Below are 108147 nucleotides of genomic sequence, written 5' to 3'. Positions count from 1 at the left end.
TATCAGCTGATTTTGAGGTCTGCATCCTCGAAGGAATAAAATCAAGGAAACAATAAAGGAGAAAAACTGTGTGTGCAGTATTTATGCATGTTATTCCTGTGGGACTGGATAAACAATGTAAGTGAACCACATATTTATCACCTGCAGCGTCAGCCTTTAGTGTGGCGTTTAAACAAAGGAGGCAAACTTCAGTTGTGCTCTGGAAGTTTTATTTAGAACACTGGAAAAATCTAAAAGGCAGTAAAACTTTGTATAAAACAGTAAATGGAAATGTTCCATCACAAAGACATTAACCTTGTCCATCTGCAGGTCACTGTCTCCATGACGACAACACCAGGGTCTAAAACCGGAAAACACAAATGATGGAAATCTTTGTTAACTCTGCCATTTTTTTTTATTATTGTTTAGCACCGTATCATTCCATGTCTGCACGTATCCATCCTCCTGTTGTCTTCATTTATGGGCCAAAAAAATATTGTTCCCTTGTCTGAAAAAAATTCAGCCAAAAAAAATCCCCAAATTTATAAAAATGTGAAAAATCTTCAGGAAGAAAATTCCAATAATTCCTTAAAAGTTCCTCTGAAATGTTTTTTTTTTTTTTTTTTTTAAAAATCCTCAAATTTGGCAAGAAATAAAAAAATAAAAAAATAAAAAATTGTAAATATTTTCAAAAATGAATAAAAATCTTCCAAAAAAAGTGTAGAAATATCTAATGATTCCATACATATCAGTAAAAATTCTAATATTTTCTTTAAGAACATTCAGAAAAAAAGCAACCATAATCCAGTGAATTTCGCTGGATTCTGGTAGATTTTTGTCTGAATATTCTTAAAGAAACATTTTTTGAACATTTCTTTTTTTCCACCAAAAAATGTTCAAAAATTTCCCAAAAATCTTGAAAATGTGGAAGTTTTCACCGTGAAAATATATTTTTTCCCACATTTTCAAACCTTAAACAGGTCAGTTTCACCTGCAGGACAACAGGAGGGTTTATCATGCCTAAATCCAGTCAGAAATCCAACGTCTTTCTTGAAGATTCTTATTTTTTCCTTCAGTAGTTGGTGAGAGTTTTCCTGAAGTCTTTAGAGAGGGTGCTGCTGTCCATCATGGTTCGTCTCTAGATGGCGCTGTTGATCTGAATGAAAACCCAAACGACAGACAGTTTGTATCTTTATATATTTCTGATGTAGTTCTTTATATTTCTTATATTATTACCACAGAAACACTCCTGGCTTCTTGTGTTTACCAGTGAACAGACACTGAGTGTTTATTTTCCATCTTCTTCAGGAGTTTATTGGCAGCAGACAGACACACTCTTGTCTTAAGTGTTTCTGGCGTCGCCCACTGAAACCCTTCCTGCAGAGACGTCTCGAGTGTTTTAGTGATTTTTCACATTTTCCTTTTATTTACTGTGACGTTGTTGATGTACGGAGGGTTTGAACATCTATAATCAAGGTAGCAGAAGAAAGAGTAGAAGTGATGCCAGCAACTTTAAAGCTCTTTTAGTGAATTTCAGCTCATTGTTTTGACATCTGGCTGCACCTTTATAGTGACGATTCACCCTCACTTCTCTCACGAGTGCTGTTTTCAAATCCAGAAGGTGTTTTTTAAATGATAAACCTCTAAAAACCCACTGTGCTCCACCTGCTCAGCACCAGGCCACAAAGAGACGGCGTTACAGATGAGCTGAGGGACGCAGAGATCATAAAATACAGAAATCTATCTATCTATCTATCTATCTATCTATCTATCTATCTATCTATCTATCTATCTATCTATCTATCTATCTATCTATCTATCTATCTATCTATCCATACATCCATCTATCGTCTCAAACAAACAAATCAACAAAAACACAAACCACTTTTAGCACAATTACCTCACTGAGTTCAGTTTATAGCTCCGATAAGAAGCGTTCTTTGTTTCCAACACAAACTCGAGTCACGCTGAGGCTCAAGTTTACGCTTTCAGACTTCATAGAAGGAGGTGCAGCTCCGACCTCTGACCTCTGACCTCCCGACGGGGGAATCACCTCCAGCCTCCGTACGAAGCAAACTGCAGAGAGCTGCAGATGTGACAACAGAGCTCCATTCTGCTGTCCAACAAGCAAACGCTGCACTGTGTGTGTGTGTGTGTTAGCCACTAAATCATTAACACACTTAGCTTTGTCAGATCTGGGACAAAAAAGAACAATAGAAGCGAAACACCCACAACAAACTCTTCTGTGTGCTTCACCGTTTCCTGTCCTGGTTTTTTTATCGCACAATTAAACCAGAAAATTGCTGCGCTTCTCTGCAGGAACATCAACAAAGACCTAAATGCTGTCACTGCGCTGCATGAATTCACATCTGCTCGCTCTGTCTCCGTACATTTGTGTGTATTTGTGCGTCGCTGTACAATCAAACAGTCTCTCCCACGGTCACCATGGGAACGGCGGACAGGAAGTACAGATTTAAACTTTAATTAGTCATGGTATTCACACACACACACATTCTGTACGTCCTGATTCATATTTCACATCTGACCTCTGTGTTTGTCCGTCTGTCTGCGTTCCACTTCTGTCAGCTTATTTCGTGGAACTAGTAAGCTTTTCATTTCTATTTTGATTTTAAAACAGAGCTTTTAATAAAACAGAAAGTATAGTTTATCCTTTATCATTTAATAAAGACACGTCCTATTAATAATAAATCAACTACATTCCTCAAATAGGACCATTTTTCCTCTAATGTTTAGTTAACTTTTAACATATTCATGAACAAAAACGCACAAATAATCACCTCATACATTCCTACAGATCATGATGAGAATGTAAAAGTGTTTTTTTAATACAACATAGACTATTTTTTTTAGTTCCTTGTTATTTCGACATCTTTTTGCAGCTTCATAGTGATTCTGTTTTGTATGTTTCACCTCCCTGAATGTATTTCTGCAACAACCACATTTGCTTGCAGGAGTACATTCATCTCATTTTATATTAAATTATGCTGTTGCTTATATTGAGCTTCTTTCAGGCGTTAACGGAGCTGATAGACATCAGCTAGGCAGCAGTTTTCCAGGATCTAGACTCACTTTTACACACAGTAAAGCCAGAAAAGCCAAAGAGAACCAGACATATTATGATGTTTTTATTAAATTCACTTTCCTGTTTCTTTGAACTGTTTTCTCCTCTTTCTTTAAAAGTTGTTTTTTACTTTCCTAACCCACAGATTAAATCACATTTTACCTGTCGTGCAAACTGCGTCATTTCTGAATCACCTGGAACAAGATTCATCTGTTCCTGAGACAAGATCCATCTGCTGACTGAATCATCCTTCCTGCTGCTTGTTATTTGTACATTTATCTTTTATTTGAGTGAAGTCACTGTTAGTATATCGTACATTTAAAACAGCACCTGTTATACCTTAGCCTAAATGTTGGGTTAGCTGTGTGGACAAAGCATTAAGGATGGTGTAAAAAGAAAAATGTGAGGTGAAAAAAGTAACAAGAAATGTAATAAACTGTTGGATAATAATTATATTTATTAGATTATAGACACTCTGGGAGCACTGCAGATAATAAACGTCATGTATCAGTATGTGTTGTCTGAACTTAAAGGGAACTTTAAAATGTCCGATAACTAATTTAGTCGTCATGAGCCCGTCTGTCTCTCTCTCTCTCTCGTCTTTTTCTAGGTCTCTCGCCCCTGGACAGAACAGCTGTTTGACTCCAGAGGCATTGTGGGTCTGCGTTGCTGTGGTGATGCCTCGAGTTATGGCAGCTGCTCCTGATGTAAACATCGCTACTGGCAACCGCAGTGAAAACAACATCAGCCACGATGAGGAGTCAAAGCCTTCATTACAGTAAACAGAGAATGCTCTGCAGCTTGTATGGTGTTCTGTTCTGAATAAAAACCAGCTGAGTTTCCCTCCGATGGCGCTCAGCTGACATCACATGACCTCACTGCATGTCTTGTCTCTGATTGGCTGAACCGACACCACCGCTCTCCCCTCACAGGACGTCCCATTCCTGCCATTCTCGTCTCACTTCCTGTTTGTTTATTTTAGCTGGGAAAACAAACATCAGGATGGGGTTTCTGGAAGCTGGTTGCCATGGAGACGTGCACGCATTCACACACAGTCCGAGTGCAGCTGTCAGCTGGTTGGAGAGACTTCCTCGTTGTCTGAGAGCGATGAATGAACAGTGGAGATGTTGTCGGGAAAACAACCGAGCAAACATCACGTTAAGGGGATGATTAGGGTCTATTTCAGTCTGTTTAATATTAATGTGTTTACGGGTGATGCTACCTTTCTTCGTTGCTGAGATTCGTGGGGAACAAGGAGTAGCATAAAACATTGCGAATCGAGGCAACTAGAACCAACTCCTTGCAGTTTTAGCAAGTAAAAAAACCTTAGATTCGTATTAAATTTGTAGTCTGACTCGGACAGTAACCACAGACTTTATTATGCTGCAGATTTATCCACGTACAACAGAAGTAGAGAGTGCAAAGTTAGCACGACCAATAGAACTACGTAGTAGAGCTCAGTCCTCCTCCAAGGCTGCTCAGTCATATCATTTCCAAGAAATGAAATCTTGAAAAAATTCATGGAAGAAATCACGGCACCATTTAATATAGATGTACCCACAAACACAATGGTCTTGTGCTGAACACAGGCGTCTGTTATGCATGTGTATGTTCTTTACGGCTACCGAATAACGTGACCTAAATATGAACATCTAGGATGGCTTAGAAGGCTTCCAAAAATGACTAAAAACAATAAAAACAGGGCGGTAAAGCTAATTTTATTCATTTCCTGGCATATTTTGCATTTATTGGATGGTTGGTAGTGAAGAAGCAGACAAAAAGATATTAGTGTATTATGCAACACAGGTTCTATTTATTCATGTGGAGCTAATTTCTATTAACACTCTTGGGAGTATGAATCCGATTTTTATGTTCTTGAAGCTATTCACATGTTATGTCTGTTAGCTCTTAAAGAAAAGTAACTAAATCTGTAAAATAAATGTATGAAGCAAAAATAGTAAAATAAGACCAAAATATGTAAAGACCCAAACACAAATCCTTCAGAATAAAAGACTGTTTTTCCATTTATGTGCTCAAATTAAGCTAATATTGTGGTAATTGGTGAGTTGTAGAGGTGTTGATAGATGCTTCAGTTTGCCATTTCCTGCCTTTATACTGAGCTAAAATGTGAAAGTCTTAATAATAATTCCCTAAATGCCAAAACATTTCTGTAATTAGGTTGGAAGGAAGTGAGTTTTTATTATGACATATGGCAAATTCAATGGCAAATTGTTTCCTGGGAAATGATTTATCCTAATTCAACCTGAGGAGAGATGGTATACTAACGATGTTTAACACTGTTACAATCTTCTGTACCCAAAAGAATTCATTTTAGCTTTTAGTCAGCAAATGATTGATTTTAGACTTAGTAGTGGTTTCATTTCTGTCTATCCTCTTCATAAAGAGGAGGTTTTGGGGTGTAAAAATACATCAGTGTCCGTCTTTCTTGTGTTGAATCAGAAGGAAGCCGAGGCGGAGGAGAAGTTGTGTGTGGGAGGCAGGAAGGCAGAGCAGTGGGAGTGTGTGTTTGTGTTTCAGCTTGTCCAGGATGTTGATTTTCTCACTGACTGAAAGGTGAAGGGCTGAGCTCTTATTATGACAGGAGGTCAGCAGGCAGTGCTTTTATTTTGATGTCCTCAAACAGGAGAGACCTTGACTGAGACGAACTTCCTACGAGGATGGGAAGAGGAAGAGGCGGACGCACAACGCTGGCCTGCACCTGTCGTCAAGGGCAACGGGTACCAACACCGCCCTCCCTGCTCTCCCTGCGGTCGCCTTGGTAACCGGGGTATTTACATGCAACACCAGCAGAGAGGAAGAAGTGGTTAGTTTGACATTTGACCTCTGATTAATGCTGTTAGACTTTAATTCCCAGACACAAATGTGCACAACAAACAGTGTTTGACCATGTAAATGACTGATTTATTAAGTGTTGGAAGTATGTTATGAACAGCCGCATTCGTCACAGAGATTCTGTTCACAATCAAGAGTTTTTCCATTTGTATTTGCGACAAATATAGTTGTTATCGGTCTTCCGACACTTTAAAGGTCACTATCTCGTCTCAGAATAAACTGTATTTGTTCTTTTTTAGTTGTCGACAAAGAAGATTCCGGATTTTACATCAAGATTACTGTGTGAAAATATCACTTATTTGGCTGCTAATTGTCTGACTTATTTGTGAAATTTTATTATTGCGATGAGATCCAATACTTTCTGCTTCCAGTGAGTAACTTCAGTGGTAAAATGTTTTAATCTGCAGAGCTTATTCGGTGTTTTCCCTTTTAAACTCCAGCTGATGCTTCAGGAATTGGAACGGAGTCGATTCTGGTCTTCAGCTGAAAATCCACATTATGGAGTTGAAGTATGGGATATCTGCTTGCTCAAACTGATGATGTTTGTTAGATGTGATATTCACCAGGGTCGACGTCTTATCTTAGCATGTTTACTACTTTTTGCACTTATTAATAAAACTGACTGGATATCACTAAAATGTCAACTAAATAACCGTCCCAATTTAATACCAACCACCTTCTAATTAATAAACAATAATAAAATGAGTTTATTCAGAAGTAGTTTTGATTGTGTTCTTTTTAGTAAGTTGAGATAGTCATTTCTTTTTGGCAATATATCAAATTTTATATGGAAAATAAATTTTATCTGTGTCCAAGAAATCATTTTCAACTAAGTTCCCCGTTACAAAAATGCCTCAAGGAAGTGTGTTAATTCCAGATCACATGACCTGCTCCACATGATGTCATTTCCTCCTGAAGAACAGACTGGCCAGACTCCAAGGCTTTCTGAGTTATTTAATATAAAGAAGTCAACAGGTTTACTACAATATCTTTATCAATAACTTTTAATTTCACTCAGTTGTGTAAATAATATTTAGAAGAATCTTTGTGTAAAAATGCCATGTGGTGTTTGGTTATAGTTGGCCATGTTGATTTTAGGCCTGAAAACAGCAAAAATGTCAACTGTGATGCAAAAAATCATGCAGTTTCCTTGACCCTAGTATTCTGTCATAAATCAAAGTAAAATTTTGACTTATTGGAGGAAAACGGATCTCAAAGTTCTTCTGATTCATCCTGAGTGGGATACGAATGTCTGAGCCAATTGTGAGGAGCGGCACTGTGACTGGTCAATTCCATGTCAGCCCTGTCAGTAGTTGTTGAGTTGTTGTTCTGGACCAAAGTGTTCATCCTGAGGCGAGGTGTGTGTCATGTGACGTGTTGCATTCAGGGTCAACATGGGATTCTTTGATTCCTGGAGAACAAACAGTAGAAACGCGTCATTTCACACTCCTAAAGTCTGTCAACAGTCATGAGATTAAAGTCCTGGAGGTACTGAAGTCACCAGCAAGGATTACAGCACACACACACACTTAGACCTGTTTACTTGATTTTCATTAGGATTTTCAAAATAAAATGACTCTTTGCACATTACAACTTCCAGATCAGAGTGTCTCCAAAGGAACACAACATTTAGTCACAGCTATCTGGAAATGAACCATATAGGATTTTTCCTGTATGATCAAAACAAAAAAAGACAAAAAAACAACAAAAACAAGACAAAATCTAACAAAAAACGAGACACAAAATGACAAAAATGAGACAAACGACATGAAACAAAACAAAAAGACAAAATTCAACAAAAGTTACAAAAAATGAGAAACAAAATGACAAACATGAGACAAACAACAGTCAGGAAAAAAAGACAAAAAAACAAGACAAAATATTACAAAAATGAGACACAAAATGACAAAAGTGAGAAACAAAATAACAAATGAGACAAACGACACGAAAAAACTAAATTCGACTAAAGTTGCAAAAAATGGACAAACGACAAAAGAGAGACAAAAAATGACAAAAACAAGAAACAAAATGACAGAAAAATAGACAAACAACCCAAGCAAGACAAAGATGAAACACAAAATGATAAAAACATGAGGAACGACAAAAGTCAAACAAAAAAACAACAAAAACACAACAAAATAATCCAAAAAATGAGACACAAAACAACAAAAGAACATTGAAAAATCTAGTATTTTACTTTATGATCAAAACAACTTGTCATAGTCTGCAAATTATTTTAAATTTATATTTTTACTAATTTACAATCTGCAGTTAATGTCTTCTCTGGAATTTTTACACTTCGAGGGACGGATTGGACCCTCTGGAGGACCGGTTTTGGCCCACGGGCCTCATGTTGGACACCCCTGCTGCAGGCTCGATGCAAGACAACAGATGTGTTCGATCTTAAGTGCATGGTCCCTGATCAATAAATAAATAAAAATGTTAGTTAAATGAATTGCAGACATTCAAAAATGACAAAAATCCTTTTAGTCCTAAAAAAAACTAAATGTAATGCCGTAGTGTTGAGATGATTGGAAAAAAAATCTGTACTAGCAAGAGCGGTTCTAGCAGTTCTACATGTAGAAAAACGGGTTTCTAAAAGTACAAAATGTTCATCAGTCACAGAATCCGTTGGTATTTTACCAAGAGCAGTCAGAAAATGATCACCATAGACACAACAAATCACGAGGACTGTGTTGCACCGTCCTCACCTGACTCCAAACATAGTCGTATTATAAAACTGGTTAATTTGATTTTATCCTACCAATAGCGGCATCATACTGGATTCTTTTATAGGGGGTGTCTGAGCTTCATGGCACAACAAAAACAACAACAAAACAGTTCAAGATGAGCCCAGTGATGTGGCCAGAACCCTCGTGGCACTTCCTCTGACTAGATCACGTTTCCTGATGAAGCACATCTGTGAGCATCACCGTGTCGCAATACAGCGCAGAACACAAAGAAGAAGCGTTTCACCTCCAGCAGAGTCTGTTAATGAATCATCAACAGTTGGAAACCAGTCAGAGGAGCCGTGGGAGGCGACACAGCTGTTAAAAGTGTGTGTCCGTGTGTGTTTTTGCAGTTAACGCCGCAGTAAGACATCACACTGCAGCCTCTGTCTTAACGCTGACGCAATCGTTTTCCATCTCAGAGAGAGGGTTCAGGGCAAACGAATGAAACAGTCCCAGTCGGTGATGGGACCCTCCGATTGTGTCGAAAATGAAGGTTAATATGCAGTTCCAGGCTGCGTAAGCGACATACTGTGTAATGAGGCTGGCAGCACTAATCAACAAATTATACAGGATGTCAAACTGTGAGCTATGCAGGTTAAAGACATAAAGAACATTTTCCTAGAATGTAGTTATGTACTGATATGTGTAAGATTTCGGTGTTAATGGGTCATTTAAGTCAAGGCAAGTTTATTTGTACAGCCCCCTCCATGTCCAAGACAATTCAAAGTGCTTTATTTAAAACATTAGGAACATTACAGTGAGGTGCAGATACATTAAAAAGTGCATAAGCCATTGCAAAAATCACAATAAAATCATGTACAGTAACTAAATTGAATTAAGATGATTAAAAGCAAGCAACAGTCCAGATAAGTTAAAGGATGCCGTGCAGACTTCATACATAGAGATGCATCAGAAAAGAAATGTTTTTAACCCGGATTTAAAAGTGTACATTTAGTAAAAGTTTAATCTCCACTGGCAGTTTGTTCCACTTGTTTGCAGCATAACCGCTAAATGCTGCTTCTCCATGTTTAGTCTAGATTCTGACCTGGACTAGCTGACCTGACTCCTTAGATCTAAGAACCTAGCTCGGTTTGTATTCTCTGAACATATCACAGATGTATTCTGGGATTTGAACGATCAGCAGGCTTTTAAAATCTACTCTGTGACTGACTAGAGCCGGTGCAGAGATTGTAGAAGCGGTGTGATGTGTTCAGATTTCTTAGTCCTGGTTAAAACTCTAGCAGGAGCATTCTGGATGAGCTGAAGCTAAAGTTCTGATAAAATACCATTACAGTAATACAGTCAACTGGAGATGAATGCATGGATGAGTTTCTCCTGGTCTTTCTAGGAGACAAAACTTTTAATTGTTGATGTTTTTGTGTTGGTAAAAAGCTGCTTTGGTGACCGTTTTGATACGGCTGTTAAAAGTCAAGTCTGAGTTTATTAACACTCCAATGTTACCAATTTGGTCGGTGGTTTTAAATGTCCGCGTCTCAAGATGTTTTTGAACGCAACCCTCTTCTCTCTGGTTTGAGAAATGTCACAGCGTGGGTTACTTTAAGGTCTTTCATGATGAAGTATGACGTACTGATGACCCATGCCTCCACCTTGACCTCCTGCCTCCCTGGACTTTTCATTGCGTCAGACAACTTCCTCCTTCACTGCTGACAAATGGCTCATAAATCACGTAGATTCCTGTAGAACTGGTTCTGAAGAACTGCTGTGGTCAAACTGGAAATCAGATTTCTAACAGCTACACCGGAGGAAGGAGGGTGGTGTTGGGATGTCGTTGCATATTCTTCGATTTCCTCTCCCAGGAAATGTGGGAGGCGTTGCCATGGGGTGGACTCAGGAAAATGATCAAAATGAGAAAAGAGCTAAAGCGGAAGGAAGCAGGTGTGAATGTTGGATTATCTGTTGTGGAAAGTTACAGAAAGAGGAGGAGGAGGTTTATGACTTAGACCATTGGATAAACAGAGGAGGGAAAAAGTTTTTGGACATCCATACGTTTGTCAAATATTGCATTAAGACTCACTTTTAGGTCTTCAAGTCTAATTTCTTTTTGTGCAATTATAGCCCATAATACTCGTCAACATTATGTGGAACTAGTTGACGGGCGGAGCAGATGAATACGTCATCACACGGTGCTATAAGATGGATTTGTTTCCATTCTCCGGTTGTACGCCACCTTGTATTGTGTTACATTCACTAACTTTTTGCCCTTCATTATGGCTCCAAGCGTAAATCAGACTCTTCTGATGCTTGGAAGAAAAGGAAAGGCGTCTCCATGGAGGTGAAATTAGACAGAATAAAACGCTGGGAACAGGAAGAAACACCGACAAACGTGGGTCAAGTTGTAGAAACAGGTCAACATATTGTAGCGACCCTCTGTGATGAATGAGTGAGACTTTATCTGGTTCTCTGCTGGTTTATTGAACCTTCACACAGGATACTGTGGGCCGTAGCACCACCAGAATAACTAGAAAAACCCCATAACTTAGCTCCGGAATTAGCCACCGTTCCCAGCTCTCTCTACTGTTGACTCTCAGCCAATCAGAGATGATCTAACTAAACGTGGCACATTCACTGACATTAGGTAAATCTGGAACTGAACAATAAACATTGAAACCTCAAAATGAACAACAAAATCAGTCCGTTACAATATTCTGTTATCTTCTTGTAAAATGATTCATACATGGATGAAAGTCGTTGATATTCATGATTTTTCTGAAGAACTGATTGATATCGTGATGCACGGAACGACTTTGTTTACATTTTGGCCCGAGTTCCGACTTACGGCAAAAAATGATATACATAGATATGTAGGAACGGAACTTGGACATAAGTCGAGGACCTCCTGTAAACAAATAAAGGTTTATGGAGTTTTTGCCTTTTGATGGTTTGAATTGTGCGTTCATCAGCACAAATTCGATTTTGTTTAACCGGACTGTAAAATGTCCTCCATCTGCCTCTCGCTCTCTGAAACGCGCGCGCGCACACACACACACACACACACACACACACACACACACACACACACACACACACACTGAGGCTTCATTAAAGATGATAGTGTGAACCCGTTATAGCTTCCTTCCCCCTACACACACATACACCCACCACAGGAGGTCACAGATATGAAGTCAACAGCTGGATACTACACACACACACACACACACACACACACACACTACACATGCACATACACTCCACACGCGCGCGCACACACACACACACACACACACACACACACACACACACACACACACACACACACACACACACACCACGCACACACACGCACTCTACAGACACACCAAGACCTTGTCTCCTGCCAGACAGGAAAAGATCTGTGTGTGTAGTTGTCAGAGATAACCAGGCCAGGGCCACAGAGAGATAAAATTCAGGATGAAGCCCCCCTACACACACACACACACACACACACGGATGCCGGTTCTAACGGCTGCTGCTTGAACCAATCAGATGGTGTCTCGGCCATGCGCTCGTTAACAGACTATCTGTTTCCCTCCAGGAGAGATTTTAACTGCAGCTCATTACCATAATTAATTGATGCTCGTTAGGCTAATGAAGCTGCAGGTGCTCCGTGCTCATTTAAGACTGACACAGCAGAAAAGCTCGACTGACACCTCCAGCATCACTGCAAGTTAACAAGTAAACAAACCAAGAATTAACTCACATTAAAAGCATTTAGTATCATTAAAGATGATGTAACATTTATGTCTGTAGGAAAATGAACAATATTTTAAAAATAAATAAATGAATGGCATGCTATACAGTAATTTCCTTTCCAAAAGCTGTTAGAAAAGCCAAAGATATTTTCAGATTTTTATCCAGGCACTAAGCAGGTTTCGTGTTTAGTCTAATTATAAGCCGGGAAATGTTTTGTCTATGAAGGTGCTTTCAGGGGCCGCCGCTCCCTCCATTGTCTCCAGTGTAAACACACATTCAGGCCACATCACTCTCAGAAACTTTAATTAATCTTCTCTAAATGTACTCAACGTAACACCTCAGTGGTTACAGAAAACACCTCCGCAGAGCCGATTCTGTAAAACCCCGATTGTATTTTTAGTATTTAAATCCGCTTTTTTTAACATCAACACCTGTCTAAAGAGAGATGAAAATAAGTTCCATACTGTACAGCTCCACATAATGACATTTTATCATCCACAGAGTGAGAATTAAAGACATAGATGAGGGACTTGCATTATAGGAATTTCAAAATAAAGCTCTTTAATAATTGATTAGATTCATACATATATGGAAGTTGTAATGTGTAAACTGAGGCAGAGTATAGTTGAAAGTGAGCTTATTTTTCTCAAGAAATTTCAGGTTGTTCATGATGTTTTGTAAAAAGATAATTCCTTAAATGTGAACATTTTCAGAACATGCATTTTTGCACTGAAACAAAGGAGCCATTAGAAGTTGTGGTCATTTATAGGTTATTTTGCTGTGATTTTACTGGTGTGGAACGCTTGAGGTCAAACTGGATTGGATGTGGAACCTGGACTACAATGAGTTGGACACCCCTGCTTTAAGGTCTTCAAGTGCAATTTCTTTAAGTATAATGAGTTTGAGTTTATTTCGAGCTTTTACAAGGTAAAGTTAATACATGTTGTGAACAGTACTTTGGCCGTTTTTCTACTCTTCCTAGATGTTTTGATAAAATTTGTTTGAACCTTATAAACATATCAAACATGTCAATACAAAAAGAAAAAAAAACACAAAAAAAGAAAAACAAAAAAGCTCGAAAGGGAGTGGGGAGAAATAAATCCTAAAAATAAGCAATTAAAAATTTAGTTCCATAGAAATAATAATATTGGTCGTTTTGGTAGAATTCAGTTTTGTTTTTCTTGTAAACAATAAGAAAAAAATTGTTTGTCAAATGCAGCCACACCTTTGAAACACAAAAAAGGTTTTTCCACAAATGTTTAGTATATTGAAGTGATTTATGTAAAGTACTTTAGCAAATATATTTAATTATTGCTACTGTCAGCTTCTTGACTTTCTCTTGCTCTGCATCTCATTGTGGCTCAAGCTTCAAACCTCAGTTCTGCTCTGTCCATCAGAGTCCTGAAACATCCTGGTGCACCACAAATCTTTCTATTATTAAGATTTTGATGCTGGATCGGTAAATACTTTGACTCTACCAGTGCGGCCGTGAACCTGCAGCCCATAAACCCTGTCATGGTGCTAAATGACCAACGCGGCGCCGACGTGTTGATGCATATTCATCACAACTCTTCCTGTCCGGCAGCATCAGAGCTGCACCGAGTGACCCTCGGAGGGGGAAGAACAAGCTGTGGGCGGGATGTTCACTTCCTGGGGAGCACAATGGCCGTTGTTCTAGACAGGATGTGACATCACCGCCAAGGACTTTGGCGCAGGAAGGAGCTGATGTAGATGAAGCTGTGGAGGCAGCGTATCTGCTCGTCTGTCCTCAGCCCCACGCGACCACTGCAGTCCAACGTCCACCGCAGAGAGATGTGTGGCACATTATCAGGTCATGTTGTGTATCCACAGTGATCCTGTTTACATTCTTTGATGCACAGAGATAAGAGGAACAGTCACAAAGAGAGGAAGGTTTTTGGAAATGTGGCTGAATGGAACCATAAGGGCCCATATTTCAGAAACAACATCATGAAAAGTCACATGAATTAAAATAAAATGTGTAAACAACCAAAAAAACTACTAATTATTATGGCATGTTCTTTCATTTTATTGTAGTTGTAGATTTAATTTGAAGAAAATTGTATTCTGTAATATCACTTTTATCACAATAACCGTTTAATTCGGTTAAATCATGTGCTTCCAGTTTCTGTGCAGCTATTAAAGTTAGCCAACTAGATGCCATTAGGAGGAAGAAACTGTTAATCTTCCATCAACGTTCAGCTGGACACAACATCTAACCTCGTTCCCTGCAAGTCTTCCTGCAGATGGAAGCGTCAGATTGGAAAATGTTTCAGTTCTTTTCTATACATGCATCATCATGTATGAATAAAGCTGAGCCCAACATATCAATGGCAAACATCCATCGGTTTACCAGACAGATAAGTCTGAACCTGCTGTTAGTTTGCTGCTTAAGTCACTAAACTCCTCACGTCATATTGAAGCTAAAGATCTCTGACAATGTGCAGTTTTGGGCTGTCTGTGGTGAGTGTTTAGTTTTTAGTCTTCAATGTAGAAATCAGCCCTATATTGTCACTTTAATACATAATTGTTGTGATAAATGCTGCTCTAACTCAAATTTTCCAATAAATATGAGTTGATTTTGATCAGACACTTCCGCCAAAAGTTGATTTGGAGTTTTGGGAAACAAAGATCCAGTCTATCCTTTTGTAGATTTTCTGTAATAAGGATGCAGAGCAAAGCTAGTTGATTTATGGAGTTAGAAGAGCAGGTTTGTGAAGCCTCATTTGTTATCTAGCCAAAGAATGCAGTGGAGCTACGTGACGATCGGTGTACGTTTGTCTGTCTGTCTGTCTGTGCGCAACATTACTCAAAAATTGACTTTCAGGGAAGGTCAGAAATGACACAAGGACCAAGTGATTAGATTTTGGCAGTGATGCGGCTTGTAGTCTGGATCCACGGATTTATCAAATATTTCTGTATCATTGCCAGATAGCGGCAAGTGTGTGTGAGTCAAGTGTCAATAGGCTTACTGTGATATCTGTATAAATAACTTTCAATTTCAATTTTACTCGGTTGTATATATAGTATGTAGAAGAATCTTAGTGTAAAATATCATGTGGTGTTTGGTTATAGGTGGCCATGTTGATTTTAGGCCTGAAAACAGCAAAAATGTCAACTATGATACAAAAAGTCCTGCAGCTATATATTTACCCATTTCATTTCAAATCTATTGAAGTGCATAGAGCCCAAATGCTCAAAATTATGTCAATGTCCAAATATTTATGGACTTGACAGTAGGAGGTTAAATTGCCTCTTAAGATCTTTAAAAATATACTTTTTTCTTCAATATATGAAGATATTTGTGGATCTCCTTTTAGCTCAGGAGGTCTTCGACAGAACAGGAAAAGATTCTTTCATCCACAATTTTTTTTGTGTGCGTTTGTCCGAAGGCAGCGTCTTCAGTAACAGCTTGTGTTGCCTGTGGGACAACACACACACACACACACACACACACACACACACACACACACACACACACACACACACACACACACACACACACACACACACACGTTCTGTAACTGCTGCAGGCCTGTAGCTCATTAAAGATGCAACATATGGCCACACACTGACAAACAAACACAGCAAACACTCTGATTCCTGCTTTTCTTCTTGTTTAATTACCGTCGTATTAAAAACGAGACAGACTGACGACGTGAACTCTGACCCAGTTTGCTGGACCGAGTTTATTTATGTTGAGTTTCACAGTCGGGACTCCTGCGAGGTTCTGCGATCAGCGTTCTGCTTTCTGTCTTCGGGACCCTCGGCCCAGCTGAAGGCAGCTGGGTCTGCAGTTATTCTGGAAGACGTTTCTCATCTCATCTTCGGTTCTATTATAGTTCTGTCTATTTTTGGCCTTTTTTTCCATGTTTCCGCCCAGTCAGTCCTCTCACACTGAGGTCCTTGTCTCTGCACAGACGCTGATGTTCTACTGTAGGAAGACGTGTTCACACATTCATGAACAGCTCGCGAAGCTTTTCAGACATTAGAAATAACAGTAATATTTGAGTATCAACGACATTTTGGAGCTTCTGTTTATTCGTCTCCATGCCCAAAATTATACTACAAGAGTTTGGATCCCAAACATTAGGAAAGCCTCCCTGATATTCTTTTTTCTAATCTCAGTCAGGCTCTGCTCAACAAAAGAAAGGGAACATTTAATCATCACCAGTGGTGTAGTGGTCCCTGGAGAAGTGGGTATACTCTTAATTTTCACCTTTTTTTTAAATTAGTCCAGAAAAATGCCCAGTTTTAGAAACAGTGACATAGAAGACTACTCTATTCAATTTATTCAGTCATTTCTACTTGCCCACTATTATAAAATGATCATGACTTGATTAGGAGCAGTTTGTAGTTATTACTGGTCACGCAAGCAAACTGGATTAATGTAACATGTATTCATCATGAGGCAAACATGGTGTTTCAGTTACTTTTGAACATTTATTTAAATAAAATACTTCAAATATGAAGTTGACAGTGCATCCTTGTTCATATTTCATCATGAATAAAACCTCAATATTGTTTTAGGTCGAATCTTAAACTACCTGTCCCCATTCTTGTGTTTTTACTTACTTTAAAATCAACTACCAGCCTAGAGGTTTTCCCACATTATCCCAATTTAGCTAGCTTCAGACTTACGTTAGAATAACATTAGCCTTTCAAAACGTTAGTCAGACTCACCCGACACTCAGTTTAACCCGTTGTGCTTCAGTTACGCTTCAGTGTCCCGCCCGCGGGACACTTTGAGATCTGCATAAGCAATTTGCTAAATGTCTGAAACTGCAAACGCAATTATACAAACATTATACGCCGATGGAAAGCTTAGATTCTCAGGAATCCGCCGGTATAAACCACTTTCAGATGTGATTACCACAGCGGTAATATAAACACATTTGTCCGACAAACAACGAATATCCATCCATTCGTTCTCTATACACGGCTTCAAAGCACACAGCGCGACTCACATTTCCAGGTTCATTATTACACACAGATGAAAATATTCCACAAAAAACGGCCATAATCCAACCTTGGACATCCAGACGAAACAAGCCAGTAAACTATTTTGTCCAAAACATGTCTTGAAGACGGTATATGATCCACGAATAGGTCGTTTTCGAGGAAATGCACCTCGCGATGCGCGTCCAATATTCCCTGTATTTCTCGTCATATTTTTATTTACAAATAGAATATTAGCGATTTTTTTTGTACTGAAAATGGCTGGAATTGACTGCAGCTTTAACCACTGGCGACAAAATATCCTCTCCTTGAAATGTGCAGTCATATTGCCAGTAGTTTAAAACAATGATTCATTTGGAAACCACCTTAAAACTTACCTGAGAATTATAACGCCCATGAAAGTAGGTTCGCTCGATACGTGCCACTCACTTGAAAGGTGTTTATTCTGACTTTCTCGCATTTCCGCGCATCTTTCAAGCAGACCTGTCAATCAACTGGAGTGCCACAGAGGTGTTAGCAAAATTTTCCTCTGTATGACCCGCCCTACTCTGCCTCTGATTGGCTCATCCCTAAAGTTAACCAATCAAATCAGTGAAGGTAGCATGTACCAGCCAATTACAGGCAGAGGAGGGTTGTTCATGGCTTCATCATCCTTAAGAAAAAGAGGGCTACCTGGCACACAGATATTACTGAATGATGCGCACCAGGGAGCAATAGAAGTGGGTATACGTAATGCTAACTGAAAAATAAGTGGGTATACGCCGTATACCGCCGTATACCCTGGACTACACCACTGATCATCACCATTTCAACCATACTTCTGGAATATCAATCTGTCCAGTTTGGAAGCGTGAATGATTGTGAATCCCTTCATCAGTGGGTTAATCATTTGGGTTTCCACTGTCCATTTAATGTCATTTTGTTCTCAATAAATTACACAGTCTATATCAGTGGTTTAAGTGTTCTCTTAAATGTTTCGTCTGCCGCATATAAGACTGACCAACAATAGTTTATCACACACTACAGGTTACTGTTAGGATTACCATGCCACAGGGACCAATCAGAGAGCAGAACACTGCCTCAGGTTATCTTAAAGAAGCAGATGGGAACAAAATGGATGCTGTGATGCAACAACTTCCTGTAGAAGTACTTAGAAATGTTTGGTTAGATGTGGTCAAACATAGGCTGTCTATTCTTCAGTGAGAACTTAAAGTGAGATTTTAACTATCAGGTTTAATATCTGTTGCTAATCTTAGAATGCTCAGTGTTGCCTCTGTGATAATCCTGATTTTAATTTGTAAATATCACGTGGCAACCTCCATGCCTTTTCATCATCGTCTAGCCAAGTGGTCAATCCCAGTCCTTCAGCTGCCTCAGTTGTCAGTAGCTCAGCCATCAATGGTCTGCACCCATCTGGAGCACCTGGACTAACTCCCAATGGCACAAACGCCACATTTTCAGGACGTTTAATACAGCTGGTGTTGGACTCCTCCTGGGCTGTCCCTTGTCTCCGATCCTGTTTGTGGTGTTCATGGACAGGGTATGAAATATGAAATATGACCGATGAAAATGAAAAATGACCAATTTTCGATGCCTCCGCTGCATGCATTGTTGTTGTTGTGTCCCTTTGTTCACTTCTAAGTTCTTCTCATCTGCAAAATATGAGGTGAAGCTTTAGGAGAGTGCTACAATTTTTACATTATGTGATGATCGACGTGCGTTTGTCTCTCCGTCTGTCTGTGTGCAACATTACCCAGGGGAACCTCAAAAATGACACAAGTGATTAGATTTTGGCAGTGATGTGGTTTTATAGTCTGGATCCACGGATTTGTTAAAGATTTCTGTATCATTGCAAGATAGCGTCACCGTAACCATGACAACAGGTGAACTCTACATCAGCTGCCTGCTGACGATAACATGATTGTGATCCTACTACAAATCCACCACTGAGGACTTATCAAGACTTATCTGTTTAAAAACATACAACTGAGCAGAGTACTGCGCTCTTTGAGTGCATTTCTTGTTATAATTTCGTTGCAGTGCCTCACCTATGATGAAGAAAATAGCACAATTCTTTTGTATTTTGTCATGTGCTACTGTCTGTCGGACCTCTCTTACCTCTTGTCACACATTTGCCATTTGCAACTGGTTGCCAGACCTCTTGATTCAGCCATCTTTTGTTCTTTGCTGTAATATCTTCTGTTACTGATTAGCAACCATACACAAATTAACAACTATTAACCGTTGTATTTACATATGGCCCCCTCCCTCTAACCCACTCTCTTACCATACCTATAAAATATGGACTCTGAAAATCTGTTCCGGGTCTTCTTACCTTCACAGACTCGTGCTTTGTGTTGGTAAGCCTACCGTATACCGGAATACCAATAAACACCCCACTACAGCAAACTTTGAAGAACTAAGGGGCCGTTTACACGAGGACGCTTGCAGGTAAAAACGTCAAAATATTTCAACAAAACACCCTATCGTTTATACGAGGACGACGTTTTGGGGGCTTAAAAACGCAAAAATTTTAAACCGGCCTCCAGAGTGGAAAAGTAGAAAACACCCCGCCGTTATGTTTCCGTCTAAACAGCAAAACGCAAAACTTTGCCAAGATCTGACCACGTCGCGTACGCGATTGCCGGTGCTTTGGTTTACCGGCCGGTACAAGGAAGTAAGCAAAGATGTGTGATTATTTCCATCCTTTGTACCTTCAAGCAACTCTGGCAGCTCTATGTACACTACAGGAGTCGTACCAACAAACGTACAGAATCTGTACAGATTCCATTCATGAACATTTACCGCGGCGGAGATCCGAAAAGGGAGATAGTACGCATGCGCATAGATATGGCGGAGTTTTATCACAGCGCCACCCAGCTGCCTGGCATGCATATCCAATCGAATTCCACACACTATAGAGTCACCGTATATACGCAGATTTCCTTCAAAACCGCTCGTCTAAACGTGAAATGACAAGACGCCACTTTTGCGTTTTCTGTTAAGATGGTCCTCGTGTAAACAGCCCCTAAGAGTGAAATTTCTACAACACCTATATACAATACTACACAACATTTTTAATTGTAACATCAGTTTAACAATTTGAATGAAAATGCACCTTTATTTCTGCATATCTAAATGTTTGTTTGCCCTACTTTTGACTCCTGGGGAAAGTCTACAGCACCTCCTCGATTCTTTTTTAAAGTAAATCTTTGAGATGTGTTTGAGCTCATCGTCCTGCAGCAGAATGAATCATTTTCCGTGAAGATGCAAACCAGAAGGTGCAGCATGTCTCTGAAGAGCAGCCTCGGTGTTGTGTTTCAGTGTGGATTTGATACGCTGCTGTATCTTTCCTCCTTACATCCACCCTTCTGTTCCTCCCTTGAATCTCTAACCAGGACTCCTCAGTAAATGGAACCCTTTTTCCATCATCCGCCGTGAAATGCTGCTCTGTGTCAGCCCACCCCGAATGTTTGGCCTTGATTCTCATCCTGAGAAGCGTTTTACAGACACTCCTCATCCTCTGAGACAGTTTTCTTCTTTGGCTGATTGGAGTCTTGTGCTCTTTATTTGGCCATTTCTGTATCTGTGATGATGCTGCGTTTTTGGGTCTCCGTTAACAAAGCTTAATGCATTGATCTTCAGATGGGGTGCTAGCTGTCAGTGCTTTGGGTACAACCGTTTTTGAGCTGTGTCCTCTAAGAAATCTTCAGTCTAACCATGATTTTATGTATAAAAAGCCAGTGTTTGCTCAGAATAACAAGCTTCTACCACTTTTGCTTAGATCTGATTCCATGTTTCCTCAATATCTAAGTAATTGTCTACTGGAAACTTGAGTCACCGCCATATTTATAACAAGCAAACAATACCTGCAAGTTGACTTACTTGAGTGTTGTCGGTGGAAGGATGCAGCTCAGGCATCCTTTGAAGTTAACAAGATAAACTTGATTGCTGACCTACAAATAGCAAAGAATCTGGACAATTTATTCTAAATTCTTTCAGATTTTTTTCATGTTTACATGAAAATATGATTCAATTAAATGAACTTTCATGAGATAAACTGAGTTTGTGATCTGACACCAAAATCCCTTCACAAAACAAACGACTGCAAAACTGACACTGAATTTAAAAGTTTTCAGCTGTAGATTGTGTTTCCAGTTTTTATTTTCAGCATTCTGTCTTGCCATTACTCATTTTCAAGCCTAAAAAATGTGATTCTTCATACAGAAAAATGGGTATTCAGGTGTTTTCTGACTATTTAAATGTGCTTTTTAGGGAATAAACTCCAATAAGCTGTTGATCTGACACTAAAACTCCTCCACAAACAGCACATGAAAGCCACCGATTAGCCATTATAAATAAAGACACACAATTCTGTTTTGCTAAAATCAGCTACAATCCGATAGTTTTAGACTGCAAGCCTGCATTTAAAATGACCAGTGAATAAATGAAATGTAATTTGGGGATTTTAGAGAATTGGGGGTCTTGGAGAGAAGAGGAAGACTAGTTTCCTGTTTAAGATCTTCAGTGAAGTTTAAGTAGAGCACTCCTGCACCTTTTTTTACAGCTGGCTATTGAAAGTGAATGTCTTATTCCATTTCTCTGATTGTACTAGAAGTTCATTCAGAACTCAAATATGAGAAAAAAAGAGTAATATTTAGCTTTTAAACCTCAAAGGACATTTAAATTTTTTGTCTTGTCAGGTTTGGTCTCAGACTTTTGGGACTTCTTTAAAGGCTTGAACTTGTCATGTTGTTGTTGTTGTTGTTTTCTCGTGTTCACTTCCTCATTCTTCTCATCTCTGAAACACGTTAACATCCGGTTTTGTCACCGTGTTTTGAATAGTGGTGCAATTTTCATAATTTTGCCGTTTCACACCACCACAGTAGATTTGAATAGAACAGAAGATTTTTATTGTTAATTTCTCTGTAGTATATCCAGGACATACAGAGGAACCAAAAAGAAGTTTCTGTCACCTTTGTAATAGTGCTATGCATTAAAAAAAAGATGGATGGATGGATAGACAGACTATGGATGGATAGATGATGATAGATAGATGGACGGACTATAGATAGAATATGGATAGGTGGATGGATAGACTATAGATAGATGGATGATAGATAGACTATAGATGGATGGATAGATGGGCAAATATTGAAGCAGCTTGTTAAGATGTCAAGAAATCAAGATGTTGAGTGTCAACTTTCGGCTTTAATTGGAGGTTGTTTAACAAAAGTATCGCGTTAGGTATTCAGTCTTTGAGTAATTGTGACTGCAGCACACACACACACACACACACACACACACACACACACACACACACACACACACACACACTGAGGCAGACACACAGACCCCCCGGCAGGAGAGGAGGGTGGGGTGTGTGTGAACAGCTTGTGACGTCTCCAGGCCATGATAGCGTCTGCTAATTGGTTCCATCAGGCCTCTGTGTGTGTGCGTGTGTGTGTGTGTGTGTGTGACTGCACATACATCACTGCTAAAATATTTACAGTCCTCTGTGTTTTACAGTTTATGTTACTGACCTACATTAATCTGTGTGTGTGTGTGTGATGTCATGGCTAACCGTCAATGACCTCAGTCACAGGAACATCTCTATATATGGCTTTCGTAGTTCTCTGGCGTGTCTTCGTGTTCAGGATCAGGACGTTTTCTGTCACAGAGGACGTTCACACTGAGCTGGTTGAGTCGTTCAGCGCCTCTTTTTCTCTTCATCTACGGGACAATAATCTGCTCAGTGGCTGTAAGATCAGGAGGAATCTTCTGTTGTCTCGGAGCGTCTGGTTCTTGTGTCCAGAAGGGAAAGCTACGTTGATTTTTCCCAGAGATACTGTGTGACTCACTGCTGGAGCACTTTATTCCCAGATCAGTCGTCACTGCAAATGACTAATAATCATGTTTCTAATTAAGGCTTGAACCCCTTTCTAAAGAAGGAAAACTTGACAAGACAGAAGTTTTAAATACCCATGTGTATCTTCAAACCTAGAAATGACATGTTTTTTGTCACATTTAAGTTCTGGATAAACGTGTGATACAATCCAAGACATGAAATCATACCATTTACACTCTAACACACATTTTTAACAGTCAGCTATGCAAGAGATCAGGATTTCTCCACTTCAATCTATCACTGAAGATAGCAACAGTCCCTCTAAGTATCTAGAACAGACCACAAGACCCCCAAAACTACAGTTTATTTGGTCTTTGGTCATTTTAAATGCAGCTTTGTGTCTCACCAACAAAAAGAATTTTGAATTCTGATCTCTTCTTAGCAAATGACACCTGAATGTCAACCCAGTCTCCAAAAATGGCATTCCTATACAACTAAACTACATTTGAAGCTTGATTTTGATAGAAACCTATAATGTAATAGTATATCGTAGCAGGAAATGTTTCTACTTTTAAGAAGCCACAAAGTCTCTGTTTGGAGACTAAACGGGTGGAGGTGGTACAAGTTCACAGGATTTTCACCTCAGGGGTTCATGACCCCTGTGGGACCAGTATTCTCAGACTGCAGTTTAATTTTCACTTGTTTAGCTATAAGTACCAAAACTGCTTGGTTGGGTTTAGGAAAATAGGCTTGAATTCTAAACTAGGACGACATGTTTGAAGTTTTTCCACGTTCTGGGTTAGTGGTGCAATTTATTGGTTGGCTTAAAACGAGTGATGGTTGGAAACTAATGGCCAAGATGAATTTATTACAAATGTATTTGTGGTTTATGACAAGTAAACTCAAAATGACAGTGAGAAACCAGTTCAGTTGTATAGGAATGTAATATTTAGTGTGAAAACATGATTTCGTTGAAGCGAAAACTGAAGTGTTTGTATTTTGAGCTATTTTAAGTTTCCAGAAAAATGCCCATATAGTTGAATTTACTTTGATCTTACACAAACCTGAAAAACAAGTATTTTCTGGCATTTTTGTGCGAATTAAGCTTCTTTTTTTTTTCCAGACATTTGAATGTGGTCAGTAATTCATAGGAACAAATAGTCATTTCCTTCTATTTTCACTAATGTCAGCAGCTCCACCCTCTCCTCCCTGTCTCCTCCCGGTCTCCTCCCGACCCCATACAGCCTCCTACACACACACACACACACACACACACACACACACACACACACACACACACACACACACACACACACACACACACACACACACACAGATCAAAGCTCTGTATCTGGTTCTGATCAGACTAATCTGTGATCAATTTATGCAAACACAGCAGGGATCGGCTGTCTATCAGCATACCACAGATAACGCACACACACACACACACACACACACACACACACACACACACACACGCACACACGGTCTGGATCATGCTGTGAGTTCGGCTCCTGTGGAAATGTGAATGTGTCGCTCTTCATGTGGAGCTTTATCAGCACAAACGACAAACACTTACAGATCTGTAGTCTGCTCTTTGTTTATCTGTTGATGCTTGTTTACTTGGTTGCTTTGTGATAACAACAGTTGTGGCTTGTTTTTCTTTTTCACCAAATTGCTGCATTTTGGCTTCAGACAAAATTGTATTTCCGCATATTTTGTTTCCACGAAAAGATTAGCCAGCATTTAGCGAAACAGGAATTAACTAAACATCATGAATCATTCAAAAAAAAATGAGCAGATAAAAAACTTAATACTTAAATGGTAGCGAAAAAGAAATAGAAGTCAAATAAAAATTGAAATTACAAACCTAGTTTAGCATAGTTATTTTGTAACCGATAAACTAGCAACTAAACTAAATGAAAACTGCTTTATATTTACTTTATTTCAACACAGACTATTTTTTTAAAGGACAAAGTTAAACAATTACTGTAAACTCAACAATGAAAAATAACTAAAAGGGAAACCTTTTTAAGAACATTCGTAAAAACCCTAAAAATCCTTAAAGCTTGAGGTAAACTTCCTTCCTTCTTCCCTTTCTTTGTGCCTCAGAATCACACAGATGTTGCCGCTGACATCCTGTGTGTTTGTGTTTCTGTTGTCACGACAACCGCATCCCTATCCTCAAATGATCTGATGGCCACTCATAACGGCTAACAGAAGACGAGTCCTGCGCCGTGGTGTTGAGAAAGTTGTTTTCTCGGAGTCACTGTTAAGCAGAAACTCTCCTCCACATCTGTAAAAACTCATCCTGTCCAGCCTGATAAACACCGAGAGATCAATTGCATCACCTCACATTCTGGAAAAAGTTGCACAGTTCAATGGAGATAAAAGCCTCGCAAAAATCCTTCCCTAATGAAGACCGTTATGATCAGCTTTTACTGAACCTCTGTTCTAAAGCTACTGATTGAACTGTGTGATCATTCTGGAGGGTTGTTTCTTCGTATTGTTTCTGTTGTCACGAGCGAGGGCACAGGAAGCATCATCTCCGTTTCCTTTGGTTCTCTGTCCACAGTGAAACACCTGAACAACGCAAAAACAGCTAAATCTCCTCTGGTTCGTCCTCTTTTCTAGTTAGCAAACAACAAATCTGACATCAAAGCCGACATCTGGTGAAAAGCAGGACAAACTGCCCAGGGGTTCGCCGCTGTGATAAAATCCTCGTTTTACAATCGTCATACAACATGGTCAAATAAAATGAATGTAAATCCTCACTGAGCAGCTTACATCATCATTATTGAAAAGCTCAGTTTTCCATGTAGACACGCAAAACTTCATTTTAAGTTCGATATGGTGCTTATAAAAAGTATTCACCCCCTTTTGGAAGTGTTTCCCTTTTATTGCTTTTCAGCATTGGATCGTGGTCAGTTTAATTTGGCATTTTGGACAAAGATTACCTAAAAAATACTAAAACGTCAAAGTGAAAACAGATTTCCTGAAGTTATTTGATTCATAAGATAAGATGTGAAGTAAGTGACAAAATTCTTTCCCCTTTAAAATGACTCATGTAATTCAACGCAGGTGCAGCCAGTTGGTGCTCGAAGACACACAATTGATGAGATGGAGATAATCAGATATGAAGACATCAGTATGTAGAAGGTCCAGTCACTGGTGAATCGGTACTCCTGGGTGTAGCTACACTGAAGATAAAAGAACCATTTAAAAAAACTCTTTGGAAAGGTTATTGAAAAGCTTTGGTTACCTCGGAGTACAGTTAAATCCATCATTAAAAAATAGGAGAAATATGGTACATGTGCAAACTGGCCAAGAGCGGGACATCCTAAAAAAAAATCCTGAGCAACAGTGCAAGAAAGAGACAAGTGAGAATGGCTACCAAGACACCTATGGCTCCTCAGAAGGAGTTACATGCTTCTGCAGCTACAAAGACAGAGATTGTGTATAGAGCATGAAACATGGTGGTAGCAGCATCATGATGTGAAGCATGGTGGAGGCAGCATCATATTGTGAAGCACGGTGGTGGCAGCATTATGACGTGAAGCGTGGTGGTGGCAGCATCATGACGTGAAGCACGGTGGTGGCAGCATCATGATGTGAAGCATGGTGGTGGCAGCATCATGACGTGAAGCACGGTGGTGGTGGTATCATGATGTGAAGCATGGTGGTGGCAGCATCATGACGTGCAGCACGGTGGTGGCAGCATCATGACGTGAAGCACGGTGGTGGCGGTATCATGATGCGAAGCATGGTGGTGGCAGCATCATGACGTGCAGCACGGTGGTGGCAGCATCATGACGTGAAGCACGGTGGTGGCGGTATCATGATGCGAAGCATGGTGGTGGCAGCATCATGACGTGCAGCACGGTGGTGGCAGCATCATGACGTGAAGCACGGTGGTGGCGGTATCATGATGCGAAGCATGGTGGTGGCAGCATCATGACGTGCAGCACGGTGGTGGCAGCATCATGACGTGAAGCACGGTGGTGGCAGCATCATGACGTGAAGCACGGTGGTGGCAGCATCATGACGTGAAGCACGGTGGTGGCAGCATCATGACGTGAAGCACGGTGGTGGCGGTATCATGATGCGAAGCATGGTGGTGGCAGCATCATGACGTGCAGCACGGTGGTGGCAGCATCATGACGTGCAGCACGGTGGTGGCAGCATCATGACGTGAAGCACGGTGGTGGCAGCATCATGACGTGCAACACGGTGGTGGCAGCATCATGACGTGAAGCACGGTGGTGGCAGCATCATGACGTGAAGCACGGTGGTGGCAGCATCATGATGTGGGGACTTATGCAGTCATGTATTTTATGTTTTAGATTTTTTAATAACTGAGAGCACTTTGCAGAAATTTGTTCATACTTTGACACAAAATGCATGTTTTTTTTAAAATAAATTCTTGTTTAAAAAGCCATCTTATATTAATCATAATTTAATCTTGAAAGCAATTAAACGGGAAAACGTCCGAGTGCGGTGCTTACTACTTATAGGAACTGTACACACTCAAATAGAACTACAATTTTAACTGGTTTAGTGTGAGAGTGCTCTCAGGACATTAACCACACTGCTTCCAGGACTCAGAGTACTCAGAAACACAAATCAAACTTCAGTTCTCTTAAATCCGCTTGTGAGAACTGCAGTTTAGAGCCACTATTCTCAAGGCCGTGAGGGAAGGAAAGAAAGAAGGAAATGAAAGAGAACAGAGGAAGTGCTAGAGCTGTTAGCTGTCAGCAAATTCACACCAGAAATATACACACAAATACCACATGGTGACTGTATGACAAACACCGATGCTGCTTTCAATACGTGTGAAAAAGACGGTAATTACATGTAGTGGTTGTTGTGTTTAAAGTGGTCACTTTTAATGTGGTTTGTTTCTGCCTCAGACAGTGAAAGACTTCATCCTCCAGCTCCATTTATCCGCTTCATATCTTCATGTCATGACCTCTGACGTCCTAATTGCAGACTAGTGGAAGTTCACAGTGGAGGCAGCTAAACGAATGCTATCAGTGGGAGCAGGAACTCTGGTGCCTGAGCGAGCAGGACCACAGTGAGACGATTTGTCAGATCACATCCACACAGAAGCACTTAAATCTCTTGTGTGCTCGTGTTTTAGGTTGTTTCTGTAGAGATCTCAGTCTGCGCTGAAACACAAACATGTTTAATCTCTTGTTTATCCCCATTTTCTGGGAACTAGAAAGCAGATCAGTCCGTCACATCCATCACCTGGACATGAATAGGACGGTCTGGTGACCCTGCTGAGTCTCAGCTGGTTTAACAACTAAAATCCTGACACTGACATCTTTGTTGCTCCTCCAGTTACTGCACCAGTCATGTGATGGCAACTCATAAAAGATGGTAACTGATTGTGTGCTAAACTGTTCCCTAGTACAGTAGTAGTAGCCACAGCAGATCTGTTGAACTTTAACAGAAGTGTGGAAGGTCTTTCCACAGCCGAAAGCGTAAGAATCATATAATTAATAGGGTTAACATCATCTTTAATTGTTAGCAGTACTTTGTTAGCATGTCTATGTGGTGGTTTTTGATTGCTAAAAGACACACCATGAGTAAAATAATCAGTAATCACCATGACTAAGCATTTCCACCTTAAAACTGCATGCCCATCTCTAAAACCTCCTCCAGCGTTTCATATGTAACAAACATAAGGAACCAGTGCTATCAGCTTACAGGGTGGATCATTCTGCTTCAGAATCATAAATCTGCATGTTTTTGAGGAAGCAAAGACATAGAGTTGCATTTAAGCGATTTTAAGGCGTTATTTTCATAGATGAAACAGAAATAACTTGTAACTTTGAAACTTACTCATGACATGTAAAAGCAATCAAATAGGCCATTACTCAAAACCTACACATAGACAGATGTAGGGTTGTGCATTTTCAAATTACCTAATAATGTCTTAGATTGATATAAAAAAAACAATACTAATATTTGAAATAATACCGAATAACAGATCCTATATTTGGACAAACTGATGATCGCTAAACCAAGACCTGCTGATTTTTTTTAGTTTCAGATCACTTTAGTTGTTGTTTATTGATAATAATTGCTGTTTATTAATGGTGAAATCAGTCCTGTTGTCTACAATCTGCTGGGAGTGATGAGACTGAGGTCATTGTTCTGGTCAACAGTTCAACTCCATTGGTCTTTTCCATGAAAAATAATCCCTTCCTGCCCCAAAATGGCTTCGATGTAACTCTACACTGTTGCTTTCCCCAAATAAGTGCATCTATGTGGTCCATGCCTCCCTCCACCTACCTCTTCCCTCCAACTCTACTTTAATAATGTAAAATTACTCTACATTACACAGTGGTAATGAGAATGATGGAGTGATTGAGCCATCAATATATGTGAACAATTCTGAAGAAGAAGAATGATATAGAGAGCTCCAACCTACAAGCTGAGATGATTGGTTCTTTCGGTTTGTGTATGAAACCATGGAAGTCTGAATCTGTGTTTCTGAGACTGTTGTTTGCAGTATCGCGGTTTTTACTGCTTACTTTTCTCATTATGTGTCTTCTTCAACATAAAAACAGCTTAAGGACTGTGGTTAACAAGGTATAAATCTGATTTTCTCAGATGGGGGTCTGTAAGAGTTTATAGTTAGCGGTGAAACTAAACTGACTACAAACACATTTCCAGCCTGTTTGTTCATATGAGACAGAATGGACTTCCAGGTGTTCTGACACCAAATAATAATGCACTCAGGAGGAGGAAGCATGACTTTTGTTTTAAACATATGGTCACTCACAGTGTGTGGGAGGATGGGAACAGTAGCTGGTCAGATTCCAGCATAATAACTGCAGGGTCATTAACAGGAAATGCCAACAAACACACTGAGTGGATGTGTATGTGTACGTGGAGCGGAGTTCCTGTCCGACATTCACCAAAACAGGCTGTCTGCTACTTAACGGTCCTCCAGCCTGGACCTATTATTATTAAAAACCAGGCTGGTAGTTGATGTAGTCCTTATATAGAGATGACTAGAGATCAAGGACAAGCTATTCGTTAAGCTGAAGACTTTGGCTTCGTTTACTACTTTATGACCTCTTTGGTCATTCTTGTTCATCTTTCTGAGGACATTTATACCCCTACTCTGAACAAAGAACCTCAAAGATCATCTCCCTCTTCTCTTTGTGTCGCTCTGGTTTATTTAATGATAGCTGGTTGAAGGTCTGGAATGAATCACACAGCGGTTTGAGTTCTTCTCTGACTCTTTCAGGACAAATGTTCCTCCCCTGAACTCGAACCAAACACAGCTACCACCAGCTGTTCATCACTTCAGACTGCTTCACCTTCTTCTGCAGTCATTGTTTACAGAGGAGTCCAGTTAGGCCGAATTGAAACAGTTAGAATCCCACAAAGTCCTTCTTCTAAGGAATTTATTTTGGGGGAATATTTACACGTAGTAGCTGCATGGATCAGTTGGCTGACTAACTGCTTTTATTAGGAGGAGTCTTTTGTTCCTTTGGTGACCTACAAGCAAAATAGCCAACAGTCTTACGCCTCTGCACGTACAGAGGTAAAACTAAGTGACAATAGTGATATTTAGGAGGTTGATAATTAACATTAGAACAGTCTGATGATTGTACTGAGTTCCAGTGTGCAGGGTTTCCTTTCATCCAATGATTATTTTAGTCTCTGAGTCCTATAAATAGCAGTCTTTGTCTTTCTAGAGCTGCTTCGTAGAGCAAGTCCGTGCCGAACTCTTCATCAAATAAAACCTGTATTCTTGTTAACTTATATTCAGATTGGACTTAATGTGATCATGTAGACATTTCATGTTTCTTTCGGTACCTGAAACAACTTCAAAAACATGATTCCAACAGACTTTGGCGATCCCTTGGCGAAACACCAGCAGGTCAAAATGTCACATAAATCCAATTACCATACCTGAGCTCTACTTTGTGTTTTGTGCTAAGTAGCAACTCTTAGCATGCTAATATGCTTTTCTAAAATGGTGAACATGGAAACAGACCTGCTAAACATCCCCATGTTTGCACTGTAATGGTTTGCATGCGGCTAAGGTTTATCACCACTTCCTCCTACTGTGGAAACGTGAAGCCAAACTACACACCGCTCAACCACGATATTAAAATCCTCTTTTAAATTTCACGTCAGTCCCCCAAGACTACCGAAACAACTTTGACTCGTCAATGCATGAACTCCACAGACCTCTGAAGGTTTCCTGTCATATTAGGTGCCACGATGTTAGCAGTAGATCATTTAGGACCATGGAAAGTGGAGCTTACTTGACTTGTTTTTCCAGTACAAACCATTGATGCTTGATTGGATTGATTGACATCTGGAGGCCAAGTTAACACTTAATCTCTTCAAAAATGCCACCAGTGGAATCAAGAGTCTCTGAAACACCCCACTTTTCACTGCTACATGACTATAAATTCTAACTGTAAAAGATCTACATCTAGTAAACTACTCCATGTCTGGATAACAGATTGAACACTTTCTTTTGACACTGTCTTAAGAATCAGCAGTGGTGATGTTGGTCTGAACGAAGCTTTAATTATACTTTATATCATCAGAAGCGTCACTTTCAGCTGAGCAGGATTACAGACCACATAACTCTGTGACGTCCCGCTGCGGTCGCACTCCAGTCCTCAAAATATACACTCAAACTACTTTACACATAAACAGAAAGTGCTTTAAAATAGTATAACGTCAACTGATGTACGCTTTCATTTATGGTCCAGCAGCGTGAAAAGAAACACTTTGATTTCTGAATAAAAGCAGCACTTCCAGAGAGTAAAAGAAAGCTTAGAAGTATGGATAGCCATTCTAAATTTGAAATCAGTAGTCTGAAGTACTTGCAACAACAGGAGCTTACTCTTTATGAAAAGCATGAAATGTTTGATCATATTTTGCATTTTTCACCTGCATTTGCAAAGTAACTGTCAAATAATATACTTTTTTTTTATAACTGATGTCATCTATATGTCAAGACCTTAAAGTTAAAAGTTATCAAACAAATACTGTTCAATAATGTATTTCATAATCCAGTACTAGAAAATGCAGTCCTCTAAAAGCTCTACATTTTCATAAAAAGCGACCTACTGTTATTGTAAGTTGCATAGACTGCTTAATCAAAATTTAGAATGCCCGTCTTCATGTCTACTGTGCTTCTACACTCTGGTAATGTTGTACAATAACAGACTTCATACAGCAAGTATAGAGCAGCAGAAAATGGAAATGTTTACCATTTTCTAAATTTTTTCTTGCATGTTAACTCCATTTAAGAGGCAAACACTACATTTTTTTGTTCGAGAATTGGTACATTTAGGCCATTTACTTTTTGAATTAAGATTATATTCTAAACAAGAGGTAAAATATATGATGCAGCGCTTTTCAATTAAACCTGAAAGCATCCAAAATTGTCTTTACACTGACAAATCAAGACGACTAATATTCAAATAATATCAGAAAATACAGTTTATTAAAATCATGACACTTGGAAAAAGAGTGTTTCTCCATAATGAATACTTCTAGTTTTTTTTTTGTAACTTTAACAAGTTGATTATTGATTTTTTAAAAAAGTATTGTGTATCTTTTACATCCTATATATTCTTCTTTGTAAATGAAGAAGTTCTGGGTAATATTTGTGTTGTTTTTGTTTGTTTGTTTGTGCATTTGCAGTGTTTGAGTCACTCAGGCAAAAGAAAAGAAGAAAAAAATCCGATTAAATCCACAGCAACTGGATTCACACTCAGGCGATAACAGCAGAGGAAACACCCCGAACACACACACACACACACACACGCACGCTCGTGCCTTGGTGGAGAGGAAACACCGTTACTCACGCACGCGCACGCAGAGGGAGGGGAGGGAGTGTCTCCGCGCGCTCAGCTCTCAGTTTCATTGACTTCATGTGAAACTCAGCTCAACTTTAGTTTTTACTCTTTCTTATTTTATATATGTAATAAAAACATCTTCGGTTTCTTTTTCTATTTCAGTTTCTTCTCGCTTCACGTGTTTCTCTGTGCGGAAATCACGGAGCCTCGTGCGCCACCGGTTAACTCACGGACAGAGGAGCAACAGGAGGTTCCGCCGGGAAGGAGGAGGATTTAACGGGGACTTGTTCACCAAAGCTGCGGCTCTTTTCGTTCCGTCTGTCCCGGTAACCGATTCATACATCTGGACCGGACCGACCGGAGCTTCTGTCTGACCCGGGATATCCGCTGCCTGACCCGCGACAGAGCCTCTGCTGTCAGACCGGTATGGTAACGATTGGTCGGTTAATGAGTTAGTGGGTGCTGGATGGAGCTGATGAAGAGTCAGAAAGCTGTTTGTTTTCAGGTGTTAACCATCTGGACCGGTACCAAATGAGAAAAAAAACTTTGTAGACGTTGGTGTTATTCTAGATATTTAAAAAGCAGAACTGTTAACTGCTTAAGTGTCTAGTGTATACTCACAAAATAAAAAATCTCAATTTAAACTAGAAATATAGAGTTCCTTTTGACTATATATTCAGTAGTTTAATGAATAAAATAAAAATGTTTAATTTGATGGAACAGCTAAAATATGTTAACAGTTTGATTAAGGAACAAGCTGCTTCACTTAGGATTTATCTTTTTTTTTTATTATTATTTTTTGATTAGCCATATCCTTTCTCCTATTAATCCCAATTATAATTTACTTAACCCAATGTGCTTCATAAATAGGATTAAAAAGATGTAACATTCCCCTAAGCTGACTAGAGCTGCAATGAATAGTCATTATCTGTCAACTATTAAATTCATCGCTAAACATTTTTGTTCAGTGATCAATCAGTTTGAGTCATTTTGGAGAAAAAACACATCTAAATTAATTTTTCTCATATTTAATAGACTAAACAACTTAATGATTGATCAAGAAAATAATCAATGGAATAACTGACAATGACATTAACCAGTTGAATAAAGTTGAATAGCAGACTTTTTAACAACATCTGATTTAAGCTTTTGATAGTACAACTTTTAGGGAAATATGTTTTTTTGTCTTTTTGCTCACTTTTACATGAGTGGTTTGACACCACACACTCACACGTGTGATTTAGATTTGAAGCAACAGTCAGGAGACGGTTAGCATAGCTTAGCATAAAGACTTGAAACAGTTAGCCTGGTTTTAGCAGGACAGTAAAATATCCTTTTTATAGTTAGAATATTGTGCAAAATATAAAACATGATAATTAGAGAACTGTAGCGTTGCTGCTTGGTATTTTTTTGTTGTTGTTGGGCTGTAGTTGGCTAACTGTATCCCCTTGTTTCCAGTCTTTTTGCTAAGCTAAGCTAAGAATCTGCTGGCTGTTTCTTCAAATATAAAGCGCATATATGAGAGTGTGGCATCAATCTTGTGTAGTTTTTGGCAAAAAGTTAAGTATGCATCTTTAAATATTTTCATTATAATTAGGTTGTGATGTCTGTTAGCATTGTAAATAAAGTTCTTATTGAATATAAGATCGACTAAAGATGGAGACGTTTCATTGGATCTCATTATTATTGATTGATGCTGATTGTTCATGATCGTCTCTGTTTTCCTGCAGTTTGTCCTCCATCATGGGCTCCTCAGCGGTCAGCGTTGGTTTGCGCTCCCGCCTGGTTCTGGTTCTGGTCCCGGTTCTGGTCCTGGTCCTGGTTCTGGTTCATCCTGCTACAGGATACAATCTAGATCAGGACCACAGTCTGGAGTTCAGCGGTCCACCTTCCTCCATGTTTGGATACTCAGTCCTGCTTCATCGGCACAAATCTCACCGCTGGTCTGAATCTATACTTTACTTATGTTATTGATCCACTATTGATCTGTTATTGATCCCTCTACTGTAGATGATCTGTTGCTGATGTTCTGATTAATCTCCATTAATCATCTACAGTTGATCCTCCAGGGAACTATTGATCTTTTGCTGACTATTACTAAATCTTGCCTAATCTGTTATTGATCCTGTATTGACCAGTTTATGATTTGTTAATTTTCTGGTCATGTATTGATTTGTTATTGATCTTCTGCTATTATTCAAGTCCTCTACTGAACATCCACTCCTCCACTCTCCAGCTATTAATTACTTTTGTGATCTGCTGTTGATCAGCTAATGATCAACTATTTGGACTACTTTGATATGAAATTGAAATTTTCTCTTGTTTTTTCTGATAGAATTCCTTTACCGGCTTGTTATTGATCCTCTGTTGATCAGCTGTTAAGCCTCTGCTGATCTGGGATTGATCCTCGATTGTTCTGCTCGTGTTTTTGAATTTATACTGCTAAACATGTTCATTATTCATCCAATTTTGCTCATCCACTGATCTGCTTTTGCATTTTAGTACCAAGTTTAATTATGGGTTTAAGTAGTCTTGATGATTCGTCTCCTCAGTCAGACATTTAAATAGTAAAAAAATATCGAGCTGCAGAAATCAGGAAATTTAGATCCACCGATTTATCATAGTAATGGTCTGTAAGTTGCCGTCTTCACACAGTAGGACTGTGTGTGTTTGTGTGTGAGCACCAATTAGCCAATTCTTGCCAATAAGAGAAGCTCTTTGATGCTTCACACACAGATGCCATTCAGACAGAAATAAAGATCCTGCTTTAACAGCCTCTCCCTCTCTCTCTCTTAGGTTGGTGGTCGGGGCTCCAGTGGCGAACTTGTCCTACAGTCCGTCGGTTGAATCTCCCGGTGCCGTTTTCCGCTGCAATGTCACGTCTGAGCACCGGCGCTGCCACCACATGCGTGCTGGTGCGTGTCGAGTTTTTCTGCAGCATCAATCCAGTAACACACACTAAAGTTAGATCAAAAGACGAAGAGCATCAGGGAATGTTTTATTGCTTATACCGATGCAAGTCTGTCATGATTCAGGTCACAAAAAATCTAATACTTACATACTGGCCCATCTAGAATGACCTGAAAATGCTCCATAATTATGGAAAATCTGTCCTTTCTGCATGTTTATGACAACGCAATGTCATGAAATCTGTCCTAAATGACTCAAAAATTATCCCAAAGATGCAAACATGGTCCAAAATGAAGAGAAAAGATCCAAGCTAATATAAAATTTGTTGAAAACTACAAGAAAATTGTCCAAAATGACTTGAAAATGATCCATAATTACAAAAAAATAGTCCAGAATGACAGGAAATTTGTCCTAATTGATTCACAAATTATCCTAAAGACACAAAATTGATCCAAAATGATGTGTTTTTCTGTGGTCATTCTGTGTCATTTTCTTTGTCATTTTTTGCATTTTTGTGGTCATGTTGTGTCTTTTTGTGGTTGTTTTGTCTGTCTTTTTGCTCATTTTGTTTTTGGGTCATTTTCAATCCATTCTGTGGTAATTTTAGGTCTTTTTGTGGTCATTTTGTGCATTTTTGTGGCAGTTTTTAGTCTGTTAGTGATAATTTTAGGTGTTTTTGAATTACAAAACACCTCTCACATGACCTACTCCACATGATGTAATTTCCTCCTGAAGAAAATTTTGGACAGACTCCAAGGCTTTCTGAGTTATTTAATATAAAGTAGTCAACAGGTTTACTACAATATCTTTAGAAATAGCTTTCAGTTTTAATTATACTCAATTGTATATATAATATTTAGAAGAATCTTTCTCTTAAAATGCCACGTGGTTGATTTTAGGCCTGAAACCAGCAAAAATGTCAACTATAATTCAAAAAGTCCTGCGATTATATATTGACCCATCCATTTATTTGATGTCTACAGATGTGTGAACAGTTTGTTTGTCTGTGCAGACGTGTCGACGTGTGGGAAGACGTGTGAAGCGGAGAGTGACCGTCAGTGGCTAGGAGTCAGTCTGTCCAGACAGCCTGGAGACAACGGAGGACACGTCCTGGTAATGCACACTTCCTGCATGTTTATGACGATGACTGATGGCCACCAGTAAAGCCTCGGCTTGCTTTCTTTGTAACGCGATTCTTATTTCGTTCCTTATTTTTATGTCTGAACGTGCAGCGAAAGTGACAAAGCAAGACATAATCGTGACGAAGCCTAAAAGTAACATTTCCTCATAACCGTGTCCAAGTCTGTAGCTTTGTCAATAACAGCACTGTCATGTCTGAATGAAGTCATTATGGAACAAAATGCAATGAAAACCCCTAAAGGCTTTTGTCAACAGACATGATGTGATCGAGAAAGCATTTACAGCACCGACTGTCTCCTCACTGGAGATCACACGTTTAATGAAATACATAATATACAAGGCTTATAATGCTACACAAATACACACACACACAGTGACACTGGTCATGGGAATAGCGACACTCTAACGTGTGACTTAGTAGTGAATCCATGTCACATGTTTGTTGTTTGTGTGTTGTATTGTGTGTCCGTGTGTCCATGTCCGTGTGTGTGTGTGTTCAGGCATGTGCACACCGCTGGAAGAACGTCTACTACTCAAAGAAGGACAATCAGAACAACAAGCTGCCCAATGGCGTCTGTTATCGCTACGGCAGCGACCTGGGACACGCCCAACCCATCATCCCCTGTTACAGAGGTACATGCATGTATGAATCATTTTACAAGAAGATAACAGAATATTGTAACGGACTGATGTTGTTGTTGAAAGAGCTGGGAACGGAATTCTGGAGCTAAGTTATGGGGTTTTTCTAGTTATTCTGGCTTTGGCTACGGCCCACACTAGCCTGTGTGAAGGTTCAATAAATGACCAGAGACCCATGTTGGTCGGTGTTTGGCCCTGTTCCTGATCCAATTTCACCTCCATGGAGATGCCTTTCCTTTTCTTCCAAGCATCAGAAGAGTCTGACTTACGCTTGGGAGCCATAGTGAAGGGCAAAAAATTAGTGAATGTAACACAATCCAAGGTGGCGTACAACCGGAGAATGGAAACAAATCTGTCTTATAGCGCTGCATGACGACGTATTCATCCGATCCGCTCTTCAACTAGTTCTGCGTAACCAGTTCTGATGTAACGACAAAACGCTGTAGGTCGAGGACGTTGTAAACTGAGGACCTCCTGTACGTGATATTAGATTTGACTTTGTCATTGCACAAAGTACTGAGATATCTAACTCTAATGGAGATTTAATAAAATAAGTGATGTAGGGATACGTAATCCTAATGTTCCTATTACATCGTGAGTATCAAACGCAATGTTTTGCTCGACTGCAGCCGCTTTTATTTGACTTTTCACCAACCCAGTGACGTAGGAGCGATGTGGGGACAAGCTGCAGTGAGATATTATGTTTACATGATTTGCCAACATTGGGCTGTTTTGTGTCCTCTTTAACTTAGGTATTGTGTCAGTCTCCAACTGAAGAAGCTGCTTGGGTGAGGAAGTGATGACAACACTTTGAAGCTAATCAGTCCATCCATTCTGTCAAGATTTTATTATATATTTTTTGTTTGTTTTGCCACTTTGGAGGCCCAGTTCATGATCTTTAGTAGCAAGTAGTTTCGTGTATATTTAGAGTAGAGTTGAGTGTCTCTTCTTCTTCTCTGTTTTTGATGTGGTTCTTTAGCTGCTCCACGTGTTCCATACAGGACATTTTTAGAGCTGCTGTAGCTGACAAGGATGTTATGACAGCAGTGAAAGTGAACCAGAGTTGTAAAGTTGATTAATGGCACCTAAACAATGAGCTTCAACTCACTAAAAAGCTCCATAAAGTCAAGACGGGGCAGGTTTATTGTTCCCACAGACGCCTTGCTCATTGTTTCTTTCACCTTTCTTGTTCTGTGTTTTCTTTATTCATTTCTTTTGACTTACTTTTATAACTTACGAACCAAAATGTGTCAGTCACATTGGCACTGAACTGCAGTTTGTAGTGCACATTTTTGGTTTTCATTCATTTGATTCATTCTTTTTTTAATTAGGCTTCACTTTCAAAGGGCTGTTTGAGGGTTAAGGCTTAGTTTCATGGCTCAGAATAGAGTCCAATGGCAAGGGGCAAGGGAACGCATGAAGACATTGAATGTCATCTCAAAGACGGTCGAGTGTTTGAAACCAACAGCTGTCCAGCATCAGACGGAAAGCATTTGTGTTTTGTGCTCTTAATGGTTTGTTCACCGTCTCTTTCAGACCACCAGAGGAAGTTCGGTGAGGATTATGGATCATGTCAGGCAGGAATTTCCAACTTCCTGACTGAGGTCAGTAACACACCGGCAACGAGCGCCGTTAAAGTCATGTTTGTCTTCCATCAGGGCTGATAGTGACCCGTTCAGGCGCAAATGTTACTGGAAGCCATCTGCTTTTTGGACAGATAGACATCATGTTATAATATTCTGTTTTCTCAGGATCTGATCATCATGGGGGCACCGGGGACGTCTTATTGGACGGGTTCGGTTCTGGTCTACAACACGTCCAGCAGAGGGATGTCGGTGTACCTGGATGACGAGAACGGAGCCGTTAGCTTTGGAAGCTACCTGGGTAACTAATACACCTGCTGCTGTTGCAATGTACTGCGATTAGGGCACCATATTTTACTTATGCACTTTTTTTTTACCCTCTATTGGTAACTTTCTGTACCGGGGGTGTGCTACGTTTCTGGCTAGTGCAATAAATTTGCCACTTTATTTGTGAAAGGGAGCAATATTATTATGGAAAGACGGGAAGAAGTGTAAAAAGATACAAGATATTAAAGAAACCATCTGAAGTAAATTTCTGAATACATTTAAGAAGAATTCTCCTTCCTACTTTATAAAGCAAATATTTACAAGAGTTTAAGTTGAGACTCCCGTTGCTACAAGCATGTTTGCATTAAAAGGGCTTTAACCCGACAGAGCCCAGCGTAGTGCCGGCGCTACGACTGCATATTCATTTTTGATTGCTGGTAGATTTGAAACCAGATCCATCATTCTTTTTGCATGTAAAATCTTTAGAAATTTCACTAACATTTCACACATTCACCAGGTCTCAGAACGCTTTTGTTTGCAGTGTTGGGTTTGTAAAAAATGCACAAGAAAGCGCGCATAACAAAAAATCTTTATAAATGAGACCACGGGTTGTTGTGCAACTTTTTTACTAATCTGATTGACACAGCTATGCAGTTTCTGTGTTTTGAAATATATGCGGAAGAAACAAGAAAGACTTTAATTTACACTTTGAGTGCCGAATTGGACCCTCTGGAGGGCCGCTTTTCACCCGTGGGCCGCATATTGGACACCTGATCAGTGTTAAATATTGCATTGCGGATCAATACAAGAAGAAACATCCACAGTGAGCATCTGTAATGAAGACATTATCATGATTAACATCTGCTGCTGTGATGTCGTGTGAACTGTCATTAGTTGGTGCTTGCATGACTTCAATGGCTGTGGTTGCTTACGGCGTATTGTGGCTTCTTTATCTTAGTTTCAGTGCGGTATCTGATTTTGCATGGAATAATTTTAGCTACAGCTGCAGTTGTGGGGTTTCCTTTCATCCCACCACACAGAAACACTTTGTCCTTCCTCACACTTTGTCTGTGTAGAAGCTAATACGATAAGTCCGGAATTTGGTCTTAAACACCTTCTCTTGCCTTTTGTGGGCAGTTATGATAGCTAAAGTGTGCGTATGTGTGTAACTACGTGCTGTCGAGACATTATACATTTACAGAGTGAATACTTTTCCTCACAATCTACTATGTGGTTTGTGCTGCAGGAGGCAGTTTGTTTTTTTTGAGTTTCAGTTACAGTTTTTGCAAAGCTCATAAACAACAGGTGCTGAGTTTTTGCAATGACTAGAATGTTCGCTGAGAAATTTTCTTTTGAACAAACAGAATTTGCAGTCGAAGTTTTGCACCCATGGACACGTGTTTCGTTTGAATACTGGAGAGGACACATAACAAGTGAAATGTTTGTTTTTTTATGACATTCTGATGACTCTTTGTGCACCAATTTGTGAATCATATGCATCAATATATGATGAAAATGTTTTTATTTATGGAGAGGAAAACACACAATTCAGGCACCAGGTGACGGTTAAAAACATTATATAGTAGAATATTTAGGAATCTAGTTGGTTTAATCTATAATTGAAGGACTTTTGAAGTCCATGAGATACATCTGTATACATTTTTATTAAAAGTAAAAAATATATATGTTCATGATGATCGTGTCTTTACAAATTCCATAATTATTTGTTATGGAAACAATCACCTATTAATAAAAAATGACTGGATATCACTAAAATGTGAACTAAATAACCGTCCAGATTTAATAACAACCACCTTCTAATTAACTGAACAATAATAATAATAATATACATAGTATAATAATAAAATGAGCTTATTCAGAAATAGTTTTGATTGTGTTCCTTTTAATAAGTTGAGATAATCATGACAGATATTTCTTTTTATCAGTTTGTCAGTCAGGTATTCCAAACCGTACTTATCTTAATGAGATTTACCAGACAAATAAAGCATCAAAGGGCATTAGAACACACTTAAAAATCTTCTGTTTTACCTGCAGGAGTTCTGCACGTAAAAACTGAGTACGCTGGTTAAGGAGCAAGAATCAGGTTTATTTAAAAAAAACAGGACTAAATGACATTCAGGAGATGACTTTAGTGCAGAAAAACAAAAACACAATGACCGGGTTACATCAGTGCATCACCTCTCAGTGCTGAAAAGGAAGCCGAGCAGAAAGGTGTGATGTTTTAAACCAAAGGTGTTTATTTTCACCCCTGTTGGAAGAAAGCACCCTTCACTCGTCTCACTAACGACAAAAAAGATGCACAAACACTAAAGACTAGTAAGTCGACTATTAGACAGTAAACCCATCTCAGATTGTGAAATGTTGTCTCTTCAGTTGTAACACAAATAGAAGCTTTCATGTAAAGTTCTGTCCTCAGGTAGGTGCGTGTTCCTGTTTATGATCAACACAAAGGAAGTGGCAATTTTAGTTTCACACATTTAGAAGCCTTGGCTGTCTTTGTGGAGCTTTCTGACACCCACGAGTTCACACATACATCTACGAATGCTCGCTCTTAGTTTCATCAGAGACTCACGTCAACTCCCTTCAAGTTTTTCCTAACCACTGTCATTGTAGCCAACACCAAAACCCAAACTTTAACCACGTTTGGCCACACCGTAATGTCTCTTTCTCAAGTTTTTTTTTGCCCTTTCTAGCTTCATATCCTGTCTCTAAATGGAGTTTTTATACTGTACAGTTGTAATAATGAGCATAAGGGAAGATGAAGATACAGATTAATTCAGTTGGGCCGGTTGATATTTGAAGATGCAGTAAGGAGCTGTTAGCTTAGCTTGGAAACTTGTAAAATGGGGGAAAAATCTACACTGGGTCTGTCCAAAGATAACAAAATCCACCTTATATTTCTTGGTGAGTTATGTGTCAGTCTGCTTCTTGGTAGATACACCTTGTCATTTTGAAACAAGGTGACATTCATTAGGCTTCAATGAGCGATTTACAGCATGTTATTAAATTCAAGAGGATTTTCTGAATCCACCTTGCAACACTCAGCGGCACAAAGAAAGATTTAGGATCAGTGCATGAAGACGCTAGCCTAGCTGCGCTAGACCCAGGTCTGAAGACGCAAGGGTCTAGGAACTCTCGACAGGGAGGGAGGCGGGCTAAAAGGTTGTCTTTCAAATTACTCTGCAGCAATTGTGTAGGTATACAACCGATCAGCGCAACGAATAGGCTGACGTAGTTCCTAGAGCGCCGGAAATCAGAGGATGGGGGAGTTCGGTGAAGCCTTATTTATACAGTCGATGGGTGAAGCTCAGGTATATTACAGACATGTTAACAGAAATCTTTAAGGGCTGTGGCCAAAGCCGAGTCGAAAGATAACTGTTTATTGTGCGCAGCCATCTTCTTGTCTGTCCTTGTTTCTATGGTTGTTTCCGGTTGTTTCTGTCAGAACTCTACACTTCATGGTGATTCGTCGGCCAGTTTTAGGAGCATCCAACCTCGAGGCTTACCGAGGATAACTAGACCCACCCTGGCAGAGAATTAAATTCGTTGCCATGGGTTGTCTAGTGCGGCTAGGCTATGAAGACGCTGTTGTTTTAGGCTCATTGTCATCAAGTTTAGAGGTCAGAAGAACCAATGCAGCTTTACTGTAATTCTCTTTTATGCGCTAAAGACCAGCAGTCAAAACCCTACTCAGAGGTGCACTCTGGAGTTTACTTAAGTTGGCCAACCGACATGGAAAACTCCTGTTGTACGTGCAGAGTAGACACAGCATTAATGTTTGGCTTCTGGGCTCTGACTTCATTGATCTCCCACGAATAAACATCGAGCTTAACTCAACAGAGAGTCGGGAGCGATAATACTGACTTCACCCCCCAAATAGGAGGACAGACTCGGAGCCAGGAGGTGGATGTCGGGGTGGGCTGTAGAAGTGTTGGCAGCAGCTTTCAGGTTGGCATGCAGCAGCTGAATGAGCAGGATGGCTGCACTGATGCATTTCCTTCCTTACAAAACATCTGCAGTTGATTTTTCTACGAAGAGTCTCTTCTTCTTCCCTGCTTTTGTTGGGGTGTTGTTGTCACCTGTTGATCGGAGGGGTTGTGTACCCGCTAGCTTGAATGCATACTTATAACACCGAGACTTAACAGGTTCCACCCAGTTATATATAAATAACCACACTGTGCAAGTAAAAGTTTAGGCATAAGTGTGAAAGCATCATTGGCGAAATGCATTGAAAGTACTCAGATAATGGTACATTTGTAGTTATTTGAGTTTTTTTTCCAACCAAATTTTTATTTAGACTGTTTTTATACATATTTATATGCAGTTCAAAAATGGACAAACAAAAACATACACACGATAAACACAAACAAATATGTATAATTCAGTAGCACAATAAACTCATGGCATCACCTAAACCCACAGAAAGAGGAGAATTAAGATAAATTAGAGAGCATCAAGGGGTTATGAAACAGGTTAAAATACACAATCCAGACACAAATATCATTACATCTCCACTTTCAGTTCAAACAAAAACATCTCGCTCAGCCTGTTAGATATGTAAAATTAAATTCAATTAAAGTAAGCAATAACAGGAGCCCATAGACTTATAAAAGAACCTAATATCAAATGAAGTTTTGCTGTTATTTTTCCATTAAATCCACTTTCTTTAATCTCTCTCTCCATTGGTGGAAGGTGGGAGGTGTGGGCGGAGCCAAGACACAGTGATCATTTTCTTTGGCACCAGTAGTAGGATATGGAATAGATATCCCTTTTTTTTAATCCATCGCTTCTTCTGAAATAGAGCCAGTTATATAGAACAATGGCTCAAGTTGCAAATCAACACTTAAAATGGATCTGATTTCTGCCTGAATCCCACAATAGTTCCAGTTTTGGACAGTCCCAAAATATGTGAGTGTGGTCTCTCCAATTTTGCCACAAATCTCCAACAAATTGTTGTTTCTTTCATCAAAAGTTGAGGTTATGAAGGGTGTTTTAAAAATATCTGTCATTTTGAGTTATATTTCCTTGTTTTTACTTGTTTTTTTTTTTTTGAAAGAAGCTAAGTCGCCATCTCCAGATCTCAAGCAATTATTTTCATGAAAGGGCTTTAGAAGTTTAGAGAAAAAAATATCTCTTTGGTGAGAATGAAAACTACTCTTAGGCATCTGAAATGTGACAAACCCTGACTAGATGCTGCTTTTTTAAAGAAGTCACATGTGAAAAATTGATGATTCCTAGTTTTATCTTCAAAAATATGCTGTATAAAACTTCCAGTAGTGGCTGTAGCTGTCAAATAGTGGAGCACTACTGTGTTCCTCTAGTCTACTCTGTATTATGTAAAGTACAGAAATGTGTTTAACTGGAGTATTTATGTAAACATCGCACAAGTCTGACAGCATGTTCTGCTGCTTTTCAGGTTATTCTGTCGGAGCAGGTCACTTCTTGAGCCCTCTAAGTATGGAGGTTGTGGGTGGAGCTCCACAATACAACCAGAAGGGCAAAGTAAGGACCTGAATACCTGCCACTGACAATCTGTGTTTACAACTATCCAGTCCACCTCCTATTCGCTAATAAAAGCTGAGGCGTTGTTAAGTTTGCTGATATTATTTGTTGTGTAGCTGTAATGGTTCAAATCTTTGTGTGTGTGCACTGTGCAGGTCTACATCTTCACTGTAGACTCCAACATGCTGCGAGTCGTGTCTGAAGTGTCCGGGAAAGAGGTAGGAAGCCACTTAGCATTAGCATTCGTTAGCGTCCTCCACTGAAAACAATAGAAGACTCAGAATGTGTGTCTTTGTGCAGCTGGGATCCTACTTCGGCTCCAGCGTTTGTGTCGTTGACCTGAACGCCGACGGTTTGTCAGACCTGTTGGTCGGCGCTCCCATGGCAACAGGCATCGCCAGGGAGGAAGGAAGAGTACATGTGTACATCAACCAGGGACAGGTAAACACACAAACACCCCAACACACATACTGTTCTTTAATAAAAATGAATCTGAGATCTTTGCGTTCCAATTTCATCACTTACATAGTATAATGTCCGATAAAAAAATGTGCGGTTTAATTAGGAGACCACAGTGTGATCACATTAATACACAAAGCAAACACTAATGTCGTATTTTTTCACGTTTTTAAGTTTGAGCTTAAACAGGAACTTCTCTTTCATCTGCAAAAAATTTAAGCAATGCAAGCGGAAAATTATCGACCCCATCTCTTTAATCAATGCATTTGACTTTGCATAAATGTAGTAGAAGGAAATGTATATTAATTTGCTGTCTTACTGGCTAAATTTCAGTATATTTAGCAAGGATTTATTTACATTTATATGGAAGTTTAGCTCTCAAACTCTCAAAAATGAGACTAAATGATTTGAGGAAAAATCCAATTTTACTGTCTAATACTTACATGCTAATCTTGGAAAGTCAGGCTACAGCTGTGTGATAGATCTGAAACATGTAGCATCACCGCATGAGACCATCAAAGGTGTACTTTTCACACAGGAAAGACAGCATGAATGTGTGAAATTGCAGACGATAACATCAGCTGCACCACTTAATGTACTTCATTTCCAGGCTTTGCTAATTGCACTGTTTCAAACTGTTCATTTTCTAACAAACTTTTTTTTGTGATTATAAGAAAATTACAAGCGTTACAAAAAGTTCTGTTGCTTTAAAGTGACCCAGTAAGTTGAGACCCTGAAAGTGAAGCAGCTCTCATCATTCATTTGTCCGTTTCCTCTCAAACCGTCTCAGGCGAAGCTGCTGGAGGCCGAGTTTCAGCTGAGCGGCAGCAACGCCTACGCCGCCCGGTTTGGAGAAACCATCGCCCACCTGGGAGACCTGGACGACGACGGTTACCCCGGTAATGATCTGGACAGGCTCACTTCTCTGATTAGACCACCCTTGTTTTCTTGAAATTCTGGTTCATTTTAATGCCTGGTACCACGAAAGGTATATTTCCTGAAGAATGCAATGAACACGACAAAAAATGCAGCTGATTCCATAATACTTCATGTTCTACTTGACATGCTTCAGCTTCATTATATTCCAGGGTAACTAAGAGGACATTTCATGTCATCAGCAGCACTGCACATGCAAAGTTCTAGAGTGGTTTCCTGCTGACATTCAAGTCATAGCACAACTCAGAAGCTGTCAGCTCTCACATAACGCCTAAAACTAAAGAATTATCGGAAGCCACAAAGGCAGCCATCTTGGCCCTGCTGGAAAATGGCATGAGTGAGAGACAGGTAGTGAAAAAACTGAAGATCTCCAGGATAGCTGTTCATTACACGAAGAAAGAACAAGCCCAACATGGTTCTGGCACACTGCTAGCTGGTCGTGGCAGGAAACGTCTTTCTACCCACCGGATGAGCGTCACTCATCTGTTCCTGTGTCAGAAGTTGTAGTGAGACCTCCAGGGACCTTAAAAATGAGTGAACACTGTGGAGAAATGTGACTTGTTGGGCAAGGACAGTTGGAAACTGACTTCTCGAAGCTGGTCTGAAGTCACACAGGGCAGAAAGAAGCCTTTCATCAAGGAAAGACAGAGAAAAGCTGGTTACTCTTTGCTGGGGATCACAAGGATTGGACTGTTGATGATTGGGCTGAGGTTCTCTTCAGTGATTAATCCAATTTTCAGTTGATGACCAGATTTTCCATCAAGACAAGGTCAGTTAAATCCTGGATGGAGAACCAGAACATTGGAACCATGCCTTGGCTGCTCAATCACCAGATCTAAATCCAACTGAAAACCTGTGGAAAATTATCAAACATTAAATGAAGAGCCACAAGCCCAAAAACAAAGCAGATTAGTTAGAATTCGTGCAACAGGAATGGGCTGCTGTGATCAGAAGCTGGTGGAGAGCATGAAGAGACATCAGAAACAATGGTTATGAATCAGTACTAACTCCTGTGTGGATCATGAGACTAAAAGAGACAGAAAAGATGGAATCCTAAAAGCTGTTTTTGGCAGTACAGTGCCATAGCTACTGATGGAGGAACTGAAGTGATTTTGGTTATTATCAAGAAAACCGTGGAAAATGTCTGGATATCAGCTCTTAAATTAAACTCTTATGATTTTTGTTGTTATCAATATATTTGTCCAAACAAATGTACCTTTAGTGGTACCAGGCATTAAAATGAACACAACATTAAAGACATTTTTTCTATGACTATACTAGGGTCAAATAAGTTTAAGTATCCTAACTACTGCTACTACTATAAATACTACTCCTTTTGCTGTTACTGTTGTTAAAATCCCTGACGATTCTGTTCGTTATGATGCTACTACTTCTTCAGTTGGATTTAAAATAGTAATATTTGTAGTAGTAGTACATCTTCAGGTTTTCCAGCTCCAGTTGAGCAGCTGTGATTCACTCCTTTGCTCCAGGGAACCTCAGCAGTGGTAATTAGGGAGTTTTGGCTTTTTGCACAGATCTTCTGCCTCAGTGCAGTACTGTGAAGTACTACAGCATCACTGCTACTGTGGTAAACAACCAAAAACAAATCTGAAAGTGTATTTTAGCACCACGTGGCCACAACCCACCGCCACCATTTGTGACATCCTGATAACCCAGGAACACAGAACACGACTTTAACACAACGCCCTACACAACCACCTCACCATGTGTGTGTGTGAGGGGCGGAGTGTGTCATTAAGTTCATTAAACGGTAATGACAAACTGTTGCTGCTGTGTAGCCGAACCTGCCCTCTAATCTGCCGCCGCCAGATAAAAGGCTGTGTTTGTGTGTAGTTACTTGTGTTGCTCATGTTGTGGGGACACAGACACACGTGTGGAAAAAAAGCAAAACTAAAAGCCAGTATGAAGACTTGGTCAAACGTTACGGTTGAGCTGAGTGTCCAGGAGCTTAATGTAAGTCGGTGTGATGTCCTCTGAAGTGATGGATTCGTGGCCTTGTGTGTGCCAGTAATTCGCTCTTCACATGATCAAAGAGCTCAGGTTAAATATTAAAGGACCATGCTGGTGTTTTCTCATGTTTATACACTTATCTAGAATACCTTCATCCTGCTGAATATTTTCCAGCAGCACCACAAAGCAAACTTCACCGCCTTACAGAAAAATTTGACCTCACACACAGCAGAAGGTTTTTTTTAACCCTTTGATTCACAGCATGGGTGTAAAGATACTCATCTTCCATTAATTATGAGTCACTTTTGAGACATGTGGTGCATCAGAGGGTTAATTTTCTAATTGCTTTGATTCTTTTTAGTCAGAACCATGCCGACTGGCTTAAATAAATAAAAAAAACATGCTGATTTGTTTTCTAGTTGACAGATAAATTAGAAAGTTAAAGTCACTCTTACAGATGAATGCTAAATGTGAAGCTCTAGAGAGAAGATGTTGGTTTAGCTTAGCATAAAGAATGGAAACTGACCTACTTTTGTCCAAAAATGAACAAACCTCACCTGCAGCATCTCTTAAACTTACTATTTACTGCGCTACTATGTATTTTTTTTTAAAGAAATGTGTTGAATATAAAGTTTTGAATATAGTCTTTAACTATTTCTAAGAGGTTTCTGCTCTGTCAAGCTTTTAATCTATTCATTCTTACGTTTGTATGCATTGAATAATGTATTAACCAATGACGTTTAGAGATTAGGAAATGATTACCAGTGACAGCAGAGCAGTTTCCTCCTGTGTTTTTATGCTTTTTTTGTGATGACTTCACCACAAAGTAGAAGTAAAAACGTTGTGTGTCTGCAGAAGTGGCAGTTGGTGCCCCACAGGAAGACGACCTCAGAGGAGCCGTCTACGTCTACAACGGCAGGAAGGACGGCGTTTCACCCACTCCATCTCAGGTACAAACATCCTCCATCCGTCTGACTCCATCCAGCATATTGTAATTCAGCATTAACCCTGAAAAACCCAAATATCGAAACAAATGAGCAAAAATAACATGTATATATATTTATATCTTAATAATAAAATCTAGTAATTAAAAAAATATTTAAAAATATTCAATATAATTTGTAAAACCAAACTATTGAAAAAAATGGCAAAAATAATGTGTATTTATTTAGACATAAATAATAAACAATATTCTCTCTCTCTCTTTCTCTCTCTCTCTCTATATATATATATATACATGTCACACACACACACACGTTTGCTGATGATTATTTTCATGACGTATTAATCTGCTGTTAATTATGTTTGTCAATATATTTACTGTTCGGTTTGCAAAATATTCAAAAACTGTGAGAAATGCATCCACTTAAATTACCCAGAGACATTTCAGTGTAGATTTTTTGTAAAGCATCTTGTTAATTATTAATTTGTTTAGTTTGCAGTTGACTCAGTGGAATAAAAAGTGCATTTTCCTCAGAAGCATAGTGTAGTGAAGTACCACGAAATACAGAACTACCATGTATATTTAAGCACACTGTAATATCTCCGGCGTTGTGTGTTTCAGAGGATTTCTGGATCCGCTCTGGGTCGTAACCTCCGGATGTTCGGTCAGTCGCTGAGTTCTGGAATTGACATCGATGATAACGGCTACCAGGGTAAACAGTTTTCAGTTTCTGCCACGTTTCTGTTCTCACTAGATCCGTTCTAAAGCAGATTAAACTGTGTCTTTGCAGATGTGGCAGTCGGAGCGTTCCTCTCGGACTCGGCTGTGGTTCTCAGGTAAACTGATGCTTCCTGTTGAATAGTTCTGACTCCTGTCATAGAAGTTTAGATAAAGGAAGGTCAGTTACTGTATTTATAGCATTACCTGCTCATTTTGTTTCTTTTTTGGTGATTTTCAGACTGTTTAGTGGACATTTCAAGTCTTTTAGTGGTCATTTTGTGCAATATGTTGAAGTGAAAGTTTTCCAACATGATGATAAATATGCTAAAATCTCTCTGCTGCATCTCATGCTGTAATATTTTCTCTTATTGTGCTTTAGGACCCGTCCGGTGATTCAGGTGAAGGCATCTCTGACTCTGCCTGAGCAGATCGACCAGCGTGTGGCGCTGTGTCATGAGCACAAGACTCCAACCGTCTGCCTCAACGTGACCATCTGCTTCAGCGTGAAGTCCAGGCGGTTCAGAGGACCTATAGGTACGCTGCTGGATATCAAAAAAGACTTCATGATTAGGTTTAATTTTAATGTTGCCTGCCCACATTTGTAGTTACAGTTTTAGCCTACTGTTCTTGACTTTCAGTTGTCAGGCAGACTTTGGAGATTTTAGCTTTTTTAGAGACAACAGTTGACTGTGTCTATTAAAATAACAGTCGCTGTTAGTTGAGAACACCAACTCGTTTGACATCTACATACATAAATAGGTTGTTGTGCTAAAGGCTAAAGCTAACGAGTTAAACTGCTGGCATATTTGCTTGCAAATCTTGCAAATCTCTCTTAGTCTTTGAATCAGCTCATCACTGAATATCTTTGCACTGAAAAACAACAATACAAAAATAAAAAATCCTCTTACATCTGCACTGCCTGTAGACAACACGGTCCTATTATCACACTGGAACCTGTTCTATAGCTCCTATCCAGATTGTTTTCTACTGATTAGCTCCTCCTTCTTCTCCTCCTTCTGCTTCTTCTTCTTGTCCTCGTCCTCTTCTTGCATACTTCCTATTTCTTCTTGTCGTCCTCGTCCTCCTCCTCTTCTTGTTGTCCTCATCCTTCTCCTGCTTACTTCTTCCTTCTTCTTCTCTTCATCCTCCTCCTCTTCCTTCTTCTTCTCCTCCTCCTTCTCACATCAAAGCAGACAAATATGTTTTATTCCATTACTTACCCTTTAACAAAGTCTCAACCACTGTCTTTAAGCGCAGATTGCTTCTCTGGCTAAAAAAAACTTGGATATTCCAAAAGCTTTAGAGATGTGCAGCGGTGCCTGGTTACCGGTCTGAAGCTGTACCTGAACAATATCTGTTCTACATATTCTACACCAGAGTATACAACTGACTGTTTCTCCTCTGTCCTCCTCAGAACTTCAGTATAATCTGACCGCTGACCTCCTCCATAAACCGACCTTCCCTCATCGTTTCTATTTCCACGGTAACGGATCATCCAATAGCACAAAGGGACATCTGAGAGCACGACAAGGACACCTGATGTGTAAAACGCACGTGGCTTACCAAAGGGTAAAAGACAACATACATGTGTAATGTGGATGTGATAACGTTTTGAAGTGAAGCTAACAAAGCTAATTCCTCCTACAGAAAGACGTGAGGGACATTTTTACTCCGGTTCAGTTTGAGGTTTCCTATAGTCTGAAGGACACAAACACCCACAGAGGTTCATCCAAAACCTTTCCTCCGTTGAAGCCGATTCTGAAGCAGAGTCCAGGACACCACAACACCATCTCCAACCAGGTACAAGCAGATAGAACACATCAGTTACACAATAAAGCACACAGGTCTTTATTCTTCTTCGTCTCTACCTCCTTCTTCTCCATGTCCTCCTCCTCCTTCTTCTTCTTACAATTCTTCTCCTCCTTCTTCTTCTCCTACTTCTCCATCTTCTCTGCCTCCTCCTTGTACTCTTAATTATTCTTCTTCTTCTCCTCCTCCTTCTTCTTCTTCTCCTTCTAATTTTCTTCTTCTATTCCTCCTCCTTCCTCTTTTCCTCCTCCTTCTTGTTCTCCTCCTAATTCTTCTTCTTCTCATTCTTTATCTTCTTCTCTTCCTCCTTCTCCTTCTAATTCTTCTCCTTTTCCTTTTAATTTTTCTTCTTCTCCTTCTTCTTCTCCTTCTTCTTCTCCTTCCTATTCTTCTTCCCCGTCTACTTCTAATTCTTCTTCTCCTCCTTCTCCTCATTCTTCTCTTCCTTCTTCTCCTTCTCATTCTTATTCTTGTCTTTGACAGATACAAACTCTGTAATATCTGCTCAGAATATTACCTCTTTCCACTAACTCCTTCCCTACTCCAGGTTTGTTATTAGTATTAACCCACTGAATCCAAAGCAGTTTATGGGCTTCGTTCTCTTTGCTCCTGTCACATTTTTTCCTCACTGTGGGCTATTTTCCACGATAATATAAAGTCCTGCAGGTCTATGGAAACAACATAACCATGACTAGAAGTAGCTAGCACTCAAAATGTATTTTGTGCGGTATAACTCAGGTATGATGTCAGAAACCTTAGAAAAAGAGAGAGAGAGAGAGAGAGAGAGAGAGAGAGAGAAAAAAAAAGCTGAATTTTGGCAATTTTTAAAAAGATAACCTGCTTTTCAGAGTTTTAGGTTATCTAGGAAAGACTACCATCTTTCTCTTTTTGGAAATAATGTGATAATTACTTCTTCAGCTTTCTTCAGTGTGAGGGAAACAAAGCAGCTAATCTGATGTCGGCCTTCCAACACCAGTCGCTAACGCCTTGCTGCTAATCCAGATGTGTTTACAGCTGTGACGCCTCATCTGCAGCCCATTAGCCGACATCCTGCTCCTATGTGTCCGTCCCCCCGACCCGTAAAAACAAAACAGGAGAAGTTAACAAGTAGGAATTCACAGCTGGAGTTAGTCATCAAGACCTTATTCCTAATCGCCTGTAACGCTGAGGTCAGGGTCAGAGGTCACAGGAGATGTTTGTGATGTCATGGATGAGAAGATTATGAGTTTATTTGTTATCACTAGTGCCATTAATCCTCTTCTTCTTCTTCTTCTCCTCCTCCTTCTCCTTATTTTTCTACCTCTTCTCCTTCTTCTCCTTGCTCTTCTCCTCCTCCTCCTTGTTTTTGTTCTTCTCCTTCTCTTCCTCCTCCTCCTCTTTCTTCTTCTTCTCCTCCTTCTTTGTCTTGCTCTTGTTCTCCTCCTTCTTCTTCTTCTTGCTCTTGTTCTAATCCTCTTCCTCCTCATCCTCCTTCTTCTTCTTTGTCTTGCTTTTCTTCTCCTCCTCCTTCCTCCTTCTCTTTCTTCTCCTCCTCTTCCTGAGGTACCATTAATCCTCCTTCTGTTTTGTTCTTACAGACGTGGTTCTCTCGTTCCTGCTCTCTGGTGAACTGTTCGACCGACATGCAGCTCTCGACTGAACTGCTGCTTCCACAGTAAGAACATTTAAAAAACACAGAAAAAACAAACATCAAGGACAGTGCTTTTGTATTTTATTAATTTAGTTCTGGTGCGAAAGTCGCACACAGGTCATAGTGGCTTCTCTTGGAACAGAATCTGTTCTGCTCTCTAAAAATAACACTGAATTCTTTTTGTCACAACACATGATGCTAATTAGCTGCTCGCTAATCCTGGAGGAATTCTTTACAACATCCTCAGTCAGCATCTTTTATCTCAACTCTAAACAGCTGCTGTCTTTAAGGTCACCGCCGCTGGTTATGTGACAAAACGCAACACAAACGTATACCGCAGTTTATGTAACTTATTATAAATATTACAGCATTTTTTTCATTATCAGCACAATACTTAGTGTGTTTAACATTAAATCTATGTATTTTTAGCAAAAATTGCAGTTAATTGCAGTCTGTTATTAACAAAGAAGTACATCAATTTGACCAATAACAAACTATGTTTAATAAATGCAGAAATTGCCATGTTACGTGTTATAAATGTTGCAGCATGTTTCCGTTATCAGTGCAACAATCTGTACATTTATCTGTGACAAAACTGTTTTCTTTTCGAGCATTAAATGCCAAACTTACAGTAGTGTTCTAAATATTACAACATTTTTCCATTAAAAACTGCAGGAGTCAAGAAATGTATTTTTTCAAGATTAAAAAAACCCAAAAACATTCCTTTCTCCTGATTCAGTGTTCTATAAACTGCATCAAACTGTCTTAGAGTTTGCAGATTTTTACCGTCATGGTTTGACAGTTTTTTCACTGTAAAATGTACAAACTTTTTTTACAGTGCAGTGCTAGATGACACAGTAACCTCAAACTGGAGCCAGTGAGCTGTACTTTTTCTACAGACCTGATTTTGCTCCTTGAAGTTCATCCTGACGGGGCTGTTATCGATGTATTGTAAGACGTTGGTTCTGTTTTTTGTCTTTCTTATCATCAGTCAGCAGGACTACTTTGCTCTGGGCTCCGGACAGACCATCATGTTGAAAGCCTCGGTGCTGAACTCTGGAGACGACGCCTTCCTGCCTAAACTGACGCTGCGATTCCCTGACAACATCCACTACATTAAAGTGCTGCAGAACGTGAGTCCTGAAGTTTTCAGTCCTCTGTTGGTTTGGTGAAATCCGAAGTTAGCGGCGGCAAAAACAAAAAATGTGTTTTAATTCGACGGCAATCCAAGTTCCCAATTTGATTCCAGCCGGGGATCTCTGAATTTTTGCTGTTCACTGTTTAAAAATAAAGACAAAAGTGACAGAAATGATCTTGAAAATGAAAAGAAAGTACAAAAGAGTTGCAACCAAACAAAGTAGTGTTATCTTTGTCCCAATAGTTTCATCCTGATCTGATTTATGCTGCAAGTAGGTTTCAACCCAACAGCAGCACACAATAAAAAGAGTTGTTTATGTGCAACCTTTAGCTAAACGTTGACATTTGAAGATGGCATATTATGTAAAATTCAAAGTATAATTATATGTCCCTGGTGTGGCTTGAGACCCCAAAATATGAGAATAAAACGTCACGATCTGAATCTAGCACAGAAAAGTTGGATTCAGAGTGAAACTGGGTCGATTCAGACAAAGATGCCGCTTCGCCGTCTCAGATTTAGCTTGTTTCTGTTAAATGCGTTTGCTGAATCATAGGTATTTTATATGCTAATTGCCATTTTAAAGCTTTGGAAATACAGCTTCTGCATCAAAATTTAGCCCAAAATATTTTAAAGAACTTTGTTTTGGGTCTCCTGGGCTGGTGGAGTGACACATTTCATGATTTCTGACACAAAATGACCCAAAATCCACTAAAAATCTTAAGATCAACAACACAAATCTCTCACTGAACACAGGAACCACAATAATTGTGTGTACTTTTGTGTGCAGCAGGACAACGTGGTCAATTGTGACGTCATACAGGAGGTGAACACGACAACGGTGGGCGTCGACTGCAGCGTCTCCAGCCTCCTCCTTCCAGCTAAATCCCAGGTGAGTCTGAGCCAAAGACACGCTGGCATTTAAAAAGTTCACCACAACATTAAGCGTATACTAAACTATTCCAACACCAAATGTCTAACAGGTAAATGTTCTTGCTGTGAAGTTGTACTGTGTTGGCATGCAAAATTACACAGCTAAAGTGTATGAAAATGGAATTCATTTTGCAGGAATTTATGAATAAATGCATCTAACAAATAAAAAGTTTGAAATGTTATTGGCTCCGCATGTCATGGTGATGCTGTGGTTTTAAAGTATTTCATTCCAAAGCATAAATGTGAAACTTTTGGTGGTTCTGGAGGGAAGAAAACAGGATCAAAAACTTAAAATTATGAGAAAATATTGTCAAGATCTGTACAAAGCTAAATGCAGCCTCATAATTGTTGTAATTTCTGACAGTCCAGAGGTTTCTACTTTCTGTTCTCCAGATGTTTGCTGTGTTTTCATCATGAATATTGCAAAAGAATCTGTTGAAATATCCAAATCCCCCACAGAAAAAGACAGAGCAGCAGTTTTTAGCTGCATTTTGTTTGAATTTGTGCACAATTTAGCTTTAGAGCCAACAATGGATAAAGGGTGAAATAATAAAATTAGTACAGTAAAGGTGGAAAATAGGAAAATTTAAGAAAAACAAAAATCTGAAAACCTCTTTTCTGTGTTTCCTGTAGCTGAATATTGGCTTTCTGTTGGACGTCAACCAGAGCAGCACACCTGGTAACATCTCCATTCATGTGAACGCCTACAGGTAAGAACCACATTTCCAAAAGCTTTACAGAACGAGTCAGAATCTGACATGAGTAAGACGTACGGCTAAAGTAAAACCGAGGAGCAGAGAATCGGTGTTAACAACTTAAACATTATTTTTCCCATCATGTAACATAACTTTTGCAGTTTAACTTGAAAATGAAGCCAGAAAAAGAAACTAAACGGACATTAAATAGAAAAAAAAAGACTTCAGAGACAACATGAGATGTTTTTGAACTGTATGTAAGCTTTCTGAGGCAAAGGAGATTCAAGACTGCACTGATTTAAACCATTTTCAAACAGAAGGTGGAAGTTTGCAGATTAATTACATTTAAACCATTTTGTCTCCAGTGATAACTATGAAAAGGAGGAGTATCTCCATGACAACTCCATGAAGCTCACGTTTCCTCTCAGATATGGACTCACCGTCAACATCCACGGGTGAGCCAACAAGCTTTTATTTTTATGGAATTATGATAATAATAATAACAATATTTAGTTATTAACCCAGGACAGCAAGTTAACATCACCAACTATTAGAATTATTACAATTTGGTAAAAAATTACCCAATTACAGTGTAAAGGATAGAAGAAATTTAAAGGAAATCTTCTATTAAAATACAGCATTGTTAGCGTCAGCCACCGCTGATGTCTGTCTGTCCGTCTGCAGGTTTGTGACTCCCACCTCATTTGTGTTTGGAGATGAAGATCTGGTTCCAGCCAACTGCTACTCTGAGAGATTCAACTACACGTACAAGGTCGGTCACGTTTTCTTTGTTGCAAAGTGCATCACAATCACATCCAGAGTCAACAGAAAGATGCAAGTTTGAACAAGCAGGAATTTTCACTCTGTAGTTGATGTTAACAAAGTTCTCAGTTACAAAGTTCTTTTTTCGAAACTAAGGTTCTATAGTTTGTCATATTAAAAACATCAAATGTCGAGGAAGTAGTTCACATAAATACAATCTAATACGAGGTTCTAGTATCTAGCGATATGCTGATTATTAGCCTGACCGATTATTGTGTCTGATGTCTGGCATTTTTCCAACCGTCGGTATGGAAGCATAGAAAATGTTACTGGAGACGAAGAACCAGACGGTTGTGAGGAGGTTCTGGTTGGAGGTTTTTTCTGATTTTGTGGATTCTGAATGGACTTAAGAACAAAAGAAGACATTACAAAACTCTGAAATGTGGATCAATAGCTGAAGTAGTTTCCTTTGAGGCACATCAGTGAAGATGTTAAAGATTTTGAAGATATTGAAGACGTTGTTAGAGGTTTTGTTGAATGTAGAAGAAGATTTTGTTAAAGGTGTTGCTGAAGATGTAGAAGGTGTTGTTGAAGGTGTTGTTGAAGATGTTCAAATTGTTGTTGAAGATGAAGATTTTGAAGGTGTTGTTGAAGTTGTTGAAGACATTGAAGATGTTGAAGGTGTTATTGAAGGTTTCAGAGGCGATTATTGATCAGTTAAAGGCACTGCTTCAGGTCTGATGCAGCCTCCTTTCTCTGTCTACTGTTTCTCTGAAAACTGAACAAGAAACACAAACCAGGAAATTAGCTACTCCCACAGTGGGTGAGGCTAGCGGCTAGCGGCTGGCGGCCAAGCTAGAAGGCAGCCACAGATGAACTTGAAACAAACTCTGGGGTAATTAATAATACCTTAAGATCTGGACCTTGGTGACAGAAGAGTGAAAGATTAAAGAACAGAACATCATCAAGAGACAAACTGATCAATCTCAGTCACATTAACAGAGAAGAGCATCCTATTTTAATTTCTCCCATTTCAATTTTACACATTCATTTATAGTCACCCTTATTATTGAAGAAGTCTTGTTATGAATGGCAGCTTCTCTGCTACCACATGCTGTTAAAATATTACATTTATTGTATATCGACTCCAAATATCGGCCTTTTCTGATCATCAATAAACAATATTGGTATTGGCCCTGGAAAACCCGTATCATTCAATCCGTACCGATAGCTTTAATGCTAACTCTGTTCCATTGAAGCATCTCACTAAGCTCAATTTCAGGTCCTCAGAAGTGAAGCAGCTAAATATAATTTAGCTTATTCATTGTGTTGTTCACAACTACTTTCGCTCCAACTTCTTCTTCTTCTGTAAACTGTTGAAGTGTTTTTACGTGACAAGCTGCTAGCCCCTGCTGACCTTTAGATGGGAAATGAAACCGGAGGTGGAGGAAGCTCTCGTTGCTCACACACATTTCACCATCCACCTTTATGTACCCTTCTCCTGTCAGAGTAGAAACTGTTCTTTAAGGAAAAGTCATTTGCAGACTGTTATGAAACTTGAGTCAGTGGAAAATATTTGGATTAAACTGTGTGAAGTTATTGTTGTATAGCTCATTGTATATAACAACTAGCAAGCTTTAAACGTTATATTGTGACTGTCAATAGTGTTTTAGTGATTAAAATAATGTGCAATTTTGACAACAAAATGGTACAAAATGAAGTGTAAATGTCCCTGAACAGCAAAAATAATCTGCAAGTATCCCTACATCAACAAGCTAAAATGTTATTTTTCTGTGTTGATTTATGCCAAATGAGTACGTTTCAAGCTAGCTTTAACTCTTGTACATTCTTATAAATAGTCCAGCAGCTAATTTCAAGTAAGAAATTAAAAGGGAAAATTCGATTTCAGGCTTAACGTTTCTCCTTTGCCGCTACAACTGAGCTCTACCTCCGCTTTCTTGGTTGTCTGGTGTGTTTGTTTTCCAAAGGTTTCAAACAGATTCCCACACTCACATGCAATAGATTTATTTGTGACTTGGAAGAACTTCGCCCAATGAAGGTCTATCACTGAAACTTCAAATATAAATCTATTTTTGTAAGGTTTTTTTTTTAACTTTAGTCCACTTTCTATGTACTTATACCAATAAATAGATGTTATTTAGAGTTCCTTTGTCTGATGTGTTGCCAAAACCTCTTGAGAGCTTCTGCAATCTCACTAAACTCCAGTTTTTTGCATCCACGAGCAGCAAGGCCAGTCGCAAGCTCAGGCTGTGAAGATAGGAGGCCATGAAGTCACAAAATTGGCCAAAAGTCTTTTCTAATTTAAACATACGCAGGTGAAATGCACTTGGTCAAGAAGAAGTACATAAACACATACAGTAGATTTTAGAGTAGCGTTTCTTCTAATAAGTATTCCTAATAATTCCACAACTTTCCTGAGAATCTGACTTTTCTTAAAATTCAGTCATGTGTACGACCATGGCTAAACTGCAAACAGAAATGGCTAACATGTTATTCCACACGCTTTCTCTGGTGAAAATATGTACAGATTAAGGCTAAAAGAAAGCTGGGCTCATGTACCAACTCTTCCTTGTTTATCTGTTGATTTTCAGGTGTTAAACTCTGGACCTAGCAGGTCGGTGGACACTGTGATCGAGATCGCGCTGCCAAAGATCCTCACACCTTACGAACACCGACTGCTGAAGGTGCTGGAGTGGCAGGTACGTCGAAACCAGAAGTAGAAGGAGCTCTGTCATTATTAAAGCTATTTGTAGAGTCTCAGTGGTTCCTCTGGTGAGCGGGTTAGATCTGTGTTGGGACAAGCAATATGCAAAATCCAATTGGACGTAGCTGAAGTAGCATTAGAAGTACATGTGCAGTTGTAGTAGTAGTTTTAGTGGTATTAGTAGTACTCGCACGCTGTAAGACAAAACCATGAGAGATCTCTTTAATGTGTTAATTCTGTGTTTACAGTCGTCTCAGGGTGTTTGTTCGATCAGCGACAAGACGGTTTCAGTCAACGAGGACTGTGAGGTCCCTCAAGCTTCCTTCATAAAACAGCTCATCTTCTTCTTCTCGCCCACATCCACACGCAGAATGGTAAAAACGCACACACACACACACACACACACACACACACACACTCTGAAAGGCATTAGGTAATAACGAGTGTCTAAAGCTTTCACTTCCACTTGAATCAGCAGAACAAACACAAAATGAGAAGTCAGCTATGAGTCTTAAAGGGCTGAAAATAATGTTTGTGTGTGGTCAAAGACAGAGTGGAGTTAAATGAAGAGATGTTTCATCCAATGGATGGCGGATGGATGGATGCATGAATGGATGGATGTATACATTGACAGATGGATGTATACATTGACAAATGGATGGATGATGGATGGATGATGGATGGATGGATGGCTACATTGATGGATGGATGGATGGATGGATGGATGGATGGATGGATGGATGGATGGATGGCTACATTGACGGATGGATGGATGGATGGATGGATGGCTACATTGATGGATGGATGGATGGATGGATGGCTACATTGATGGATGGATGGATGGATGGCTACATTGATGGATGGAAGGATGAATGGATGATGGATGGATGGATGGATGTATACATTGACGGATGGATGGATGGATGGATGGATGGCTACGTTGATGGATGGATGGATGGATGGCTACATTGACAGATGGATGATGATGGATGGATACATTGACAGATGGATGGATTGATGGATGGATACATTGACAGATGGATGGATGGATGGATGGATGAATGAATGGATGGATACATAGATGATGCATGGATGCATAGATGGATGATGGATGGATACATTGATGGATGGATGATGATGGATGGATGCATTGATGAATGGATGGATGGATGCTATTGTTTACAAAAAAGGTGTTAAAATTGTTGGTATTTACAATAAAGAGTATTGGAAAAGTACAAAAAGGTGTGTGGATTAGAGCTACTAATAAGCATAGAGGAGGGATGTGGTGATGGGTCCTGTTGGTTCAGGATTATTGTTTTTTGTACAGTTGAGTTTAGTCATTAATTCGTATATAATTCATCTATGGGGGAATAATAAGTAATTCTAACGTCAAGATGACACCAGTGGATAAGAAAAGCCAGGATTCATCACTGGGAGACGATGAAGGCTTGTTGAGACGCTCGTTCTGGACAGAAATGGTGGACTGACCCACATCGTCGTGGCTAAAAGCCTGTAATAATCTTTTGGTCTTGTTCTGCCTGTGTGCAGTTTTGTGGCCGGCGCGACACACTGTGTGAGCGGTTGGTGTGTCGCCTCGGTAATCTGGAGGCGGGGAGGGACGCTACCATCAAACTGGAGATCAGCCTGAACCCTGCTGTTCTACTGCAAGCTCCGGTAAACACACAAACATTCATATACACACAGACAGATGACCGTGAAAAAACACACAGATGAAGTTGTCTAAACAAACTTCATTACCGCTCACGGTTCATTCAGGCTATTTAGCTGCAACCCAAAGTGCATATTTACTCTTTTAAATATATTTTCTCGCATTTCTGTGTTGGACTGTTATTAGATGACCATTAGATGCGGGTTTTTTAAAAACTTGTAGTAGTGTCAAACGTATTTTTCTACAAATGTCCCAGCTGCTGATGTGCAAATATGCCAGAAAGGTTGTGTACATTTCACCGATTTCACATAATTCTAGTGACCAGCAGGTGGCAGCATGCTACCAAAGGCAGGGAAGAGGGCTGCTGGCCAGTAAACATGGATGTAAAGAGTCATGGATTTATGTGCTTATGAACGAGGGTTAAAGACATTTGCTAGAGTGACGATGTACTTATTATGTTTTGGTGTTTTTTCTCAATTCGTACCTTTCAGAAGCTGCAGAAAGTGTGCAGAAAAATGTGTATTTTCAAACACAAACACCCAGAAATAATAGTTTATCACATAAAGCAATCAAAAAATACAATGATAACGGTGTAAAGAGCTGTTTTTTGCTCTTTATCTGAACCTAAGTATCATGAATGTCTTATTTTAACACTGTTTTATGTTATTATGTCTGAAGGGGAACTGATCATGTCTTGTACTGCAGCTGTCCAGTAGCTCCTGGAATAAACTTTTACTCTCTTTGTTTTACATACACACAAATTAAACATCACAAGACCTTTTTGGAAATAGAAATACGGTACATTGCCTCATTGTGCCTTTTCGTAATTCAGGCAACAATCGTTTTAAGCTAATGTTTCTTATTTAGTCTTCTGTCCTTTCACAGATACGTGCATTTCCCTGTCAGACTTATCATTTTCTTCCATCTGTGTTAGAAAGCTGGACGAGCACTGAATGATGAAGAAATTTAAAATATACTGAAAACATTGGACAGATTGTTGCTGAAGGCTTCAAACCTTGTTAGGTCCAGTCATACTGCAGAGATGAAACTTTTTTGTAGACTGGATCTTCTTTAGAAGGTAGATCGATCTTTAACACAGTGTCACTCTGACTTAAAAGTGACCTGGATGTTTGCCCAGATGTGTTAAATTAACAACATAAAAAGCTGTAGTGGACATAAACGATCCCTGAAACGTAAAGAATAAAAGCCTGACGTGTCCATGTGTCTCTGCCTTAGGGTCGCCACGGCATCATGTTGCTGGAGAGCACAGCAAGGATGTCGTCTCCCAGAAACGATTCTCACACCATCATCATCCAGGATCAACCTGTAGCACAGGTAAGACGCCCAGCAGCCAATCAGAACCTGCTCAAAGCCTGATGGAGGCTGGAGTTGTTCATTATTAAAGTTTTTATGTGACTCATTTCCAGGTGGTGGTTGAAGCCGTTTCTACCCAGAAACCCTCGATGCCGGTGAAGATCTTCATCATCGTCGTCAGTTTAGTTCTGGGGCTGATGATCCTGGCTGCTCTCATCTGGTGCTTGTGGAAGGTCAATATTTCACTTGGTGCCATAAAACCCGCCTCACTCTACTGCTGTTATCAGAAATGTGATATGTGGCACTATAATGGTGCAGAAAAACTGAAATCTATGACAATATGATGGTACTAAAACAGTAGTATTCTGCAGTATAAAGGTACGGATAAACTGCAGTCTATTGTAGTATGAGAGCCTAAACTCTAGAATATAATCTGGATCATATTCTGTATAATCTACTAAAGAACTGACGTATATTATCATACTGTTTTATAATGATTTTTTTCTTTCTGTCTGTCAGGCTGGTTTCTTTAAGAGAGACTTCCAGAAGAAGCAGGAGGAATTCAACAGGGACAGCTGGGACTATGTTCCTAAACTGGACAAAAGAGAAAGCACTACTTAACCCCGGCCGCTGCCTCTGGACGTGACCTCTGACCTTCTTACTGTAACTGTACGACAGTTTTAACAAGACATTAAGCGTGTGCTGACGGACGACGTGGATAAAACACCGCATATTGCAGGTGAACGTCTCCAGCACCACAGGTTGGAGTGTGACGGATGAACGCCTCCGAAACACCCCTGAATCTGACTGTGACCTTTTAAGATACTTTGCCTGATGTGCCTTCACCAAGACTTGAAACGCGATGGATGGAGAATAAATGAAAAGGGAGGTAAAGTAGTCAAAGTGGACCAAACCTCGGAGCTTCCTGGGATGATTTTCTGGTGATCTCAGGGATGGAAACCTGCCTCTGATTGGTTCATGACTCTAGAAAAACCTTCCTTTTGTCTGTGTACATTATCTTCTACATTTTCTCCTGCTGTCCACGACACCAGGAGCCGACGCTGGATGTTAACCAGACAGAAGAAGGTGACGGCGGCTGGGATGTCCTGGTACCGGGAGGAGAGTCATATGACTATGTGGTGTCGCTCTTTTCACCTGTTCTCACTGCGGGATTTCTTGGTTTTGAGTTCAAATCATTTCAGGGGAGTTGCACAATCTGCTCAAGTAAACACGCGTTGTTTTTTTTTTGTTTTTGTTTTTTACTCCGAATCCAGTGATAACAAGTCGTCTTGGTCATGCTGACTTTTAAGGGACCCCAGAGGAGAAATTTCTTCCCTCCCATTCATAAATTTGAGGAAATGTAGGAATCATATTTGCGATCTTTGTCACTTTGACGGCAGCTCATCACAACATCTCAGCTGTCAGTCACTGCAGGAGAACATCTAATCTACAACTCTTTATGTAGATGTTTGCAGGGTGAAGGCCAGAATGTGACAGATCAGACATGTGGAAACAAAAAACAGCAAGAAATGTCCTGAATGAAAGCAGAGAAAGAGCACACAGGTGGGCTAAAGTCTGATTTATACTCCTAGCTGGTGCACCGACAGCTCAGATACAGTGCAGAAGTATAAATCAAGCTCAGGAAGATATTATAGGATCAATATTAATGATCACAACAATGCACTTAGAAGAAATTAACAATGTTACCAAATGTCCTCGATACACTTAACGGTGCCAAAGGATGGGGGAATAACAATAGTGTCACAAAGCTGTGCACAGATGCAAACCAGGTGTAGTAAAGAGTTCTGTGACTGCGCACTTGAAAGGCAATTATCATATCTGATTTTATTTATCCATCTATCTAAGTAGTCTTCACTGCTTCCAGTTCTCCTGCTACAGCTGGAAGTCCTGTTCTATGAGGATGTCAAGCTGCAACTGCAGTGTTTGCTGGAACCCAGACGGACGTATTCGGAAACCCTCCAAAGGAAGTCTCCCCGTAGGCATCAAAAAACACCTCAACTGGTTCCTTTAGAGGTGAAGGAGCAGCGGCTCTACTCCAAGCTCCCTCCAGATGTCTGAGCTTCTCACCCTATCTCCAAGGCTGGGCCCAGATACCTTACAGAGGAAGCTCGTTTCAGCTTCTTGTATCCGCCATCTTGTTCTTTGGGTCACTACCCAGAGCTCATGACCATAGGTGAGGGTTGGAACGTAGATGGATGGTGAACAGAGAGCTTCTCCTTGCAGCTCAGCTCCCTCTTTACCACGACGGTTCGATACAACGCCCACATTACTGCTGATGCTGCACCACTCCTCCTGTCCGCCTCGTGCTCTATTTTCCCATTAAAGCCCTGTGAATGTCACATAAAACAGACATGCTCTTGGTGCTCCTGATCACCTTCATCGGTGTTGGAACTACAGCCTCTTCCTCATCCCAGGCTGCTAACACAGATTGTGAAGTTTGTTTTCTGGTCAAGTTGAAGATCCACAGGGAAACTGCAAATGTGCAGCTGCTTGTGCTGTTGCATGCTAGTTTTCTGGGATTCATCCATCATATTCCAGCGATGGGAAGATAAACTTTTCTGGACCTTAAACCCCTGTCAGCCTGATCTTACTCTGCTTTACTGTTTCTCTGATCTGTTGTCTGCTGCGTGGAAACAGTTCATTCAGGGATATTTAAAACAGGAAATTTTTCAAATGTGCAAATGATAAAGGTGAATGGTGACTAGAAAACAGAGGGAAGAAATGCACGGTTCTCTTCTGCTGTCCTCCTCAGAACATCTGTCACGTGACTTCGAGCTGTTTTGCTTTTTTTTTTTAATGAGCAATCATGGCACATCCACACAAATGTTTGACCTGTGGAGTTCTACAATAGAAAAGAAAGCACATTTAATTTATAAAGCGCTTTTCAAGATACTGCTCCTCGATTTTGGACAAAACTACCATCATGAAAGTGCAGTTAAAGATGCACCAGAGCAACGAATCGAACCACAGGGTTGGACGATGGACGACTACTTGAAAGCAGCGTTTTAAATGTTTAAGATAATTAAAAGTATTCAAAGCGTTGTTTTATTTGCCTGTATTCTGTGAATGCAGACAGTTAAAACAGCAGCTTCCCTCCCCTCTCTTTATTTAGTACAAATGCACATCACACAGAAATGTATTTTAGTATTTTAATAAATGATTTGTTGTTGTTTTTGTTTATGTGAAGTTGTTCTGCACTGGAGTCTCACTGCTTTTAGCAACACTTTTCTATTCAAATTAAAGATTTTCTATTTAAACAACAACTTGCACTAGTTTCTCTTTGTGACTACAGCTTTTGGTTCGGTTTAAAAAATGCGTTCTATTAAAAATACAAAACACATGCAGCCTTTTCACAGTAAGCTCATTCAGGAATGTTGTCTGCACAGAGAGACTCGAACAATAATCAGTAAGTTTAGAAATGAGTGAATGTAAAACAAAAAATGACTAAACACATGTTTTTTTTGTTACACTGGGCCAGAAACTGGATGACATTTAAAAAAAAACAAATCAAATGACATGAGAAGAGTTGATAATTAAATTGTAACAAAATGTAAACATTTTTTGAATATAAAAAAATCTTTATGAGGCAGTTTTACAGCTATTAAATTATACAGAATGTCAGAGTTGAAGCTGCAGTGATTAAAACATCCATTTTACTGTAGTATATAGTTATAGAGGATGCCAGAAAAACATGTGCTATGTCCCAAAAAACTGTCAAACGTGCCGGATGTCAGAAAACATCCAGTGGTATTTTGAAGAATGCGAGGCAGCGGCATGCTTCTCTGGTCAGTCTGACCCTCAGTCCTTCATGTTGCAGATAAATAAGCCTGAGCCTCTGATAACGGCTCACTTTGGGTCAAAGTTTAAGGCTTTAACAAAGCAGCATGTCTGAAAACTTGTTGCATGAAACGGTTCGTATGTGATCAGTACCGCTGCGTTACTTAAAGCAGAAAATACAAAATAAATAAAAATCAGTGCAGCTTTAATGTCAAACCAGGAAGCTGCTAATCTGTTGTTGCTACTCTGAATTACTACATTAATTCACGTCGCCATGGAAACCGTAATGACCTAGAGAGGGCACTGTTGAGTCATTACAGTTACCATGGTGACGTGTCCCTCGGAGGGCAGCGGCGCCCTCTGTTGTTGTCAGATGCAGCTGCAGGAGACGGTCGACTCGGCCTCGTCCACCTCCTCCCCGTACAGAGTGATGAGTCTTGGATGGACCCTGAACGAAACACACAAATTTTTGAATTATCCAACTTTTACTAGTTTTCTGCTCCGTATTGATCAATAATAAGTACTGACTGACTCAGCTGCCACATCAATGGTAGCATTTTTATTCCATGTTTTATATGTTATTTGCTAACCCTACTCTTATTACAGTAACAGGGTTGCTAATCCATGCTAATGCGATCTTTTTCTCAGCAGTAGAAGCTAGATATTTAGCTAGGTGTTACTGCTGACCAAGAGGACAAACTGACTGATGGAAAACAGTCAAAAGAATGAGTCTGATCCTGATATAATGAGGTAGAGAGAGACATTCAATTGAGGCTGACAATGGGATAAAAATAAGGGAAACAGAAGAGAGGACATAGCTTTGCTCTACTCATTCTTTAGAAAAACTGATGATGTAAACGAGAAAAACAAGACATAAAATGACAAAAACATGACACAATCGTCATCAACAGGTTCTGCTAACATGTTGTGGAACACGTTCCATGCATAATAATAATTATTATTTAAAATATTACGTTCATTCAAAAACTGTTCCCACAATTACAGGAGACATCAATGAAAAAGATAAAACCATTTAATTTTATGTTAACTGTTCTGTTAAAGATTCAGTTTGGTCATCAGGGGGATGGGACGAGAGAAAAATGGCATTTTAGGAGGAACTCCAGACTTATTTGGTGTTTTCAAAAATATTTTCAAACATTTTTTTCTCCTAGTTCATTTTAGATTTGGTCTCATGGGAAGAACATTTACACAACAGTTGCATGTTTTAGTATTTCTACATGGATTATTTGAAATTTGATGTAAAGTGTCCTCCAGTTCTGAAATGATGAGGAGTTACATACGTATAAAACAGTGTCATCTGCATAAAAATGCACATCACATGTCTGGATTAATTGGAGTGATAATATTGTTTCGGGGGTAAAGGATAAAGAACCCAGTATAGAACCCTGTGGTGTCTCTTATTAATTTATCCCAACAGAGGATGATTTGATAAAATTACCTGTTTTTTTTTTATCAGATTGAGCATAAAACCCACAGTCTTGTTTCAGTAAAATGCTAACAGTTGATAAAGATAAACAAACAGAATTACTGACTGACTGCTGACAGAATAAAGTTTTCCTCACTAAAGATCATATTCTTTGCTTTCCTGTACAGATACACATACATCTTAGAACATGTTATTTTATTGATCTGTCAGACTCCAGTGATGTGATGTGAGGATCAATCCTAGTGTTGATGTATCTCTTTAAAGTTTTGGAGCCTATTTCACCATAAAGAACTTTTTTTTTGTCTTTTCAAGGCTGTAAACGGATTGGGAGGATCTGAAGATGCTGAAGGGTAATCAGTGCTAGTGATGCTGAGAAGATGGTGGTGCTGGACAAGGTAGGAATTTATCAAATTGTTGGCTCAAAATTGAATTATGTTTCATGTCTAGTAATTATTTTCTATTCTGATGAAGATTTTTAGTTATTTAAGAGCTTAAGAAAGGGAGATGGATAGCAGCATTCAAAACAAGGGAACAAATCACTGGCAGCATTTTTTCCCCCCCAAACTAACAATAAGGACAAAATTGAGCATTTTATCAGATCGGATGTAAGCACTAACATTATTAATATTAATTACACCATAAATATCCCCTATTTATATATATAAAATGCCAAATATCAATTATAACGGGCCAAGTTCATAGTCGATCTATCCCTACTTACTATAATGTGTTTTTACTCAGCAGATCTAACAGAATGACTGAATGTTGTGTGTAATTGGTGGACTTTCTCTTAAAAAATGATGCAGAAACTATCAGGGACAGATACCATCAGAGGGAAATGAGGAAATAGGGATTTGGGTGACATGACCATTTATCAAAGCAGACTTTGAATCAGTCAGTCATGTCGGCTGCTTCACTCAGTGATAACTGGAAGCATCAGGACATGTTCTGTCAGTAATAATGTCACCGAATGTCCCACCTGACGACCACTTCGTTGGCGATCTCCACCAGCTCTCCGTCGATGTTCCAGGGGAAGGCCTGTCCCTCTGCCTGGATGATGGGGGTGGTTCTGGGGTCGCCCTCCTCCTCCTCGCTCTCCTCCTCCGCCCAGCCGGTCAGCGAGCGAGGACGGATCCTCACCGCAGAGACACAGTGGGTCTCCACGAAGGAGAAGCTGAACTGCAGGAGGACAGGCAGGTAGTCAGACTGTGTGTGTGTGTGTGTGTGTGTGTGTGTGTGTGTGTGTGTGTGTGTGTGTGTGTGTGTGTGTGTGTGTGTGTGTGTGTGTGTGTGTGTGTGTGTGTGGGAGAGAGAGTTTCTTCCTGTCCTCTGCTGCAGCACCATGAAGCTCCAACAGGGGGCAGCAGAGACCAGCAGACTGTCCCCTTCTGGGCTTCATGATCAAATCCAACCTGTTTTTATGGGATAGATTCATGTCTGTCGTACAGTAAGAGTCCAGCAGTGCATTGAACCAAAGTATTTACACACACATTTAACCTTCATGTACTGGCACCAAAAAATATTGTTTCCTTGTCTGAAAAAAAAAACACAAATTCAGCAAAAAAATTCCCCAAATTTCTGAAAATTTGCAAAACCGTCAGGAAGAAAGTTCCAATAATTCCTTGAATGTTTCCCATTAAAGTTTTATTTAAAAAACAAACTTTGGCAACAGAAAGTCTTGCAAATTTTTCAAAAAATTAGTAAAAATCTTCCCAAAATTCCTGAAAATATCTAAAGTGATTTTATATATATATAATAAAATAAACTAGTTGGAGTTTATATATATATATATATGTATATATATATATATATATATATAGATAGATAGATATATACATATATATATATATATATGAAATATTTTAAAAAATGAATAAAGCTGATGTTGTATTTCTGCAGCTGTGGGCTTTACAGGGTTAAATAATATGAATCCTTCCTTCATGCTCATGTAAACAGCTGCAGGTTCTGCTTCTTCTAATTGTTCTTCCTCAGTGATGGAGAATGAAATCCACAAAATGTTGTTTTCGTGTTTAATCGAGGTTCATGTGGAGCTTTAGATGTGTTTTTAGTACTTTTAATTTTACTATCCCTGTGGACAGAAACGATATCCAGGAAATCTTGTGCTCCATAAATAAAGTCCAGTCTGACCTCCATAAAGGAAAGGAAGCAGACTGGACGTTTGACTCTCGCCTCAGATCACACCGATTTAAACTCTGCTTTTTCACACCTGTAGGAGCCGACAGGTGAGCTTCAGCGTTTGGATGATGTCGGATCCTTTTGTGCCGTTTGCCAGCAGGATGTGGGTCAGGCAGTAAACAGCTTGTTTACTCTTCAGCAGCAGTCAGTATATTTAGTAAGTGGGTTAATGTGCGGTCTCTCAGGCCAGACCGGGCCATGCTGAACCAGGCTAATCTACTCTCCAAGTAGTTTATTTTTACTGAGAGGAGGAGCCTGAAGATGAGAGGTCAAGCATGAGACGGACAATGGAGTTTATCTGAACTCAGCCCATTTATTCGACTCACAATTATGAATTTGTCTGGTTAATGGAGAACATCCAAGCAGCAGCTTCTCACTTCTACCTGCTGTTGATGGTTAAAAATAGAAATCAAAAGTTGGTGCAGATGTTTTCATTGTTTAGATTTTGTGTAAAACTGCATTCCTGTGTGACTGTAAGTGGACTGAGCGTGTCAGCAAAACATCACATCAGTTTGAACATGAACAAACTGAATTCTTCTTTTATGAACACAACACTGAAGCCCATACAGCCTTCAGTTTGATATGGTACATTTGTTAGAAAATACTTGCTTATTTACAGATTATCATTCATTTCAGGCCAAGTTTTTGGTCCTCTGACGAATATGACTTCAGTATGCACCCTCTTTTAGCTCAGTTTTTCATCTCCTGGAGGAAATGTTTGTCTAGATCTCCATTTTAAAGCACTTAGGATCAGTTCTGCTGCTTTATTATGTTCATCAGCAAGCTGCTAGCTTCATGTGTCTGCTGTTCGGTGCTGAGTAGGAAGTTCAGGTTCTGTTTCTGAGTGTTTTCACTGCAAAGTGCATTGATATAAATCCCAGCTGTTTCAAGAATCTGCCTGTTCAACTTAGATTCTAATTTGAACTTCATAATTCTGAACCTGAATCTTGAGTATTTGAAGGATTTAAACTTTAAATATTAAGCTGTCAGATGTTTTCGTTTGTCTATTTCTGAGCTGCATATGAATATGGATAAAAACATGTAGCTTAAATAAAAAAATGGCTTAACAAAAACTGTTAAAATAAATATATATACCCTTGTGTCATCCTGCGGGTTTAAAATTTGAAAATGTGGTAAAAAAAAATTTTTCCTGAAGGTTTTGCAAATTTTCAGAAATTTGGGAATTTTTTTGCTGAATTTTGGGATTTTTACAGACAAGGAAAAATATTTTTTGAGGACAACAGGAGTGTGAAGCTTTCATGTTTCAACCAATAAAAGGTGATTAGAAATCCATGAGCTGCAGCTATTTTAGCTTTTAGTTATCAAATGCTGAAAGATGAACTGCTAAGATTCGATGAAAGATTCAAAACCAATCAACACTGTAGAGTTTATCTAGTGCTCTAGTTTGCCCTGAAACTAAAGACTGACGGCGTCTCTCACCTGTCCACTAGAGCCGCTGTACCTCTTCAGGTGTTTGATGAACTCTGACCTGGAAGTGTTTCCTACTGCGATCAGCGCCGCGCTGCCATTGGCCACGCTGTCAGAAACAACGATGGGAGAGCGACGTTAGCGTTAGCAGCAGCACCGTGGTGCATTCACTGCTCCTCGTCGGCTCACCTGGTGTTCGGAGCCAGACCTCGAGGTGTGTGTGGACTCAGGCAGGGGATGGACATGATGCTGATGCTCAGGTAAAGGCCCTGATTGGTCGTCCAGGACTCCTCTCCTTCTGCACCGTCCAATCACAGAAAGACAAAATAAAGAGAGGCTGACGGGAACAGAAAGTTCTGGTCTTCTGTCCACATCAGTCCATCTGAAGACGGACTAAGACTGGGCTCACCTGGCTCTGGGTCCAGGTCCTGGTCCTGGTCTTGGTCTCTGAGAAGCAGGGGATCAAATTTAGCTTTAAAGACAACATTTAAAGATTTACACACTGCTATTATAACTAATTAAACCAGTTTTTCAGCAGTTAGAAGATGTATTAAAGCAGTCAATAAAGCAGAGTGATGTTTAAAAGGAAGGATTTGTTTTGCTGTAACTATCACAGAGGTATTAAAAAAGGCATAATATTTAAATAACAACAATGTGAATTATACATCCACCTTTACTGTTATATTTAAATTATTGGATTTAAATGTGTGTAGAGGGGAATCAGAAGGTCCCGGTGTTTGTAACCTGTGACTCACCGATGTCCAAACAAATCTCTGTTTGGCTTCTTTGCCGGTAAAAACGACAGCTGACAGTCCTCTGGTCTGAAGGAGGCAGAAAAACAGATGAGAAAACTATGAGCTGCTGACTGTTAGCATGAGAACATCTGCTAATGAAAATGTTATAGCAATCCATCCAATAAGCCAATATTGGTAACCTTTTCATTTTTATTTAAATTTACCCTCATCAGAATTTTGTCTTAGAGATCATAAACACATATGAGCAACATGTGACCTCTACGGTTAGAAAAAAGTCAGGAAAATGCTTCAGTGGAGTCTTAACTTCTCCAGACTAACACTCAGTCGTCTCTCAAGTCAAAGCAAAGTTAGACTGGCGTAAGGAACCAACGTGACCAGAACACAGTCTGAACAAGTGACTGACAACGGCTAGAAACAGCGTAGCTTTTATACAGGATCATGTTCATAAGTCACACAACTGGTGTGTGTTATCTCTGGTTCCTCAGCGCTTCATGGAAGATCCCTGAGCACACATGAATCCACTCATCACACCGTTATGAATGATGAAGAATGTTCAATCATCAAATACAACCATTTTCAGAACAAAAAACAAAATCGGTATGTGCCACCTCAGTCTGGCCAGCGTCTTCACTAGAGCGTACTCTCGTCGCCGCGACGACGGCATCCATCTCTTCTTCTCCGCCCGCGCTAAACTCCGCCCACCGAAGCCAAACATGGCGGAGAAACCAAAACACACCAGCTGACCGAGAGAGGAGAAGCTGCACATGTCCACCTGCTGCCGGTGGCCTGAGGACACACAGAGAGGAGGAAAGATCCCGTTAAACGATCCGTCCAGAAGAAAAACAAAGGAATTCAGACACAAAAAGTTACATCACACAACCCTGACTCCAACCTGAACCCAAGTCTGGACCTGAAAAGTCTGATTCACACACACACACACACACACACACACACACACACGTTTGTACTTCTATCTTAGTGAGGACATCCATAGGCGTAATGCATTTCCTAGAGCCTTACCCTAACCTTAACCTTCACAACTGATTGCCTAAACTTAATCCTTACCCTAACCCTAACCAAACCTCAATTCATACCTGTTCTCTTAAAACAAGTCTTCACCCTCAAACATGACTGTTTCAAAGTGAGGACCGGCCAAAATGTCCTCACTTTGTAAAAATGTCCTCACTTTGATAGTTAAATGCACAAAATGGTACTCACCATCTAGCAAGTACAAGAACACACACACACACACACACACACACACACACACACAGCCTGTTAGAGGGCCAAGTGGTCGTATGTTAGAAACTCATTAACATTCATGATGCACTCCAAATATGGGCGACAGAAAGAGGTCATTGGACTCGCAGATCAGATCAGAGACCCGTTTGTTGTTGCTACTGCTCCAGTTTGACCAGTCCATCTGTATATCAGTCCAGTTTGATCAGTTATTCTTTGTATATTTTGTGTGACAATGTGTGTGGACATAGGAAGACATAACTGTTAAGTGTGACAGTGCACCTTGTTTAGGTTCAGTTCAGTTAAAGTGTGATACATGATGAGGGTAGACGTAATAAGCTTTGTGTAGATTTTCAGTCCTCCAGGTCATGCTAATCCTAAGAGCTTCACTAGAACTGGACTTCTTTTTGGTTCTTGAAGACATTACACTTACTTCTGCTAAACTACTCTATATTACCTATTATTAACTTTTTTTAGCTATTGTTTTTGTAGCATTTAGCCCAAAATAAACCAGTCAATATCCAAACTTTTAAAATAAAGAAAACACTTCAAACTTCAACTGACTGACTAAGAATTTCTCAGCATCTCTGGACAAGCAAACATTTGACCCTCTTTGAAACTGCCAGCAGATGAAGGTGATATATGGGGAAAAAAAGTTTGCATTAATTTATCACACCTTTAAATCCGTAAAATTAGAATCCAGATTAAATGCGAATGATTAAACGCTCCACAGGGAGTGACAGGTGGAACCTGTCTTATTTACACCTCTGACATCTCAGGCCTGGTGTTCTCTTTGCTAATGAAGTGTGTGGTGTCATCATGCTAAGCTCTAAAGAGCTTTCTAACGCCTTTAGGAAAAAGGGCTGTGGATGTGGAAGAGACTGGCTTTAAAAAGACCTTTAAATCCTCTGAAACAAATCCTTCATATTCACATGCGGGTCAAACATCAGAGCGGCTGATGGAAAAAGAAGTCTCTAAAATAGCCCAAAGTTCTTCCCCAGATCTGCAGGTAACTCTGCAGCTGTTGGTGTCAAGGTGCTGCATCTACATCAGGAAAAGATGGAATAAATCTGACCAGGTGTGCCAGGTCAAAAGCAAAAGTAAAGAAAAAAATACTGTCTGCCAGTGAACATACAGGTAAAGACAAGGCCTTTAAAACTGGTGTGCAAGTAAAGATGCAAAAACTGTAGAAATGTTTGATGTGGACAAAAAGACCTACCATAATAGTACAGCATTTTTTATTAAAATTTGTAATATAAATTATTATTAATGACTGATACTTTTAGGATTGTAAGTCTGCAGTATATTATCTGTTTTTTACGGTAAAAGAAAATACATATCGGTTGGACCTTTAAGACGCACTGCAGGTTTGATCTCGATGACACACTGACCGCCTCAGCTTTAATCCTGCACAACACACACAGACACACAGACACACAAACACACTGACAACACGCCATATGGTGAGGAAATCAGATTCTGTCCAGAGAGACAGACAGGCAGTCAGTCAGACAGACAGGTGGGGAGGCAGCAGTTCAGTAGGTTACAGCAGGTATGTGGCCAGATGGCACGCTGAGTGTGTGTGTGCGTGTGTGTGTGTGTGTGTGTGAAAGCTGATCGAGCATCTCATTAAATGGTCTCGATGGTGAAATCAGGTTGATGATGATCATTTTTTTATTCAAGTTACTTCTGTGATTTGTGTTGCGTTCGCAGGCCGTTGGAAAAACCAACAGTTAATAGTCCTAGGGTGTACTGTCAAACCATTACAATGAAAATCTGTAAACTCTGAAACAGTTTGAGGCAATTTATTTGACACTGAGTCAACGTAAAGAAGTTGCAGAGTTATCTAATGGAAACATGCCGTAGTATGCCAAAATCACTTCCAATTAAGTTCCCCATTACAAAAACACCTCTCAAGGAAGTGTGTTAATTCCAGATGACATGACCTGCTCCATGTGATGTCATTTCCTCCTGAAGAAAAGACGGGCCAGACTCCAAGGCTTTCTGAGTTATTTAATATAAAGTAGTCAACAGGTTTACTACAATATCTTTAGAAATAACTTTCAATTTTACTCAGTTCCATATATAATATTTAGAAGAATCTCTGTGTAAAAATGCCATGTGGTTTTCAGTTATCGGCGGCCATGTTGATTTTAGGCCTGAAAACAGCAAAAATGTCAACTATGGTACAAAAAGTCCTGCAGTTATATATTGACCCGTTTAGTTTTCATGCTAAGCTAAGCTAACTACTGATGGCTTTTATGAAGATGAAAAAGTTACTTAAACTCCCAAATGTTCACAAACAAAGAGACGTGATGTGCTGACGGACCTCTTTCCCCACCACTTTGAATTGGTGCTCAGACTCTGTTAAACAGCTGGTAACCATGGAAACAGTCGTTATCCAGCTTGGTTACCAGCTAACTGACTGCTCTGGAATCATATCATGTCAGGACACTGTGTTGTAAACACACCTGAACTCACCTGTCGTCACCTAGTGTTCGTGGGAAACGGCTTCCTGGGAATTTTAACTGTTTTCTATTGTTCAGGAATTAGTCTCATTGGAGCCATGGAATACTCCCATCTGTCACACACAGACACAGCTTACAGTATTAATTAGTTATAATGAACCACCTTCTCGCCACAACCTGTCATCGGAACACAGCAGCCCACCGATTGGTCGGTAGGTTTACCTGAGAGAAGGTGGGCAGAGGTGAAGGGGGGCGGGGCTACAAGGAATAAACCTGTGATTTAGAGTGAAACTGATCCTGCTGTTAGACATCTGTCTCTAGACTCCAGTCACACCGTCTGTCTGTTTGTTTTCAAACTCTGTCTGACGGACCACCAGCCAATCACATCACACTTAGCTCCTGATTGGATGACTCAAACTACGGGAAAGTGTGTCTCAGGTAGAACACAACCAGGATGGCAAAACCCAAATCTGAAACTGAACGTAGACACTGAGCGCACACCAGGGCAACTAAACACACCTGTAATTTACATGAAAGGGGGGCGGGTCCAAACAAAAGGTGCTATGTTCTAGGGTGTGTATCAGATCCAGATGTAAACACCTGGAAATAAAAGCTGAAATGTTGATCTGTTGTCAACAGCGTGTACATCTGCAGCTGGTGGATTGTGCCTAGACAGAATCACAGATCTAGAACAGGTAGAATACTGTGACAATAGATCTAGAACAATCGACCGAGAACTACACACACACAGATCTAGAACGGTCAGAATGCATCCAGAATGACACGATTATTTATCAGTACCTGGCAGAATGTTGTGACAGGAGTCCAACTAGAACACCACAACTACAGATCTAGAACACCGAAAATGTTGTGACAAACGCTTTAGAACAGGGTTGTCCAGTATGCAGCCCGCGGGCCAAAACCAGCCCTCCAGAGGGTCCAATCCGACCCTCCAAGTGTAAAAATTCCAGAGAAGACATTAACTGCAGATTGTAAATTAGTAAAACTATAAACTTGAAAGAGTTTCTAGCCCATGACAAGTTGTTTTGCTCATAAAGTAAAATACTTGATTGTTTATTGTTCTTTTGTCATTTTCTGCGTCATTTTGTAATTTTGTGTCTTGTTTTTGTTGGTTTTTTTTGTCTGACTTCTGTCATTTTGTTTCTCGTTTTTGTCGTTTTGTGTTTCCTTTTTGTCTCCTTTTTGTGTTTTTTGTCTTATTTTTGCAATTATATGTTTTGCTTTATTCATTGTTTTGTGTATTGTTTGTTGTTTTGCGGTTCTTTGTCTCACTTGTGTAGTTTGTCTACTCTTGTCATTTTGTTTCTCACTTTTACCATTTTTTGTTTCATTTGTGTCATTTCTCCATTTTTCGTCGCTTTGTCACTTTTTTGTCTAATTTTTTGCCTCTTTTTTTATATTTTGTGTTGTTTATCTCATTTTTTGTCATATTGTGCCTCATTTTTATGATTCTGTGTCTCATTTGTGTAATATTTTGTCTTTTTGTGTTGTTTTTTATCTGATTTTTGTTGTTTTGATCATAAAGGAAAATACTATATTATCAGTTCCAGATGACTAAATGTTGTGTTCCGCTGTAGACACTCTGTGATCTGGAAGTTCTAATGTGGAAATGATAAACTGAGGCTGAATGTTGCTGAAATTGGACTCATTTTTCTTCTGAAATTTCAGGATGTTCATAATGTTTTGTTAAAAGATAGCTGACTGAATGTGAACATTTTGAGAACGTACTTTATTCCACTAAAGCAAAGAAAAAATTCTAGTTGTGTTTATTTCTAGGTTATTATGCTGTGATTTTATTGGTCCGGTCCACTGGAGATTAAAGTGGGCTGAATGTGGAACCTGAACTAGAACAAGTTTGACACCCCTGCTCTGGAACAATCCACCTAGAATTACAATATCGCAGATCTAGAACAGGTAGAGCCTATCTTGGATGAACCAACTACAGATCCAAAACATCTAGAGCAGGCTAGCCAGCGAGAGAGACCACTCTTGACACCAACAGAACCCATGCAGGATGATGCAGTTCTACATTGAGACTAGACTGAACTCAACTATAGATATCTGACCATAGATCTGGAACAACTAGACCCTACCCAGGACGATGTGCAGGGCTGCAGTGACTGGATCTCTGACTCCATGGACAGAACAGGAAACCACATCTGTAGAACCTGTAACAACGGAGAGACGGACGGTTAATAGAAGCTTAGAACACCACGTCCAGCAGCTTCTCCATCATGTGGATGTTTTCTCTCACCAGCAGGAATGATTCCCAGAGGCAGCGCTGGTTTCACTGGTTTTACTGGAGAATCTGCATCCAGCTGAGCTCTGAGGACCAGAGCATGACACAGCTCCGCTACCGAGCCGTCTCCACCGACACACACCACCCTGACAGACAGGAGGACAGACGGGCATGAGGACAGGAGAACAGACGGGCATGAGGACAGGAGGACAGACGGGCATGAGGACAGGAGGACAGACAGGCATGAGGACAGGAGGACAGACGGGCATGAGGACAGGTGGACAGACGGGCATGAGGACAGGAGAACAGACGGGCATGAGGACAGGAGGACAGACGGGCATGAGGACAGGAGGACAGACGGGCATGAGGACAGGTGGACAGACGGGCATGAGGACAGGAGGACAGACGGGCATGAGGACAGGAGGACAGACGGGCATGAGGACAGGTGGACAGACGGGCATGAGGACAGGTGGACAGACGGGCATGAGGACAGGAGAACAGACGGGCATGAGGACAGGAGGACAGACGGGCATGAGGACAGGTGGACAGACGGGCATGAGGACAGGAGGACAGACAGGCATGAGGACAGGTGGACAGACGGGCATGAGGACAGGTGGACAGACGGGCATGAGGACAGGAGGACAGACGGGCATGAGGACAGGAGGACAGACGGGCATGAGGACAGGTGGACAGACGGGCATGAGGACAGGAGAACAGATGGGCATGAGGACAGGAGAACAGACGGGCATGAGGACAGGAGGACAGACGGACATGAGGACAGACGGGCATGAGGACAGGAGAACAGACAGGCATGAGGACAGGAGAACAGACAGGCATGAGGACAGGAGGACAGACGGGCATGAGGACAGGAGAACAGACGGGCATGAGGACAGGAGGACAGGCGGGCATGAGGACAGGTGGACAGACGGGCATGAGGACAGGAGAACAGACGGGCATGAGGACAGGAGGACAGACGGGCATGAGGACAGGAGGACAGACGGGCATGAGGACAGGTGGACAGACGGGCATGAGGACAGGAGAACAGATGGGCATGAGGACAGGAGAACAGACGGGCATGAGGACAGGAGGACAGACGGACATGAGGACAGACGGGCATGAGGACAGGAGGACAGGCGGGCATGAGGACAGGTGGACAGACGGGCATGAGGACAGGAGAACAGACGGGCATGAGGACAGGAGGACAGACGGGCATGAGGACAGGAGGACAGACGGGCATGAGGACAGGTGGACAGACGGGCATGAGGACAGGAGAACAGATGGGCATGAGGACAGGAGAACAGACGGGCATGAGGACAGGAGGACAGACGGACATGAGGACAGACGGGCATGAGGACAGGAGGACAGACGGGCATGAGGACAGGAGAACAGACAGGCATGAGGACAGGAGGACAGACGGGCATGAGGACAGGAGAACAGACGGGCATGAGGACAGGTGGACAGGCGGGCATGAGGACAGGTGGACAGACGGGCATGAGGACAGGAGAACAGACGGGCATGAGGACAGGAGGACAGACGGGCATGAGGACAGGAGGACAGACGGGCATGAGGACAGGAGAACAAACGGGCATGAGGACAGGAGGACAGACGGGCATGAGGACAGGAGGACAGACGGGCATGAGGACAGGAGGACAGACGGGCATGAGGACAGGAGAACAGACGGGCATGAGGACAGGAGGACAGACGGGCATGAGGACAGGAGGACAGACAGGCATGAGGACAGGAGGACAGGCGGGCATGAGGACAGGTGGACAGACGGGCATGAGGACAGGAGAACAGACGGGCATGAGGACAGGAGGACAGACGGGCATGAGGACAGGAGGACAGACGGGCATGAGGACAGGAGGACAGGCGGGCATGAGGACAGGAGGACAGGCGGGCATGAGGACAGGAGGACAGACGAAGGTGCGGACAGGACTGATATCAAACCTGCATGTTTTTTTTTATATTGGTTGAAATGTTTCTGTATAAAAACAACACTGGTATTGAATGTCTGATCACATTTGCAGTCTTGAGAAATGACTTGTTTTTATTGACAGTTTTTATATATATACGGTGGCCCCTCGTCTACCACGGTAGGAGAAAATCCGTGAAGTAGCGACCATATTTATTTTTATTTCTATATATTTAAAGGCTTTAAGAACCCTCCCAACACTCTTGTAAATCTTTCCCACACAGTTACAAACATTTCATATGCTCTTAAACACTTTCTGCACTCTTAAACCAACGTCATTTTACCAACATATAGAATTCTATACGGGTGCTCACAAGTGAATAAATTACAACTGAAATGATGAAGATGAATTATTTAGTTTTAGAATTAATATCATAAAGTTGATTGTTCTGAGATGGAAAAAATATAAAAAATAATCCTAAGTTATTACTCTGAACCAGATACTTGATGCAATTTTTACATAAAATATACTTAAACTGCTGAACACTTGAACAAAAACATGAAGCATTCAGATACATGGGATAAAATCACGTAAAATATGAAAGAATGAGCCTAAGAGAAAACATTCATGAGACTGGTTTGTACCTACAGTGTGTTTACTTTGACAGTTTTCTGACTATTACTTTAAATTTTACTTCCTGTTTGGTATCATGAGTTTAAACCTTTCCCAGGATTTCTCTTTGTGACTTGTTATTTTTCCAGGAAAGTGAGAAGGTTCATCTCCTGACTTTGTGTTTGCAGTAAATGGGAGGTAAACACACTCCGCCCCTCCGCCCTCCTCCTGTATGGGATTACCTGCAGCTCTGGTCGCCACGGTGACAGCCAGCCTAATTGGCAAATGTAGGTTTCAACCAAATCCTCACCAGCGCAGCCACACACACGCACACACACACGCACACGCACACACACACAAACACACACACACACACACACGCACGTGCACTCAGCAGCTAGCTTAGCAACGCTGAGCTAATCTTCTCTAAGCACATTAAGCTTTATGAGGGCTGAGCACAAAAGCTGCTTACACACACACACACACCATCACAGACAGAGTGATGGGAATCTGATCAGTATTTTCGTACTTGAAGTTCTTACTATTGTTGTGTTTTTTTGCTAAAACTTTATTACACTTTATTAATAATGTTAGCTCAGTTAGTCGGTGTTTTGTGTCACCTGTGTGTACCTGAATGTGTGTGTGATCCGTCTGGGTCAGTCTGTTTGATTATCTGGTTCACTTGGTCTGCTGTGGACGGATGATGTCACCATTTAAACGTGTCATTTCTTACGTAAACACTAAACCTTTGTCCTCGTTTACCTTTTGCGTGTCAGATGTTTACCTTCCGCTGTAAAGTTTAAGGGACTTTATTAATGTCATGACGTACTTACTGTGTTCTTTTATGCTTTATCTAACAAGGCTGCATGTTGTTTAGCATGTGCTCATTTCTGCAGTCATTGAGATTCCTTTCATTTAAGATAACTCAGCTGAAACCACTGACCCTGTGAGCCCCAAAGCATTTTTTTTTAAAATCACCAAAATTCATCCATTTGTTCGAGCCAGAAACTGTCATAAACCAAAAGAATCAGCAGATTTTGAACTACTACTGCCAAGAAAATAAACAAAATCTAAGCTTGAAATTGTCACATTTCATCAATACCACTTTATTCTCCAGTTTAATTTAAAAATGAATTGGATGTGCTAAGCAGAATCCCCCCAAAAAATGTAAAAAGACAAAGGGACTAACATGCACCAAAACTTCAGGAACCTTTTAGCTGAACTGTTTACAAGTTGGAGAACAGAGAGAAATATGGAAACATTAAAAATGTAAATAGCAAAATATCTATAGCAGGGTCTATATATAATCATAATTATTTATTATGGAAACAATCACTTATTAATAAAAAAATGTCTGGATATCACTAAAATGTCAACTACATTACAAAAAGTCCTGCAATTATATATTGACCCGTCCAGAATGACATGAAAATCATCTTAAGTGACTCGAAGAAGATGCAAGCTGATGTAAAACTTGTTGAAAATGACAGATCACGTGACTTGCTCATTTTGTTTCTTTTTTGGTCATTTTCAGTCCATTTTGTGGGCATTTTTGGTCTCTTTGGGGTCATTTTGTGAATTTTTGTGGCTGTTTTCAGTCTGTTTGTGGTAATTTTAGGTATTTTTGTGGTCATTTTGCTACTTTATGTAGTTATTTTGTGTGTCTGTCATCATTTTGTGTCTTTATATGATAATTATCTGTCTCACTGAGTCATTTTGTGTCATTTTTTGTCATTTCTTGCATTTTTGTCGTCATCTTGTGTCTTTTTGTGGTTGTTTTGCGTCTCTTTGTGCTTATTTTGGTTCTTTTTTTGGTCATTTTCAGACTGTTTCTGGGCATTTTAGGTGTTTTTGTAGTCATTTTGCACATTTTTGTGGTTATTTTGTGTGCCTCTGTGGTCAGTTTGCAATTTTTTTGCATTATTTTGTGTGTCTCTCTTCATTTTGTAAATTTCTATAATTTTGTGTCTCATTGAGTCATTTTGTGGGGGGGAGGGGGGGGTTGTGGTCATTTGCATTATTTTAGAACACAAAATGTCAAATTGTATCTGTTTTCAAGAAATCACTTTAAACTAAGCTGCCCATTACAAATATATATATTGAACCAGTACATAGCGTCACCGTTCACCAATAATAGTAAGGCCTTTGGGCCACTGGAAAAATGTTGTACAAAAAGATTATTTTTTCTTTTTTGTAAAGTAAGTAATCCAACTTTAATTGTTTCTTTGTTTTTACGAATTCTGGCACTAAAACTTTGCTACACTGCATTAAAAACATCGAGTTGTCTCTCCTTCTAGTCATGGTTGTGCCGTTTCCATGGAGGTGACAGGCACTAAGAAACAGCAAGAGACAGCTCGGGATTCAGAAGGTTAAAAAAATGCAGCTGGAGAGAGTTTTCAACCGACTAAGGTTAGTTTGATTAGCCATCTGGCAGCAGCTGATAAAATCTGTCGCTGCCAATTTGTTTGAGCAAAACTGAAGGTCGCCGTTTCACCTCCGTCTTAAATCAAACGCGGATTCTTCATAATTAATACGAGCTTCAATGTGAGAGAACACAAAGCAAGCGTCTGATCATAAAGGGACGATTATTGCCAAAAATAAAAATGCTGAAGACGCAGTAGCTTTTCCAAACCTCAGAATTTAAAATGGCAACTTCCAGTCCACGAATCAGACGTGTTTAGACAGACGACAGACAACTAAACATGATCACAATGTTAGAATTTCATGGAAAAGAGTGAAGGTAAAAGACAGGAGTGAGAGAGCAACAACTGACCCATCATACTCATCCAGTCTGCATTCCTTCATCACTGAGAGAGCGTGACCCTTCCTCTCTGTTACTGCAGAGACAGACAGACAGAAAGACAGAAAGACAGACAGGTAAACGGACAGAGGAAGCAGATGGAGAGACATCGAGATGGACAGAGATAAAGTGTTCATGCATGTGTGTGGTCAGATGTACGCAAGTGTGTGTGGCCGATGGCTGCCAAAAAAAAGTGGGACAACGGATATCACACCATCTGCCGAGAGGAAGAGAGGAGACGAAAGCAGGAGAAAAGATGGAGAGGGGAGAAAAGAAGACAAGAGAGGAAGAGAAGGGGAATCAGGAAAAGCGATGAGATGTGGGAAGGAGAGGAGAGAGAGAAAAGGAAAGGAAAAGAAAGAGAGGAAAGGAAAGGAAAGGAAAGGAAAGGAAAGGAAAGGAAAGAGGATATGAAACCAGAGGAGGAGAGGAGAAGAAACACAGGAGAGAGTAAACATGACGAGAAAGGAGGAGATAGGAGGAGGTTGTCTCCCTCTGTCACAGCAGATGGGCTAAGCTCCGCCTCCTGTATCAGGTTACCTAGCGACCAGAAGCTACCATTAACTCTGACCTCTGGACCTCCTCCACATCCACGCAGAACACACACAGATTTCACATCGTCTTCTCTGGTGTCAATAAAAATCTAACCGCTGAAATCTGTGCAGCACTTCTACCTGCCGTCTTTATAACAATGCACGTGAGAAAAACTAATTCATCAGCATTTCCTGGCTTGTTTTCAGGAGTCGACAGTTTTCCTGGACTGACCGGTGATGTCGGTGCGGACGTCGGCCAGCTTGAAGAGAGGAGCCACGTGTTCTCTGTAGATGTAAACGGCCTCCTTCTTGTGGCTGCTAGGGTTGATGAACACCTTCACATACCTGGGACGACGGCTGAAACCTACAAAGACACACAAACACCATGAGCAGGTTGAGTTTTGATCTATAGCAGGGGTGTCAAACTCATTTTAGTTCAGGTTCCACATTCAGCCAGTGGACTGGACCAGTAAAATCACAGCATAATAACCTATAAATAACGACAACTCCTAATGTTTCTTTTGTTTTAGTGCCAAAAAGTAGAAGAAAAAAGACAAAAAACAACAAAAACAAGACAAAATATTACAAAAATGACACACAGAATGACAAAAAATGAGACAAACGACATGAAACAAAGCAAAAAAGAGTCAAAAAATTGCTAAAAAGTTAGAAAGCAACAAAAAATGGACAAAACAAGACAAAAAAATGACCACAAAAAAGGCAAACAATACACGTGAGACAAAAAGCCCACAAAACAACACATAGATAAACAAATTAAGTGAAACAAAATGACAAAAATAAGACAAAAAAACACAAGCGAAAGACACAAGACACAAAATGACGAAAGAACAATGAACAATCTAGTATTTTACTTTCTGATCAAACATTAAACAACATGAAACATTCGAAACAAAATCAACCAAAATCCAGCAAATTTAGCTAGATTTTGATTGATTTTTTTCTGAATGTTCTTAAAGAAAATATTAGAAATTTTACTGATATATATGGAATCACTTTAGATATTTTTAGGATTTTTTGGGAAGATTTTTATTCATTTTTGAAAATATTAAAAAAATATATAATTGGGGATTTTTTAAAATAAAACTTTTAAGGGAAATTTTTTTGAATTTTCTTCCTGAAGATTTTGCAAATTATTTAATTAATTTGGGGAATATTTTTGCTGAATTTTTGGATTTTTTTCAGACATAGGAACAATTTTTTTGGTGCCCGTAAATGAGGACAACAGGAGGGTTAACATCTAGAGGTGGCCTTTTTGATGCAACAGATTCAGAATATCATTTATTGTGAGTGTGCGCTTCATAGTATCGACTCCAAACTCCACACACACTCAGGACCCCTGTACAGCTCGTCATTAGGCAGATTTAGAGACCGCATTATGAATCCCCACAGACCAGCTCAGATCAATACACACACACCAGCTCCATTATCCAGCTCATTACTATAATCTGCTCCCAAAAGGCCGTGACCTCGCCCCGTTAATGACCCCACGGTGTGCCTCCTGCCATCCCTCCACCCCACGGCTTGGGCCAGGTTCTCCGGAGCTCCTGCGAGGAGCCACCCGACACCTCCACCACCCTGCTCCTCTCCTGGACCCCCACCGGTACCAGAAGCTCCACCCCACCGTCGCCCCAAAACTCAGACATGACTGAAGTGGAGCATTTAACGAGAGAAAATAAAAGAGAGAAAAGTGTAAGTTAGCTCAAGACTGTGACAATCAAGTGCTTTACTTGATTCCAAATCTGAATTACAGGTGGTTCATCCATCAGAACTGAGAGAGAATGATATTGAGAGATACATTTTGGACCAACAAGCAAAGACAGTGATTGGATGCGTCCTATGTTTTCAATTAGCATCTCCAGAGCCAAATAAACTAGGAACTGAATCCCCTTTTCAAACTCTTATTTATGATTCCACATCATCTAAAAAAATAGATCAGGAAAATTAGACCAACAACAAACTGAACAAACTTAGCAGTATTTCTATTGTTTGCTTGGGAAAACTTTTCAGAATCCGTTGCTCTTTGCATTCACTGTTCTGTGGCTCTGAGATCTCAGTGAACAATCTATGGATTGAAAGGCAAGGAGACTAAAAACCTTGATTATTCAAGCTTTTAAAACTGCAGTGAAACAATAAGTAAACAAAGTTGTCTTTAATGTTGCGATTGCAACTACTGTCATTCCATCTTTCTGTTAAAATACAGGAGGTCCTCCACTTATGTCGGAGTTCCATTCCTATGGCGTGACTTAAGTTGAGTTTTGCTGTAAGTCGGAACTCTGGAAAAAATGTAAACAAAGCCGTTCCGTGCATCACGATATCGATCAGTTCTTCAAAAAACTCATGAATACCAATGACCAATGAATACCAGCTCTACTTTCCTGCAAATCATTATGTTTTCAAGTTTACTTACAGAATACAATGACGGCTGTCTGAAGCAGTTTAAACCAAATCTAATTCTGCATACTTTGGTGGTTTGGTTTACACTATGGTTTATCCTTTTCACCTGTCCATGGTGTTTAAAATGTGTCAAAATCACTGTTATGTCGTTAAAAAACAACCGGTCTGTGTCTCTCTGATGCTCTCTCTGGGTCTCTTTATGTCATTCAGTTTGTTGATATTTCTCCTAGAAGACTGGTTAACAGACCAATAGACGTAAAGAGGTCAAGCATCTATCAGATCATCTCCTCGCCTCGGCCAGAAGTCGGTTGCTATGACGCCGCTGATGCGTTACCATAGTAAACAATCCCGGTGTTGTCAAGGAGGAGTGTTGAGTTTCTGACCGAGGACTTAAACCGTGCTGCTGAATGTTGTTGACAAAGACAGGTGGTATTTTAGTTCAGGGGAAAGTAGTAAGAAATTCAAACATCAACTTTAATCACATTACACTGAGAGTCATTTAATTAATTAGTCGAATGACGGAAAATTAACAGGCAACAATTCCGATAAGTTAAAATCTCAGGTTCTAGTGTCTCGGATGTGAAATAACTCACCGCTTTCATATTTTAGATCGCTGTAAACTGAATATTTTTGGGGCTTTGCATCAGTAGTCAGACAAAACAAACCATCTGAAGATGTCACCTGACTTTTAATATACAAAACAATAAATTAATGATGAAAATAATCATTAATTTCAGCCAGGGGTGGACTGGGACAGAAATCCAACCCTGGATGTATCCGTTGGGACTGGGGGAGTGTGGGTTGATTACATGTGTACAGTGGCAGGCTCTCATGCACACACAGACAAGGCTGAGATGACTTTATAGATTTTTCAACCGTCCACCAGTCAACTGATGTGACAGTCCACTGGGATTTGTTCCATCCTGTGTGCCCACCGCTATGTTTAGCTGGACTCTTTTCTTGGTAACGTTCTACTTCCGCTGTACAAACTTGGGAAAAACAAACAATCAGGATAACAGCTTTCCAAAGATGTCACCAGGACACCCACTGAAATACTTGGAAATTCAAAATTTCAATCCTAGAGTGTTAATCTAGGACAGAAGACTTTTTTACTTTTGTGATATTTTTGTTGAAATTGAGGGTCAGTGAAGTTACCATATATGGTTCCTTGCCAGTTAGTGGTAAAAAACAAACAAAGCATTCCAAGAAATGTATATATCCTCACAGTTTCGTCAACTAACCATGGCTAGTTTTGACATTTCGACTGCAAATATGGAAGTGAACCGATCAGCGAATCCATCTTTATCAAATTTGGGAGAAAACAGAAAGTTTGATCCATTCCAGGCCTCTGGTGATTGGTCAGATGCCACAATGTCATGCGATGTAATGTAGAGTGATCTTCGCTGATTGCCTGGGTGGCAACCACATGCTCCTCGACTTCACTGAGAGGCGGAGCGATGCCATATTTAATGTAAGTGGAAGTTACCAAATATGATGACTTACCCGATGAAGGGCTACTAGAAATAATCTCTGACAGGCTCACTAAATGCTAAAAAGTGCTAGCAATGCAGAAACTTGATTTATCTCTGCAGAGTGAGAGTCAACAGCTGTTCTCAGTGGTGCTTTATGCAGGGCTGTACCGTCGCTTCACTGCTATAAGATCCCAATGAAGCTACTAGATCCCAAGGTTCACGTCCTGGACTGGGTCTGGGATGTTTCTGTGTGGAGTTTGTATGTTTTCCCAGTGTTTTCACCAGGTTCTCCAGCTTCTTCCCACAGTCCAAAAACATGCTGAGGTTAGTTGGTGATTCTAAATTAACCTGTCTGGACAGGTCTGAACTCTGCCTTGTTAGAAAAATTTGGAGGTGCACAACGTGGAAATTTTCCGTTTGAATAGGGCTATGTGAGGCGCTGTGGCTGCTAAAATGCCATAATTCATCTGCACCAAACTGGGACAGACTCTGGGCCTCCACGACCCTACAGAGGATTAAGCGGTATATAGATAATGGATAAGGCATGGTGCTTTGAGCTAATTGATAATCTCAGCATGCTAACAGGCTCAGGGTGTCAAAGGAAACATGCTGATGTTCAACTGTGGAAATGTTTACCACCTTGGGTTAGCATGCTAGCTGGCTAGCATTTGTGAAACACAAAATGCAGATGAGAGTTTTGGGAATGTTTTCGCAGTCCAAAGTGTTTAATGAACAAATTGGATTTTTGACCAGATGATCATGTTAGTTGAGAAGCTAATGGCTAATTCATGCTTCCTATACCTGGACAGGTCAGTAAAGGTTGGCAAGGGTTGGAAAGTCTGGACCTCACTGCAGATATCCATAGAAAGCCCAATTATCGTTGTGCATACTTTCATTCTGCAACAACGCCAACTGCACATGCAACAGGAAAACAAACGGTGCTTAAAACAAATGCATGCAATGTGGAGAGACTGTGAGGAGATTCTAAGTCATCCATACCTTTATAATTCATCACTAAAAGAGCTGGAAATTACGTAGTTGCTGCCAGAGGTGCTTTGAATCGTACATGCTTTCCATTGATGATGCCCAAACATAGTGTGAAGTTCTAAATTATCTGCAAATCCTGTGCTGTGTTCACCCACTGTGCTTGGCCCACCTCAAAAATTATCCTTGACCAGGTGCTGCAGCAAAATCAACTGTCTGCAAACCTGCTGCAGTATGAACAGAACTGTGTGTGCATCTGCTGTTTAAAGTCTGCATTGGTGATGTGGAAACCATGAATTGTCCTTAAGGGATCAATGAAGTTACTATTCATCCTGAAGGGAACATGAAAGTCTGAGCTGAAATTTATGGCAACCCATCACATATTTGGCAGAGGAAAGTCAGGAGATAAATCTTCAGCAATTAATTTCATGCCAGTTGTTGAGATTTTTCAATCTGGACCAAAGCGGTTGACCGTCCAATAGCGGCATCCCAACGGGACGCCTGTGGCTCAGTGGGAGCTACAGCAGAACATCCACTGATCGCATATTTGGTGGTTCAATCCCCAGCTCCTCTTGCCCACATGCTGAAGTGTTCTTGTTATTATCAGTGTGTGTGTGAAAGAGGATAAAAAGACAATGTTTACAGCTCTTTAAACCCTTCTGATGTGGAGTACAGTAACTCTCTGGCATACAGATAAACCGACAGTGACATCAAAAACACCAGCAGTGATGTTTGAGTTGCATTAAAAATAACAGCCAAGGGTTTGATCTGTGTATTAATTGGGTGGGCAGGGCCTGAATGTGAGCTGCTGCACAATAAAGTTTGTACCTGACAAACTAATAAAGCCTCCAGGCTCAATATGAAAGAGAGAGAGTGAAGCAGGACGGCTCCTCTCATCCAGTCGCTATGGAGACTCACACTGACTTTACTGACACATCAGTTAATATTTAACACCGAGCTGCACACACACGCATATAAAAGGCCATAAAGCAGTTTATAGAGGTGTCCTCCTCAGGCTGAACACTCTTCTGTTAAGAGACAAACTGGAGGGCAACAAAAATGAAATAATTCAGTCTTTGTCATATTTGGATCTTGTGGATAAAGTTTGTATTTTACAAGAGAATAACTTGTTATTCTGCTGAATAACTTGCTAGTTAAACAACTCTAACTGCTGGCTTATCTGAAAACCCCAAAACAAAGTATTAGAAAAAGTTTCTGGGCTACTGGTCAGAAAGAGAGAATCAAACCCCGATGTGACTACTGACATTGACCAGGGGCATTGTACCATAGCTGACCCTGCGCTCTGGCCCCAAATGAGATATGCAACAGCAACATTTCACAGTGCTTTAATAACGTATTTGTGGCATATAAAGGCTTCTTCTTCGAGTCTGACCCACGGGCATTTGCTGCAGGTCCTTCCCTCATTTTTCTCCCCATGTTTCCTGTTTCTCTCTCCATTGTCTACTATAATAAAGGCTAGAAAAGACCAAAAAATATCTTTAAAAACATGCCACACACAGCTCAGTTTGACCTTATGACACCTGACAGTATGAACCGACCGGCCTCATTGGTTTCACGTCGTTGCTGTGAACAGCTCTGTAAATGAGCAGCAACCTGACATGGGATTGACAAGACAATTGATCTGGGAGGAGTCGTGGCAGCACCTGGCGGCCCAGACCGGCTCAGTTCGGTCGTCTCCGTGAGCTCCGCTGCCGCCGCCGGCCTGTCAGTCTGTTGTGCTGTTAAACAACTGCAGTCAATCCATCCCGCCGTCTGACTGCATGTATGGAAGCAGACTCTATACAGCGTCAATGCTCGCCTTTTGTCACTCTGACTGCCATTCACTTCCCGTGCAGCATTCTGCAGCTGCTTCGCCCAGCAAACGCCACAGAACAACGCTCTGGAAGCAGGAAGTGTCTGCTCTCTGCTCGCCATTGTGCGGCTGAATGTTTGGACCTGGAGGTTAAGAAGCGGCGGTGGTGTCGACTGCCCGCTCAGTGACGCCACGATTCACACAACAATGCGCTTTTCACGCTGACCCCTGGCTGGAAAATAGGCTTAATGTCGGCGTGGCGACGGAGCGACCGACTGTGTTTACCTTTCACACACACACACACACACACACACACACACACACACACACACACGCGCACACACACACTCCTCCAACGCGGCGTGTAAAGTCACAAAAGCCGTCACAGTTTGATGTGCAGTGTGACCACTCGAGGTGACACGCGACCTGCGAGCCATTCATGTGTGCGAGGCCGAAGACAAACACTTGAAGAAGTTGTGACTTTGCTGCAGGGCCTCGTGGGTAATCTGCTTTGACTGACAGACAGGCGGACGGACGGACAGGTGACCAGCGATAGCGTGTCAGACCGATGCCATGGTGACAGGTAGCGTGAGCGACCTCTGACCTCCTCATTAGCCTCTAACGTCTCTGTTGGTCCAACAGAGAAGTACTGAAAATGTAAAGTGTGTTTGTGTGAGTTAAATCCATACATGCAGCTTTCCATCGTTTCCATTGTGGGCTAAGTGTCAGCAAGGCACCGCCCACTAAGGAGAACCTGGGAAATCAGCGTCTGGGAACATCCAGAACTTTACTAGAAAGTCCTGACCAACTTAATTTTACACATAAAATATGTTAAATACGGAGAAACCCGGCTGACAACGCTGAGGGTTAACTTGCTTTCTGCTCTGGCATTCGTAGGGTTGCTGTTGGTGAACATGTTAGCATGCAGCTGCCTTATTACACCTATCTGTACCACGATCGATGAAGACAAATTGACAAATATGATCATAGCTCACTAAAAATGACGCTAAATAATACCATATGCTAATATGCTAACTAACACGAATGACTAAAGCTAATGCTGGTGTCATTAGTTCTGCAGATATTCGGTCAGAAACCATTTTACTGGATAAATAAACATTTTCAAATCCTAAAAAACTTCCTAAAATTATAATCATTTGTACCAACATCTTGAGAGACATTTCACTCAGAGTGAGTAAGAGGATGCTGCCTAAATTCTAATTAAATTTGTTAAACATAGAGAAAGCTGGTGGACAACTTTATAAAGCTTCCTTTCTGCAGCAGCATTCATAGGTTTGTTGTTGGTGAACGTGTAATCATGCAACTATCAAGCTATCGAGATAACCACCTGATGAATTTAAGTCCAATATTTACTCCCTTTCTAAAAGAAAACATCTTTCTTTTAGCTGTTAAATGCTTCATTTTCTTCACCAGTTCCTTTTTGCTATTTGCCTGTTAGTTTTCTTCGCTACAGGAAACAAAAGCAACGACCGACTAGCAAACTACCACACTGAAAATTAAAGTTTTGCTGAACGTTTAAATCATGCAGTGAGGCAGCCTTGCTAGTTTTAATTTTAATGACAGTGCTCGTATCCCATCGCTAATTTGAGGGAACACCAAAGCCACTTCGCTCCGTCCACAACGACTGATTAGTTTAAAGAAAAGCAAACAATCCACCGTAGTTTTTTTTTAACCAGCTACAGCAGAATTATTGTGTGGTGCAAGAGAGACATGCTATTCTCTAATGGATTCATTGGAGGTTTTTTTTTCAACAACCAATAAATGAGAGCATTCAAATGAAACAAAATAGTTTAAGCTTCCAAAAACCAAAACAGTAAGATGTGAGATGCTTTATAACCGTGTAGGTTGGTTCTGCTGTGTATATTTTGTAACATTTAAAGTGTCTGCAGGGCATTTTTGTGAACTGAAAATGAACTCGATGCACACACGTGTTCATGCAGACAGTATTTCAGCTAATCTGTCTTGCAGACAACAGGTTTCAGTTGCTGACAGCATATTACTGAGCACTGCTGAGTGTGTGTGTGTGTGTGTGTGTGTGTGTGTGTGTGTGTGTGTGTGTGTGTGTGTGTGTGTGTGTGTGTGTGTGTGTGTGTGTGTAATCTGTGTGTCTTTGTTCCTGTGGATTAGCAGATTAGCTTTTCTGTCTGATGTAACTGTGACTCACGTCAGATGAACAGGCCAATAGACAACAATGAAATTTAAATCTGAGCCTTCTAATATGGACCTTCTGAACCTTCTTACATGGACATCATGGCAGCCTTTAAAAAAGCGAAGCCAAACCATATCAGAAATGAGTGTGGATATTTGATTAAAATCTATTTAATCTAACAAATAAACATTTTGGCATTATTAATAATTTTATAAAATTTATTAGAATTCATCATGTGAGGGGAATTTTGCACGAACATCTGGAGAGACAAACTGTCAGGGCTCCTTCCTCACCCCCGTCCTTCCCACCTGGCATCCCAAATATCCCTTTTCCCATCTGTTTCCTCTCTTCCTCTCCCTCTCATGCTCCTCTCTCTCCCTCTGTCTCTCTGCCTCTCTGTTCCCCTCCCGGTCTCCCATCCACTCCTCTGCCTCTCTCTGTCTCCCTCTCGGTCTCCCATCCGCTCCTCTACCCCTGTCTCTCCCTCTGTCTCCCATCCTCTCCTCTGCCTTTGCTTCCTTCCCTAGTGCGGCACCTGAGTGGAGCGCTGACTCACACCTGCCTCCACTCAGGTAATCAGCCTTCTCCACGGGTCCCGGACAGCTGAGAGACGTTACTCTGATTACACACCAGCAATAAGAACCGGCTCATAGAACCGGCTCATCCTTCCACTCCCTGCCAGATTGTTGAACAAGACTTCCCAGTTAGTTCACTCTCTAGCCTCCTGAGGTCCATGGTGTTTTTGACAAAACTAACGTCTCTCTCCTGCCTTCGCCTAGGCCCAGCTGTCCGGGATTCCCTCCGCCCTGATACCTCATCTGTCCTCCCGAACCATTCGGTACCGGTTATTCCCCCCGCTGGACCCCCCATTCTGCTCGGACCCCCTCCCTGGATCCCCGACCGGCTTACCTCGACCCAACCCGGAAACCACAGCAGCAAGCCGGCTGCTCGTTGCCTCTCGGCATCCTCCTGGAAGCCCACCGCCTGGACGTCAGTCACCGCCTGGCCTACCGAACACCTCGGCCCCCCGGTTCGGCAGTGCCCGACGTCCTTCCTCCTCCGGCTCCAGAACCTCCCGGCCCAAACCCCACGCCACCAGCCGCTCCCCCTGCGAACCGGCTCCTCTCATCCTCCGCCATTACTCACATCCCCTAACAATAAAACGCATTTTCATTCCACTCAGCCTTGGTAGTGTGGTTCTCCGCTCGGGTCCAACCCGCTAAATCCGTGACACAAACTCTTGATGAAGGTAGAGGAGAGGTCAATAGGATTCATCCTCTGGGGACAATGACTGAATGTCTGGATATCATTTAATGACAAGCCATTAAATAGCTGTTAAGACACTTAAGTTTAGACCAAAGAGGCATTTTGACTGACCAATGTTGCCCAAATGTAAAGATTAAATAAGATACACCTTCATTCAGCCAACGGCGGTGTAATCTGCAGCGTAGGGGATCATGCAAACATGTAGAAAATTTAAATAATTAACGAGAAATATAAATACGTGCTGTTTATATTGTACATATTTTTCCATATGTAGATATTCAGATACCGCAGATTCATTTCAATGTGAAAAATAACGATATTTCAGAGGGTTCCTCACAGATTCTTGTACATGCAGGAAAAAATAGATTTTACAGTCTCTAAATTTCTAAAGCATTAGTATAAAGTACAGTTGTTTTATGAGTAATACTGATCCTGAATATCTATCTGATGGAATACAGACAGGTTCATCACTCATTTGTAACCGCTGGATTGTGATATAAATGTTAAAATGAACAAAAGCAGCAACTCTTCTCAGCAACTTTGAGATAAACGTAGAACATCAGGTCAAACAGGAAGCATAGGGAACAAAATCGATTGCTTTTGTCCTGCGTTTGGTGTCATAGTCAGCAACATCTCATGATGCCCCGACAAGAAGACCAGACTTTGAAATTCTTTTTTAGTACTTTGTCTGCTTTAACCTTTAACAGACAGGCTAAAAGACAGTAAACCCGTCTTTCCTCTTCATGCAGCTCATTAACAGTTCCCAATTGTTTTTTGTTTTGTTTTTTAGGATTCTCAGACTACAAGACATTCACGGTGTGCTGTTCCCTGACGACTCCTTTCAAACAGATCAGGGAAGACGGGAAGTTACGATTGGTGAGTGACCAACATGTAATCTGTTCTGTTCATTCTCCAGCTAGAATTTCTGATTTTAGAATTCCCTTCTCCAACAGTCAACATTATATGTTCTGAATGAGGTAAAACAGTCGAGGATCCTAACATTTCCTCTTGTCTATCACTTCCTGTCGCTGGTGAGACAGTAAACAATCTTTAAGAGGATTCAGTTCCAAGTACTTGAAATTAAAGTTTACTTTTGAGGATATAGTCAGTATTTTTGTTGCAACCACCGATCATATTTACTATAACCTGAATAGAAATTGCATTTAATGTGAAACACAGTCTGTTAAACACGTATTACAGTATTACACGTATTACGTATTATTATCAGCGGTGATTGTGCTAATAATAACGGTATTACTCGGTGTGAATGTTTAATCATCTTATAGTATGACGCTCACAGAAGCACTGAGTCATGTTTCCAGAGTTTCAGCTCTTATGTAACACAAAGCGCTCATCTCACCATCAGCTTGGATCTTTCTAGACTCAATGTGGGGCTGAGGAGACTCCAAAGTGAGGTCGGTTTCTCCAAATTACAAAAATACAAACTCCCGGTGACTAAACGAAATCTCACTATGAAGATAGATTGATTGATTAAAGGCATTAGAGAAGATTTAATTTCCTACGACTTTGAACGTAGCATGCGCACATACAACCTCTCCCTCACCCCCCTCTAACCTCCCGCCTCTTAACATTTACGAAGAAACACCCCCCTCCAGAAACTTGCGTAGCACTCGTGAAGTTGTCTTTTACGGCTGGGTCCCCCTGGATCTTTATCTGCCATTATGTAAAAAAGATGAGCAAAGCAAGTCGCCAGCTAACTACGAAGCTATACCAAAGCAACACATACAGAAAACACGTAAGTCCAAGGCGTACGTAATCTACGTAACTAGGCCTGAGCCGGAAGATTTTTGATTGACAGGAAAGGGAGCAAAGCAAACGCCTCGGTCCGAGCGCGTTGATTGGCTGATGTTTTTCAGGTCCTGCCATGTCCACAGTTATTTATTTTTATTTTATTTTTTTTTAGAAACCATACATACAAGTCCACTAAAGGTCAGTATATTCATTTTATGTGAATCAGACAAATTAAACAAAAAGAAAAACCATCCTCCATAATGCCTTTAAACCTTTATTGATCCCGCAGTGGGGAAATTTTCGGTGTTACAGCAGCAGATAAAGGGGGTCTATCCAGGTTTCTTGATGTGTGTGTTACCTGTGAGCAGCTCCTTCAGGGTGTTGTACCAGGTGTGCGTGTGCTCGGCGGAGGCGTTGTGGAGGTGTAACGTGTCCTCCTCCAGCCTCCTTCCTCTCCTCCTGCCATAGAAGAGCGTCACTCCCAGCACCGGTCCGCCCGACTGCTGGCCCGCCGCTCGCCGACGCTTCACCTTCACCGCGAACACGTCCTGCAGCAGGATCACACCTGTCTGCAGCGCAGATGCATCACCTGGAGGGAGAAAGGCAGAGTTAATGATGCCGGATACAAGCATGTTTGACAGCTTTGGAGTTTAAAGGTGGTTTAATTTTTAATTTGAAGGCTAGCAGTTTCCACCTGATTTCAGTCTTTATGCTAAGTCAAGTCAACTTTATTTATATAGCACATTTAAAAAACAACCAATTTTGACAAAAGTGTTTTACAGTTCAGAATAGAAAACAAGACATAGTCTGTGAGGATTATGCCATGTATGAAGGTGACAACACTCAACTACAACTAAAAGCCAGAGAGTACTTGTGTGTCTTCAGTAGGGGCTTGAAGGCAACAAGAGGCCGAGCAGTTCTAATTTGAACAGGCAGGCGTTTCCACAGACTGGGTGATTCCACAGAAAAGGCTTCAATTATCAACTTTGTTCAAAAAAGAAGCCAATTATGTAATTTTCTAAAGTATGTTCAGATTATTTTATCCACCCTGTCCTTGTCGATCAGTAGAATATTGGTTATATAACTCCTTTCACCGTGTTCGGTAATCACTAATCCATTGATCAGCTGAGGGGACAGCAGCAGCACTTCTCAATCAATCAGGGTTAGTTCTGAAACGTGACTGGTCCTCTTCAGATTAATCATCCAATCCTCTGAGGATAATGTCAGCAGAGCTCGGACCATCCACTCAGTTACATAACACACACAAACATGTATACTTTATCCATATTATTTTGTTATTAACACTCGTGTCGTCCTGGAGGCTGAAATTGACCCGTTTAAAAGTGAAAACGTGGGGAAAAAAACTTCACAGTGAAACTTCTGATGTCCACATTTTCAACATTTTTGGGAAATTTTTGGTGGAAAAAAAGAAATGTTAAAAATGTCTCTTAAGAACATTCACAAAAAATCAACCAAATTTGCTGTATTTTGGATTTTGGTTCTTTAATAATCTGTTGAGACCTGATGCTTCAGGGACAGACATGTCACAGCAGGTGGACAAACATCTGCACGGAAAAAACAAACTGCACTTCAATCATCAGACATATTTAAATCCAATGAGATTTTTTTTATCCAGACAGATTTAAATATTTTACAGACCAAAATATTTGTATCTGTAAGAGGCCAAAACTAAAGTGTGACCTACTTTATGTTTAACAGCTACGTAGACCAGAGAAAAGGGGATTAGGAGTGCTGTAATTTAAAGAGAAGACATTATTTTATGGTAATTTAATTAATTTATTGCTTAAAAATCAACTTTAGTCAGATTTTGCTTCAATATTAAGTCACAGTAGTCATTTAAAGAGGCTGTTTTTGTGCAAAAATGTGCATTTTTTGTAGTTTAATAATTTACCAACTGTTGATTTTTGTGAATTTCTTGCCATCTGCAGCCTACAACAAACATACTGTAGTCGCATAACACATCATCTAGCACCTTTATATACAAACACTTCTGACTCGCACTAATTACTCTTAAGGTAGAAGCCAGCGTGAAAATCTAGACTAAAAGAGACGTTATGCTGCTGCTGTGCCAAGATTTACAAAATAATGACTAATATCATCAGTAAAAAGAACCAACAGTAACAGATCCGGACTAAACAGCTCAGAGAGGACAGATTGATCAGACAGTAGTTATAAATGATGATATCTGATTAACTCCGCTCTCTATGAAATACCCTCCTGCTGTTATCAAACACCAAATACCCCCAAACCTCCCACCCTCCTTCCTGCACCGAGGCCAGCTCCATATGTCGGGGTCACAGTGGGTCTGTTGTTGTTCTGCACCGATTCATTCTCCGCTCGCTGCGTTCGACTAATATCGAATTTATTTAAAGGTATTTTCTGCTGACTTCTATGAGAAATCAGCTCTTTGTGATTCAGGTCAATCTATAACCGAGGGACTTTTGAACTTAATTCTAGATCCCATGACCTGCTCATTTTGCTTCTTTTTTTTGGTCATTTTCAGACTGTTTTGTGTGAATTTTAGGTCTTTTAGTGGTCATTTTTCTGCGTTTTTGCGGCAGTTTTTAGTCTGTTCGTGGTCATTTTAAGTGTTTTGTGGTCATTTTGCAATTTTCTGTAATTATTTTGTGTGTCTCTTGTCATTTTGTGTCTTTACCACAAATGTTTATAAAACTGTAACCGTGAATAATTCCTACTTTATAAAGAAAATGTTAATAGTCTGAAGACATTTTACAGTCATGGTGGACCCATTTTTAGTCATTTTTTTTAACCCTTCTCAGCCATCCTAGACCATTAACTCATTTTGTACAGATTTTGAACAGTTAAGGAGGATTTTTAGAGCAAGTTCTGGACAAATCTGAGTAATTTGTAGTCATTTTACACATACTTCGGGTCATTTTTGACAAGTTTGGACAACATTTAGAGAACACAGTTATTTTCTGAAGTCAGATTTGAGTCATTTTGGACGTGTTTTTATTGTTTTAAGTCATTTTTGGACCCTTCCAAGTTCAGAAATGATACAACTGATTAAATTGTGGGGGTGTTTCTGAGTCCCATCAGTTTCCGCCGCCCACCGCATATTTAGGTCACGTGATTCGGTATCCGTACATAACGTACACATGCATAACACACGCCTGTGCTCAGTGTAGGTCATTTAGTTTGTGGATACATCTATATTAAATGCACACATTCTATGACACCGTGATTTCTGGAATGAACAACATTGGCAGAGCACTGCGCTCTCTGACTGCTTTTCTTGTTCTCTCTGCTGCCATCGCTGACAGTTATCACTCTTTGCTTCTTTCTTTCTGTGGATGTTTTGGCGGCACACGTGCACGTCACATGTGATCTAAATAAAGGAGGTGGAAATCACAAAATGAAATCGAGTGAAGGAGAGAGCGAGAGAGAGACAGATTTTCCATTCACCTCAGTAAAGATGATCTGATCTGAGCTGACAGAACCAACAGAGCTGCTGCACAGACACACACACACACACACACACACACACACACACACACACACACACACACACACACACACACACACACACACACACACACACTGGTTGGTTCCAGATGGAGATGAGTTTCCCATCATGCCCTCACTACCCACTGTGCTGACCCACACACACACACAAATACATAAATATAAGCATCTCACGTCGATATTGTTGTAATATTAACAGCTTTATACCAGCTTTACTTCATTCCCTGGAGGTTTCATCGTCTCCTAATTATAAAATCAACATCTAAATGCTGATTATAAACTGTTAGATGTATAAGAACACACTAAACCTACATCCAGTCTCTCAGCAGCGGTCCAGCGTCGTGGTGGCTGAGCCATTTGGTCGCTGTGGGCAGTTATGGATCATAGTTTACACACAGAGTCGTGTTTCCATCATTACACCGATACATTTAATTCCTCCAGACTGAACCTAACTATCACTGTACCTGAAACCAAGCCTCCACCAGATAATCTAAGGACATGCTTACATAGAAAGAAGGGAATTCTAGAAAAATGCGAGCAGCTTTTCTGATGTCTGCTGTGAAACTACCAAAGTGGCAAAGTCAAAAAGCAAAAAGGCTTAATTCAGATTAATGCAGAGCACAAAGCTGCACAGCTGGAAGTTTTTGGAAAGCACAAAAATTGAACTTTTCTTTTAAAAGTGATAGGACATAGATGCTTTTCCACATCCTGCACTGTCATTTTATTTTTTTTAATTCTCAATGTTGCAAAATGTGGGTCAATTACAAACCTTTTTTTTTTTTAACATTTTCTTTATTTTTTAGGTAACAGACGAGAAGGGCAGAACAGCTGGATGACGTACCAGGGTCTGAACCAAAGATTTCCTGCTCAGGATTGCCCCACGTGGTACGCAACTTATCCAATAAGCAGTGAAGAAGAAATTGAAGGAATTTTAACCCTTTTTTTGGGAAAAATCGACAAAAAAAACCCCCAACAAATTAATGTCCAGTCCAGTCCCGTTTTATTTATTAACCACGAATGACACAGATCGTTTACGTATGATCTTCTAACTGGATCAACTGCTGCTTTATTTAATTAACCCAATCACACTTGTTGTGACAACTGTTCTATCTCCTATGTGTAATTAATACACATTTGAAGCATTTCATATCTTTAACTTCTCATCCTTTCATCAGACACACAGATGTTGATGTCGTCTCGTGTTGTAATGATGCAGCATGTTTTATAAATAAATACTGACCTGAAGCTTTAATAGATCACATACTTTCATTAAATCGTTCAGATTTACTGTTTGTAAAGACAAAGATACCTATCTTGAAAAAAATCTGTATTCGTGAGTAAAAGGCTTAAAAGAAATGTTTTTTCCCTCCATTTTCCCCTTCACTACATCACACATATCTAATGTTTTGCTGACGTTATATGGACATTTAAGTCTTTTCTTCACCCTCCTGTTGTCTTCATTTACCGGCACCAAAAAATATTGTTTCCTTGTCTGAAAAAAATCCAAAAAAGTCCCCAATTTTTTTGAAAATTTGCAAAACCTTCAGGAAAAAAATGCAATAATTCCTCAAAAGTTTTGTTTAAAAGTATTATTTAAAAAAAAATCTCCCAAATTTGGCAAGAATATTCTTGTAAATATCTTTAAAAAATGAGAAAAAATCTTCAAAAACTTCCTAAAAATATCTAAAGTGATTACATATACATCAGTAAAACTTCTAATATTTTCTTTAAGAACATTCACAAAAAAAATCAACCAAAATCCAGCGAAATTCGCTGGATTTTGGTTGATTTTTTTTTGTTAATGTTCTTCAGAAACATTTTTAACATTTCTTTTATTCCCGCCAAAAATGTTGAAAATGTTGACATCAGAAATTTCACTGTGAACATATATATTTTTCTCCCACATTTTCAAACTTTAAAACGGGTCAATTTTGACTGAATGAGACAAGGGTTAATTCACCAGGTGTATTTTCATTGTCATACTTTGATTTTTATACTCTACATCAAGTTCTCTACCTCAGGCCAGCAAAAGGAAACGTTTTCTGTTTCAGTTTCACATCTGAATATTTATGAACTAATGCACTGGGGTTAGTTTTTACTCACTAGTTTCATTTGCTTTGATTTTATTTCTTTTAATCTCCCAAACACACACTTTCAGTTTACACAATATACGTCATCTCGCAGCGCTAAGGTACAAACTTTAACAGAACTCATCCCTCTTTAAACAACCAGAATCCACCTGCAAGTCCAAGAACCTGACATTAACACCAAAAAGCTTTGATTTCTTTCACAATTCCTGCAGTCCAGGTATCGTCTGAATTTCTGTCAATCTGCTGCAAGTTCCTGCGTCGACACAAAACACAATTTGTGCGTCTGAGACGAGACGAATTCGGGCGCAGAAATAAACAACAACAGCTGATTCGTTTATATAGAAATATCTAATCAACACACACACAGCATGCTGACAGGCTGACGGTGTGTACGTGTGTGTGCGCTTGTACGTGAGTGTGTGTTAATCTCTTCACACTGAGAGACTCTAATAACCCCCCACGGGCCGAACCAACTGCTCTCTACTACTGCCAACACACACACACACACACACACGCACGCACGCACGCACACGCACACGCACACACGCACGCAGGCTTAATGACATTAGCTTGGATGAAATACAACAAAACAGATTGGCTTCACACACACACGCTGAATTTACACCTTCATCCTGCTTCACTAATCAGTTCTGTCTGAATGGATTTCAACCAAAAGTCGAACACACAACAGGATGTTACCAAAATATTAGCACAATTACACCAAAATATTACCACGACACCACCACAATTATAACTAAATATTACCACAACATTGCCACAGCTATACCAAAAATATTACCACAATATTACCACAGTTATGCCCCAATATTATTACAACACCACAATTATACCCATAATATTACCACAATTATACCAAATATTACCACAATATTACCACAGTTATACCCAAATATTACTACAACAACACCACAATTATACCCAATATATTACCACAACATTGCCACAGCTACACCAAAATATTACCACAACATTACCACAATTACATCCAAATGTTACTACAACATTACCACAATTACATCCAAATATTAACACAACATTACCACAGCTACACCAAAATATTACCACAACATTACCACAATTACATCCAAATGTTACTACAACATTACCACAATTACATCCAAATATTAACACAACATTACCACAGCTACACCAAAATATTACCACAACATTACCACAATTACATCCAAATGTTACTACAACATTACCACAATTACATCCAAATGTTACTACAACATTACCACAATTATACCAAATATTAACACATTACCACAGCTATACCAAAATATTACCATAACATTACCACAATTACATCCAAATCTTACTACAACATTACCACAGTTATACCCAAAGATTGCCACAATTATACCAAAATATTGTCACAACATTACCACGACACGATCAAATCTGCGACTGTTAACTTCTGATACATCGAATACTGCTTCACTGCCTGGTTGTGTACTGGCATCTCTGCTCTAAAACCCATAGAACAGCTTTGTAGAAAAAGCCATCGAGGTGTTTGACAAAAAGCCGCAGTCATTTCATCACTGTGCGATCTTAAAGAAATATCGATTTCTGAACCTTGAGAGTTTCAAATCATTTAAAAGTGCTGGTTTAATCTATAAGTCTGTGAATGGGATGGCCCCACCGGCCCTGGGGGATTTTATTAAAGAGAAAAATGGTATTAGTAGTACAAGGTCAGCCAACAGGGGTGACTGTGAAGGAACATTTAGAAAGTCCTCCGTCGCACAGAATATCTATTAAAGGTTGCACAAACTGGAATACTTTACCTACGGCTATCAGAGAAAGCTCCACCTTTGTCAGTTTTAAGAGACAGTATAAGGTAAATAGCATTACTGGTAAAAGGGCAGGGTTTTTTCTTCTATTATGGCGAGCGTTCGGGTGCATTTTGGATTTAATAACATCACAATTAGCTTTGCAAATTGGAGGTGAAGTATTCTGACCCCTTGGCACTAGTGGGCAAACCCTGATTGGTCAGGGCGGAAACCACACGAGTGAAAATGCCCCCGGCTTTGCTTCATTTGTTCTCCAGCTCTCTTTCCCAGCATTTCTAGTCTCAAACCGCTGCAGCTATCCAATAAAGGCAACAAGCCCAAAAACAATCTTTAAACTCCAGCACCAGCAAAAAGAGCCAGATAATAATTTCAAACGCTGCAAAGTGGCCAAGCTCTGATCTGGTGAAGAAAATAACTCTCCAACCGTCTCTGGACACAGTCTAAAAGTTACCAGAAGGTCATTTACTACTGTTCTGACGATATTAGAGTCCCAAAGTGTTTTACATTCAGAGAAGGAAAAAGTGAAGACCACATGTCACATTCTGACTGACGAACTCATGATGACGAGACAGCTTAAAGCAGAATCCATCGATCTGATTTCATAAAACGGATATGAGCGTAAATATCAGAAAACTGTTTGGTAAATGTTATGTTTAAATGCTTATTTGCATGAATGATGTAAACTTTTACAAGATACCGGAAATGTATACGTTGCTATGGATGAACCCTGTTTTATATCTGTGCTAATTTTTTGAAAATTAAGTACACATTGGTTAAATTTAATTTTACTTATATAGTGCCATCTCAGGGAAATTTAAATAGTAAAGACTTTACTGCATAATATTACAGAGAGAAACCCAAGAAATCCAACAATTCCCGTTTAAGCCAGCACTTCAAACAGATATTAACGATTTATTGCTATGAATTACTGGGCCTAATGATCACTAGATGACTGTGAACTTGAAGAAATCGTTAAAACTTGATAGTTCTTAGGCAGGTTTTAAAGTGTTCCAAGTTCTCTCCTGTTAGTTTTCTGTATAAAATCAATCCTGATCTTATAATTGTGACCGTGAGCTGGTAATACCTAATTTGTAGACTTTGTGTTCCAAACTGTCAACACATACACAGTCATGGAAAAACTGATTAGACCACCCTTGTTTTCTTCAGTTTCTAGTTCATTTTAATCCCTGGTACCACTAAAGGTATATTATCTGAAGAATACAATGAACACAAGAAAAAAAACAGCTGATTCCATAATATTTCATGTCCTATTTGACATGCTTCAGCTTCATTGTATTCCCAGGGTATATAAGAGGACATTTCATGTCATCAGCAGCACTGCTCATGTAAAGGTCAAGAGTGGTTTCCTGCTAACATTCAAGCCGTAGCTCAACTCAGAAGTCGTCAGCTCTCACATAATGCCTAAAACTAAACAATTATGTGAAGCCACAAAGGCAGCCATCTTGGCACTGCTGGAAATTGGCATGAGTGAGAGACAGATAGCAAAAAAAAAAAAAACTGAAGAAAGTAGACTCAACTGGGCCTGGAAGTTTACCTGTAAGATGTTACGTGGTAATTAGGCATCTTTTTTCGTAACTATTTTGGTAAGTGTCCGATCTTTTTTCATTTCAGATGCTTTGGTGCCACTTGGATGAAAACATATTTTGCTAACTGAACACTAAAGAAGATTTTTAACCCATTTCCAAACCAAAATAAAGATGTCATATTGTCGATTATCTGGATAGAAAATAGGGGAACAACCACGGAAACAGGTTCAAGTTTTTTTGTTGAAGATTTTTGTGAAACGTTCCAATTACATGGTGTCTGTAAATCTCAATTTTTTTGTTTTGCTGTTCAATAATTCACTTAAAATCAATGTACGCTAAAACATAAGAGGCACAAACTGATTCTAAATATACAAAAATACACAATTTTCCAGTTTGTATGTTTGGACTTCTGGCTGTGGTGTGGAGAACTTCAGCTAAGGGGAACCGCAGTTGAGGTCACAGTTTACAGTCGACCAGGTGAGCCCATCTTATGCTCCAAAACACACTCTAACAATCACATGAGAGGAATCTGAATTATCTCAAGCAGTGTGTGTGTGTGTGTGTGTGTGTGTGTGTGTGTGTGTGTGTGTGTGTGTGTGTGTGTGTGTGTGTGTGTGTGTGTGTGTGTGTGTGTTCTTGTACTTGCTACATGGTGAGTACCATTTTCTGCATTTAACTATCAAAGTGAGGACATTTTTACAAAGTGAGGACATTTTGGCCGGTCCTCACTTTGAAACAGCCATGTTTGAGGGTGAAGACTTGTTTTTAGAGAACAGGTATGAATTGAGGTTTGGTTAGGGTAAGGATTAGGGTTAGGTGATCAGTTGTGATGGTTAAGGTAAGGGTAAGGCTCTAGGAAATGCATTACGCCTATGGAAGTCCTCACTAAGATAGAAGTACAAACATGTGTGTGTGTGTGTGTGTGTGTGTGTGTGTGTGTGTGTGTGTGTGTGTGTGTGTGTGTGTGTGTGTGTGTGTGTGTGTGTGTGTGTGTCCGTCCGTCCGTCCGTCCATCCAGATGTCTCGGTTTCAGGTGGTCTCAACAAGACAGAACTTCTCCATTACAACGCCAGCTGCCTTGATGCCGGCAGGCCTGCCGGTCGCTGCGGCAACCTCATCTCCACGGTAACTGACCTGTGGGGGTCTCCGGGACGATGGGGGTCCAGGTCAGCCTGGTTCGTGTGAGCAAGACGTCGTGACTCTTCTTCCCCAGTTTGAAGATCCCACGCAGCACAAGACACTCACTGAGGCACAAAAACACAGGAATCAGGTAGATTTATCAATTAATGATCAATCATCAGGTCAGAAATAAATCTACCAATTATTTACTCAATTAATCAGTTAATTGTATGGTATAGAGATGCTTAGAAACTTCACTATAGCACAGAACTATGCAATAAAATGTCAGTTTATTCAACTAACCATGCAAAACCCAAAGAAATTCAGTAAACAATCAAATATGGCAAAGACAGACATTAAATTTTGATATTTTAGATATTTTTTTCAGCTGCTCTTTAAAATACCCCAAAGGTATTCTATTGGATTCAAGTCCATTGACTTACTTGACCAGGTCATAGTTTGTTTTTGTTGGTTTTCATAGTCATTTTTTTCTTCTGTGGAAGCCTCTGCGATTTTGGCAGATTGTTTTCATCCGTTACCAATCAGAAATATTTCCTTTCTGTCAAGCTTCTGCAGACTAGAACTCATCTTGTCAGTCAGTAGTCTGGTAAATCCAGAATGCTTTTACTTTGAAAGAGCTTCCTGAAGTGACACATTTAAACGCTGTTTTCCCTCCTCTGCTGTGTCCGTTTGTTATATTAATCATTCAGACGCCCTGTATGGTTCTCTGTAGAACCTGAGGAGAACCTGAAGAGAACCACTCACCTCTGCTCCTCCTCCTCCACCTGCTCCTCATGGTCCTGCTTCTTCTTCTTCTCCTCCTCCTCCTTCTTCTTCTTCTTCTTCTTCTTTTTCGTCTTCTTCGGGTTGTCTCTCCGCTCCTCCTGCAGCTCTTCCTCAGGCTCCGACATATTTACTCACTCGACGAACAAACAAACGAACGAAAGAGTAAACAAACAAACAAACAAACAAACAAACTCGGCCGTCATGAGTTTCCTCCTCTCTGATAAACATGCAATAAGCTGATCACGGTGTATTTCCGGGGTCCCGTCGCTATGGAGACAGGCGGCAGCGGCTTTACTCGTGGCTCGAGGCAGATTCACCGACGTGCGCGCTCCCGTATCCATCCCAGCGGGAGCGCGCAGACTGTGAGTAAACTTTATGACTGTGTTACTCATTGATAATAATAATAATAATATGAAGAAGAACAATAAAGTGCTTTACAGTAAAAGTAGATATTGCAAATAAAGGTCCAAAAACATAAAATATCTCAAGATAAAATAACTTATAATTGATTATGCCAGGTTTTAAGAAATTAGCACATTACTTTTGCTCAAATAGCACACTTTAGCTACTTTTACTTTGAGTATATAAATTTAATCACTATATTTAAGATCATTTCTGACCACAATTTGGTTGAATTTCAGGAAATTTTATTGTCGTTTCATTCCAAAATAAAATGGCAAAAACTCAGGATACCTGATTACAAACAGTCGTGTTTAAATTTGTGTTTGTGCATAATGTAATAGGAATTCCAGCAGTGTAAAAAATATTACTATAAAATAAATAAATAGATAAATAAATTGAGGAATACTGTAACATTCAAAAACTGTAGAAATAATGATGTTTTTAGCTGATTTAAATACAATAAAACAAAGTTACTCATTATAAAAATACAGATTTACAATTTCTCCTGTTTGTTTTTACAGTCAACATGTAAATTAATGCTTTTTTCTGAGATTTATTTCTTTGTTATCTCTAATTTAACAAAACAAATAAAATATGTAAAATAGCAGTTAAAATATTTAACATTTTTGAGTCCTTAATACACATAGTTTTTCTTTCAAACAATGGTGAATATCTGTACAATAACGATTTTTTGTTCTTGCTCATTTAAATAGCGTAGAAAATGTGTAACTTCACTATTATATTTACTATTACACTTTTTAAAAATGTGATTTAGCTCATTATTATCTC

The 108147-nt window shown here is 40.1% G+C and overlaps 3 protein-coding genes across 9 annotated transcripts; 2 read left to right on the top strand and 1 right to left on the bottom strand.

Annotated features, from left to right (window-relative positions):
* The first annotated feature begins 33012 nt into the window (after positions 1-33012).
* On the top strand, positions 33013-66056 carry itga4 (integrin alpha 4). 3 transcript variants are annotated; one of them, XR_007946565.1, is made up of 30 exons: positions 33013-33433; positions 34740-34952; positions 35806-35924; positions 36932-37032; positions 37560-37692; positions 39235-39302; positions 39450-39582; positions 44986-45071; positions 45227-45289; positions 45372-45512; positions 46321-46429; positions 49293-49387; positions 50002-50092; positions 50171-50216; positions 50480-50634; positions 51515-51669; positions 51748-51900; positions 53487-53563; positions 54531-54672; positions 55465-55566; positions 56241-56317; positions 56668-56757; positions 56987-57074; positions 59677-59784; positions 60038-60163; positions 61338-61463; positions 62695-62793; positions 62886-63005; positions 63292-64335; positions 64658-66056. XR_007946565.1 is itself a non-coding variant. In XM_022203636.2 (29 exons), exons 2-29 carry the CDS (start codon positions 34753-34755, stop codon positions 63391-63393), a joined length of 3102 nt encoding a protein of 1033 aa, XP_022059328.2. In that variant the 5' UTR covers positions 33013-33433; positions 34740-34752; the 3' UTR covers positions 63394-66056. The 3 variants fall into 3 exon arrangements, 2 of the variants coding, with proteins under 2 accessions (XP_022059328.2, XP_022059327.2); XM_022203636.2 differs by having other exon boundaries at positions 55468-55566; positions 63292-66056; XM_022203635.2 differs by having other exon boundaries at positions 63292-66056.
* cerkl (ceramide kinase-like) lies at positions 65929-107330 on the bottom strand. 3 transcript variants are annotated; one of them, XM_022203638.2, is made up of 14 exons: positions 106936-107301; positions 106186-106295; positions 96452-96682; positions 84454-84585; positions 83662-83725; positions 78379-78509; positions 78218-78292; positions 73005-73182; positions 72397-72462; positions 72051-72088; positions 71831-71939; positions 71654-71750; positions 68997-69196; positions 65929-67018 (listed from the first exon to the last, which is right to left on the bottom strand). In XM_022203638.2, exons 1-14 carry the CDS (start codon positions 107079-107081, stop codon positions 66940-66942), a joined length of 1656 nt encoding a protein of 551 aa, XP_022059330.1. In that variant the 5' UTR covers positions 107082-107301; the 3' UTR covers positions 65929-66939. The 3 variants fall into 3 exon arrangements, with proteins under 3 accessions (XP_022059330.1, XP_051814763.1, XP_051814762.1); XM_051958802.1 differs by lacking the exon at positions 65929-67018 and having other exon boundaries at positions 69019-69429; positions 106936-107330; XM_051958803.1 differs by lacking the exons at positions 78218-78292; positions 78379-78509; positions 83662-83725 and having other exon boundaries at positions 106936-107300.
* LOC127537080 (uncharacterized transmembrane protein DDB_G0289901-like) lies at positions 78520-81512 on the top strand. 3 transcript variants are annotated; one of them, XM_051958805.1, is made up of 3 exons: positions 78520-78832; positions 79001-79376; positions 79561-79957. In XM_051958805.1, exons 1-3 carry the CDS (start codon positions 78535-78537, stop codon positions 79712-79714), a joined length of 828 nt encoding a protein of 275 aa, XP_051814765.1. In that variant the 5' UTR covers positions 78520-78534; the 3' UTR covers positions 79715-79957. The 3 variants fall into 3 exon arrangements, with proteins under 3 accessions (XP_051814765.1, XP_051814767.1, XP_051814766.1); XM_051958807.1 differs by having other exon boundaries at positions 79001-81512; XM_051958806.1 differs by having other exon boundaries at positions 79001-79957.
* Positions 107331-108147: the final 817 nt, after the last annotated feature.

This window comes from Acanthochromis polyacanthus, chromosome 14 (assembly GCF_021347895.1).
Source record: "Acanthochromis polyacanthus isolate Apoly-LR-REF ecotype Palm Island chromosome 14, KAUST_Apoly_ChrSc, whole genome shotgun sequence".
Lineage (NCBI taxonomy): Eukaryota > Metazoa > Chordata > Actinopteri > Pomacentridae > Acanthochromis > Acanthochromis polyacanthus.
The sequence above is the reverse complement of the archived record's forward strand: the minus strand, read 5'-3'. Positions and strand labels throughout refer to the sequence as shown.

Bases quoted from the DNA above. Each gene is read 5' to 3' on its own strand.
- itga4 (XM_022203635.2), top strand. From the start codon at position 34,753: ATGGGCTCCTCAGCGGTCAGCGTTGGTTTGCGCTCCCGCCTGGTTCTG. The intron at 46,430-49,292 runs GTAATGATCTGG...GTGTGTCTGCAG, and splicing joins GGACGACGACGGTTACCCCG to AAGTGGCAGTTGGTGCCCCA. The intron at 50,217-50,479 runs GTAAACTGATGC...ATTGTGCTTTAG, and splicing joins GACTCGGCTGTGGTTCTCAG to GACCCGTCCGGTGATTCAGG.
- LOC127537080 (XM_051958805.1), top strand. From the start codon at position 78,535: ATGAGGACAGGAGAACAGACGGGCATGAGGACAGGAGGACAGACGGGC. The intron at 78,833-79,000 runs GTGGACAGACGG...GCATGAGGACAG, and splicing joins ACAGACGGGCATGAGGACAG to GAGGACAGACGGGCATGAGG. The intron at 79,377-79,560 runs GTGGACAGACGG...GCATGAGGACAG, and splicing joins ACAGACGGGCATGAGGACAG to GAGGACAGACGGGCATGAGG.
- cerkl (XM_022203638.2), bottom strand. From the start codon at position 107,081: ATGTCGGAGCCTGAGGAAGAGCTGCAGGAGGAGCGGAGAGACAACCCG. The intron at 106,296-106,935 runs GTGAGTGGTTCT...TTTGTGCCTCAG, and splicing joins GTGGAGGAGGAGGAGCAGAG to TGAGTGTCTTGTGCTGCGTG. The intron at 69,197-71,653 runs GTGAGAGACGCC...GTCCTCCTGCAG, and splicing joins ACAGCGGCTCTAGTGGACAG to TTCAGCTTCTCCTTCGTGGA.